Raw genomic sequence first — 133208 nt, forward strand, 5'->3', positions numbered from 1 at the left:
TGGTTATTGGCTAGTGTTAAGGTATTTTGTTTCCGCAAGGAGGTAGTAGAGATGAATGATGGATAGGTGGTTCAATTTGGATTCCTTTCTTCTCACGGTCTTGATCGAGAGCTGGTGTTAGGTGTGGGGTCATTATGGCTACTTGTAAGCTGACAGGTTAAGTGGGTACGATTAGCTGACAATAGATTTAATTATGGTAGGTCACGTGGGCCTATCAAAGGTCTTGTCAATAAATCGCGGCTTCTCGATGGTTGTTAGATATTCGAGATCTTTCTTCCGAAGACATTCTTCCTATGTCTTTCTAAAGTTCTTGAGGTTCTCTTTCCGGAGGTATTTTTTTCGAGATTCTACCTACGAAGAGGTTATTTTCTTTAGAGGCTTTTAGTAATAGGTGCGTAGATGACACACAAAGGTCGTTTTAGTAGAGGAATAACATTTGCACCCTTTAATCAATGGAATGTCATAAAGTGACTTGACCCAAGACTTGACTAATTGATCATTATTAGCATTTATTAGGATAATTTAGGAAACATTGTGATGTTTGTGTCTTGAACGACTCAAGTTCTTAAACATGTGTTGCCTTGTGCTTAGTGTGGTGGGATGACATCCTATTTTGACTTTTGGGGACGTATTGTTTCGGCCAAATGTATAAGCAGGATCTCATGTAACGGTCGTAATTCCTCTTATATGTTGTTGTTTTCTCTCTGTGAAATTGCTTTTGATTTTCATTTGAGTTTGTTGTCATGATATCAAAAAAAGTATTCTGAATCATGTGAAAAAGAGAAATGAGAAAATTGAGGAATGACAATACTTTTGAATGCACAACTTGTCGGCTCGAGGCCAAAAATCTACTACTAAGCAAAAGAGTGTTGAGAGAAAACTATGAGTTTGAATTTAGTATTAATTCTGATTCACATCGTATGAGTGGATATAAAAATGGTGTCAGTGAGAATCTGATGTGGTTTAACCTTCCTCTTTTTGTTTTAGAGATTGAGTTTCATTTTCCCATACTCAACTTTGTGAGTGAGGTTCTGGATTACTATGGGATAATGTTGAGTCAATTGGTCGGAACCTCCTGGTCGAGAGAAGAAATGGGTTCCATCGGTTCATGTGTTGTGTAGTCTTTTCTCTCTCAATAATATGACTTAGCAGGGTTGCACGGGTCTTTTATGTTTTACGCAGAGGACTGAGAAGGGGTTCAAAATTGGGGAGCCTATCGCTAGTTGGACCAGCGGGCGACGACTGAACCCGAATCGTTCGAAGTTCATTAGGGTGGCTCAGAAGTTACCCGATAGTTTAAATTTTCCCATTCGATAGAGCATACCTGGTGAATGGATGACGGTGTCTGTTACTAATTTAGAAAATATGAAATAAAAGTAATTCACTTAATTGAAGAAAAGAGGGTGATTAAACGTTTAGTAGATAATCTATATCCAAAATGTTTTCTATCACTACCTCTAAAGAAATAGTACTAATAGACTTATGATTGGTAGTGATATGTTTGGTGTGGAGTATCCTATAGACATTAGAGATTGCAGAAAAGTGTAGCCCTTCAAGGACACTGGGAAACTAACGTAGATTTTACTAAAGATGAAGATTAATGAGGACGTAGATACACTACTTGTCTTTTGTTAATATCTCTTGAGGACCTGGTGGAATAGAGGATTATCCTAAATTAATTTTCAATTTATTATTCTTTTTGATTTTACACTAAATTAATTGAAACTATTTAGAAACATTGAGTGTTAAGATGAGGATAATATTTTAAAACAATCACATCAACATCATAATTATTGATTTATCAACACGTTACACGATTGAACTCATAATAAAATTTTAGTGACCTAATCGATGAGTTTTACTTCTTTGGTAATCAAAATAGAATCAACCCTACAATTTAGTGATCAATAAGATAGTTTAATCATCAAATTTTAAATTAATATACTTACATATGAGATAATTTGTTTAAAATGATTAAAAGGAGTTGGGGATTTACAAGGAATCTGAATAGTTATGTAGGGAATTAATTAAGCTAATAAACGAAGCATGGATACCTGAACAGATGGGAGCAAATGCAATGAATTTGCATGGAATTCTAGTAGTTATCTAGAGATAAACAATGCACGAATTACTCCACGTTTATATATGACATAATTTGTTCAAAATTATTATGTTATGAACTGATGGATTTTCATTATATTTTTAGAAATGCATGTATATATGTTTCCCAAGCAAATTGTGGTTATTTGCCCATATTAATTCCAAGTTTCCATCTCCCAAAGAGACGCTTTTGCAACTTAATAGCTTCTTTAATGTATATTATTTTGCACATTCCTTGAATAGGCTTCTTTAATGTTTCAATGTCATATATATGTTCTTAAGGGAGTTTAATTAATGGAGCATTGGCTGATTTATTTTCTTCTTTAATTATGGTGACAAAAAAAGCTTAAATATGGCACCGTTCATATAATACGGTTATATAAACAATCACAGGCATTGATCAGTTCATCAACCATATTACATTTTCCAACACAGATTTTGAATTTGGATTAAGATGAATGGTTCCATAACCTTATGAAAACAAAATGAACACAGTTCTGGAATTTTCCACTGCAAAAGATATTACAATTCGGTTTAAATTACAAAGGAATTCTAATGGAGAAAGAGCTCAATAGATGTAACCTGATGAAAAAGAAACTATTGTCAAGCATTTGAATGCTGCAAACTATAAGCTGAGAGTGTGTTTTTTCCTTACACGGGTATGTATCCGACACAGATATGATTAGATTTTAATTATTTTTTTATGTGTTCGAAAGATTTTTGTAAATTATATTCTCATATTCAAGTGTCAGACACAAATATTGAATACATTTAACTAATGAAAAAAAATACCAACAACATAGTTGAATACGTGAAAAAAACCAAAAATTAAACCAAAATGCTTAGATGAAAAATTAAAGGAATGTAGCTTTTGATGTAGAACTAGAGGTCGGGCAGAGATTTTTGCAAATCAATTATAGGTAAAATGACCAAAATAAGCAAGGTATATATAAATTAAACCCATCAAACCGACCGAATGCTTTAATTTTAAATCATATCAACATTTCTTGACTATGTACTCCATTATAAAATAAAATTAAAAATTGAACTTATTTTGCATTTAAACTTTTAAAATTGTACTTCCGAAAAAAGATAATATAGCTAAGTTGTAAACATGGATATTGACATCCAAATAGCCCCATATTTCATACTTTTTCCTCCGAATACCCTCCTGTACTAATTGGTTGATCGTTGTTTTCAACTTTTTTATACACAAAACTCTTAGTAATCCACATATAAACACACAAATTAACCCCACTCAACCCTGCCAATACCCAATAAAAGTAATTCAGATTTGAACGGTTGAGATTATTTCCCAGCCATGCATGCCCATGCTTTGAAGTGATGGCTTGCACAACTGAGATTATAGCTGTGTTTACGAAGCTCCCAATTCCCACTACACTTATATATGCTGCTGCCCCGATGCTTCTCATTTCTTCCGGCATTTGATCGTAGAACAGCTCTTGTAATCCGACGACCGTGAAGGCGTCTCCAATTCCTGTGAGTACGTATTGTGGAACCAACCACCATACGCTCATCGGGACTATGGCTTTCGGGGTGTCGAGTAGGCCGTGTTTGCTTGCGGTGTTCACCCTAGCCGTCTCTACTAGGCCTGCAACAAACATGTTCAATATGGAAACGAATAGACCGGTACCGATTCTTTGTAGCATTGTAATTCCGCGGGGATGTCCGGTTACTTTTCGAGCGATGGGAATGAAAACCCTATCATAAACCGGGACGACAATGAGGATTGTGAGGCCAACGAGACTTTGGAGTGCTGCGGGAGGAACTTGGAAATCGGGACCTATCGATCGCGACATGGTGGTACCTTGCTTGGTGAAAAATGTGTGCATTTGAGCTATGACGGCACTGAACATCAAGCATGCAAGCCATATAGGGATGAGGCGAAGTACAAGCTTAACTTTTTCAACTTGGTTCAATGAACAAAGCCGCCATGGATCCTTGGTTTTCCTCAAGGCGTCTTTGTTGTCAATGATCATTGCCTTGTCCAAAAATCTGCAGTTTCAAGTAATATCATAAATGATTCGAACTTCAATAGAGACTTGAGATTTTTTTAATTCGATTATAAAATTACTTTTTTTTTATGAGATTGTTTATTAATATAATTTATGACTCAAAAGTTAACCAACTGCAGGGTATTTGAACGTTTAGTATTAAATGGTTGAATCTTTAGAGCATATGCTACCACTTGTAATCACCTTAGATTATTAAATAAAAACATTAACATTTTGAACCCATTGAGTGGTCTCAGTGATTAAAGAGAGTGTTATTTTTTAGGTCTTGAGTTCGAGCAAAGTGTATGCACTATCAATGAGATACTACCTTATAATCACACAAGATTATTCAAAAATAAAACTTAACATTCTATATTTGGGGACTAAACTTAAAGACTGTTTGCTTCTTAAGATTCTTTATCTTTTACATTCATCCTATACATCACCCATTTGATAAGTACAATTAATTAAAATATTATAAATGGTAACTATAACAAATATAATAAATACATTTCTTAAGCTAAACCTTTAATATGCTCTAAATAGCAAATTATACATGCATCATACATTTATTCTTTTTAATAAACCTTTTTATATAGATACACTAATTTTAACCAAACTTCAAGGAGAAAAATTTTATTTGAATTTGATGTTTCTCTTGCTTCTAAAATTCAAGCATTGCCAACTTTGTTATTATTATTATTTAATAATTTATTATGATTTCTTTTAATTTAAAGTTAACAATTATTTTTCAAAATATAATAATTTTATATTTGGATCGTTGTTGGTATATTTTTTTATTGTTTTATGAGTTAATTGCACCATGCGTCCTCAAATTATGGTTTTTATTCTAAATTAGTCTTTAAACTTCTAAATATTCTAATTTCATCTTCAAACTATGACTCTCATTCTAAATTGGTCCCCAAACTTTTAAACATTCTAAATTCATCCACAAACTACGATCCTATTGGCCCTTAAACTTTTAAATATTCCAATTTCTTCCCCAAAACTTTTGAATGATTTTTGGAGATGTTATTAGGAAGTTCAAAAGTGTGGGGACAAATTTAGAATGAGAGTCATAGTTAGAAGATGAACTTAGAACATTCAAAAGTTTGAGGATCAAGTTAGAATGAGAGTCATAGTTTAAGGATGAAATTGGAATATTGAAAAATTTAGGGACTGATTTACAATAATGTTTGTAATTTGAGTATTTGTGGTGCAATGAACTCTCTTATATGATTTTTATAAGACATTTACCTTAACTGTTCGGTACGGGCTAAATTGTGGCTCCTGGTTTGACAATTGGTGTTGCTCCCACTTACTCTATCATCATCATAACATATCCCCCTGCCACCGAGGGTTTCATTCACGCGCCACTTCTTTGCGGCAGCGACCAAGACCTGAGCCATCGTGGTGAAGGGACTCCCCGTCGGCCGCTGCTTTCGGTACCTCTTGATTCCGATTAAAAACACTACCAAGGCCAGCGCCAATGTCCCTGCTAACACCCCAAATCCTGCTGCCCAACTAACATTATCCTACACGACATCAAACATCACCTTCACATTAAAATTTATAAATAAAAGAAAAGGTTTCAAAATGTGTTATTCCAATTTTAAATTTTTAATCGTAGGATTCAATAGAATTAAATCCGAATTAATTATAATAGAAATGGTTTTTTATATAAATTTAGAGATATGAGGTAGTATATGTTTAAAAACTTTTAACTATTTGACAATGAACGCACATATCCATGTACACGAAATGCTCGAATCCAGATTTCAAGAGATAATAACAAGTCTCTTAATAACTGAGGTCGCTTTCTTCGTGCAATTATAAAAGAATCCGAATGAAAGTGAAAATGATCTGACTTATACGTTAAAATTATCATTATCTTTTAATGCAAAAGTTGTGGCTAAAAAGCAAGAAAAAGGAGTGTGGAGGATTACATTTGAACTTCAAATTGAATAAACGTCACCTTTTATAGGTAAAATTACAATTTTGGTATGCTTTTATGTTCAAATTCAAGATTTAAGTCTGATACTTTAATTATATAGAATTTAATCTTCTATCTCTATAATATCGTTGGTTTTTCAAATGTTAACGAGGACTGTTCTTATAAGGACATATTCAACACAAAAAGCTACATGATAGGTTGCAAGGAATATTTTTTTTTAAAAATCTACGTCAACAATTCAACCATAGTAATAAATTAATGAATTATATTTTTTATAATCACAGGTATTTGATTCATTAATTGACTAATCTGAGTTTATTCTATTCACAAGATTTAAACTCTTAATTTTACTTAAGGGATCTAATATCTTATCCCACTAGACTAATTAATTGTCATAACTAATTATATTATTAAATAGTAAAATTAGAGTATAGAGACTGGTTCTTAAATTTGAGCATCGAAGAAGGATTAAAACCAGAATTTGACCTTTGAAGAGAATCATATGAATTAAACCCTGATTAGCAGCTATTATGAAAAGTAAAACAAAAGTGAAGGTAGTTTGATTTCACCTGGAGATAAATGACGACAACAATGGCGACAGAGGCTCCTGTAACGATCGAAAGGTACCACCAGTTGAAGAATGAGCTTTTGGCAGCTCTTTCTTGGGGATTATTCTCATCGAATTGATCAGCTGCGAAGGTCTGAACGCATGGCATATGGCCTCCTTCTCCTATGGCTAATACGTAGAGCGCAGTGAAAAACACTGCTTTGCGAGAATGCATAGGGACTACGGACACTGATAAACTCAACAACACCAATCCCTACAACACCAAAAAAAAAAAAGAAACTTAAAAAACACATTAGGAATCGCGATAAACGCAACACTACCGATATTGATATATGTTATACCAAGAAGTAGATCAAAGAGGATGCCAGGATGGTCTTGAAGCGGCCAAGGAACGAATCGGCGACGAACGCTCCCAGCAAAGGGAAGATGGCGGAGACGCCGACCCACGTGTTCACGTTCTTGGCTGCGGTGGCCACCGGTTCGCCGAGAATGTTGGTGAGATATGTGATCAGGTTTCCAGCCAAACCATAGAAAGCAAATCGCTCGGCCATCTCCACAACTGCATCAATCAACGATGACAATTTCGTCAAACACTTGTCGAACAAAGACCCGAGATTGAATCCATGAAAAGTAAAACAAAAAGGGGAGAAAAGATTTGCTTACAGATGACGAAAACGGCGGCGTTCCATCCTCCTTTGAAGGGCTTTCGATGGTCATTGTCGATGGTGACCGGAGCAACTGAGCTATCCATGGAGAGTATAGGAAATTTGGCTGAACAACTCTTATGAAAATGGTGGGAAATGTTAAGGACCATTCGTCCAATTTATATAAGTGAAAAACTATATGCTTTGGGCATTTGTGTAAACTAATTTGTTCATGTTTTTTCCCCTTTAAATTTTAGCATTTGTGTAAATTAATTTAGATTGTAGTGTAAATTATTCAATATTCTTTTACTAGTGATAATTTTAAATAAATTTATATTATATATATATATATAATGAAACTTTTTTAAAAAGTAATTCCATCCTTGAGAATATCAAATAAAATATAATACACTAGCAATCAGTTAATTTAGTGGATAAGGTATTAAATATCTTAAGTAAAGTTAAGAATTCAAACTTAATGTTGTCAATAAAATAAACAGGGTTGGAGAACCCATCAAATAATATCAGTAGTTAAAGGGAGTGTTATTCTCTTCAGAAGTCTCGGGTTCAAACAATTATATTTGTATGGTGTGTGTTGTCAATAGCTAAGAGATATTATGAACATAGACTAACTCCAGACTACTAAAAAAAATAAGATTAGAAGGGTCATCACATAATAAGCTTCCGCGATACCCGATTCAAATTAGTCAATCAATATGTTAAATATTAAAATTAAAAAAAAATTAATACAAATACATCATTAAATATAAAATATATATTTAGGTAATACATCTACATTAATATTACATACTAAATATAAGTTCATACAAGGATTTTGCATTAAATATGATCATGTTTTTGAAGTAAGCTGAGTTGGCATTTCTTAGAGACTGTATTGAAAAAAAATACAATTATGTTAATACCTTCTAAGTTTTGTACATTTTCTATTTTTTAAAAAATTAAAGAATAAATTTTGGGCATAACCCCTTACCAAAATTAAACCATGATATGGTAATAAATATCTTAAAATTGGAAAATAGAAAAGATAATTTGTAGAAAATGCAAATTAGTTTAACTTCCGAAAGCAATTAGGAAGATAAAATGAACCATTAGTATAATTTAATAAACTTTTAGAAAATGCAAAGTAGTTTATCTGATTTTGTATATAAAACATTTAAATTTAGATTACTCGGATTAATTGAAAATTTATTTAATAATTAAATTTTGTTTTTATTTAAATATACAAGTATAAAATATGAATTTTGATTAAAAATATTTTTAAATATGGTTAACTCTTACTTATAAATCTTAAAACTGCTACAAATAAGGTTTTTTTTAGTTAGTAGGCGTTAAAGTTAATACTAATTAAATTAAAGTTAAAATACAAAAATAGTTTTATCAGGATGCATTTTTGTTGAGTATTTATTATGAAGAAGTCATAAAGTAAATATTCGACTTTAAAAAACTAATAATTAATCGGTTGTTATTAATTCGAAATTAAATGAATTAATGAGATAGATGAATCAAGGGATTAGAAATTGAGAACTTTATAAAATTAAAAAAAAAAATTAGAGGTCTCGATTATAAAAGTAGAAAGTGATATTGAAAAAATATATGATCTAAATTATAAAGATAAAAATTATTTTTAAATAAAATATAGTATATATTCAAAGACTCAATCATTTAACAATTAATATCCATATCTTTGACATCTGCAACTGCGATGCTCAAATTCATGACCTTGAGAAAATCTCTCAATCATTAAGATATTTAGTTCGTGAAAATAAAAATAAAAAGTTAATTATAAAAATTAAGGATTTTAATTATAAAGGTAGAGAACGAAGGCCCTGACAATCATTCAAAATGCAATTCCCTATTAGCCGGCTCTGATCGGCTTTAGAAGCAGCTTCTATGAAGATTTCACCTTACTTGACTGACATGCATGTGGACAGAGTGGAACCTGGCTTCGTTTCCTGCACTTTCAAGGTCCCTCGCCTCAGCGGAAGCCGTTCGAAAACCCCATCCCAAAATCTGTAAAATTATATAGGAGCAATCGTTGTGGTTGGAAACAAAGAGGCAAGGCAGTTGATTGCTGAAAGTGGCCATTCCTTGTGCTCATCTTTAGGAAATATTGCATCAACAACCAAATTCTCTTATTCAGGGCTTTCATTGAGATCCGCATAAACATAATCGCAACGGACGATGAATCTTATATTAGAGAGACGAATTTTTAAAATTTTAAAAAGAAACGAAATTATAAAATTTTAAATAACAAAAATATATTATTAATTAAAAATATAAAAAATATCTAAATATATATTAATTTAAAATTTTTTAAAAAATACTATCCCTACCAATCCCTTTGATATATCCGTGGCCGTCATCATTAAAATGAAATTATCAATACTTATGATTACCCGCTTGTTACTCTAGATGACAATCATTTTTGGTAATATTTATGAAGACATTAATGGAAGGGAGATAAGTTTCCAACCTTTGTATATTTACAGGATAATATTATATTATATTATATTGTTAAAATTATTTTAGTTTTACACATATTTATGATTATTGTATGAGTGAAAATAGATGATTAAGATTAACTTTAGGAAATGAGAAGATATTCACTAAAAATAACAATTAGTTAATCTCAACCATTTATTTTCACTCATCAAATGGTCTCAAATTTATGTAAAACTAAAAGAGTTTTACATAGTATAAGTGATCCTTGTTAGTTGTCTAACGGTCAATACATATTGTTGACGTGTATTTTCAAATGTGTTCAATCACTTTTGATGACATGACACATGATACGTAAGCAATTTGGGTGACATGATGCATATCATTTCAACAATTAAATATATGTGAAAATACAACGTCGGTAATTTGTGTTGATGTTAGTCAACTAACGATTTTCATCCAACAATGTTTGTTTTAACCAAAAATTATAGCATTAGAACTAAAATCCTATAAAAAATATATATGACAAAATAATTATTTATACAAATATTGAGCTAAACCTGTATATGTACACCTCTTTATTTGAATTAATGCCACTAGTTAATTGAATGCTAATTCAATTGAAAGAAAAACAAAATATCTCGTTTATAAATGATGACTAGTATTAATGGTGTTATTATTTTTAATACTTTTAACAAACAAAATATTTAAAAACCACTACTAAATAATTGAATACGAAATTGATAAATGTACCCATAAATAAATTATTTCACACGATGAGTTACAAACTATAAACATGAGTCGTAAAATAAACATAAAAGATACAAAAAAAAAATAAACTTCTATATACGTTATATAAACTATTTTCTTCCACTCACTTCGTAAGTGTAGTGAAATATATTATGATAAATTATATGATAGGTCATTAAACTATACTTAAATGATTCTTTTAATCACTATATTTTCAAAAATTATAAAATAATCATTAAATTTATCGAATTATTATAAAATAATTATTGTATCGTTATACTAACTGTAAAAGTTTCATAAATCTAGTAAATTTTTAAAACATTTTGATAAAATTTAATAGTCATTTTTTAATAAGTTTGATCAAATTTAATTTCTAATATTTTGATAAATTTAATAAAATTATTATATTTTTAAAATTTTAATAAATAAAATGATTATTTGAACATAATTTAATGACATATGGTGTACTTTACTGAATATAATATATATAACTTCATAAATATATGCATTACCATTTGTTAATTGTACTTTTTATCTCTTAACAAATCTCAAGAATTTATTTTTTGATTTAATTTTAAATGTTAGAAATATTACAATTGTAATATTTTAGATTGTTTAGAATAGTCAAGGAATATATTAACTCTTGTTGGGCATACTTTTAATATCATTGAAAGTGGAGTCATTAGAGGTAGCTAGGCAATGATACACTACTTTATTCTTAACTTTTCAAATCGATTTTCTAATTGTTCATTGTGGGGTGTATCTTTCCAAAATCTTTGATTTTTAGACTTTGAAGTGTTATCTCACTTACTTTTTTAAAAAAAATAATTTAATATATATATATAACTCATTTAAAATGCATAAAACTAATGAGTTTTTGCATGCAAGTATAATCATTTGGCAAAATAAACACCTCCTAACAAAAGGGATGAATCTTTTATTACTATCCATAATAAGTGTAATGGGTATAAAACACCTCCTAATAACAAAAACTCAGTCAAGAAAGATACACCCTAAGAGCAAAATAAACAGTGTCACCCTATCCCTTCATTTTGCTATTTTTAAAATGTTAATTTAATCCAAGAATTTAAATTAAGAAAAAATTAGTTTGTAAATTGGGGTGTGACAAGATGTGACCCGAATCTCATACAAAGTACTTATTTTGTAGGCTAGAGGGGTATGAATCTTGTGATGCTTTGATGATCCTGAACTACATCATGATGCTTACTTGTAATTGTATTTGATAATACATTGTTGATTGCTTATGACTATTCATGTTGTATTATAATATATTTATTTGTGTGACATAAGCTTGTTAGTTCAACGTTCAAAATGTGTTTCTTTGCGCAGGTTCATAAGTGGAGATTGAGGAGCTTATCATCGGTTAATGATTTCAGTTGATCAAGTTATCAGAGTACGTCTTGGATATTATTTAAAGGGTATATATTATTCATTGACAATATGTATTTGAGTCGTAACTCCATTTGATACATCATATTGTATTTTGAGACATTTCTTCGGGAGCTCCCCATTTTGTAAACCTATTACTATTTATGGATTTATTTTGAAAATTTAGTTGGGTGAAAGATTTAAAAAAATGATTAGTCACTTTGGTGATTTCGTATGGTATTACAATCTTTCAGATTCGAGATAGATATAACTAGGGTGTTACACACCTTCATCGTAAGATTCCAACATCTACTTTAGAATACATTTCTGAGAATTATAGTAAACATTTATATCCATATCATATTTATTTACATTCAGTCTATGAACCCTTGTGATATTTTGGATTTATTTTGTAAACTATGAATGTAGACCTTCGGATTTGCAAACTCGAATTAAATATTTCATGAACTTAATGAATTTATTTATGATGAATTCACGTTGCGATGTTTTAAATGGAAAAATTATAATAGTGATCGTTTGGGTGACCCAGTATTACACATTAGACTCATACAAATTTAGAGTGTGAAAGATATCATCCTTGATCATTATAGTATTGATGCGACAATTTATAATGCTAACATGTATACTCACGATACTAATGTAATGATTCAATATAAATGATCGCGTGACAAAAGTTCTTAATTAATTTATATACTATGAATCTAAAATTTAAACCAAAGAAAATGCATTTTATTTTTCTTTTTATTGGTTTAGTGATGTCCTAGTCACCCCCACATTCGAACACTTACCGTATATGGTTTTTTAGCCATCTTTTCTTTACTTATAAAGACTATTTCCGTACCCACTTTGATAAAAAGAAATTCCCATTTTAAACAATGGGACGTGAAATCAACATGACATGTTTCGTTTTTTTAAACAATCACGAACATGAAAAAAAGTCCCAGTACCTTTTTTTAATTATTCTCCTTGCAAATTTTTAATTTTCATTTAATAATAGTTGCATGAATCAGTTGAAATAATTTTGGATTGCTTTTCAAACATTGTTGACTAATATTTTGAAAAAATCTACTTTTAAGGTGCTTTTATGGCTTCCAATCTGAAACCCACCAAATATGTTAACGACATGTAATTTACATGTTTTATAGTCGGCTAACTTGTCACCAAATAAAATTTAAGGTAAATTATAGATTTAATACCTAAACTATTTCATTCTGATACCTTAACTTTATTGTTTTTTAAAATCATATTTAATGTTTAGTTTATGTTTCAATTTGATATCTCATCGTTAAAAAATTAATAAAATTACTAACGTGACATTTTATATTTTTTCAATGATGACGCGACATAAACTTATGGTGACACATCAACATCAGCATTAAGTTTTCAACGGAGGAGTATCAAATTAAAACCTAAACCTAATGTTATGTATGGTTTTGAAAAAAAAAATAAAGTTTAGGTATAAAAATAGCAAGTATATCCATTAGTTTACTCTCAATTGACCGTGATCATGACTTCAAAATGAAATCATGAGATTCTCATTCTCACCGGAGAAACCACCATTATTGGTCCATGATTTTTTTTAACTACCGGTTTCCGTTATTGATGTTTGCAACCAAGTGCTGCTGCTTTTTTCATCAAAAGTCATCGTTAAAAATAAATTATTGCACTCTTTAATTATTAAGAATGTTTAGGTGTATCTTTTTTAATTTCTAAAAATATAAAAATAATTTATGTATAATTATATTACTTAATTTTACAATTAATATTATTTTAAAATTTAAATTTATATAATTATGTAATTATTATTTATACCATCAAACATGATCAATTATATTTTCATACAAATACATTTAGTCCAAACATACAATAACATTGAGAAATTAGATATTGAAAAATGAAGTGTTGAATTTAAACAATACATTTGTTTCATTTTTTTATTAAAATTAAATGTCGAATATAATTATTGTTTGATAAATGTAAATTTTAAAGAATAAAATTATTAAAAAAAAAAATTAAATAAAAAATGTTGAAAATACTTTACATTAAATAGTAAGTAAACTTTTACCTACTTATATTATAATATTTTTATTAAAATATTATAAAATTAATTTGATTTTAAGCTATTGAACATATATCCTTAAAATTGTTAAACAACTAAAATTATGTTTAATGAATTGAATTTTTTGAATGGGTTATTAAGAATGTCTTAAATTTAGGTTCATGCCATTGATATGGCAATTATCCTCTTTTTCAAAGGATAAACATCGATGTCTTTTTTTAGAAGATGAGATGTAACATTTTTTCCTATTATATTATAATTTTTTTATATAAAAAAACCCGTTCAAAGATAACTTCCAATCCTATAGTTCTCATCCATTAAATTAAAAGTTTCTGAATAATTCAGAGAATGAACTAGAAAAGGGTCATTCCTCCACTTTATAATTTGATATTTTTCTCTGCAATTCCCTCGTGTGATCTGCCAGACCATTCCATCATTATTACTTGTGCTATGTCTAAGATGGCTCATGAATTGGCAATCATATGAGGGTTGACATTGCTTGCTACCTATTGCTTTGCACTTTTTTAAAATTGAAGGAAATGATTTTCCAGATAACGGCATCGTTGCTAAGACTTCAGCGATCAGACCGTGAGCAAAGCAATTGGAAAAAAGGATTTTAGTCAGTGAACATAAAATTTTATATTAGGGGCGAACTCATAAAATTTTAAGAGATGTGAACTTATAAAATTTCAGGAGAACGAAAACAGATTTTCAATAGTTGAGAAGCCAAAGAATGATGAACGACATTGTCAATAGCAGAGAAGCTCGACAACAATCTGGTATCTACGTGAGAAATAGAAACTTATGACAAAAACCGCAAGTAGGATGGGTTAAAATTAATGTTGATGGTGCCGTTGGTATAAGCAAAAACGTGGCTGTTGCGGGGAAAGTGTTTCGAGGATCTTGGCATTTTGGGTTCAGTAGAAGCATCGGCATATGCTCCGTGTTGATAGCGAAATTATGATCGGTTCGCGATGCGTTATCGCATGCTTGGTGGCTCGGATATAGAGACAAATAATCTTGAAGTTTCCAAGATTCTTAATCTCATATCATGCACTTTGTCGGAAAATGCTACTGTGGCTGATATTAAAACCATGTTGAGCAGAAATTGGGAGGTGAGATCGAAGCATATTTCGAGAGAAATAAATATTACGACAAATATATTGGCCAAGATGATTCGTGATCGATCCGTTGGAGAACCCGTCTACAATGAATCACCAAGAGATAGTGCAGCTTTGGTGCTACAAAAAGCTACTGAAACTCGGTAACTAAATCGGCTTCATGTTTTATATATATATAAAAAAAAGTTAAGGATCAATCTTAATTTACCAGACTTCAATATAAACAAGGGCTAATAAGTATGTAAACAAAAAAAATAGTTTGCATGACTTATTTTTTTTTTAAATTTCAAAATTAAGAGGGGTCTTAAAAGTAATTGGACTAAAAAATATTTGAGAGATGGCTTAATTTTCTAAATTTCAAAAGTAAGAGGGACCTAAAACATAATTTGACATAAACATTTGGAAGGGGCAAGGCTCCTCTACTATTAAGGTAGCTTCATCATTATATTATTCATAAGTATCGAGTATCAAATATTATTATGGATAATGTAATAGAGAAGGTTAATTGATTCTTTTTAAAAATTTGAAGATTTAATTAACTTTAAAAAATTGAAAGAATATTTCAAATTTTTAAAAATATATTAAAATAGTTAAGAAAACAAATGTAAAACTACTAAAAACTAAAACAACTATTAAAAGTTAAAAAAAATAAAAATATCATAAACTATGAAATAATTAAATATAATCGTTAAAAAAGAAAACATTTAAAATTTTAAACATTTTCATGAAAAAAATCTTTGATTATCTCTTATCAACATAAGTTTAATATTATTTAGTCAACATATTTCTGTCAAAATATAATAATGCTTTAAATTTTTTATTTTGTCGAATATATATATATATATATATATATTAGGCACAATAATAATGTAATTTGTCATATAATTATATTGATATTATTTAAGTCATAAAGCAAGATAAACTATTGATACACAAAATCACGTGTCCGTCTCTTGATATACTTTTCTTAATAAAGACAAGGTTTATATTTCTTTTTACAAAAGTTCAATACATAATATGTTTAATACCTAAAAAGTACGAGTGACATAAGTTTTAAAGTTCATTGATAATCTTTAAAAGAAAAATAAAGTTCATTGATAAACTATTGATTCAATGACGAGACTTCATGTTAATAAAAATATGAATGTTGGTTTTCTACAAGAAAAAAAAAAGTTAAAAGATAGAAAATTTTAAAATACAACCCATTAATATAAGGTAAAAAATGATAAAAATCTGTTGTAATTGAAATTTTATTAAGAGTATAACTTTTTAGGTTGGACAAAATAACATTGTAGGTTAAAATCGAAAATATTATAAATTTATATATATTTTTTTGTTATAAGCCCTAAACTCCCGCAGTATAACTTTTAAATTATAAAAAATGTTATAAATTTATAAAAAAAATTATATTATTTTAGGTAAAAGTGTCTTAAATTATATTACCATGGGCGCTGATTCAGAATGCAAGACAGAAAAGAAGCAGATACATACCTAAAGGGAAAAAGTATGAACAGTTTAAGCAATCTGCAATGATATTGACACTGTGCTGACTGACCAAACAAACCACAATGTGCCTTTAACAGAACCCTAATTGTTCTAATCATTGCCCATTTTGAAACCTAAATTTTCACTGTTCCTAAACGTACTCTTGTCCTCCATCATATATCTCTTTTAAAAAAACTATTCTTAAATTATACATTTAGTATTTTATTTTGAAGTCATTAAACTATTTTTTTTATCAAAATATGTCTTTAAACTATTATAAATAATCATTTTATGTATCTAAATTATTTATTTGTCAAAATAAGTCCTTAAACTATGTTTCTTTTTTGCTTTAAGCCCTCAAATATTTTTTTAATCAAAATAAGTATTTAATTTTGTGTGGCATGTCACATTTGATTTGTCCAAAAAAATTATAAGTGAAAAAATGGTGGATACTAAAGTGATTATGCATAATAGTCTAAAAACTAAAAAAAAACAGTTTGGGGGCTTAAAGCAAAAAAGAACATAATTTAGGGACTTTTTAACTTTAAGCCTTTTTTAAAATAACATCTTTTGAATTTAGAGTCTAACTTTTATATGCATTTTTTCCTATTCTTAAGTTATGATTTCAAATTGACACAAAGATTTGAATCGGTTTTCATTTCTTTCCTTTAACTGTTAACTCATAGCAACTAACTACAGACAAATAGAGACATTCTTTCGGATTTAAGTAACAAAACATCCTTAAACATTGAATTGAAAACAATTGTTCTTTTATGACCCAGAAAGAAGGCTATTTTGACGGCAATTTGAAACATTTCAAGCCCACAAGAATCATGAATGAAAATCTCCATTGTTCTTTTGGAACCACTACCTTTGGACAAGATGTGATGTTGTTTTTCTTTTTCATCAAAGTCATCAATAGATACAATGCTTAAAGCCAGATACTCAAATCCAACGTCTCTATTCCATCCATCTCAGGTTCCTGAATCGATCAAGAAAATGACCTAATTCAAAGGCCCCCACTTCCATCGCATCCCCCACCTTTACAAGGGACATTGATTATATATTTTTATTTGGCAACTGTCATTGGATTCCGGATACGAGTATCGGATATCCGATACATGTTTAATATATGATGATTTCTTGTTAAGATTTTTATAAGGTTAAATCTTTTACCTATGCCCGAATATATCTAAGATACAAGTATTGAACAAAAATATTTAGAGTAAAATTGTTAATGGAACATAGATGATTACGACAGTTATAGACGATTCATTTCTTCTTGTTTAGGTGGATATTCTTAGTCAGTGTTCGGGTGGTTGTCGGTTGATGATGTTGTCAATGAAGAAATGAAGAAAGGTCTCGAAGAATGATAGTGTTTTTTCTTCTTCTTCCAAGAGCCTCCTTTCTTGAGCCATACTCTGTGACTTAAATACTGCATTTTATTGAAAGTGTCAGGGTTAGGATCATGATTCCTATTTGTAGGTTAAATGAATGGTAAGCATGCTTGATATGATCAGTTGTAAATCAATTCTGATAGATCATGTGAGGTTTGTAAGTGGTCATGGCAAAGAGTTGTCGTTTTCCGAGGAATGTAAGACTCCATGCCTCCAATGTTTAATATTCAAAGATATTCCTCCGTGATTGCTTTCTTACAGAGGAGTTATTCAGAGGTCTTAGTTTGTGGAGCGGAGAAGATTCAAAAGAGTATAACAAAAATAAGGAGCGTAAGGTCCCCCCGTGTTTCACCCTTAAGCAAGGAATGATGAGTACTTTCATTGACAAAATCCGCACATCCTAGGTTCGGTTCCAAGCCAGTTATGCCCGAAGAAACGTGAACATAACTTGTCCACGTCTCATGAAGAAGATATTCGCATAATTTGCTAGTCGTTTCACTTTTGGTTTTCTTAAAAGGAATCGATTAACAATTGATTTTGTCAACAGCTAGGAAATTGGTTCATCAATGGCTTCTTTAAGTTGATATGAGCCGCAGAATATTGTCATTGTGAGCATTGAACTGAAAGCACAAGACCGAGCAAATGATTCTTTACGCTATATTCTTCTCCATCATGAATCCCTACCAAATCAGCTGAAATTTGTATTGCTTTTACAAGCTAGATGCGTATACATATATTGTCAAATTTGTTGTTCCTTAAACTACACCTCTATGCTGGACTCATAGTTTTTCTTTGGGACCATGACATTCTCTCCACTCCTACTGCGTGAATTTAAGTGATAAACAATTTGATATCGTTTATGTCTCAAGTTTGAGGTCTTGTGCATGCATAAAATCACTGTTGAGAGATTCATCCACCAAAACCAGATATACGATACGGACAAATCCGAATTCATCCACCAAAGTCACTGTTGAGAAATTCATCCACTAAAACATCCTTCCCACTCCAACATAGTCGTTGCTAATACTCCAAGATTCGGTCTTGAAACCAAATGGTTCTATCCACACTTATTTGTAATGTATTTTCACTTAGGCCCATTGGATCTCACGGTTGTCTACAAAAGGCACCTTGTAAGTTAAAAGTGGAATGAACACTTAAATCCAAATACACATATTTACATAAAAATGAATTTATGGTCTAAAATTTGATTCTATAACCTGCAAGAGAAGCCACTTGCGTCAAATGATATATATTAATGATACATGACGGTGAATTAATGTAATTTGTGAGATTAAAATGTTTATTTGTTATTACATCATATTATTTTTTTAATAGTCTAAGATGATTATAAAATAATATTCATTTTTAAATTATTGATAATACGCACACACCTTATAAAAAGAGTCGTTTGAACCCAAGACCTCAAATGAAAACAATACTTCTTTAACTATTAAGCCACTCAATTAGTTCATATTAAATTAGTTTTAAAGATGATACAACTATATCAACCTATCCATATAAGTGAATTAAAGCAGACTGCTGACGTTGTCGTGGAATGTTTGGTTTAAAGTTTAAACCTTGGACTAGAAGAATACAGAAAATTATGGGCCGAAAAAGTCCATTAAAAGAAGAAATTTCAAAGCATTAATAGGTTTTCTCTTATGATAGTCGGTGATATAAGCCCCTCCCTGTTCCCTTGGACTCGCCCTTCATCATTGGAAATAAGACGAGATAAATTACGAGTTGTTCAACTTTAATTTGTTTAAAGATGAGTTAATATTCAAATCAAATGAATTTGATTCGATCTCGAACTCGATTTAAATTCTTAATGAGTCGAAACAAATTGTTTGATAATTAATATAAAAAGCTCATGAGCAATTCGGAAAAAAAATATTAATTTTTAATTTAAATTATTAATAACATTAGCATTTATATGTTACTTTAAAAGAAACAATATTATGCTCTTATCTACTCAAAGTTCAGGTTAGAACTCGAGTTTGAGATTCAATTTAGCTAAATTTGATAATATATCGAGTTTAAGTTTTTTTGAGCTTAAGTCAAACTCCAAATTTTGATTTCTTTGGCTTTAAAGTTTTAAGCTCGCGAGTTTTCAAGTCGAGGTTTAATTTTTGATTTCAAGTTCGAGCGACTTTCAAATCGAGATTTTAAAAATTTTAAGTCGAACCAAAATCAACAATAATCAAGCTCAACTCAACTTATTTACAATCTTAGAATGTGTATCATATTTAAATTAATTTTAATATATATTAATGGAAGCATCTATTAATTTTATATTCAATATTTCTAAGTTTTAAGTTTATAAATAATTATAATCACATGGTTTTGTTTTATTGGCAAAGCTTTCAATCTAATTATGATTTTTGGAAAATAATATTCTTTTGAAATTTAATTATTGGATAGATAAATAAATACTATCTTACAAATTTCTTTGAAAGATCAAAGACGTGTCATGTAAATCTTTAACAGTTAATTGTTACAAAATTATCTTAGATTTATTCAAGGATTAAATTATTTATTATCTGAAATCTAAGAAGATCTGGATATAAATATTAAGTCTACAAATAGTTTTGGATAAAAAAATATATGAAAAAATAAATGAAATGAGATCACAGACGTGTCATGTAAATTTTTAACAGCTAATTGTTACAAAATTTATTATCTTCAAATTTATTAGGCGTATTTTTTTCTTTCTCTAAATTTTTTATTTTTCTCGTTCTAAATAAGATTAGAATTAAATTAAAAAAATTAACAAAATGAAATGAAATGAGTGTGACCATTGCTTGAGAAAGGGGAGAGTAAGACACTTCAAAAAATTGTCACCATCAAAATCAATATAAGAAGAAAGGAAAGCAATATGGTCCACTAATATGCCTACCCCTACCCTCTATAGGAACATAGCCATGTAGAATTTTAAGCTAAATCTTGACCCTATCTATGATTTAGATTGGCCCACAGACCCCATTAAAAATGCAGCCTCCCTCGTTATGTCCATTTCTTCACCAAATTTGTAAATTACTTTACTTAGTGACTTCCAACTTTTTACCTTAAAATAATACCAAAAGATATCTACCATTTGATATAATGGAAGGCATTACTTATATAATGATGATGAGATTAATGACATTTGATTATATAAATATTTCCACTCAAAGAAATTATTTGTGATGGACCTTTAGTCATCATTATTTCATGTTTTTTTTTATATTTTTCATATGAATAATTTGATATAAATATTAATTAAGATCAATGGTTAACGATCTCTACAATATTTAGTTAAAAAAATTAAGTCGACACGTTCTATTTCTTTTAGATTGTAGCTTTAATATTTATTATTAGTAAATTTTCTTCTCCTTCCTTTAGGAAGAAATTGTTTAAAAAAATAATATCAATTTAAATATGAGGGTAAACTACATATTATTGTATCACATATAATAAAATATTATAAATTACTTGTATTGTCTTAAAACTATATTGATTAATATAATTTTTTAAACCACATAAGTGACCAATTAACTATTGATAGATTTTAATTTGTCTATTTATCTTTCAATTTTGTCAATTAGAACCTTTCTTCTAGTTTGGTAAGGGTAGATTCCGTTGGAACATTCCTTGTAGTTTGAGTTGATCGAATTAAAGAAAACTGAGATTCTTTTTTATAAACGGAAAGTTGGGTGAGTTAGCTTTAGAAGGATGACCAATGAGATTCTCTCATTGACGAGATTAAGGACAAGCTGGGGCATTGGGGGTAATAAGCATCTCAGTTACTTTGACAGGCTTCAACTTATTCGAGTAAGCATGTTCAGTATAACAAATTGTTGGTGTAGGTAATTTTTTCAATTATTTGGAGAATTGACCAACGTTATGCTAAATACTTGTGAAAGGGAGGGATTTGACTGCATTTGGGGTTAGAGTGAGATGGAGGCAGAATTGCTCTTCGAAGTTTGAAGGAAGTCTTGATTTTAAGAATATTTTTAAAGGTGTAGATTTTTGACAAGTTGACGTCAAGACTGATATTAACTGAAGCATGAGGAAGTTGTTGGATTTAAGATAGATCCGTTTTTGCATTGACTCTGGAGTTTGAAAATTAGGTGGATTTGATCCTCTATTTCGGCCTGAAAAAGCCAAGGTCTCGTGGTGGTTCTCTCTTTATGTGCCTAAACGCATGCACCATCATTTGTTGGATGGCTATACTGTTGAAAGCATGCACCGAAAGTGCATTTAGCAAGGTTGAAAAAAAATGAAATTTTCAACAATGATAGGCACCAAATATAAAATGTCAAAATTAGGTACAACAATGGTTGAAAACTAAATGGGCAAATTACAAACTTTAGTCACTAAACTTTTAGGGTATTTACGAGATTAGTCCTTAAGCTTCAACTATAAATACCCTAACCCATTTAGCTTCAAAACCATCCCAAAGCATTCTAGCTTTCTTCAATACTAGAGAGAATTTAGAGAGTTTCTTGAGAGTTGTTTTCTCCTTTTTATCAAGAGAGAATTATCATTGTTTTCTCCTTGGTAGATGAGAGAAGTTGTAATTCCTATTTTCTCATAGTGAAATTCTTCTACCATTGCCCGTGGTTTTTACCCTATTTTATTTAGGGGTTTTCCACGTAAATTTTGTATCTCTTTTTATCTTCATTTTTATTTTCTCAAATTATCAGTTGCGATTTTGCTCTATCTGATAGCCGTCTTCCGCAACAATTGGTATCCGAGCCAGATTTGAGTGTGTAATATATGCTTATTGTCTTTGTGGTTGCCACCAAAAGGTGGATCCTCCAACATAAGAAAATAAAAAGTTATTACTCATTTTTTGAAGGTTCTAGAGAACTATTCACGATAGTGAAATACTGGGAGCTATCTGTAAAAGAAGTTATGGCAACGAAATTTGATATTGAAAAATTCAATGGGAGAAATTTCTCATTGTGGAAATTAAAGATGAAGGCCATCCTAAGGATAAACGGTTGTCTAGCAGCTATCAGTGAAATGCAGGTGGATTTCACAGATGACAACAAATGGATCGAAATGGACGGGAATGCTATGGCAAACTTTCATCTAGCATTAGCATATGAAGTATTGGCAAGCATCGAGGAGAAGAATACAGCTAAGGAGATATGGGATCATCTCACCAAATTATACGAGGCCACATCGCTACACAATAAAATTTTCCTTAAGAGAAAATTATACACTCTCTATATGTCAGAATCTACTTCAGTGACGGAGCACTTAAATACACTGAAGACTTTATTTTCTCAGCTTACATCCTTAAGCTGTAAAATAGGAGAACAAGAACGTGCTGAACTTCTACTTCAAAGTCTACCGGATTCGTATGATCAACTCATCATCAACTTGACAAACAGTAATGTCACCAGTCTAGTCTTCGATGACGTTGCAGCTGTTGTTCTACAAGAAGAAAATCGGCGCAAGAATAAGGAAGACAGACAAGTAAATATACAACAAGCAGAAGCGTTGACAAAGATAAAGGGAGATCAACAAAACATGGCCAAAGCAGCAGTCACAAACATGGTAGACCGAAGTCAATAAGCAAGAAGAATTTAAAGTGCTACAATTGTGGAAAGAAGGGTCACTTGAAGAAAGATTGTTGGAGTCTAAATAAAAACTCCAATCCACAAGGCAATACTGCAAACACTTCAGATGATGGAGATGCTCTATGTTGTGAAGCGTCAACCACCGTGGAAGGTAAAAAGAGATATGCAGACATATGGCTCATTGATTCGAGAGCAACATATCACATGACCTCAAGAATAGAATGGTTCCATCATTATGAACTTGTCTCAGGAGGATCTGTGTATAGTTGCAATGATCATGCCTTAGAGATCATTGGCGTGGGAACCATCAAATTGAAGATGTATGATGGAACAATTAAAGTTGTTCGAGATGTGCGGAACGTGAAAGGCCTGAAGAAAAATTTATTATCCTATGGATTGTTGGATAATAATGCAAGCAAGATTGAAACATGGATTGGAATACATTGAAGAGGATCCTAAGATACATCAAAGTGACCTCAAATGTTGCATTATGTTACGGAGGATCAAACTTACTTATCAATGGGTATGTCGATTCTGACTATGCAGAGGATTTGGATGAAAGCAAATCTACTACAGGATATGTGTTCAAAATTGCTGGTGGAGCTGTAAGCTGGGTTTCAAAATTGCAGTCAATTGTGGCTACATCCACAACAGAAGCAGAATATGTAGCAGCTACACAGGCCAGTAAAGAAGCAATTTGGTTGAAGATGCTATTGGAGGAGCTTGGGCACAATCAAGAGTATGTCTCTATGTTTTGTGACAGTCAAAGCGCCTTGCATCTAGCAAGGAATCCAGCATTTCATTCAAGAACAAAGTACATACGAGTCCAATACCATTTCATTCGTGAAAAGGTGGAAGAAGGGACGGTGGATATGCAGAAGATCCATACCAAAGACAACATAGCAAATTTCATGACGAAGGCAATCAATGCTGATAAATTTACCTGGTGTCGATCCTCTTGTGGACTGTCAGAGACGTAAGCAACATGATGGTACAATGTAGAAACAATGGTGTGAAGATATGATTGTTCTAATCAAATCTTCAAGTGGGAGATTGTTGAAAGCATGCACCCAAAGTGCATTTACAAGGTTGAAAAAAATGAAATCTTCAATAATGATAGGCACCAAATATAAAATGTCAAAATTAGGTGCAACAATGGTTGAAAACTAAATGGGCAAATTACAAACTTTAGTCACTAAACTTTTAGGGAATTTACAAGATTAGTCCTTAAGCTTCAACTATAAATAACCTAACCCATTTAGCTTCAAAACCATCCCAAAGCATTCTAGCTTTCTTCCAATACTAGAGAGAATTTAGAGAGTTTCTTGAGAGTTGTTTTCTCTTTTTTATCAAGAGAGAATTATCATTGTTTTCTCCTTGGTAGATGAGAGAAGTTGTAATTCCTATTTTCTCATAGTGAAATTCTTCTACCATTGCCCGTGGTTTTTACCCTATTTTATTTAGGGGTTTTCCACGTAAATTTGTGTCTCTTTTTATCTTCATTTTTATTTTCTCAAATTATCAGTTGCGATTTTGCTCTATCCGATAGCCGTCTTCCGCAACATATATTAGGGATCAGGGTAGACTCCTGCAAATGGAGATGATTTGTTTTCTACGGAGAGTTGAAAATCAGGAATAACCTTTTTTCGAATGTCATATATAGTTCGGAGATTGTGTTAACAATGTGCATTCTCCCTAGTAGGGCATTGAGCTGGAATGGACGACATTATATCTCAAGCGTAAATTTTATCTCTCTTTTATCCTTAAAATCTCTAGGAATGTTTTGATTTATTGTAATTGATAAGAGAATAATGGTAGACAATTTAAAGGCTTTTCGATATATATTGGAAATCAAGTTTACAAATAGAACCATTGATAAGGCTTTATATTTGTAACAGATTTTTTGTTTTCTTCGAGTAATATGCACAAGTTATCTAAAAAAAATCATTTACTGTTGTGTCAATTCTTTCATCAATTAACGATTTAATTGATATAGTTTAAATGATTAAAAAATCTAATCAATAAAACTAAAATATCACCTATAAAAATAAACTTTGGGAGTATAGTTTCCAAAATCAAAATATTGAAATGTTAACATAAAATGTAACAAAGGCAAGATCGGTCTGCAGTTGTCAGATTGATTATATTAGTAGTAAAAGGTTGTGTTTCGCTCAGGCTCAAAGATGAAAGATGTAACTATTTCTTCATCCACTGTCAAATAGATTAGCTTCAGCTTTTCACATATCAAACAAATTCTTCTTTCTCGTTGATTCATTCATTATTATCTTTCGGTTTTCACCCTTTCTTTAACTAGCAGAATCTTTATCACATTTTCACTCAAAACCATTCCAATTGTGGCCACCCCAACCACCTACACCACCACCAAAACATGGCCGCCGCCACTACCGTCCCATGATCATAATCATCACCGCCACCACCCCACCAGCATGTTAGGCCTCCATAACATCTTCCTTGTAGCTCCACAACCACCACCAACGTCACAGGAGAGCCACCAACCACAACAACAACAGCCGTCATCGCCGCCGCCGCCGCCGCCGCCACCACCACAAGCCTTTTACCAGTACTACAACTTGACTGACACAAATATCTGGACTGCAAAGAGGAGCACGACAACCCAGGAATCGCTACCGGTTTTCCAAATGAAAGATGGAGTCTTGACTAGTGTTGAAGAAGACGATGAAGAAGAAGACGGTGGCGGCGGCAGTGGTTGTTTTAAGGTGTGTAGAGACTGTGGGAATAGGGCGAAGAAGGAGTGTCGATACAGCAGGTGTAGGACTTGTTGCAAGAGTAGAGGCTACGATTGCGCGACTCACGTGAAGAGCACGTGGGTGCCTGCTGCTCGGAAAAAAGACAGGAAGGTGGTGCTGGTTGGGGAGGAGGACGGCGGTGGGTCTTCGGGATCCTCCTCTTGCGGTGGTAAAAGGCAAAGGGTTTTGAACTTCACTTCAAATGCTGCTTCCAAGTCTTTGAATTTTGAAGCTGCCACTTCTCAGGGTTTGTTTTCTCTCATATGTTCTTCTTTGTTCCATAATCTTTCCATTCAATCAAGAATTAAACAAGCTGAGATTTGGTTTAAAAAAAATAGAACAATCAGATTTGAGTAGATGCATCTACAATGTATATTACCTTATAATCATCCAAAACAATTGGATGAAATATAATGCACAAAAATTTGTTGTTTTACCGTAAACAACTTTATCCTCTATATAAATTCTTCTCTAATGTTAATTTAAAACCGGATCTTTAGATTCAAGATTTAAAGAATCGTTACCGGGTCAAGTTCGAGCGCCGGCAGTGTTCAGGTGTATTCAGGTGACGGCCATTAGCGACGGTGAGGCGGAGGTTGCTTACCAAGCTACTGTGAATATAAGCGGCCATGTGTTCAAGGGGTTCCTATATGATCATGGAGTCGATGTGAAAAATGCGTTTCCCTGTATTTCGAATGTCGTTTTCGAAAGCAGCAGCAACGGAAGGGAGAAGGAGAGGGATTCTTCTTCACCAATTGTTGATCCACCAAACACCTTTGCGGCGTCCAGTGACCGACGGTCGGTTTAAGGTACAATCTTTAGCGTTCAACATGTAATTAATGATGTTTCTTTAGCTAAATAGGCCTAACAATTGATTGTGTGAAGGCTACTTCATAGTTCATTCCCCTTAAGTCATAGGATCATACAGTTTATATCCCCAATTGCTTATGCCTTTCTTCGAAAGCAAAGACGGCGTCGGTGTCAGTGAGAAGCATCATAATTGAGCCGTGGTTGTTCTATTGTCACTATCCATCTTTGGTAAAGAAGCAAAAGATTGCATTTGCTAAGCCTAAGATCTATATCCACTGTAGTGTTTGATACATTTCCACAGTAGGATAACATTGTTGTGTTCATCATTTTACTGATATTTGTCATCACAAACACTTCCGGATACGACCGATGCACCAAACTTCATCCGTTTTATGGTTGTGATTCCCTCAAAAAAGATTGTACAACCTTTATATTTTTTAACAAACAATTGCAGTTGCAGATCTATCATTTGCAGATAATCCTCTTTATCATCACAAGTTTTTCTTTATGTATATGCCAGGTGATGAACAAGATTCAACCAAGCCAAGTTTGGTTGAATGCACATTTATTATATACCATTCGCAGAGTTCATGCTTTCTTTTATCTTTATGAGGAAGGTTACATATATTGAGATTTAATCTCCGGACTTGTTAGATGCTGCCGCACGACGGACCTTGCAATGGACAGTGGTACTTCTTCAGCATAATTTTGATCAGTCATAAGCACTGCAAATTTGCTTTTGCTGTTCTGAATCCAGGTCAGTTGCTTTACGACCTCGATAACGAGTCTTAGTAGAACGATTTCAGTTGTCAATTTATACGGAGCATAGTTTTGGAAGTATATTTTGCTCTATTTTGAAGAGTTGGTCCGAAAGTAATGCTAGTGTAAGGGGTCTTAAGGCATTGGAAGGTTGATTCAGATATTGTATGTTTCATTCCCATGTATGTTTTCACCATCATTTCAAGATGAAACAACCTTAATAACTATGTTTACAATGTTAACCTAATCCTTGATTACAAGGGCGTGTCCAGCGCTGTCGTGATTGATCCTCCATGGCCATGTCTAAGAAGCCGAATTTTTTTTCTTTTAACCGATCACAACTCTGGAATATGAACGAATTCACGTAAATGTACACTGGTTCTGAGTTGAAAATCTTGTAAAGATCATGACATTTTCAAGTGTCCTGTACACAAACTTCGAAAATGAAATCCCAGAAACGTTTTGAATATAGCTTTGGTTCAACGGCGGAGATCGAGGTCGGATCGTATTGCATTGATTTATATGCATGCTCAAGCTTCTCGCTAATATCATAGTCTTGTAGAATGTCTATTATACCAAAGAAGAGAATGACATCATATGTCACACCAGTTGGTTCTCCAACCAGTTGATACTCCGTTTTCTCGGCTCGAGCTGCTATCTTTATACCTAATCTATCAGAAGACTGCCTGCACTTTTCGTATCGAAAGCTCATAAGCACAACTAATATGTATCACTTCATATAGATGCCATGCAATGTGTTAGATCTATATATTCTCATGGCAATGGCAATCGATTTTACCGTGTTGTTGATAACAAGCTGATCATTGCTAGCTAGGGATATCTGAGTAGCTTCTCCATTTTCGCAATTTTCATTTCCTGCAAGTTAAGTCCGAAACAATTGTTAATCTATTAAGCATTCATTGATTTCAAGTTCATGCAAACATTAATTTCCATAGATGACTAGAAATAACCAGTAGGTGTGGGAACTCCAGAAGTACAAGGTGTGGGAACTTCACTAAAGTGCAATCCGACCAGTAAACTATAGTCCATGATTATTTCACGTTCAAGAAAGTCACAATCTCGGTCGAGTTGCCTGCACGAAAGGTGTCGAAAAAGAATCAGACAACATGAACCTTCAAAATTAAGAGGTATTTAGACAAGAGAATCACCTGCAGAACTCTTGGAACCACAGTTTCTGTAGTTGGAATATTTAATTGAGATCGAGGTCCTTGAGGGTGGTGGTCGGATATATTTCAGATTCGGGTTAAGCAGTTTTACGACCTTGGAAAGAACCTTTCAAGTCAAAGCGCCTATGAATGGCGTACTCGGAGCAAAACAGGTTTCCGATTATAACGAATCGAACCTGACTCATCAAGATCACAATTGAAGAAAGTATGAGATCGTTTTCAGATGACTTCGAAGGTGTGTTTGAAGTTGAAACCGTGTGATATTGGCATTACCTTTCTCTGTACTTCCCCAGTTAATTTCACGCAATGAAGACCAAATAATTTAGTAACTAGAGTGTCCTTATAGGACTGAACATGCTTATAATAGGCTGGAAGCATTCTTACAAGGACCTGCAAATGCAACAGTGTCCAAAATGCCATGATTATTTAGAAATTGCAGGTTTCCGAGTTGGTTTCGATAAAGAAAACATTCGACACTTTTGCTTCAGCCTTCTTCATTGTCTTAATCATGTATTTGTCATCACTGGTCAAGTAAAAAAAGCTTCCGCTTTTTTCCGGGGACGAAAGTTCCCGAAGGGCGTCACTCCCAAATAGCGAAAGCATGTAATCCGCTGCATCGACGTCGAACAATTTCCTGAGGGTCCTACAAATGTTAACACATAGTGGTTCTTCAAACAATGATCATCTGCTGTGAAAAAGTAGATAATCTGATTTCTATGTCTTTTTGTTATACTTTGGTGAAACTTGTTTTTGTTACTGTCCTGATATATATGTATTATCAGTACTTTGTTTTGTATATATTTTACATGGTTTTAATGTATACATATATGTTTATCGTATGAATCTTTCTTATTGCTAATTTCATATTCTATTGTTATATGGATTTTAGCATTGTTTTAAATATGAAAAAAAAATACGAATACGATATGTAACCGCTTAGATTTGATCATAATGTCCAGGCCGGATATAAGGGTTTACACTTCCCCAGTTATATTTGCATAATACATGCACTGTCTTAAGTCCTAAACCATCAAAGAAAACAAAACTTGGAAATTATTCCTACTAAACAATGAAACCCCATTTTGTTCCTCTAGTGTTTTTCCTTTTTTATCCTTAGCCCAAGGTCTGAACCCCAAATATAGCACCCAAGACCATGGCTCGAACCTCCAAGTGTTCCATCTTTACAGTCCATGCTCACCCTTCAAGCCCTCGAAGCAACTCTCGTGGGAAGAGGATGTGCTCCAAGCACTAGCACAAGGACCAAGCTAGGGTGCAGTATTTGTCGAGCCTCGTGGGTGAGATATCGGTGGCGCGATAGCTTCTGGCAGGCAAATCGTGCAGAGTCTGACATACATTGTGAGGGCCAATATTGGAACCCCACCTCAAACCATGCTTATGTCTATGGATACTAGCAGTGATGCTGCCTGCGTTGGCTGCTCCTCTATTGTTTTTTTTGGATAAATAAAAGAATATTATTACCCAAATGGGAGCAGTAAACTGCTACAACACAGACATCAAAACAGCTACAGTACATTCATCAAAACAACCAACGTGAAGCATGAACAACCAACATAGTAATAAGGTTTGTCAATACCCCCATTAAATACAAAGAGAGATATTAACTCTATCTATTCTATTGATTATCCTATCTCTTAGTTGAATTCTAACAAACTCCTTAATAGCTTTAAGAATTTCATCAACTGCTCTTGAGCTTCTTCGGAATAGCCTTTTGTTTCTTTCTTCCCAAAGAGAATAAATAAGTGCAGTCCATGCAAGCTTCAAAATATTTATAAGGAGGGAGTTACCTGTCCAAGTGTCACATGCCCAGGACAATAGTTAATCCCAAGACAATGAAGATCTCCGCAAGCCGGTTAGTAGTAAGATTTCCTTCTAGAGAAAGCTTGCTAGTGGGCATTCTATGGATATGTGATCTCTTGTTTCCTGGGACTCATTACATAAAACACATAAACCATCAGTAACAATACCCATATGTTGAAGTCTAACTTTAGTAGGAAGTCTGTCCAAGATAGCCATCCAAGCAATCATGTTGTGTTTAGGAATGTGGAGAGGAAATCATATCAGATTATGCCACTGAACTTTGTCTCTCTTAACCCTAATCTCTTCCCAAATTGCACGAATTGATGTTGCTCGGTTGAGAAAACAGCGTTGGCTTCCCTCCTAAGTTTGAGTAATTTCCTGAAGCTCCATCTGGTATTTGTACCACTATCGATGTGCCAGAAGTCTTTATCGTTAAGGACATAGTTATTTAGCCAAGCAACCCATAATGAGCCTTCACCTGCTAGGATACTACGAATTAGTTGGATCATACACGCCATATTCCACGTTTTTAAGTCCTTTAAACCAAGCTCGCCTTCAGGTTTCGACTGACATATCGTTCCCCAGCTTACTTTAGCTCCAGTAGCCGCTTTGTCTGAACCTTTCTAGAAAAATCGAGAACAGAGTTGCTCAATCTTTTTAATAATAGATTGAGGTAGAAAAAGTTGTATGCACCAATAGTTAGCAACACTGAAAAAGACCGCTCTTATAAGCTCAAGTCTTCCTGCATAAGACAAGAGTTTACCTGACCAGTGGTAAAGCCTGGATTTGATATTGTTAATGAGAACAACACAGTCCTTTTCAGAGAGTTTCCTAGTGACCAAAGGGACTCCTAGGTATCTCACAGGCAGACATCCTTGCTTGAACCCCGTAGTTTTGTTAATAGACTCTAGGATATTAGTAGATATACCAGAAGTGTAGAATTCACATTTGGCCGCATTAAGCTTTAGGCCAGACTTTTCATAGAATTTGTTAAAACAGTAGTGATTCCAACAACTGATTCCAAATTTCCTTTGCAAAAGATTAGAATATCATCTGCAAACATTAAGTAAGTGAGCCCTATCTTCTTACATTTAGGGTGGTAGCCAAACATACCTCTCGCGACAGCCAAATTAAGAATTTTAGACAACACATTCATTGCGAGGACGAATAAGAAAGGGGATAGTAGGTCACCTTGCCTTATTCCTCTTTCACCTTTGATGTATCCAATCAGGCTTCCGTTGAAGGATATGGAATATCTTGCATCTGAGAAACAAGCTTCAATCCAGTCAATGAAGGTTTTTGGTAGCTGTATAGCGTTTAGGACTGATGAAATGAAGCCCCAGTGAAGAGTGTCAAAGGCCTTTTGATGGTCAATCTTCAAAGAACATCTTGAGGAAGTTGATTTCCTTCCATAGCCTTTCACTAATTCCTCTATTGCTTTTGACTATGCTAAACCCACCACTTTCAACACCCTTGGCTGCCAAGCCGCTTAATGCAAGCAGGTAAAGCTCAATAATGCTAAAAACATTGTTTAACGTTTTATGAAATAGTTTTTTTAACATTTTAACCCTAACGTTTTATTTTAAGTCAAGAAGGTCTTTAACACTTGATTAAATAGTCACTTGAACAATTATTTTTTGAGAATTTGAGATCTCAATATTTCGTTTTAGGACAAAAACACTCATATTTTTAGTGTTTACTATTTGTTGACTAACAATTTTCATCCATTAAGGGATAAAAAATAAAACATTATGGATCAAAATGCTCCAAAGAAAGAATAAGAGTCAAAATGACTTTTTTAATAGTCTAGGGTAATTACAAGTTATTATTTGTTTATATTCTTTCTTGACCATTGACAATGCCCACATTCTCTGTAAACACAACTGCTCAAACACATAACCTCTAGAGATACAACACTTCTTTTAACCACTAAAATAACTAAATGATTATCTAGTAGAAAGTTAGTAACATTTGTTATCACTACACCTGTTTGTATTTTATCATAAAGTTTAGAAAGTTGGTTTGCCAAAACAAGAAAACACCACAAGTGTTTTTGGATACTTCAACACTTAATCATGTGATAACTTTTTTTAGGTACCAAACCCCACCTGCGGTGGAAGCGCGTGCGCATCCAACGTGACCTACGGTGGTTCAACCGTAGCCGGAAACCTTTCACAGGGCACCATAACCTTAGCCACTGACTCAATCCCAAACTACACTTTTGGTTGCCTCCAAAAGACAGCAGGCAACTCGATGCCACCGCAGGGCCTATTGGGCCTGCGCCGAGGCCCATTGTCACTTCTCTCAATCCCAAAATTTGTACCAATCAACATTTTCATATTGCTTGCCTAGCTTTAGGTCACTTAACTTTTCTGGGTCATTGAGGCCCATTGCTGAAGAACCCTAGGCGGCCCTCTCTTTATTTTGTGAATTTGGTTGCAATTAAGGTTGGCAAAAGATTGTTGATATCGCACCAAATGCTCTTGAAAGTCCCTCCACCGGAGCCTCATTGATTCCGGTAATACTTCTTCAGTCTATAACTTGATTGAAATCAGATCAGATAAATCGATTTAGTCAGATGAAAAACAATTGTATTAAGTAGTATTTTTCTTGTTGAAATGTCCTTCAACTTTGCTACTAAATTCAAGTACGGTCTTCACCCGGCTAGTTCAACAAGCCTATGTACCCATCCGTGATGAGTTCCGGGGACGAGTAAGAGTCGCGAACTTGACATCGCTCGGCGGGTTCGACACATGTTACTCAGTCCCAATCGTGGCACCGACAATAACATTGATGTTTTCTGGCCAGAACGTGACATTGCCACAAGAGAACCTGCTGATCCACAGCACGGCAGGCAGCATCACATGTCTGGCGATGGCATCGGCACCAGCACTGAATTGATCGCCAATATGCAGCAGCCGAACCTTAGGGTGCTTTTAGATGTGCCAATTCGAGGGTGGGCTCCGCCCGTGAGCAATGTTCTTAAAATGTGTGGCATTTTTTTTAACTAATTTTGAGAAAGAGGGTGTGGGTTAAAAGAAGAATACATCTGATTAATGATTATTCAAGTCAACTTTTTGTAGTTTTATTTTACTTGTATTGGGGGTTTTCTGTTAGCTTATTTTACGTTTGTTTTATCATCCATATATGGATATCTGGTGCTTCAATTATTTTTAATGTTGTAATTGTGTTTATTAATTTTGTTATATAATTTTTTATCATATTTTTGTTTAACTCGTGCGCTTTCTGTTATCATATCTTATGTGTTGCTTTTTTTTTTCTCTTAATCTTTTTTGGTTAGGGATGGCAAGGGATGAGTGAGTCCCATTTTTTTATCATTTGATCTCACTTAAAATATCATATACTTTATTTGAATCTAATTTGTCTCGAGAAAAATTTTATTTCACCCTCATTAAACTTATTTCGAGATTTGAGATACAAATAAAACAATATAATTTATAACATTATCGCAAAGAAAAATATAGAAAACGGTTTTAATCTCTTACGTTATCAGTCTAATAAAACATTATTCTTCTTCATTGGTCCTCTTAACATCCCGATGAATGATCCTTGAGCTTCTATTGAATGAAGATAATCTAAACCCATGAGTTTCTTCTTCTTCTTCTTTGGTGCTCTTAACTTCCCGATGAATGATTCCTTAAACTGCTATTGAATGAAGGTAACCTAGACCATGGTTTGCAGCTCCAAAGATATAGGGTGAATCGTCGTACCAAGTTCGAAACTATGTAGCATGGGTGCGACATCTTAGTGTCAATAGGGTCTCAATAGGGACTTTTCATATTATGGAATTACTCTTTGTAATTGATTTTGGGTTTTAGGGGCTGTTTGTTTACTATTGAATGGAACCATTCAGCATTCAGCGTGTTTGTTTCTCACCTCTGAATGAAGACTGTGCTGAATGATTAAGCAAAACAATGCTGAATGATTCAACATTAAAGTACATTCTGAATGATTCAGAATCATTATCAAACAACATGTCACATTCAGAACTAATTCATACAGAGCCTTTGAATCATTCAGGCTAATGAATCATTCAGCGCTTAATCATTTGGCTGTAAACAAACAACCCCTTAGTCTCAATTTGATTTGTAGGGTTTTTAGTTAATTTTGGGTAAGAATTTTTTTATCAAGATGAAATGGGTTAAATGATTATTTTATTAAGCTAAAAAATAACAGTAATGTGCCACGTTAGATAAAATTAACAGGAAGTAACGTCACGGACTTTACTAAAAACGAACTAAAAGTTCAGTGATTGTTTGCTAGTTTTAAAAGTTGGGTGATCATAATGTAAGTTCCTTAAAAGTTTGGTGACCATTTATGTAGTTTACGTTTAATTTATAGACAAGTTTCTTGTAGTTATGAATTAAACTAACCTTTCTCACAATATTTTAAAATTCCGAATGAATAACGTTTGTAATCTAACTTTTAAGCATTTTCCAAACCTTCTGTGAGCATTTAAGATAAAATCCACTTCGGTTATTTAATTATATGTTTGATAATAAATTTCTTATTTTTTAAAAATATATAAATAAGATATTTTATTAAAATATTATTATAAATAGATCATTGGTGGTTAAATATTAGATATAATAATAACATGATTTGGAATAGTAATAATTTTAATCCTTAAAATTTATATAATTTATTAATTTGATCATGATCTAAATAATTAAATAAATTTAACACTCTATATTTGAGAAAATAATATCACTTTAATTTTTGTTATTCTTCTAAAATATTTGTTGTTATTTATGATATAATAACAATTTAATAGTAATTTATTGTTATTTTATAGTTGAATACATTTATACCCGTTTGATTTAAAAATATTATAAAAAATTAAATTGATATAATTGTTTAAAATATTAAATATTAATTTTATTAAATTATTTTTGAATTAAATAAGATCAATAAAATATATAAATTTAAAGATTAAAAGTAATATGGTAAACTACATACTTACTATTCAACTATTATTTTTGTTCTATTTTGGTCACCCACCTATTTTTTGTTTTAAAAATCATATTTAACTTTACGTTTTGATTTCATTTTAGTTCTCATCGTTAAAAATAATTGAATTATTGATGTGGTATTACTTTATGGTGAAACATCAGCATCACCGTTAATTTTTAACGATTGGTAGCCAAAATGAAACTAAAACATAACATTATGTATGATTTTGAAACAAAAAAAAAGTTTTCTGACCATAACGGAATTAAAGTAATAGTTTGGATACTAAACGCCTGTTTTCCCAAAATAATATTATATCAAAAAACTAACGTGGGAGTGACCTGGAGTGTATTTTACCCAAAAGAAAACAAAACAAGAAAAATTTAACCATTTCCTTCGAACGCCTCTTTACAACAAGATCCTCCAAAGGAAACGAAAGATGAGCGACGCAGCCGATGCCCGCAATTGGCTGGAACTGCCGCCGGACGTGACGGCGTCGATTCTCTCTCGGTTAGGTGCGATCGAGATCCTTAGCAGCGCCCAAGACGTGTGTTCTCAGTGGCGAAAAATCTGCAAAGACCCATCTATGTGGAGATCCATTGATATGCGCAACTTGGGTGAATGGGACAAGGACTATGTCCACGAGAAGATGTGCTTCCACGCCGTCGATCACAGCTGCGGCCACTTGCTTGATATCAATATCGAATATTTTGGTACCGATGATCTTCTGCTTTATATCGCTGAGCGGTAAAATTTATGTTTCTTTTATTTCATAATCTCTAATTGTTTCTTTCAGGCTGTATTAATTATCAGTAATGAATTTTCATCATCTAACGTTAATGGAGTGTTTTATAATCTTATACGCATAGTTTTTTAATAGTCAAATTCTGGGCATTTCTTAGATTTAGGGTTTCTACAACATTGTATAGCTTTTGTTTCTTACTTTAGTAGTGAATTTTCAACCAGTATATGGTATTTACTCGGAGATGGGTTCATAGCCTGGCCTTTAGCTTTCACTGATTAAACTGCAATTGATTACTGAAGAATTTCAAAATGATGTTTCAGTATGAACATTCGATAGAAATATGTTTGTTTGTTTCCATCTATAATTTTCAATTGCTACTTGTTTTTTATTATAATATTACAGTACTAATTTGCTTGCAACTGCTGTTGCCTATCATTCTTCATATTTTTTTATTTTCTTTTCTTTAAATGATGTTTTTCACAGGTCTGTTCATCTGAAGCGTCTTCGACTTTTTTCATGCTTTGGCATTTCAGATGAAGGATTAAGCAAAGCAGCTTTAAAGCTTCCGTTTCTGGAAGAGCTTGAAATTTTCATAGGTCCCATTTCGAAACATGCTGTGGAAACTATTGGTCGTAGTTGCCCTCACTTGAAATCATTCAAATACAATCTTCAGCGATGCAAAGGCTATGTCTGTGATGATGAGGCACTAGCTATTGCACAAACTATGCCTGAACTACGCCATCTCCAACTTTTGGGGAATGGGTTGACAAATGAAGGCCTGCAGGCCATTCTTGACGGTTGTCCTCACCTGGAATATCTCGATTTGCGACAATGCTTCAGTGTTCGTCTGGTGGGGAACTTGGAGAAAAGGTGTGTTGAACGCATAAAAAACTTGAGGCACCCTTCTGATCCAACCCACGATTTTAAGTTCGTTACAGAGGATCTTGATACCTGGTACAACCCCTCTGATTATGATGATTATGATGAATATGACTGATGCCATGGAGTAGGGGACTACTCCTTCAGTGTCCAGAGTAGGGAATCAGGATATAAAGTGGACTGCCTTATTTTCTGTGTGTTTGTGTCGATTACTCCACTTTTGTAGTTTTATACATTTCGACAGTTTTAGTTTGAATTAACATTTTTCAATTTTAATTGAAGAAAATTAATTAAGCTTGCAATGGACTTAAGTTGAAGCATTAGGATATTCAAATTCATAGTTTGAGCTGTTTAAGCTTGAACTTGATTCTAAAACTATTAAACCAAATTTAAAATTTTCAAATAGATCCTGAATAGTTTAATCTAATTTACCCTATAGTTGCATTGTATATCTTGGATTGGCAAATTACTTTGCATCAGTTTAACCAATTAGAAAGATTTGGTCGAGTCTCAAAATAGTGTCTTTTATATGCACCACTGGTGCATACATTACATGTGGTGCTTTTAATCATGAGAATATATGCTGCCTGAAGAACTTGCTTGAGGTATTAGCGTCAAATATAAATATATGGTCATATCAGTATGTTCAATTTTTAATTTTTCCCATGTATTTAGAGTGTCCTGAAAAGTCACATTGAGTCGAACTTAATTTGATTGGTTTTCCTTTTAGTAATTTTGGTTTTTTATGGAGAATCCTGATTTCTACGTGAAAGCTATGTTGATGCAAACCTTGGACTTGAAAGTAGTTGAATAACATCAGGTGAAAGAACACCCATCTTTTGCATCGATAAAACAGTGATTAGGGTATAAAGTAGATGATAGTTTTTGTAGGACGAAATTGTTATCAATTACTGTATCCTGCGGATCTTCAACCCGAAAGTCACTCTCTGTATTTGGAAATTCTCAAGTTTCTTTATTGTGTTTTGGAATCACTTGTTGACTATAGTTTAAGGTAATGTGTTTACAGTGATTGAAAGTTACATTGAGTCAAACTTAATTTTATGGAATCCTTTGTTTCAAAGGATTTTCCGTGTAAGAAGTGTTCATCTCGTGTGATTGATCATTTGTGATTATTCTTCGGTTGCTTTTCTATTGTTAAAGAATATTTGGTGCTGTTGAGCTGCTTGTGAATGACTTCTTTGAAGATAGAAAGTGAAACATTGATCTCATTCGATCTCTTTTACCAGAAGAGATAGTGAACCGCATACGACGCTTCCCTGCATTCCTAACAATGATTCCAAGGATGCTTTAATATGGGGAAAGTCAACAAATTGACTGCTCACTACAGAAATCAACCTATGAGTTGTGCCATTTGCGGACTTCACAAGGAAGGTTCCATCCATATTGTAAGGAACTCCCCTGCTGCAAAGAACATTCGTGGGAATTTCTTGATAATGAAGAAGGTACGTTATTTTTTGACTCTACTGTGGATGAATGGTGGCTTTATAACCTTGTTCTTTTTTTTTACTAGTTTGGATGATTACTAGATAATATATGTTCATAATCTTTCTTAACCAAACCTAATTAAATGTAAAAGACTTGTGATTGGTGACTGGAATTGGCCGCTCCTATTTGCTCCAAACACCGACTGCAAAATGTAAATGACTATGCAACAGTGAGTGGGGAGATTACCGTTTTAGAAATAGGTGTTGCCAAGGCAATGTTGGTTACTTGGAAATCGTGGGTAAATAATGGCAACTGCAGGTGTGGAGATTACTTGGAATATAAGAATGCAGGTCCTTGAACTCATCGCCACTTTCATATAGTTCAAAAGAAATTCAGGGTTCCTTGAAAAAAGCAATTCAGGGATTCGTGAAGCAGGAACTTAAAAAGAGTGAAACGAATACAAATCTGGACCCAAGCGGGAATAATGTTTCTTCCTTGCATCTGTTAAAAAAATTAAGATAAAAAATAGTAAATCTGTTGAAAGTTAATCTTGTTATTATGTATTAAATTAACAGATATTTTTAAGGGGGGGGGGGAATGTAACGCTTCACTTTTTAGATTCTGTCGTGAAAATAACATCAGAATTTTCAGAAGCGGGGGGGGGGGGATTTAAAATTGGATTGAAATACTACTTTCTTTCACTTGTGTATTCAACAATTTTACCCTCTTAAAACAAATCTTTTACAAAACTAATCAATAGAAGTGGTCATCTACCAGATCAATCCATTAAAAATAAACCTAAATAGCTACTGGAATATGCAAAAACAATGTGATTGACATGTCTTGGAAATGCTTCAAAAATAATTTGGCTTTCACTACAAGTTAGAAAAGAAGACATAAAGGTACCTATACAACAGATAAAACTTGAAGGCAAAAGCTACTTGAGATACCTGTTGCAAACAAGATTGTGTTATCATCTTCTTTTTCTTTTTCCAACACCATGCTAAACTTGTATTGACAACAAAAATAACTTTTGCTCCAATAATTATATAGGAACTAGCACAGAAGATGTTAATTTACTTATAAGGCCGTGATGCAAGAACAACAACATCAGCATTTCCCAATTAACTTTCAGAACCTTCATCTCTCAACCATAAACATGACTCCTATTCTTGTTTTCTACGTGCCTCAGAATTTTATTTGCAAATACTTCATATAAGCTAACATTCTAAAAAGCCAAAGAAAAATAGAAAAAGATTACTTGTTACTGACACACAATGCGCCCTCATAACAGAATATATCTATTTTATCAATTTGAGAGAAAACAAAACCTGTATCATTTTAACTCAAATAAATTAGAGGATCACTTCGTTTACCTCATGCTTCCCTGATGTCATGTAGCTTTGTCCATCATCTGCTGAACCCAATATTTTCAGCTTCCCAGTCTAGATTTCCAAACACCAAAAACAAAACCAAATCACCTTTAGTTTTACAGGGCGGTAACCAACACCAAAATGGCACTTATTTACAGTAGCCTCGCCTTTGGTTTTACTTCGCCCTTCTTGAATCAAAACCAATTTTCAAAAAGAAAATTAGCATAGTAATTTGGTCAAGAATTTAAAAACCAGAATAATAAATGGACAAAACGTTCATAAAAAGGAAGGACATGGAAGGGAATTTTAATAACAGACCTGTTTCTCATGCTCTCAGGCATTAAAGGCTTGGTTTTGAACGCTGACTGAACATTGTTAACCCTAAAATTGAATCCAAAATGATCGTAGCGGAGATAATGTTGACAGAAAAGAAATAATTAAGTCTTGTATTTAAATTTTAGAAAATGATAATTTAAACATGATTTAAGAGATTTCGATATAAGAAATACTCCAAATCATTAAGAAAACGGTCTGAAAAAAAGAGGGAAACAATGACAAATTTTCTTTGAAATTTAAAATAATGAAATACTGGAGAAAAACAAACAGAAATTTACAGTTTTTTTCTTTTCTAAAAAGTGATCTATTTAATGATAACTTGAGAGAGAAAAATTGCCACTAAAAGGTTTGTTATTACTGGGGGAATTATTTGGGACAGTCAAATTGTATTGTAAGATCTATTTGAAGCAGTTTTGGTAAACAACAGAATTAAAATGCCCTTAAAAATAATTTGTTTTGTAGTGTCTTCATCTGGTGACTCGGTATCATGAACTCCTGCATCAAACTCATAATCACGAGTTGAATCATTCGGGAGCCGCAAGGTTTTTATGCGCTCAGCACATCTTTTCTCCAGGTTTCCCCCAGACAAACATTAAAACATCGCCGCAAGTCGAGATATTCAAGGTGGGGACAACCGCCGAGAATGGCCTGCAAGCCATTCATTTGTCAACCCGTTCCCCAAAAGTTCAAGGTGGCGTAATTCAGGCATAGTTTGTGCAATAGCTAGTGCCTCATCATCCGAGACATGGTGGAAGCTTTTGCATTGCTGAAGATTGAGTTTGAATGATTTCAAGAGAGGGCAACTGCGACCAATAGTTTCCAGAGCATGTTTCGAAATGGGACATATGAAAATTTCAAGCTTTTCCAGAAACGGAAGCTTTAAAGCTGCTTCGCTTAACCATCATCTGAAATGTCATAGCATGAAAATAGTCGAAGATGCTTGAGATGAGTGGACCTGTGAAAGCATCATTTGAAGAATAAATGATGAGAAGTTATAGGCAACAACAATTGCAAACAACCGAATTTAGTACTGTAATATAATAAAAATAAGCGGTGATTGACAATTATAAATGCAAGCAAACAACCATATTTCTACCGTATGTTCATGCTGAAACCTCATTTTGAAATTCTTCCGCAACCAATTGCAGTTGAAGCAACGAAAGCTAAAGGCCAGCCTATGAACATATCTCCAAGTAAATACTGCCTACCAATTGAAAATTCTTTATTTCTCTCTTTTGCTCAGCAAAAGATTATTTTTGTAAATAATAAATCCAACAATAACACCAAGTATATAGTCACAGACAAATAACATTGAGAGTAACAAAATAAAGAACAAACAGCGAAAGCAAACAACACCAGAACCAAAATCGAAGACGCTTAGCAAGGAATTAAGGAAAACACTCCCATGAAAGCAGTCATATACTCATATGTAAGTAGCCAAAGTATGAATTGCCTTAAAAATGTGCATAAATAAATTCCGACATGGTGGCCTGAAATCAACTTGTAAAGTAAGGAGCACAAGATGTAAAATATTGTAGAAACCCTAACTCTAAGAAATGCCCAGAATGTCACTATCGAATATAAAGTCGTTAAAATGTCAAAACTTAGGAGGTTAAAATGTACAATAAAGTCCTAGGCGTTTAAAATCATTCTAAAAAGAATCTTCTGACTGCCTGGAATTTATGTTAAGTTCACTCCATCATCTGCCGTCCAAACTCCAAACTGATAGCATCCGTTGCAATCTGAATATAAAGTACCAGTGTGGTTTGTATCTTACCTTGTATTCTATTTCACCAGTGTTTATAGTTAAAAGGTCTGAATTATTGATCCTAGCTTTACAATTTCGCAATAAAAATTTACCGAAATATGTTAACTGCAATCATTCTAATTCAATAAAGTAGAAGATGAAACCAGAATTTCAAGATTTTGGCCGATATAGATTAGATTCATTATACAAGTTATCTGTGGGGAATTATATTTTCAGATTGCATAATAGATTTTCTATTGATGGGCGGGCTTAAAACAATCCCTTGCACTAGACCATAGCTGAAAACTGAAAAGGGGCGGCTACTCAATTCCATAACCGGAAAATTTTAGATATTTATTTGCACTCTGCGTTATTGAAGTAGTTTCATAAAATAGGATGAGTATCGCAAAAATTTCCTGGTATATCATTCATTACATAGCATTAAGTAATGTAAACACTGGCACTGGAAAATTCTGCAGTCTTGCATTTAATGCTCAAGTAAGATGTTTTCTTGCAATTTGCAATTTGAACACAGTTTTGAAAGATAGGTTCTGTATCTTCTAAATATTTCGGGATGCCGGTTTCCAGTGAAGTGACGTAAACACTGCCCTTAACCATGTTATGAGCTAGAACAAAGTCTACAAATCGCCATGCAGATTCCTCGATTTCTTCTCAAATTAAATTCAGGAATTTGATTGCATTAAACTGGGGTTTGCTTTACATATTTGGTTTCTTAGCTATAAAATGTTTGCAGATTTACTCAAGTGTCATCTTATTTTTTATTTCCTTTTTCTTTTTAATCACAGCTAGCTGTGGAGTATGAGAAAAATGCAATTATTGTCAAAGTTGATACCGACGACGATATGCAGGTAACTTGCGAGTAATATTTATTCCTCGAGTTCTCTCCTTTCCGCTGTTTCTACTTATGTTGCACCAACACTTCATTTTTCTTAAAGTACCCATGTCTAATGCATATTCAAACATGAGTTTTGGGACATATATATACCAGATTGATGCCGACATCCGATAGTCACACTTAAATCCGAGCACCCATCAAACCTATTTAAAGTAGTTACTTTCCATTTTATGTCAACTTCACCCGTAATCTTCCAGTTGGTTTAGTATCGTAGAGACTAAATGGAACTGGAAATTCTGCTGTACCAGGTTAGAGGGTTGCCTACTTTGTTCTTCATCAGCCCTGATCCAAACAAAGAGGCAATTCGAACCGAAGGCCTCATTCCGATACAAATGATGCGACATATACTAGAGAACGAGATATGAGAGGAAGAAGACTGATTATTTACCGTGAAATGGAACTAAGGAGCCGGATTTTGCTTCAGAGCGCTAAATACGTATTTTGAGTGCCGATCGGATGCCGAAGCCGTATGATCTTGTAGCAAACTAGGCATGGCAATGACCTTTTCTTTGTGAAAGGGCTGACTACAACAATCATTGACAAAGATATGCTGAGACAAACGACCAGACATTATTTAGTTAAATTGGTTCAATCTTTAGGGACCATTCGGTTTGGTAAATGTTTGATGTTTAATCACTCAACTTTATAGTAGTAATTAACAAACATGTGGAATTATTAATTAAAATGGATTCCAATTTCATTTTTAGTTTTATATATTTATACTTACTATAAAATCTTTACTTGGGTTAACGTTATAAATTAATCTGACTCTAAATCAATTGAAATATAATCAAAATAAATTTATTTTAAATTACACTTAATATTATAATATAATTATATTTTTTTGCGAAATTCCTTTTAATATTTGAAAAATTAACCAAGTTTCTTAAAACCTTTTATATAAGTCTTAAAATCTAGAGAATTAATCAATATTATCATTTGATCGAAGAAAATTAATTTGATGGTTTATGGTACATTGAAAAAAAATTAAACACTTTCATAAGAAAAATCTTCTATTTTCATGAGTTTATTGTTATTTTGGACAGAAATTTATTATTACATAATTTTTTCTCATATTAAATTTCGAAAAAAAGTTTAATAAATTATCAACACATGTTGGATGCATCAACTTCTAACGAGAGAATTCAATTTTTATATATAAAACTTAGATTTAAATATTGAATAAAATAGTATTAAGAAAGAAAAAAACAAAAATCATAAATCATAAAACAAGTATAAAAGCTATATATAAAAATACATAATTTTAAAACATATTTTTCTTATAAAGTATATTCATTCAACTACATCGTATATATTAATACATGGCGTGAGATTGACTTTTAAAATCAAAACTAATCCCTAATATTTATTAAAATAGTTATTTTACCCCTTATCTTTTTAGTAGTTGAAATTTTTAAAGGTGTAATATCAAAACTAGTCCCTAATATTTATTAAAGTAGTTATTTTACCCCTTATCTTTTTTTAGTATTTTGACCCAGGATAAAACGACCTCTAACATTTGACTGAATTGTCATTTTGATCCCCGTTCTTTTTTATAGCACTAAAATGTAAAAAATTTAAATTGATTTTTGTCGATTTTGAGTGGGTTCATGAAAAAAATCAATCCTATGAGAAGAAAAATGAGTGAAATACGAACGTTTTGATATTGATCTTGTCACGAAAGACAACCGATAATTGGCGGTGATTGACTGTTAATGGTGGCCAGAAAGTACGATACCAAAAAGTAAAATGTTTGAAAGTTTAATGGCAAAATTGATACATCTATAAAGTTTAATGCCTAAACGACATCGTTTTGGCATCGGTAGGAGTCGCCAAAACAACATTGTTTTTTCCTCTTCGTCACAATGATGGAAATATATGTTCATATCAAAATTTTCAAAATCTTGATTGGATCAACAATCTCATTTACTCAACTTTACATCTTTTAGAATTTATATAATAAAATTTGTATTAATTTTTAAATATTTTCTTTAAATTACATAATAAATATGGTTTTAACAATTAAATTAGTGCACTAATAGCTTTAACCACCAAATTTAATCAACTCTTGGAGGTAAACTAAAAGTGGATTCACAAATCAAAAACCAATCAAATTGAGTAGAAATGGGCAATTGCCAAGAAAGTAAAAATGTGGAAATTCCCAATGTTTTGAGTTTTTGTTTCTTATTACACATGAAAGTAGAAAATCAAAATTGGTATACGATTGAATTCACTTTATGAAAATAGAAAATCATTATTCAAAGTAAAACAATTTTTTTTTTAAAATAATTGCTGCCATGCGTTTCCCTAGTATAATTTAATGGATTATCCGTTATGATATCGGTCCGTTCAATTTTAGAAAAATAGATTTGGTCTCTTATATTATTGGTTCATTTGATTTTAGTTCTTCAACCGTTAACTCCCATTAATCCATTAACGGAAGTCTGAGTTGAAAAAAAATATCAATGTGTTTTCTTCTTCTTCTTGAAGTGCCACAATTATTTTTTTGGAAAATAAAATTTAAGATTTAGAAGGAAACAAACTTATTATATTATCAACATAAAATAAATAAATAAACAAAAACTTTTAAGAAATAATTACTTCACTCGCTCTAATTGACCCATCCCTAAATGTAAGTCTAAAATCAACTCTTACGGCCTCGTTTACCCACCATAATTACATTTTCTTTACTAAATATTATTATATTTTCAATTGTTTAATAAAATGACACCAAACAAAATATTTACGAAAATAAAATTTCTTAAGTTTTCTCTCTTTTATTCTCCTACTTTTACTAAATATTTTAATTCCAAAAGCCCATTTGCCACATGGGGAAAACTTTTATAAAAAGATATCGTAAATTATTTTCGATTTTAGAAAAAAGGTTTAAGTTTTTTTATTTCTTAAATTTATTTAATTGTAAAATTTAAATAAATAATATTTTCATTTGTCTAGAAAAATGAAAAATTGCTCCAATAATATGTTGGAAAACAATATTTAATCATATAGTATGTAAAGAAAATTATTTTTTCAACTAAGACCTTTGTTACCGTATTCATTATAAATCACTTGAACTATATGGCATTTTCTAGAAAACGTATAGGCTATCCAACGATTTCTACAGCACCATCCATACTATTGTGCATGTATGAAATAAGAAGAAGTCGTCATGTATTCTTGCGATTTTCAAAAAAAAAAATATTAGATGATTTTTAATAAACACGGCAACAAATACCTTTATTGAAAAAATAATTTTCTATACACCTACTGTTTCATTAAATTTGTCTCTTATCGATTATTTTGGTTAATATTTTTAAATTTTGACTCAATATTAGTAAAAATTTATTATTAATAAAAATATATTTTAAATCGTTAATCAAATAATATATATATATATAAATTAATTATTTAAAATACTTCAAATAATCATGATTAAAGTTAAAAAATTTGACATTTAGAAAATGAATAATAAACAAATTTAACACAAAAAGTAATAGTTATAGTTTAGGTCAGGTTGAACTTAGACATGCATGGTATTAATATTATATGTAAATTTATGTCTATTTTAATTTAATTTAACTCGAACCCATCAAGTGATCTAAATAGTGAAAAAATGCTATTCTTCTCAAAGTTTTTGAGTTTAAGCAAGTACGTTTGTAAGATATATATTATCTTAAAATAAAACGTTAAATACTAAAATTCTCTAAAAAAAATTAAATTAATTAAACATTAGAAACATTTTTATCATTATGCCTTTCTTAATCGAGCTTCACCTTTCTAAATCGGTTATTAATTATACTCACATTAAAATGTCTCTGTTTGAACTCGTAACTTTGTAGAGCCTGCAATAATGTGGTTATCAATTGGATTTTAATGTTCAAATTTGACCAGTAAAGGGACTAAATTTTATCATTTTAAGGAAAACAAGGACTGAAAGAGGAATTAAATCAAAGAAAAAGTAACTTGCTAGTAATTATTTGTTGCGAAGGGCGTGGAAAATAAATAATTTTGATAAAGCTGATGAAAATTGTAATTTATGCATCCACATATTGACCAGCTCAGCTCTCATGGTGTTTTTAACCACTACACCGCTCGATCCGTTCTTAGCGCTTTCCCTTCTTTCTCTCTCTTTCTGTTTCATTCTTCCCTTTCTTTTTCCCAAAACTGATTTTTTTTTTCGCATTCATTACGATTTATAATTTTAAAAAATTAACATAAAAAGCAAAGAAAATCACAACCTTTGAATGATGCTGTGTAGCATTCATCATCACCGTCAAACCCAATGCCAGCAGCAATGGATGAACCATAATCCGGTACAAGCCTGAACATTTTTTTTGTAAACCCCACAAAAAAGGAGGAAAAAAAAATACCAAACATGAACGCCTTTGTTGGAATTAAAGGAACTTGATTTTTGAAAAAGAAGAAAAAGAGAGAAAGAAACTGAGTTTTTTGTTCATATTATTATGTCGGATTTGGTGGCCCGTACAGGTCGGCTTCAGCAAAGGTACGAGGCTGGTTTTCGCCTTGTCGCTGGGTATGATTTTTTTATGATTATTTTGCTTAATCTGTGTAATGTAGATGTGGAAGATATGTTTGCATGTGGATTTTTAGAGTTTTGGCTGATCAATTATTTGGTTCTTTTTATCTTCTTGAATGGTGTATTGTTCTGTGATTGGAATGTTTTTTACATTATTAATATTGGATTTGAGATTTTTTTTTTTACTGATCACTTGGAAAGTTAGGGAAAAAAATATTCTGGAGAATGGGTTTGTTTTATTTTTTGCGTTTATGAATGCCAACGGTGCATTTTGAGCATAGTATTAAATTGAGGTGTTGCAGTTGCGGATGTTGCTTACATTACAGCGTTAGGAACTGAGTTGTGGCCGCAATTTAATACTATGATTTTAAGCTTTTAATGGTTTATATCAGCTCTGGGATATTGGTAAATTGGTATATTTTGTTTTTTGTGTATCTCTTGTTCTCGATGTTTTGATTGCATTGGCATATGAAATCATGAATGGGGGGATTTTGAAGGTAGGAATGGTGTTTATTAAGAACATTTTCTTACATAAATAGCAATTGGGTTCCCTTTTTTCTTTTAGATTTTTGGTTTGTCTATCATTTTCTGATTGTATATGAATGTGAGTCTTAAAGTCTGAATGATTCACTACATTCTCAGATGTGGGTTTTTTCTTTCTTTCTGTGTGCATGTGTGTTGAGATAGTTCATTTAATGTTTAAGGGGTTTATTGAATTTTTCAGATGAAGATGGAAAACGGGTATTTTCTGTCTATGTTTTTAGGATTATTTCATTCGAGGTTTCAATGGTTTTTTAATTCTTGGCATGAAAATAGAATTTGAATGTATTTTTACTTTTGCTGTGTATAGATTGATATGTTTTGTTTTTAATTGTCTAAAAGTGCTCATTTTCCATTTTGAAATGGTTTATTACATTCTTGACATGAAATTGCAAGTGGGTGTTCCTTGTTTTGTTTTTCTCTGGTTCAAAACTTGGGGATTAGTGGGTGGGTTTGTTTTGTCTATTTTCTTGTTTCTAAGAAAAATGTCATTGTCTATGATGTCTGCCTAATGGATAATGATTATTGCATTGGAAGTATGGCCCGTGTTGTTAATTACAAAGATATATTCCTAGAATCGTTTCTCTACATTGCCATATGAGCTTTCATGACAAAATGTCTAGGATAATCTTCGTGAATTTCAGTGTTATTGGTAGTTGGAGTGCTTGGCTTGAGAAATGATACTTTCTCGTGGAGCTAGTTTAGGAATATTGAATTCCTTGAATGAGATGGACCGGTTAGAATATCAACTTAACCTTGGGTGTGACTTTTGGCAGATATGACATATGACGGAAAGAGACAGTGAAACCTTCTAGGAAATTTCTTGTGTTGCATAGTAGTGGCTATTGGTTTGATATTTTGGTATTGATGGTGATAGCTATGTTTCTCAGTAGTCAAATAGTTATACAATCCTTTAAAGAGCCTTTTGGTTTCTCAAAAAAGAAAAGGGAAGGGAAAAAAATTAAGAACTGGAAAAAGTAACGAAAGAATGAAAAACTGGGGAAGATTGTGAACGGTCTTAAAGAGATATTTTCATTCCTTTGTTAGCGGTTGATAAAGTTGCTTAATCTATATAACTATGTTTGACAGTTGAAGTTATGCTGACTTTAACATTGGAACTAAATCAAAAGAATTTGCCTTATGGGTAGGTAGGACATACTTTAATTTGTTAATTAGTTAATGGAAATGTTAAGTTTTTTTAAAAGTTTTTTCATGTATTTGGAGTGTTCTTAGAAGGTCATATACCATACCCATTTCTGGAATAACTGTACATGGGTGTCGGAAATGATTACTTCTAGAAAAATGAAAAGTCAGAGTAACATAGTCCTTCAATATTAATGAGCCGTGCTATTGAAGATGCCATTGTATCTGATTCCTGTTTACGGTTTGTTTTTTTCTTCTCGCTTTAACGGTAATATTGTGACTGGATTTTTTTATATATACCATTTTGGAAGAATGTTAGGTCTTCAATCTTTTCTCTATTATTTTTATTTTCCCTCATTGCTGCTATTTTTTATTGAGATTGAATTGTTTCAATCTGAATATAATGAGATGGGCATTGACTTGTATGAATACTTAAATTTTGAAGTTTTGTGAAAAATTCTATCCATGATTGAACTTGATGTGCTAAATTCGCTCTTCTCGTTTGACAGATGTATTCCATTTAGGTATAGAAGTTCAAATGAGGCAGATGAAGTAAACTATGGAGAGGTGGTTGAGGTACTGATGATTAACTCAACTAGTGGACCAGGTCTTTTGTTTCCAAAGGTACAGACTCATGTTTTGTTTAGACATACACTGTAATTCTTACTTCCTTTATTCTTGCTTCCCTACCATTCCGGACTTGCTTAAGTCCATTCCACCGTAGAATATGGTTGCATTTATTTTTCCCTATATATGCATTACTGTTGATGGGAATAAACATAAAAAGGTTCTGTAAAAAGACATGCATCCAACCTTAGTTATGTTGCAGTATCCGGTAATATTGGGTTGCATTCTGGATTACTCATTATTAGCCTCTAACTCCTATTTATTGTGTCTTGCAGTTTTTTTCTAATTAATCCAGTGTACTACATTCAAATTTATTATCAGCATTTACAACAAATAGCCTTTTTACTTAGTATTTTGATAATACCTATGTTACTCAAACTCCGGTGCAAGTGTCGGGAATAGATGTTTCCGGCACGGGTATGTTCAATTTTCTTAAGTTTTTAACCTATTTGGAGGGTCTTTTAAGGATTATATCCTTATACCCATGTCCATGTAGCCGTTGGACACTGTTATGTAAAGAAAAGAAGAATGAAATGTTTAAAGTAACATACAATACACAACAAAATAGAATCTGTATGCTTTGCACTTGCCTCTTGGATAACGGGAGGCTCTTTGTTAGTCTATTAATTGGGTTGCAAGTGGTTATGACATTTTCCTATTTTATTAGATTGGAATGTTGTTTTAAGTTTAGAATAAAATTTATTTGTTGAGAGGCAACTATGTTACTCAGACTCGGATGTATCAAACATGGGTATGATCAATCTTATTCTAAGATTTGTCATGAGTTTGGAGGTTTCATAGAGGATCATAACCCCATATCCATGTCCGAGCATGTGTTAGAAATGGTTGTCAAACAAAGATACTTCATAGAAAATGAAGATCTTGGAGTTATGTAGGAAGTAAATTGTTCATGGATATTGTTGAGGATTCTGGTTCAGTTTTATTGAATTAGCTCACACAATCTCATTAAAAAGTTAGTAAGGCCATCTATGAACAAGAGTTCCTATTAACAGAGTTAAGGTTTGAATGAATTAACTTGTCTTTGACAATTTCGTTATTTCTTGTGTATGGGAGTTTAAGCAGATGATTATTGTTGGCTGAATTATTGATTACAAACGCAACACTTGTGATTCATATTTAAATCCGAAGGATTTGACGGTAGAGTCTGAAATGCAATTCCAGCTATATCTTTTTCTTGTTTTGTGTTCTTGTCTCCATACTGGGTGATTTCTCTTGCAAACTATTTTTCTCCCTTTGCGTGAAAGCCATTGAAATTTTGAACTAGCTTCCCTTTTGATTTATTTCTTTTGGAATCAATACTAAGACATTCCTATTGCATTTTTGATGCATCATATTCTTTAATGGCAAGAATAATATACCACCAAGTTACTCTGATTCATGTATTGGATCAAAGTAACGCAATCTTATATTTTGAAGAAAATAGTATTTTTAGAGTAACATTTTGTTGTGAATATCTTGCTATCTGATTTTAGGGAGGTTGGGAGAATGATGAAACGGTTGAGGAGGCTGCAGTGAGGGAAGCTACTGAAGAAGCTGGAGTCCGGGGGGATTTAATGGTGAATTGTCTTCCTCGCTTTTACTTATGCTTTTTATATTGTTATCTTTTCAATTTGTTCCAACTTTAGTTCATCTCTTGATGTTTCCAGCATAGGTCTCTAATACCGATCTTTATTTCGTCAAAACATATGCTGCTCTAACTCTTCATATTTCTTGAAATACCTCAATTTGACACCCATGTCCAATACATATTAGGACAAGGGTTTCGGGATATGACCCTTAATACACACACGCACTAAGAAAATAGTTAAATATACCTATGTCACGTGCAAACACGTATCTGTTACTCTCATCCGAGTTCAAGGAGCATAGGTTGACATTTGTCATCATCGACTTTTGAGTAAGGTTAGCAGGCATTCAGGCATACACTAAGAAATAAGTGTACCTACGTTGTAGATATACTCGTACCCGAGTTCAAGTAGAATGTTTTAAGTGCCATAGATCTGGTATATTTTTTGCATGCTATTTTTCTTGTCATTGAGCTCATTGCATTTGCATTGCTTTATCCCCTCGAATCTAGTTCTACTGTTCTCACCTACTTTTTATTTTCCTTCAATTACTCATGTCCATTGTATATCTGGACATGGTATGGGATATGATCCTCTAAACGTGAAAGAACTTTTGAAAAAATGGGAAATATCCATTTCTAAGATATATCGATATCCAACACTCACATCCAAGTTTAAGTAAAGTTTATAGATTGGAGTACTCTGTAATCTCATCCTGCAGTAGCTATTTCTTTATCCCAATTCCATTAATTCCAAAATCTGTTAACACAGTCATTAGACGATTTCGATCATTAATCCGTTTGCCTTTGCACCATGAGAATTGCAGAAATTGTTTATTATTTATAAGATTGTTGCATTTGCCTCTTTATAACAGGTTAAAAGTGCTGTAATTTTTTGTTCTTATGGGATTTTAGGATTTCATAGGATTTTATCATTTCAAGAGCAAAACTCATCAAGATGAATTCAGTCCAGAAGGCTTATGTAAGGCCGCAATGTTCGCGTTGTTGGTGATGGAGGAACTGAGTTCGTGGCCAGAGCAGAGCACTCGAACGAGGAGTTGGCTTACGATTCCGAAAGCGCTGCAAAGTTGCAGGCATGAATGGATGAAAGATGCTTTAGAGAATGGGTTTTGTAAGTGGCTTGCACAAAAGAAGTGAAAGTCGTCAGAATTTGTTAACTTATATGAAGCTTTTTTGCATAACACAAAAGATTAGAGATGTACACTCACTAATGATACTTTGTGTCACTCTCTTTTATAAATTAGGAGACATTGGTGTTTGTGATTACATTCTTAATGTGTTTTTATTTATGTTATTCTAATTTGAATGTAAGTGTCGGGTTCAGGTGTTCAATACGATCGGTGACCGACTGTTGGAAAGTGCGATGCGAAAAAAATTAAATTGTTTAAAAGTTCAGTTGCAAAGTCCATAAAACTCTAAAATTTAGTGTCTAAAACAACACCGTTTTGGACATCAATAGTCATCGTCAAACAACGTTGTTTTGGTATGACATGTCACTTTAACAGTTGTTAGTCATTTTATCGTCTCGTTAATGATTTAATAGTTGAGTGGTATAATTGAATTTAAAACTAAATAGTTGAATGGTATAATTGAATTTAAAATTAAAGTCCAGTACTATAATTAACAAAATGTCATATCAATAATATGAGTTGAGCGTTAATCAATTAACATTTCCATTCAACATGATCTATTTTAATCACAAATTAAAACGTTAAAAGATAAAATGTTCTAAAAAAATAACTACATCATAACAAATTATATGAACATTGAGAATAATTTTATCATTTCGTAAAAAGGAAAAATGATTTCTTATTCAGCCACCAACAGTTAGCTATTGTCCTTTCTTTCCGTTTTGGTCTTTTACATTTGACATAAAAATTTGGTCATTTTGGAATCATACATACAACATATCAAAAGTTATTATAATATAAATATATTAAGATTTCTTTACATGATTTTTTAATATTTAAAAATATAATACATAAATCTAACATAAAATTAACCTTAGGGGTAAAGGAATTATTGTTATTTTTTGAGGTATCATGTTCAAGTACCATAAATATCACGAGGTATCATGTTTAATTACCATAAATGTCAGTAGTGTGAGCGTTTAATTTCAAATGGTTGATAGTTATCTTTGAACATATACTACCTTATGTTCACCCATATTAATAAAATAAAATAAAAAACTTAAACATTTAAACTAAAATTTGATGATTTAGCAAACGAAGATACAAACTTGAAAACCTAACTTTAAACTAATATTATAAGATTATCTCATGTGATTTCCGAATTTTAAAATTTCAGCACTAATCCAGATTATATAAAGACTATAATTAAACTATAAAAATTTAAAAGAATCAAATTAAAAACATTAATTAATTTTACAACTTGTGTATGGTACATAGACTAAAAACATAATTCGATTTAATAAATTTTACGACAACTATTAGGGTTAATATCGAAATTTTAATTTTTAACCTATTTACAAAGAGTAAAAACTATCAGCACGGTAAATGAGAGATGGTGTCGATATTAATTTATGTATAAACACTAAAGGCCATGACTTCGAATTGGTAAATAAAAAACTAAATATGTGTATTTTATTATTTTCTAATATTTTGAATTTATAATAAAATTATATAAATTTTAAAGAACAAATATATCATGATATAATTTTATATTATTACGTCATCAAAAATTAATACCATTTAAAATAATAAAAATTTTTTAAATATTAATTTTGAAACAAAAATCTTATTTTAAATAATATTCTATTTTTTCTTTATCAAATTTTAAAAGGTAAAATTCTAAAATAATAATGGGTGAGCAAAATTCCATTAGACTCAAAATTTTTTTTTTTTTAAATTTGAATTATTCAAGTCAACTAGAATTATCAATTCGATTTTTGAGTTTGACTGAGTTGAAATTTCAAAATTTAGAATAACTCAAAAAAAATGAAAATTTGGATGAGTATTTTGACATGTTTATGATTTGGTCCCTAATTTCATATTTTCTTGAATTTCTCCTTCATTTTAAGTCATTTTTACTAATTTGAACCATATATTCCTAAACACATCATATAATACATATTACTTTCCATTCCACTTTTTGATAACATTTTTTTTAATTTAGTACTTCAATTTTGCATAATTTTTATATTTCTTCTATTCATTTTTTTATTTTAAGTTTGTTTTTACCAAATTTAAATCACATTCTCTCACCACTATAGAATACCTATGTAACTTCAATTCCTATATTTTTTTACTAAAAATATACCTTTTTTTAATTTTGTCTTTTAACTTTGCATTTTACTCAATTTAGTCTTTTGACTATAATTTTTTTACAAATTCTTTTTTTAATCAATTATTTGGCTCATTTATACTTCCATCAATCTTTTATCCTCAAAATACTTTCTTTGAAATATAATATCGTAAATATGTTTTATAATTTTAGCTTGTATTTCATATATTAAGTATCACTATAATGTGAAAAGAATAAGAAGAAATATATATATATATATATATATATTATTAGAAAAAGTTAAAAATTAGAAATAATTTATACTATAATATTATAAATAATTATAATTGAATTTGTATAAAAATTAAAACAACTTGATTTTTAAAAATAAATTAATTTTAATTTATAAAATATATTTTATCGATTCAAATAATTAAATTTAACTCGAATTAGCTCAATGGAATGGTCACCCTTAAAAATAATAGGAGGGTTCAAACCCAAAGTTGGTTTCTTACATAACATAGTTAATCAAAGATAGGCTGTATTTATTGATAATTTGATACCGTGTCAGTAATTATCTGACACAATTTTTACAGCAAAGTAGAAAAAAAAAGTTTTAAAACCCCCCAAAAAAATCATGTCAAACCTCATTAAAGTTACGCTCAAAACAAGAAAGCAATTAAAATATCATTAGTTCTTGGAAAGTGGAAAGATTTATCGCAGAAAAGGTCAAGAGGGCGTCTAGAGATTGGAATATCATTATCCAAGTAAATATTAACAATAACCAATACTCCAAATACAATTTTTCATCAAAAATTATTTCACTGGGTGAGTTTTTCTGTTTTGATCTTTCAAGTTCTGCTCTGTTTTGAAATAAACATTTCCAATTATTATTATGGGATGTTTACTGTCCGTGTTTTTGAAAAATATTAAAAAAACGGTAGGTATGAGTTGATTTTTAACCCCTTTTTTTGAGCATGGGAGTTGGAAAAAATTGTTTCTTTTTGCCATTTTTATGTATTTATGTGGTTTTTTGTTTATGCGTTTAGGTGTTTTAAACCGAAATTATGTGATTTTTGTTTTGGATCTTCTAGAGTTTCCCTAACACGTTTTTTTAGTGATTTTGACTTATGGGTATTTTTAGCTTAGTGTTTGATCTTTAGAAGTTTGTCTTTTTTTCCAAAAATTTGTTTGCTAGAACTTTGGATTGGTAAAATACACTTTTGGTAAGCTCGTGTTCTTTCTTTAAAGCTCTATGGTTTAGGTTATATTTCATTAATTTCAGTGCAAATTTATATAGTGGGTATTGGGGCGTTTTTGGATTGCTTGTTGATGGCTGCTGAATCTGGGAGGGTATAGTGTGTTTTTTGGTTTTAGTTTGGTTTATAAAATGGTTGAATTTTCTATTCAACGTCCTTCAAGGTTTATATTCTTAGCTTGTGCTATCTAGATCTACTTTCTCTAGGATTCTTGCTTGTTCTTTTGCATTGCTGGGACAACTTTTTAAAATTGTTAACATATTGAAGCTTCTGAACTTTGGGTTTTGTATTCCTTGCTTGCACATTCATTTTTGTGAAGTTTAGCTTTGCAATCTTGAGTTATTCTTTCTTTGAATTTGTGAGTGTGTGTGTTTCTCCAAGAAAATGTAACAATCTTCGATGTAAGTTTGTGTTATTGTTTTTCTATTTCTGATGCTTTTGACTGTTGAATTCATGTACTATTCAATTGGTTTAGATTTCTGGTATAATGTGTGTTTTTTGTTGACTTGATTAGGCAACTTATTCATAACTTTTCATACTTTCCCCGTTTACTTGTGTGGCTCTATTTTTGTCAGATTCTGGTTTGAGGTCGGATCTTGTGTTGACACAAGGAAGAAAACCGAAATTTGATAATTTTCTTGTTAACAAGCAGTACTATCCTTTTTGAAGAATGCTGGACAATCTAATCCGTGTTCTTCTTGTGATTGTTTTCTTTTATTGTTGCTCGTTTGTGTAATTGAACCTAAATAAGATGGAAATAATCTAAAAGGCTTTTCTAGACATGGGGAACCGTTTCACTTTCTCGGATGCCTACAATTTCTGAGAGCTTTATAACATGATTGAAATTGGGTTTTAGCTTCATCTAGTAGATAGTTTTGGCTCTATTTGTTCTTTTATTAGTTTCACCCATTTGGAATTTTTGGCCTGGCTTGAGAATTGGTTGGTTTTTTATTTGTTAACATGATTGACATTATTTTTCCTGCAACTAGATAATTTCTTTTGTAGTGTTCTTGGCATTCTATGGTTATCGGAGAGCATTTTGTTGTTATTTTGGATAGGAAACTGTTGACATGGATTTGCTCTCCCAGTCACTCATTTTTTTAGCTGGCTCGGGATTAATTTTATTGCCTGTCCCTGTTAATTTTTTTTCCTTCATATTGTTCGGTTACAAATCTTTACCAAAAGAAGGTGTTTATACTTCTTTCAGCTCATTCGTGCTAAGTGTTTGTCGTTTAATTTGTTTTAGGCATTCTATGGTTATCGGAGAGCATTTTGTTGTTATTTTGGATAGGAAACTGTTGACATGGATTTGCTCTCCCAGTCACTCATTTTTTTAGCTGGCTCGGGATTAATTTTTATTGTGCCTGTCCCTGTTTAATTTTTTTCCTTCATATTGTTCGGTTACAAATCTTTACCAAAAGAAGGTGTTTATACTTCTTTCAGCTCATTTCGTGCTAAGTGTTTGTCGTTTTAATTTGTTTTAGGGGTATTGAGGAAGTACGAACATGATGTATGGAGTGTAGAACATTGGTATCTGGTGCAAAAGATGAGAACAAAGCAGAAAATGGGATGCCGGGTTTTGACTCACCGTTACCAATTACCAACATACTGTAAATTCTCCAGCCATTCCCTCTAATTATGGTATCGATCATTTATCAGCTTATGGTTCACTTCCGTCCGTTTTCCTTTAGAAGTGATCATTCTCACAGTTATATTCTTTATCTTCCTGTATTCGATTGCCTTTATCTTCTCATTTTTTGTCATAAGGGTTTTCATTTCAAGTTCAGCTTTGGTGATTGCCATGAGAAAAGATTCTTTCTATGATAAGAACTATGTTCAAATAAGATTCTGTGTCTTAATGAGGTTATTTCAGAACAACGGATCGCTTAACTCAGATTTGAGATTTGTCGAGAATTAGCTCTTCTCTCTTTACAACTGTGAAATGAATGTTTGATTGCATTGCATTGTATCGGTTTAGTGTTCTGCTGTGCCTTTAGGGTGAGCAATTCTATGTTATAACCGAAAAAACCAACAAAACTGAGCCAATCGGTTTGGTGGGTTTCAGTTTAATCGGATAAGTAGGTTTAGTCAGTTGGAGGTTCCATCAAGTTGGGCTTTTTGGTCAGTTTTGGCTATAAATTTTCATGACCGAATTAACCCACTTATATGTACTATTTTTAATTATTTTAAATATATTTATAAAATTAAATTAGCTGACCCTTATTCCATATGTAATGGGGGTAAGGGGGAGGTATGATAGTAGCTGCCCCCAACGCTAGGTTGAGAGCAGCTTCCGTGGAAGACCTCCGAATTATGAATTGCCCACTGTGGGAGTCGATCTCACGACCACAAGGTTAAGAGCCTTGCGCTCTACCAACTGAGCTGGACAGACACCTCTAAATATATTTATAATGTTTAATAAATATATATATATATATTAATAATTTATTTCTTTTTGAATATTTTTATTTAGAAAATTTAGTTGGTTAACTGAACTAATCGACTGAATTTAAGTTGGTTTGGTTAGGTCGGTTTAGGCTATCTAATTTTGTCGGATGTCATTTCTTTTCTGATTACTTACATCTTGCGAATCTGATTTTCAGCTGCACAGAGGGAAGCACGATCCATCCGTTCCCTGTTTCAAATTTCGGGACATTTGACCATCGGTTGGATTTCGCCTAGAGGATGCTGTTAACCTGATGCAAGTATGCATTCAGTAATCTAATCCTTAAAAATAAAAATTGAAGCAATCATTTTTTATATATTTTGTTTTTAAAGAAAAATAAGCTAGATTTCTTGATCACAGCACCGGTATCTCTCATGAGTTTAAATCCATTTATCATCCTGTATCAATATGCAAATCATGTCATTCTTCTCCTTAATGATCTCCTAAGTAGCAGTAATGTTGATTATTTTCCGATAAATTTTTCGAAGACAACGGTAATGATGGAAAGACATTTTTGCTTTATATCACTATAAAGGATCTGACATGAAATGTGGCAATGCAGACTGCATTTGATTCAGCAAACATAAGTCGCCAAGAAGTTCCTTCTGATCATATCCTTATTGGCAATTCGGATAAGGTGGATTTTGCTTGTCTTAATCTTGTAATTAGCTGTTTTGTAGTGTTCAGTAATATAATTCTCTTGTCCTTATTGCCTGAAACAGACTCCAACTTCGTTTAATATATATCCGTCCACCACCAAGTCAATCTACAAGGAGTTCCTTCTGATCATATCCTTATTGGCAATTCGGATAAGGTGGATTTTGCTTGTCTTAATCTTGTAATTAGCTGTTTTGTAGTGTTCAGTAATAATTCTCTTGTCCTTATTGCCTGAAACAGACTCCAACTTCGTTTAATATATATCCGTCCCCCAACCAAGTTCAATCTACAAGGTTGCAGTTAGAAAAGGTCAAACAAAACTGGTCTCGATACCTAGTGGTAATACAGAACTGGGGAGAATCCAATATGGCTGATAGTAGTCCAAAGACTGATATCTCAACAGATGCAGATACCGACGAAAAAAAGTCAGAGGGTATGCTTTATTTTGTATCCCTGCACTTTTAATTTTATAATCCATTTTGGATAGTTTAAATGGTATTGTTATTACTTTGCTTTTATTAGTCTTGCTTAGTTTGTGGTTCTAATTGAGCACATTTGTGCAATATGATCCATGTTGCCTAGGCCCTAGCTCATGTAGCGAGCTCGTTTTTGTTTCCGTTTTCGTTGATTGACCTGTTTTGAGTCTGACATTCTACCGCTTGCAGTTCGATAGAGGAAATTCTAGTGCTCTTGTGACGGTTTCTGATTCTAGGACAGATCCAAGGGTAATTTGGATCAAAAGGTCAGATAATTTCTCTTATTTGCATGGATAATAGCTAGTATTGAATTTTGTAATATTGGTGACCTTTGTTGATAATATTGTATTACAGACTCTTCGTAGACCTTGCTCAAAATCGTGAGGCTGCTAGAAAAAGCCGATTGAGAAAGAAAGTAGGTCTTCTGATTCTCCCTTTAATATTCATTTTAAATGTTTGTTTATACTTTTGCTCTCAAAATCTCATGCTTCTTGTTTGAGATCAGCTGATACTTAATTTTACATGGACATCAAATTGAATATCTTAAATGAGGTGTATTATCGGTTTTTCTCCCACAGGCGTATGTGCAACAGCTGAGAGTAGCCGTTTGAAGTTGACACAACTGGAGCAGGAGCTTCAGCGGGCAAGGCAGCAGGTTTGACTTGGTCCATCTCTGCACCGGAATGTGTATGCAGTTTATAATTTTTTATTCACGCACGTGCTACTGTAAAGTCCTTTGAATGGCTACTTTATCCAAAATTCTAAACGTAGGAGTCATAGAATGATGTTCATTTTCTAAGACCTGGCCATGTTGCTCCAGTTCATTTTTCTTGAAATACCCATGCCGGACACCCTTGATCAGAACATATTGGACATCGGCTTGGGGATATGGCACTCCAAAAAACCCTCTAAATACAAGGAAAAACTTGGAAAAATTTAATCATTCCTATATTGAACACATGCTTGTGTCGGAGATATACACCTGAGTTTTAGTAGAATAGTTGATAAGTGATATGCAGGTAATTAAATAATACAGTTCAGTGTACAAGGTTTTTACCTGGGAATATATCATCACAACCAGTTTCATCTCCTATATCACAAAACATGCAACTCGAATTCGTGGAGTGTAGTTGTATTGGGTATTGTACAGAATTTTTTTGTTTGCATGGTAACTAGCATGCCGGACTAAGATTTCCAATATAATCATGTATTTATCAGTTTCTCTATGCGTTTTGTTTGCTTATTTTCTTCGTAGGTGCCATGGCATTTGATGTAGAATATGCACGGTGGTTGGAAGAGCAAAACCGACAAATTAATGAGCTGAGAATGGCTGTAAATTCTCATGCAAGTGATGCAGAACTTCGTATTATTGTTGATGGTGTAATGGCTCACTATGATGAAATTTTCAGGTTGAAGAGCAATGCAGCTAAGGCTGATGTTTCCATTTGTTGTCAGGCATGTGGAAAACACCGGCGCGGTGTTTCTTATGGCTTGGTGGTTTCCGTTCATCTGAGCTTCTAAAGGTAGTTCATCTGAGTTTGCTGCTAAACTTCTTAACGTTAGTGGTGACAAACTTCATATTTTTCTCTGTTCTTTCACGTTAGATTGTTTGTTGGTTTGGATACTGTTATATTAATTTGTACATTGTCTGAGTTTCCGTCCAGAACAACTAGGCAATCAGTAAGGAATACTAGGTTAGCCGTTTCACTCTAGATTGTTTGTTGGTTTGGATACTGTATCATAATTCTGACCCCAACCTGGCGTTGGGGGCAGTCTACTATCCTACCTCCCCTTACCCCATTATACATGGGAATAGGGTCAGCTAATTTTTAACTTATGGATATCTTGAAATCAAGATTACAATAAAATATGATTTCTGAAAAATACATACAAAATAAATTATGGATTACGTGTTATGTTTATACACCGTATCCTGTTGATATTCATATTTCAATTTGCTGGGATTATGACAGGTATATCTCATTATCTCTATTATCTAATAATTAAACCACGAGTTCCCGTTGACGTTGCAAGTGAATGATACAACTCTTGTTGGATCATTATATCCTTAACTCGAGTCCATGCTACATGAAGATGAAATAAGATCAGGCTAAATAAATGATGGATTTATTTCCTGTTCTGATTTTAGAACCATAATGATACAAGGAGCCTTATCAAAGTTGTCTTAGAATTTTCTGCTTTTCAGATCGAGACGTATGTACATGAATGATATTCATGTATGTATATTCCTTTTGCAATTGTTTTCTGCATATCATTGAATTCGATGTTTATTCTCGCAGCTTCTCGTATGCATATTGGAGCCTTTGACAGAGCAACAGTTGGTCGGAATTGGCAACTTGCAGCAATCCTCCCAAGAGGCTGAAGATGCATTATCTCAAGGGATGGAGGCATTGCAGCAGTCTCTAGCCGAGACATTGTCGACCGGATCTTTAGGGTCGTCAGGATCATCTGGGAATGTGGCAAACTACATGGGTCAGATGGCCATGGCCATGGGGAAACTCGGGACCCTCGAGGGGTTTATCCGTCAGGTAATTATTGTTTTTCGTCCTCGTTTACCGCATGTACATAACTTACTAGTATTGGCTGACATGAATAGATGAAACTTTGGATACGAACTTGGAAGGCTAATACGATTTTGGTATATAATGCAAATTCGAAAACCGGTTTTTCGTGTTCCGAAAGTCTGATATGGAAGTTTTTTTCAGCCATTCGTCGATCTATCGACTGTGTTCTTTATCATTTTGCAAATAAATGTTCTCTAATAAGTTACAACATCACCAGGCTGACAATCTACGGCAGCAAACGCTGCAGCAAATGCACAGGATATTGACAACCCGCCAGTCAGCCCGAGCACTGCTTGCTATACATGATTATTTCTCAAGATTACGGGCTCTAAGTTCCCTCTGGCTCGCCCGACCACGGGAGTGAAAACGTCCCGTCATGTTTAACTGATATAGGTCGTGCCGGAACTCAACAACGGAGTATAACTTTTCCGATCCGGCACCGGCGGGAACATTAGGCCTAATTAATTTTCCTTGTGATATGTTGTATGCCTTTTGTGAAATGGTTATTAATTATATGTGCATTTCACCAAACTTAAACTCTGAAGACATCTTAATATATATATATATATATATTTGAAACAAGGGTTGTATGAAATTTATTTTACATAGTTTTATTTGTTATAATCTAGAAACTTAAAATCTCTAAATTAAAGTATTAAATCTTAACTTTAAATCTATAATCTTAAAATAAAATCCTAAGATAAATTTCAAATTATAAAATTAAGCTATAAATATTATATAAGATATATATAAAAGTTATGTAGTAAACGTTTATATACATCATGAAGAAATTGGTATTCCAACTGTGCAATTTTAATTTGCACGAATCTGTCTTTTCGAATGCAAATGTTCATTTATTTTATAGTTTTTAGAATTTAAAATTTTATATTTGTGTTTAGGGTTAGAGTAAAGGATTTAAATTTTAAGATTCATACGTGTCATGTATTGTAAAAACTGTTCATATTTATTATGTACAATATAATAATTAGAATTGATGATGTTGTCACGCTCGACGAGTTCGGATGAATATAATTAATGATGACATCATTAAACTAATTTATAAAACATTAAATTATAAAGTACGTTTTAGTTGAAAATCTAGGTGTAATTTAATTGAAATACATATTATAAAACATTAGTTTTTAGGTAAACTATATCATTGACCACCTAACTATTTACTCTTTTTACTTTAACCATTGATTTTTTATTTTTGTCAATCGGGTCACTAAACTATTTAATCTTGTTAATCAAGCCACATACCGTTAATATTAATGGAGGAGAGATGCAATTAATAAAATTTGTATAATTACCATTTAGTCCTCATTACTTACACATTATATTATTTGGTCTAATTTTTATTTAATTCAATATTTAATCCTCATATGATGGTGGCATGTGTTACTGCGTGATTATATGCATTTTAATATTTTTATTTAATAAAATTTTTCATTCAATCAAATGGTGTCATGTGTCACTAATTGAATGAATGAAAAATAAATTAAATCCATAACCTCAATTGGTGGGGTTTGAACCTGGGACGTAAGTCCAAAATTTAAGCACCTTAACCACTAAGCTAGACCATTAAGTTTATCTATATACAACATATATATAATTTATAATATAGTTAATGGTAACAAACCAAAAATTTGGATGAATGTTTTGACATATTTAATTTAGTCCCTGATTTTCTATTCCTTCAAACCCTTTTTTTAACTCAAATTTTCACAAAATTGAATCACATGCTCCTAAACCATCATAGAATATATATGTACTTTCAATTTCAATTTTATAATTAATTTTTTATTTTTTTTAATTTAGTCCCTCAATTTTTCATGGTAACAAACCAAAATTTGGATGAATGTTTTGACATATTTAATTAGTCCCTGATTTTCTATTCCTTCAAACCCTTTTTAACTCAAATTTCACAAAATTGAATCACATGCTCCTAAACCATCATAGAATATATATGTACTTTCAATTTCAATTTTATAATTAATTTTTTTTTTTTTTTTTAATTTAGTCCCTCAATTTTCATGGTTTCTGTATTTCTTTAATTCATCGTTCATTTTCATTACATTTGTTTTACCAAATTTAAACCACATGCTCCCTTACCAATGTAGAATACCTATGTAACATCAATTCTTATTTATTTATTTTTACTAAAAATACTCTTTCTTTTTAATTTAGTCATTTAACTTTGCATTTACTAAATTTAATATTTTGACTATTGTTTACAAATTCTTTCTTCGCGTATTTCTTCACGTATTTCAATAAAATAGAATAATTCAAAAAAATTATTAATTTAAATATATAAATAATATATTTCAATTATAAGTCAACGAAGCTCTCCGTTGTATTTCAATTGTAATATATTAAAATTATTTTTATTTTTCATTAAAATGATTAAAATATAAAAAATACATTCACATATTAATCAATTATAATATTTGTGCATATATATATATATATATATATCATATTATTGTATTATTTAATTATTAATGTTAGAGTTCTTATTAAGTCTTTCCCTTTTTTATTGCCATTAACTATATATTATGTCGTGATAAGTTTGTTATTTGAATGATGCAGCCTAGTGGTTGGGGCATTTAATTCCTATCATCACATCTTGGGTTCAAACTCCACTAGCAGTGATTATTTATTCAATTTATTTTTATTTATTCAATTGGAGACACGTGACACCATTTGATTAGATGGAGAATTTATTAAATTAAATAAAAATAAAGAAAAACATCCAATCACATATTAACACATGTCACCCATCTTATTGATGATTAAATTTATTAAATTAATTAAAGTTATGACCAAATTAATAGAACGTGTAAGTAATGAGGACTAAATGTGTAATTATACACATTTTATTAACTTCTTCCCCGTTAATATTTAACGAAAAGTTGCTTGATTGAAAGTTAAATAGTTAGGTAACCCGATTGATAAAATTGAAAATCGGTGGTTAAAGTTAAAAAGGTAAATAGTTAGGTGGTCAATGATATAGTTTATCTAAAAACTAATATTTAAAAATATTATTTTAATTCAATTGCATTTATATTTTTAAATAATTTATAATTATTTGTTTAGTACTTTATAATCAACATTTTATAAATTAATTTTATTGTGCTCATCGTTAATCGTGCTCATCTATGCTTGACGAACGTTGTAGAATTTTTCAATTAGAATACAATACAAAGTTGGATTCGATGGCCTCAAAGACTTCATAAATGTTGGGATAATGGGATGAAGCACTAAGTTTATTAAAAAAAACATAGGTTTGAATCATGATGTTTGGTGAATGCAGTAAATGAGTTACGAGGATCACTCATATTGTATCGTTACATTATCCCATCTAGATTAATTGATTAAGGAATTAATACGAGTTATAAAAAAACTTAATCTATTTTTTCATGTATTTGTACTTTTAAAGGTTTTATATTAATATATACATTGTGTATAGGGACCAAGCCAAGATTAAATATTGACAGGGACTATAATATTAAACTTTTAAGAAAAATAAAATGATTTATTAGATATTCATATTCAAAATTCAGCATGAACCAAACGACCTTAGTGATTAAGGGATTGTTTTTATCCCTGAGGTCTTGAGTTTGAGCATTATATATGTAAGGGTATGAGCGTTAATTTTAAAATGTTGAGAGTATTTGTACATATAGTACATTGTATTCACCCTATATTTATATATAAAAATAAACTCAAAATTCACTAGACCACACTTAATTTGTCTAATATTTAAACTTACAACGACTTACATTGTAATTAGGCTAAAAATTTGAGAACATAAGGTTATAATTCTTTAGTTCAACCCCTACTCGATTAAATATTTAATAAATTCTTATATTTTTTAATTTAAATATTTATTTATACACGAACTAAAATACTATTAAACCAAAATTATATCGAATATACTAAATTTTTAACAGGGGCTCGGGCCCCTTTGGGGACCAACATAGCTCCACCCCTGATTGTGTATGAATGTTAGACATAAATATTTGGCTTAAGGTAAAAATAAGTGTATAGAGTATATCCTAAATCAACTTTCAATGCTCAAATATTTTTTTTATTAAAAATATCTAACATTTCTATGTTACACTTTTAGGTATGTAGATTGTAACGACCGTTAAAAACTCCGTTATATGACACATATAGCTTTTATAGAATTTTAAAATTTATTTTAAAGAAAATCACTTTAAAAACTTATTTTAAAAAACTCATTTTTTTTGAAATAATAAAAAAAGATCAAACTTCCTTTAAATTCTTTCAATCCTTTTGCGATTGTCGACAGTCGCGCGTGAGACCGACCGAACACCCAACGATTGAAAATATTGCTCCAACCCCTAATTACAACAACCAATCAACGATTGCATTGTGGAGAACCCCTTTTAGCCGATCGTGAAATCTTGTATTTACACGGTCATTGGGTGTTCAGTTGATCGCGAAAATAAGGCGTTTTAGTCGTTGGGTGGTTGGTCGATCAAACAACGTTGGGTGTTTAGCCGATTGACCACGTTGGTGTCGACCGACGGTGCTAAGGGATTAAAATTAGGGTTTTAAGAGATTTTGAATTTTTTTAGTATTTTTATAAAATCTTGAGTTTTCCCCTCAATAAATCGTAATTTTAAGTTCTTTAATTTAAATAAAAAATTAAAATTTTATAAACGTGATACGTGTCACTCAACAACTAAAATTGACGGCCGTTACAATCTAAACCCCTAAAATTGTAAAGTTAGAAGTTTGATGTGTTTTTAGAATTTTTGGAATATTTAGGAGATGTTTTAATAAATATAAATAATATTTTTAAGAGTTTTTTTTTCAACATTTTTTTAATTTATAAATATGTCACTTATAATATTTTAAGTGGTTGATTAATTTTTTTAATGGTCTTCATATACCAAATACTTAAAAATGATAATGTATACTTGATTAAAAAAAAGTCTAAACACAGTAAAAAGATGTATAGTTTAGGGTTTTTTTTATATCAATTCTTTTAGAATATCTAATAACAGACGGGCCCTTTAATCCCTTAAATCGAAGACCAAAAGTGATCCCAATAACAAAGATATAAACAATCGAGTCGGCCCGAATCGATGGAAAATCTTAGGTGACGTTTGGTTAGCATGAATATATTGAAATTAGGGAGAATTGGAATTCAATTCCATCACTTTCTCATGTTTTGTTCAAGTGAGGGAAAGTGAATTTCATCCATTTTATGATGGAATTCAATTCTCTTGTTGGAAGAAATTGAAATTTGACCGTACTACCCTCATTAATCTTTTGGTAACTTATTTATATATTGAATAAAAATATTTTTAATTATTTCGGGTCGGGGTCGGATGAAACTTTATTTTGGTCAGGTCAGGTCGGTTTTTTTAAGTGTGATATTCGGGTCGGGTCGAGTTCGGGTTTAGGGTGAAAAATACCCGACCCGACCCGAATATATATATAATTTTACCTTATATATTTAGGAATAATTACAATAATACCCCTCTATATATAATTTTTTTCAATTAAATCACTGTTTTTATTGAATAAAAATAAATTTTTTATTATTTCGGGTCGGGTTTCTAATTCATATATTCGGGTCGGTCGGGTGAAACTTTATTTTGGTCGGGTGGGGCTGTTTTTTTAAGTGTGATATTCGGGTCGGGGTCGGGGTCGAGTTCGGGTTTAGGGTGAAAAATACCCGACCCGACCAAAAATATATATAATTTTACCTTATATATTTAGGAATAATTACAATAATACCCCTCTATATATAATTTTTTTTTTCAATTAAGTTATTGTTTTTATTGAATAAAAATAATTTTTTTATTATTTCGGGTCGGGACGAGTAAAACTTTATTTTAGTCGGATTGGGTCTCAGATGGAGGTTCCCTTGTTCTCGGGTCGGGTCGGGTGGACCAAAAACCCGACCCAACCCAACCCATGACCATCCCTAATTAGGATGATTTTAACTTATGATGTTTATTAATATGATTTTTATAATTTATTGAAATGAATAATCAATCAATAAAATTTAAATTTAATGTTTTTTAAAATTTTATAATATATTGTTACATATAATTTATAAAACAAACTAAAATTAAACAAAAAAAAGAAGGGCCATTATGTCCTTTTATATTATTGAAATCAAATTTATTTGGCATGTCTGCGAACCAAACATAATATAAAATTAAATTTTAATTCAATTTCATGCCAACAAAACAGAATATAAAATTGAATTCCAATTTCTGACAAATTTCAATTCTTTTACATATTCCAACCTTAAACAAATATATGCCTTACCTCAGTCGGTTCGGTTCGACCTAATATTTATATATATAACCCAACACTGTAAAAATGCACTATAAATACCAGAAAATAAAAGAAAAATCTCAAAGTTTCAATCTTTCAGCCTGGAACTGATATCTCAAAAGCGGTGTCGTTTGTAAGTGTTCCTTTTCTCCTTTCGTTTATCAGTTTCAATACTGTTTGGTTTTTTGTTTTCTGAATTCATTTCAATTGATTTTTAGGGTTTTCTCGGAGTTTGATTTGAGTCTGTGTTAATGGCCCATCTCGGAGGCGGTGCCGAGGCACACGCTCGTTTCAAGCAGTATGAATATAGGGCGAATTCTAGTTTAGTTCTTACAACTGATTCACGGCCTCGTGATACTCATGAGCCTACCGGGGAGCCGGAATCTCTCTGGGGAAAAATTGACCCTAGGTCATTTGGTGACCGTGTTTATAAAGGTAGGCCGCCGGAGTTGGATGAAAAGCTTAAGAAGTCTAAGAAGAAGAAAGAACGTGACTTTCTTGCGGAGCCAGTTCCGGTTAGGCAGAGTAAGAGGCGTAAGTTGCGTGAGGAGAGTGTTTTGACTGTTACGGAGGAAGGGGTTTATCAGCCCAAAACGAAGGAGACTAGGGCTGCTTACGAAGCTATGTTGAGTTTGATTCAACAACAGTTGGGTGGACAGCCGCTTAATATTGTTAGCGGTGCGGCTGATGAGATTTTGGCTGTGCTTAAGAATGAGGGGATTAAGAATCCGGATAAGAAGAAGGAGATTGAGAAGTTGTTGAATCCTATCCCAAGCCAGGTTTTTGACCAGCTTGTTTCGATTGGGAAGTTGATTACGGATTATCAAGATGGTGTTGATGGAGCTGGGGGTTCAGCTGTGAACGGGGATGAAGGTCTTGATGATGACGTGGGGGTGGCGGTTGAGTTTGAAGAAAATGAAGATGAGGAAGAGGAAAGTGATCTTGATATGGTGCAGGAGGATGATGATGATGATGATGGGGTGGACAATGCTTCCGGGGCGATGCAGATGGGTGGTGGAATTGATGATGATGATATGCATGAGGCTAATGAGGGGATGAATCTGAATGTCCAGGACATTGATGCTTATTGGCTTCAGAGGAAGATCTCCCAGGCTTATGATCAGCAAATTGATCCACAACAGTGTCAAAAGCTTGCTGAAGAGGTGCTTAAGATTCTTGCCGAAGGTGATGACAGGGAGGTTGAGACCAAGCTATTGGTGCATCTCCAGTTCGATAAGTTCAGCCTTATCAAATATCTTCTGCGGAACCGGCTGAAGGTTGTATGGTGCACTCGCTTGGCTAGGGCTGAAGACCAAGAAGAGAGGAAGAAAATTGAGGAGGAAATGATGAGTTTGGGTCCGGATTTGGCTGCAATTCTTGAGCAGTTGCATGCCACCAGGGCAACTGCAAAAGAGAGGCAGAAGAACTTGGAGAAGAGTATTAGAGAAGAGGCTCGTCGATTAAAGGATGAAAGTGGAGGAGATGGGGATAGGGAGAGGAGAGGTCTTGCTGATAGAGATGCTGATGGCGGTTGGCTGAAGGGTCAGCGTCAGTTGCTTGATTTGGACAGTCTTGCTTTTGAACAGGGTGGTCTTTTGATGGCGAATAAAAAATGTGATCTTCCTGTGGGTTCTTACAGGCATCATAGCAAGGGGTATGAGGAAGTCCATGTGCCAGCACTGAAGGCGAAACCATTGGATTTGAACGAGAGGCTTGTAAAGATATCTGAGATGCCAGATTGGGCTCAACCAGCGTTCAAAGGGATGCAACAGTTGAACAGGGTTCAGAGCAGAGTGTATGAAACTGCCCTTTTTTCTGCTGATAACATCCTACTCTGTGCTCCTACTGGGGCCGGGAAAACTAATGTTGCTGTACTCACCATACTGCAACAACTTGCATTGAATATGGATTCTGATGGTTCAATTAGCCACACCGACTACAAGATTGTGTATGTGGCACCTATGAAAGCCTTAGTTGCTGAAGTTGTTGGCAATCTTTCTCATCGTTTAGAGGCATATGGTGTGACTGTGCGGGAGCTTAGTGGAGATCAGACACTGACTCGACAACAAATTGAGGAGACTCAGATTATTGTGACAACTCCTGAGAAATGGGATATTATTACTAGGAAGTCTGGAGATCTTACATACACACAGTTGGTGAAACTTCTTATTATTGATGAGATTCATCTTCTTCATGATAATAGGGGACCTGTTCTTGAAAGTATTGTTGCCAGGACTGTTCGGCAAATTGAAACCACAAAAGAGCATATCCGGCTGGTTGGGCTGTCAGCTACACTTCCAAACTTTGAAGATGTAGCATTATTTTTGCGGGTTAATCTTGAAAAAGGACTTTCATTTTGACAATAGCTACAGGCCTGTACCCCTTTCTCAGCAGTATATTGGAATCACTGTGAAGAAGCCATTGCAGAGATTCCAGTTGATGAATGATATTTGTTATGAAAAGGTAATGGCAGTGGCAGGGAAGCATCAAGTCCTTATTTTTGTTCATTCAAGGAAGGAAACTGTTAAAACAGCTCGTGCTGTACGAGACACTGCGCTTGCTAATGATACCCTTAGTAGATTCTTGAAAGAGGATGCGGCTAGTCGTGAGATTCTCCAGAGTCATACAGATATGGTTAAAAGCAATGATCTCAAGGATCTACTGCCTTATGGTTTTGCGATTCATCATGCTGGGTTGGCGAGGACTGATCGTCAAATTGTTGAAGAACTCTTTGCAGATGGACATGTACAAGTGTTGGTATCAACTGCAACACTTGCTTGGGGTGTGAACTTGCCTGCTCATACGGTAATTATTAAAGGGACCCAGATCTACAGCCCAGAAAAAGGAGCATGGACTGAGCTAAGTCCTCTAGATGTGATGCAGATGCTGGGACGTGCTGGGAGGCCTCAATATGATTCATATGGGGAAGGCATCATCATTACTGGCCACAGTGAACTTCAGTACTACCTTTCATTGATGAATCAACAGCTTCCTATTGAGAGTCAGTTTGTGTCTAAACTGACTGATCAGTTGAATGCAGAAATCGTTCTTGGAACTGTTCAGAATGCAAGAGAAGCCTGCAATTGGATTGGATATACATATTTGTATATTCGCATGTTGCGGAATCCCACACTTTATGGATTGCCAGCTGATGTTCTTTCACAGGATTTAACTTTGGAGGAAAGGAGGGCTGATTTGGTAAGCATACATCTTTTTAGTAGACACCATTACTTTTAAAACGAGCATGCTACTAAAATTTTTATTCTGCTGTGCTACTCTTCTTTGTCGTCTTCGTTCACATTTGGTTTAGTTGAGCATCTTGTTACTTTCCCTGCATTTACCTTGTCTTATACGTGGGAATTTAGACTTTAGAGTGACATTATTTATATTTAATCTGTTTATAGGATTTCTGCCATGATTGTAGAGCCCACTCTTTGTTGATAGTTGCTTACTGCTGCATTTGGTTTTAGTGTTCACGATTCTTGACTGAGAATATGCAAATTCTTTGAACCAGAGAAATTGTTGGCTAATAAATTTGTTACTAAGATACGAAAAATAAACAGAAAGTATCATACTATAGTTTGAATATTCAAAATTTGTTGTTTCAGTTTACTGTGAAGTCTTTGTTTGCATGTTATTTATTTTCTTTCCATTTCCTTTTTTTTTCCAGACCCATTCTGCTGCAGTTATATTGGACAAGAATAATTTGGTGAAGTATGATAGAAAAAGTGGTTACTTCCAAGTGACTGATTTGGGCCGTATTGCTAGTTACTACTACATAAGTCATGGAACAATCTCCACATATAATGAGCATTTGAAGCCAACCATGGGGGATATAGAGCTATGCAGGTTGTTTTCACTCAGTGAAGAATTCAAGTATGTTACAGTCAGACAGGATGAGAAGATGGAGCTGGCAAAGCTTTTGGACCGTGTTCCAATTCCAATAAAGGAAAGCTTGGAGGAACCTAGTGCAAAAATCAATGTCTTGCTGCAGGCATATATCTCACAGTTAAAGCTTGAAGGGCTTTCATTGACTTCTGACATGGTGTACATAACTCAGAGTGCTGGACGACTTATCCGAGCACTTTTTGAGATTGTCTTGAAAAGAGGTTGGGCACAGTTGGCTGAAAAGGCTATAAACTTGTGTAAAATGGTTACCAAGAGGATGTGGAATGTTCAGACACCCTTGCGGCAATTCAATGGCATCCCTAACGAAATTCTTATGAAGTTGGAGAAGAAAGATTTGGCCTGGGATAGATATTATGACCTGTCATCACAGGAAATCGGGGAGCTGATTCGTTTCCCAAAAATGGGAAGAACACTTCACAGGTTCATTCACCAGTTCCCTAAGCTAAACCTCGCGGCCCATGTTCAGCCAATTACACGTACTGTCTTGAGGGTTGAACTTACAATAACTCCAGATTTTCAATGGGAGGATAAGGTTCATGGGTATGTAGAGCCATTTTGGGTGATTATTGAGGATAATGATGGTGAGTATATTCTTCACCATGAGTACTTTTTGCTGAAGAAACAGTATGTTGATGAGGACCACACTTTGAACTTCACAGTGCCGATTTATGAACCATTGCCACCTCAGTATTTCATACGTGTTGTCTCAGATAAATGGTTGGGATCACAGACTGTTTTACCCATCTCCTTCAGGCATCTTATTCTACCAGAGAAGTACCCTCCACCAACTGAGCTATTGGATTTACAGCCCCTGCCTGTTACTGCATTGAGGAATCCGTCTTATGAGGCTTTATATCAAGATTTTAAGCATTTTAATCCAGTTCAAACTCAAGTGTTCACTGTTCTGTATAATACGGATGACAATGTTTTAGTGGCCGCACCAACAGGGAGTGGGAAGACCATCTGTGCTGAGTTTGCTATATTAAGGAATCATCAAAAAGGACCAGACAGTCTCTTGCGAGTAGTGTATATTGCACCTCTTGAAGCTATTGCAAAGGAACAATATCGTGATTGGGAGAGGAAATTGGCAAGGGTCTTGGGATGCGGTGGTTGAGTTGACTGGGGAATTGGCAATGGACCTGAAGTTGCTTGAGAAAGGTCAAGTGATCATCAGTACTCCTGAGAAATGGGATTCTCTTTCTCGTCGCTGGAAACAGAGGAAGTGTGTACAGCAGGTCAGTCTTTTCATTGTTGACGAGCTTCACTTGATTGGTGGTCAAGGTGGTCCAGTGTTAGAGGTGATTGTCTCCAGGATGAGATATATTGCTAGTCAGGTTGAGAAGAAGATCCGGATTGTGGCTCTTTCGACATCTCTTGCAAATGCTAAGGACCTTGGAGAATGGATAGGAGCAACTTCTCATGGCCTTTTCAATTTCCCACCTGGAGTTCGTCCTGTACCACTAGAAATACACATTCAAGGTGTGGATATAGCCAATTTTGAAGCAAGGATGCAAGCGATGACTAAACCCACTTACACTGCCATTGTCCAACATGCCAAAGGGGGGAAGCCAGCTATTGTGTTTGTTCCTACAAGGAAGCATGTTAGACTCACTGCTGTGGACTTAATGAGTTACTCCAAAGTGGATAATGAAGAGGAGCCAGCTTTTTGGTTGCGATCTGCGATCTGCTGAAGAACTTAAGCCTTTTGTTGACAAGATTAGCGAAGAAACATTGAGAGCCACTCTAGAACATGGAGTTGGCTACTTGCATGAGGGTTTAAGCAGTTTGGATCAAGAAGTTGTTTCCCAGCTCTTTGAAGCTGGGTGGATTCAGGTTTGTGTTATGAGCAGTGCGTTATGTTGGGGAGTTCCGTTATCAGCACACTTGGTGGTTGTAATGGGTACTCAGTATTATGATGGGAGGGAGAATGCTCACACTGATTACCCGGTTACAGATCTGTTGCAGATGATGGGCCATGCAAGTCGTCCACTTCTTGATAATTCTGGCAAATGTGTCATCCTCTGTCATGCTCCTCGTAAAGAGTATTACAAGAAGTTCTTGTATGAAGCATTCCCCGTTGAAAGCCATTTGTACCATTTTCTACATGATAACTTCAATGCGGAAATTGTTGCGACAGTTATTGAGAACAAGCAAGATGCTGTGGATTATCTGACATGGACTTTCATGTATAGGAGGCTCACTCAAAATCCAAATTACTACAATCTCCAGGGAGTAAGTCACAGGCATCTCTCTGATCACCTCTCGGAGCTTGTTGAGAACACATTAAATGATTTGGAAGCAAGTAAATGTATTACTATAGAGGATGACATGGATCTTTCTCCTTTGAATCTTGGCATGATAGCCTCTTACTATTACATCAGCTACACTACCATTGAGCGCTTCAGTTCGTCTTTGATTTCCAAAACAAAGATGAAGGGTCTTCTGGAGATTCTGGCCTCAGCTTCTGAGTATGCAAATCTTCCTATACGACCTGGGGAAGAAGAGGTTCTTCGAAGATTAATTAATCACCAGAGGTTTTCCTTTGAAAACCCCAGGTTCACTGATCCGCATGTCAAAGCAAATGCTCTGCTTCAAGCTCACTTCTCTAGGCAGCATGTGGGTGGGAACCTATCACTGGACCAGCGAGAGGTGGTTCTGTATGCTACTAGGCTGCTTCAAGCTATGGTTGATGTTATTTCGAGCAATGGCTGGTTGAGCCTTGCCCTCCTCGCAATGGAGGTGAGCCAAATGGTGACACAAGGTATGTGGGAGCGAGATTCAATGCTTCTACAGCTCCCACACTTCACTAAGGAACTAGCGAAGAGATGCCAAGAGAACCCTGGGAAGAACATAGAGACTATTTTTGATTTGGTGGAGATGGAAGATGATGAGAGGCGTGAGCTGTTACAGATGTCTGATTTGCAGCTGCTGGACATTGCAAAGTTCTGCAATCGTTTCCCCAACATTGATTTATCGTATGAGGTGATTGACAGTGAGAATGTGAGGGCTAGGGAATATGTCACCTTGCAGGTTGCCCTCGAAAGGGATCTAGAGGGGAAGACAGAGGTTGGGCCAGTTGATGCTCCCAGGTACCCAAAAGCAAAAGATGAAGGCTGGTGGTTGGTTGTTGGTGATACCAAGAGTAACCAGCTGCTTGCTATAAAAAGGGTGTCTCTTCAGAGGAGAGCAAAGGTGAAGCTCGAATTTGCTGCTCCCACAGAAGCTGCAGAGAAGACATACACTTTGTATTTCATGTGTGATTCTTACCTAGGTTGTGACCAGGAGTATAGCTTCAATGTCGATGTCAAGGAAGCTGCTGGCCCTGATGAAGACAGTGGCTGAGTGTAAGCTCCTCATATCTTGCCTCTTTTTTTTTGGAACACTATTTCGGCATTCTACTTGGCACTTGGATTTTATCATTTTGCAGTAGTTATGACCTCCAATGTATTGCTCATGTGTTTTGAGCTCCATTGTATTACTATCCTTTAGGCTATAAATGGAGCTTTCTTCTATGATATGATTATGCTTCGTCATCTAATGTTTTAGCATTATTTACATATAATTTGATCATAAATGAATGGCAGCAAGTAGTCTATGGTAAAGATGAATAGTATATTTATATGAAAAAATAAGATTCAAGATGGAATGTAGCTTATGAAGCATGGATCTGATCAATAGATGAGTCCAAAATTTAGCAGATTGTGATAGAAATCTAAACATATATTGATCTTCATGCTTTAGTTGAGACTTAAACTCAAATCCCTAGTTGATGCAACAAGGTTTTTACAACATAAAAGGATCTTTGACTCTAAATCCAAAAGAAAAATATCCTAACATACAGTTTCATAACAACAATAGCCCCATCAACACTGCTAACACAAGGATTTTCTTCATCAATCTACAAAAACCTTGGACTCTTCAGTCTGGGTTTTCCTGACTGAGAGATTCTAATGGATCTTTTTCAACTTCAAGTCTGAGCCTTTGATCAGCTTTGGCTCGACTCGCCTCTTCAACTTCATCCAAGCTACTTTGCATTCATCAGCTGTCTCATCCCCTTCACATACTTGCTTGGCTTCTGTCACTTTCTTCTCAATCATCTCACTTAACTGTTTCTCCCTCAGTTGAGACTCGTTATACTTGGCTCCTCCTCCACCTCCACCCACGGCGTTTACAGTCATTGTTCTTGAAACCCCTTTTTGTTACAACGAAATGAAGGTGACAACATGCTTGGATTTGAAACAAATGATGATGTTGGGGTCTTTCCCTATGTTCCTGTCAGTGAGTGAGGCCTTGGAGTTGCCATTGCCGATATGATTTACCTGGTATAGCAAGTTGTTTTGAGTTTGGGTTATGATTCTTAGGAAAATTGATGGTTTTGATGAAGAAAGGAAGAAACTAGTTTGGATTTGGCTGGGGTTGAGATAAGGTGAAGGCAGGATAGAAAAGGGATTTTTGTGGATAGTCTTTTGCATTTACCAAAAGATGCTCTGCCGGTGTTATGTTGTTTGGTGGGTGGGTGACAAAGCATTGGGCAATCCTTTAACAAAATTGTTAATAAATGCAATCCAACTCCTTTGAGCTCATTAACCAGAAAAGAATGCTTTGGATGTGAATGAAAGTCATACATCTTCACAGTTTTACGGTGCTTTATTTCTGATAAACCAACAATCTCATGTTAATGAGTGCATTGTTGAAGCTTCTTCACAGCTACCGCTTGACCAGTTGGTAACGAAGCTTTTATAATCGGTTCCATATCCTCCCCATCCAACACCCTCTGGAGACAAGTATTGTACATTTGGCCGTCATCATCTCTTGTTAGAAGACAAATGGTAAAATCAATAAATCTAATAAGATCAAAATCTATTGATTGACATATATATTATTTACCTTGTCGGATTAAGATAATACATCTCAAGAAAGGGACTCTCTCGATTGATTTATTCTTCACCTCAGAGACTTTTTCATCATCTATACTACCGACTTCTTCACACTTTACTTGAACACTTTTTACACAATTCTTCTGTCTACTTATCATCAACTACAGGATTGAAGACTCAAAGATTGTTCTTGTTCAAAATCATTGTTGTTTAAAGCACAATGATGCAAATTTGGATATATATATATATATATAAAGCATATGATACGTTTCTTTCAAGCCTTTAACTAAGCTTTTGCAGTCTCAAACTTGATGGGTTTGGACCTGTAAGATGGTCGTCTAATATTTCGGTAGTAATTTTATTATTTTTAATATGTATTTTTTATATAAAAAATTATATTACTATTTATAAAAATTTGATATTTACAATCTTATTGTACAATATATCGCTTTTTTAACCCATCAAGTGATTGAAGAAAGTGTTGTTTTCCCTAGAAGTCTTGACTCAAGCAATTACGTTTGCGGGTGACTAAGAAAGATTCTGAACAAATATTATCTTATAATCACCTTAAACTAATAAAAATATTTTTGATCTATGTTATTTTAATTTTCTTTCTGTTTGATCTTTGTGGAGTAAAAGAATTACAATCGAATAAAAATTACTGATAATTGTCATCAACTCTATCAACGATAATTGATGAAGACTTTGACCCCAAAAGAAATTTTCTCCAATGCAACACTGTTTCTTTCTTGATTATTGTAAATTTCAAGCTATACCTCTAAACAATTTTTCCCGTTTGCGTTTCCCTAAAATTGTCACAAAGATATAGTATGCACAAAAACTTTACTTTATTAATTTTTAAAGATACGATTGGCCAAACATTTCTTTTACATAAATCAATATATTCATTGATTGTAATGTTACGTAAAGTAAAAATGTAATTGATAAGATATATTTTTTCTTCTGTACCAAAGATAAGTGTTACTTTCATAAACAATTTTAATGAAATACTATTTTCATGGACAATTTTAAGAAATAATATAAATAAATAAACTAAAAAATATTAATTATAATTTTTATTATATTATATTTTCATTGTAATGTTAAACATTATCTAACTTTATCGCCTCAAACGACTTTATTAAAACTCTAAACAATAATAATTACGATAATTAAGATTACTTAAAACATGAAATATAAAGCAAAAAAAATTAAGTTATATAATATAAAATTAAAAAAATAAAATAATTAAAATGGGTTAATCCATCATGTCCGATATTATTAGTATATTTTCATAACTAATGAATTAAAATAAAAAAAAATCATAGAAAAATGTCAATCACAATTTGTTGTGGTATAAATAGATCATTATTGTTATAGACGGTTTACCTTATTTACTTTTGGGTAAATTACACTATTTTTCAATAGACTTTACTTTTTCTCATATTTTATTTATTATACTTTTAATTTTTTTAATTTACTTACTTAACTTTCAAAATACTCCTATTTTAGTCACTGTATATTATTTTATTATTATTATTCTATGAAGTATTTTTTAATTAAAATGTAAAATATTTTAAAATTAATAATAAAATAATAAAGGGCCGTTGTCGTCTTGCTAAATTTTCAAGAACCACGCGTATTTGGGACTCATCGTTAATCTCGTTTTTGCTTAATTTCTAACATTGCAGATTTCTTCCTCGTTGAACCAGAAATGAGGTTTAACATTTGTTTTTTAGTTTTGAGCGTCCTTTTAACACATTGATTACTATTTCGTTAATTTTATTTTTATTAACGTTGATATGATTTATTTCTTTTAAATTGAATTGAGAATTATAGTTAATAATCAACAAACAGTTATTAAACGATGTTAAAGTTTTTTTGTCTCTATTGGAAAGTAGAAGACATGTGTATAGAGATTTTTATTATTTGTGTTATAGATAGAATCATGATGGTTATTTATACATTCAATTTGTTTTAAAAAAAATTCATATATTTTATAAATATATTTTACCACCGAGATCAATTGATTCGTGCGAATTTAAATAAGATATAAATATAAAAACATTCATTTTTAAAAAAAAATCATATATTTTAACATTGCCTAAGATTTGGTCGAGTTGTGCTAGTCAAACTATGCATACAACCATTCAAGTGGTAAAACAACGAGACAAGAACAAAACTACAAAAGCCCAATTGAACATTAACAGACCCAAAAATGGCATAACTTTTGAGACCAGAGAAGCGGTCCCATGAGAACTCAGAGACTGAAAACTTCAACTACTTCAGATCACTGAAAATCCCAGTGTTTTTGAAGGGTTTTGAGTTCTCAAATCTTTCATTTTCATCCTCCTCTTCCTCGTTATGATCCTTTAAGAAAACTCAAATCAAACCAAATCCGGAATTTTCAGCAAATCAACAATGGCGACCGTGGCGAACATGCCCGTATCAGATCTGTTAAAGTCCTTCAAACTCAAAACGAAGCAGCAAGAACTCTTGATCCGTGTCTCCATCCTCTGTCTCGTCTACATCTTGGCCTTCATTACCCGTCTTTTCTCCGTCCTTCGTTATGAATCCATGATCCATGAATTCGATCCGTACTTCAATTATCGTACCACTCTTTACCTTACCCAAAATGGGTTTTACGATTTCTGGAACTGGTTCGACTACGAAAGCTGGTACCCTTTAGGCCGAATCGTCGGCGGCACCCTTTACCCCGGTCTCATGGTGACCGCCGCTCTCATTTATCGCATCCTCCATTTCCTTCGTTTCGCCGTCCATATCCGCGAGGTCTGCGTTTTAACAGCCCCCTTCTTCGCTTCGAATACGACCCTCGTCGCTTATTTCTTCGGGAAAGAAATCTGGGATACCGGCGCCGGGCTTGTCGCTGCCATTCTAATTGGCATTTGTCCTGGTTACATATCGAGGTCCGTCGCTGGTTCTTATGATAATGAAGGGGTCGCCATTTTCGCTTTGCTTTTCACGTTTTACTTATTCGTGAAGGCGGTCAATACGGGATCATTGGCTTGGAGTTTGGCTTCGGCGTTTGGTTATTTTTACATGGTTTCAGCTTGGGGAGGATATGTTTTTATTATTAACTTGATTCCACTATATGTGCTGGTGCTTTTGATTACTGGGAGGTATTCAATGAGATTATATGTTGCATATAATTGTATGTATGTTTTGGGAATGTTGCTTGCAATGCAGATTCGGTTTGTCGGGTTTCAACATGTGCAATCTGGTGAACATATGGCTGCCATGGGCGTCTTCTTCTTGATGCAGGTTTTGCATGTTATTTCAAGCTGTTCTGTTTTCAGTTATAATGAATTTTTGGTAATATTGTAGTAGTTGAAGCATTGGTGCTTGAAAAATGGGGTATATTTGTTCTTACCCCATGAAAACGTAACTAAAACTCGATCAAAGCATGAAACTGATACATTAATTATCAAATACAATTATGACCCAGTAACATATATGAACATGATAAGGATATACAAATAGCCTAGTCTAAGCAAAAGCATAAACCGAAGAGAATTTCTTTTGCGATGTGTGGTTTGGCCTAATATAGTGGGAATAGTGTTTCTAATAATAAAAAATTGAAAGTAACATAAAAAAGAAACTTTGTTTTCGATGGTAACTGTTTTTGAGTGGGATAATTCTGCTTTGTGTTCCTACTAGTTATTCGAAGGTCACTGCAAGTAAAAAAATATATTGCATATGATGAAATGGAATCTATTCGCTGAGATTATTTGTCTGAGCTTTGAGCTGGTAATGAAAGTTGCATTATTCATATTTGGACAACTTGTGCAGGTTTTCTACTTTTTAGATTGGGTGAAGCACATGCTAAGTGACACAAAATTGTTTCAAGCTTTTTTGAGGATCACTGTGACTTGTGCAGTCGCTGTGGGCACTATTGCTTTGGGATTAGGCATGTTATCTGGTTATATTTCACCTTGGACGGGAAGGTTTTACTCTTTGCTGGATCCAACTTATGCGAAGGATCACATCCCCATTATTGCATCTGTCTCCGAGCATCAGCCTACGGCATGGTCATCTTTCATGTTTGATTACCATATCCTGCTTTTTCTTTTCCCATCTGGTCTTTATTTCTGCTTCAAGCGGTTGTCAGATGCCACTATATTTATCGTCATGTATGGTCTGACAAGCATGTATTTTGCCGGTGTTATGGTTCGGTTGATACTTGTTGCTACACCTGCTGTTTGCCTTATTAGTGCTATTGCTGTTTCCGCCACTGTGAAGAATTTGACTGTGCTGTTGAGGTCGAAGAATAAGGGTGTCCTAACCGGTTCCACTAAGGGAAGTAGCAGCTCAAAGGCCTCTTCTAAGGTAACATCTCCCTGCTGTTCCTGTTCTATCTCACACATGTAGATTTGCTTCAGTTTTACTTTCCATATAATTCCTCACTTAGTTGTTTGGTATCAATTTCCTTGCTTTTCTCTAACTTGTCAATTTCTTAAAGTACTTGTGTCTGGCACCCACACGTGAGTCTTAATAATGCAGGCCTGCTATTCTTTCAGCTTCGAGCTGATGGTATTGAACTAATAATACTTGTGGTCCTTTGCTAAAGGATTTGTATTGGTGGTGCTTTTTCTTGCTAAAGGAGCTAATGCTTGTTTCAAAGTTTTATTTGGTGTTATGGTTAATACTCTGTGTTTACTAGAAGGAATTGTAATGCATTGATGATAGCAACTTATCATTCTAGAGGTATTGAAGAAACTCCTAAATCGTGTGAGCTAGGAATAGACATTGCCAATATTTCAATATTTTTTGTTTCTAGCCATAATATCAGATTCTTTTTGGTTTGTTTGGGGATAAACCCAAGAAATAATGTATCTTCAATATTTTCCAAGCAGGCTGTACTTGATCAATCTCAGCCTTTCCAGAAAAATGGGGCAATTGCACTGCTCTTTGGTGCCTTTTACTTGCTCAGTAAGTATGCTACCCACTGTACATGGGTCACATCAGAAGCATACTCATCTCCTTCAATTGTGCTGGCTGCGAGAGGTGCCCACGGGAATAGAGTTATTTTTGATGATTATCGTGAAGCATACTTTTGGCTTCGGCAAAATACTCCTGCAGATGCTAAGGTGATGTCTTGGTGGGATTATGGGTATCAAATCACTGCCATGGGAAACAGAACTGTTATTGTTGACAACAACACTTGGAATAATACACATATCGCCACGGTTGGGCGTGCAATGTCATCTTACGAAGACGAGGCAATTGAGATAATGAGATCCCTTGACGTGGATTATGTATTAGTTGTCTTTGGTGGTGTTACAGGTTATTCTTCAGATGACATTAACAAGTAAGACCCAAAATTCTCTTATTTTTTCCAGTATTTTTGTCCGTATGCTGTCACTTATGCAGTGTGAAAGGTGCCTTGAGTGGTTACAGCTCTTCATTCTTTTCTTCATATCATGGAAAGTCATTTTATTCATACTTGGGTAGTTGGATTGGTAGGCTTAGTGTGAATAAATGATTAATTCTCATCTGTACTCTCAAAGCATGATGATTAACGTTGGGTCATTCTGTATATGCATGGTATGCAAAACATAAAAATTGGATTGAAAATCTAGCCCAATTATTTAATTGTTGCTGTTTGTTCTTGAAATTATAAAAAATGATGCATTTCTGGACTTTGATCGGTGAATGTATTTAATCATTATTTGCAAGTCGCCACCGTATGTCATACTTTTACATGTAACCCAAGCCCTTCCTCCCCAGCAAGTGACTTTGCCGCATGGAAGTCTTTGCCATGCTGTCATCATAATCTTTTGTTTCGGGTTTCCAAGTTCTTCTTTTCTTCTGTCCTGATTTGTGAAGTTTAATTATCATATTCTAATTATCCATTATTGACAAATAGATTTTTGTGGATGGTGAGAATCGGAGGTGGAGTATTCCCTGTAATTAAGGAACCCGATTACCTCGTTAACGGTGAATACCGTGTTGATAAAGGCGCTGCTCCTAAAATGTTGAATTGCCTCATGTAAGTTTTCAAAGTTATTATTTCTCTCATTCAGTATATAGTATATATTATATAATATTTCTTTGGTTCTCTGATGATATTGAACTTTGAACATCCTTTGATCTTATTTGTCTCTATGGTCAGGTACAAGCTATGTTACTATCGGTTTGGAGAGATGTTAACGGAATATGGCAAACCTCCTGGGTAAGTAATATCATTTTCAACTTATCTGTGGTGAATGTGTCGACATCTATATCCATATGTATATCTGTATATAACGTTAAAAGAATCGGACCAGAGGTTGACTTGTCGGTTTTGGTGTATATATAAATATATTACTCGTTTAAACCCAGATTTGATGCTAAATAAATATTAAACATAGTTGATAATTAGAAATAAAGGGCTTTTGGATTCTGTTCCTGTATATCTCTGTCTGAATGAGAAAGTTGTATAATATTATAGCTATAGTGCTAAATCTTTATGTTGTAATAATGCAGCTATGATCGTGCACGAGGCGTTGAAATCGGGAATAAAGACATCAAACTGGATCACTTGGAGGAGGCGTTTACGACATCGAACTGGATAGTTCGTATATATAAGTTAAACCACCGAACAATAGGTGGTAAATACCGATCCCTCTGCTTCGATCTCTTGGCAGATCTAGGAACAAGGGCCACGCTAGTCTCCTGTGGTGGTCGAGCCTTGATATTGTAGGTTTAGTTTTAGCAAAACAAATTTTTTTCTAATTGAGACTGAGTTGTTGACATTATTCAAGGCTACCGGGTTCTTGGGAACCTGTGTTTTCCTTCAGTTTTTGCAGATTTATATAGTACAAAGTTAACCTTTTTTTTTCTAAATAAAATGGGTAAAATATCATATCAGTGATCCTCTACAAGGATTACACGTAGCAAGCATGGCTCTTTATACTAGAAGCATTTTCAAAGGACCCTTCCTTGACTTGCCTCTACACATTGTCAATTTGGTAACCCAAATCAAGGCTTTTGTTCGTGTGACAACACTCAAAACAAAATGCACACTTATAACCACCAACAAAATAATGTCTTCGATCTCATTCCGAAGCATATTAACAAATAATAAAACAAAACAAAACAGAGTACATTCAACAACAAAACTACAAGGCCATCAGTTATATATTTCTATTCGTTTATCAGGCCAAATTCTAGACTTTATCAAATTACAAAATAGCCTCATAAAACTCGATTAATTTCGCAATACATACTAAAAAATACATTATATATTAAACAAAATCAACTTCACATGGATCGGTCGGTGTCGGAACAACTTTCAGTTGTCTAGTCACTCCCTCCATGGCCAAAACCTTTAGAGCTTCAATTGGCTTTTCAAGCCCCAGCTCCGCTACTGAGTTGTACGGTCATTTTTATGTTCATAGCTGCCAACTCAGCTGCCAGATATCTAAAAACATAAGACATTGCAACAGACTCCATCCCTTTGCTTGTCTGGCAACCATGACACATAACCTTTTTCGGAGCCCTGGCCGGAGGCAACCCACCGATCTCTCTAACAACCCGCTTCTGTGGCTGGAGAATTGCAGTTGTAACAACCCGGAAATTTGAAAATAATATTTAATTGAAATTTGAGTTTTTAATTGTGAAAATTGATAAATTTTGGGGACTAAATTGAATTTAAAACTTGTAGCTTGTTTTAGAGTTAAAGAAAATTCAGGGATCAAACCCTAAATTTACCCAAGAAAAATTGGTGAGGTTTAGTATTGCTCCTAAATTTCCTTCCCGCAAAGTCAACTTTCGACAACGATCCTGACGCAGTCCGAATTTCGATCGTCGTTTTGAAACCACCATCGTGTTCGTTATCGAGTCAGGAACAATTCTCTTAAATTAATTGAGGTGAAACGCTGTCAAACGCCGTGAATTTCAAGTTAAAGCCTCGACGTTTTTTTAGCACAACCGCCTAGAAAATCCTAAATTCTTCGTCGATCGTTGCTCCGTTTTCGACACCTCCCGTACCATCGTGTTCCTTGTGCCGTTCGGAGTCCACCGGTGTCCTCATTTTCTCCGACGGCGGCGGCGCGTGTGGAGGTGAAGCGGTCAAAGTTTTCGATTTGTTGAAATCGAGCTCTCCGCCGTTCAAAAAATTGAACCGAGCTTTGTAAGTATCTCGAAATCGCTCAAAATAATTTTAGGAATTTTTCCGTGAATTTTACGCTGTCAGAAACGATCCCACGCGCCATCACAGCGCTTGGGGAAGCTCAAAATGACCGGTTTGACCTAACCCGTTGACCGTTGACAAGATGATATTTTAGTAATTATTTGGGAAATGGTGCTATTCTGGTAATTATTTTGAAAAGATTGCTATTTTTGTATTTTTTTTAAAAAAAGTGACAATTTAGTAAAATTTAAAAAAAGAGTGATATTTTAGTAATTATTTTGAAAATGATGTTATTTTGGTAATTAATTTCAAAATGGTGCTATTAATGTTAAAAAGATGTTAATTTCTTAAGATGGATGACCACCTTTGACCATAACTTTGACCGGCCATTAAACGGTCGCTAATCTTTTTCGAGAATACCTAACCTGACATTTTTCGACGTTCCGAATTTGTTTTTTTGGTCCGTTTTACTAAACTCGAACCCAAAAGCCTTCAAATCGTCAGTCAACCCCGTTGACTTTAATTTTGACAAAGAATTCAAATTTTCGGAAAGTCATATTTTATGTGTTTCGACGTCCTGAATCTGATTCCGAAGTTCGTTTTGCCAAATTCTGACCCGAAATCTCCTAATCGAGCATGTGAACCCTTAAAAGGCTTAGTATTTTAGTATTTTGATTATTTATTTGAGATTTGGTTAATGAATTGATTCAGTAAAATATTTTATGAAGGTACTGGTGTTTCACCTGAGCGAGGATCTCTTAGGTCTGGAATTGTCCGTTCGTCAGATCAGCCCGAATCGCGTACTACAAGAATTACCCGTAGGTTTCCGTATATTATTTAAATAAAGATTAAGATTATTTATATTAGGATTCCAATATGAATTTTTTCAATTCGTAGGATCTAGCGCTGCAGTAGAGCGTGATCGACAGACCCATTAGTAGGCTTCCCTATCTGATTTCTCAAACTGTTACAGGTGTGTTTCTTGACAGTGTTATCAGACAGTTTTAAACTATATATATGAACTGGTTTATATTATGAGAATATAATATATTTTATGAGGAAATATCCGGTATTTTGAATAAGGTTTAATTAATGTCTGATTTACCGTATAATTTTTATATGGTTTATAGTTATAGTATTTTTGTACATGATTTCTAAATATGGAACATTTCCATATTTAATGGATTAATTACCGTTTTTACTCCAATGCATACATATTTTTTTTTGTCATTGGGGGTACAATTGAAGGAAGTATTACCAGGTCCCTTTGCTGTGTGCGAAGGTAAGCCTTACAGTTTCTCATGTCCCTTTGTTGTGTGCAAAGGTAAGCCTTACAGTTTACCAGGTCCCTTTGCTGTGTGCAATGGTAAGCCTTACAGTTCCCCAAGTCCCTTTGCTGTGTGCAAGGATAAACCTTACAGTTTTCCTGGGCTCCTCTGCTTTGTGTACAGGTTAAGCCTTACTGGTGTATAGGTGGTGTACGGTTCAGGTGAACCTACACATTTTGGTGATTGGATGGGGGTAGTGTGCATATTATTAAAATATATTTGATAATTTATTTTATCTTATCTGAATTATTTTGTTATGTATATATTATACACTGTAAGGGGCACATTGAGCTTTTTAGCTCCTTTTATAGTTTTTACCTTTTTCAGATAACAACAGACCGTAAGCTAGTAGATTTGTCATCAGGGGAAATCAACTACTTATTTTGTACGAACGTATATCTCTATATGTTTTTCAGTTGTGTTTGGTGACATGTATTACTCTATCGTTTTAGATATATTTGTATTATCGATATTTTGTTTAATATTACCTGTAATGTTTTATAAGTGGTTACAAAAAACTCTGAATAGGACATGTGACCACTTAAGTTTGAATCTAACTTACAGACCGGGTCTAGGGATTACAGCAGTGGTAAGGATGCTCCCACACAGAGAACAGACATCACCAATGTGATAATCAGAACATGTCTGGAGCCTATCATGTAATAAATATGCAGCCCCATGAGAAAGCATAGAGTCTCTTTCCATCTCTCCGAAACGTATTCCTCCTCCACGCTTTCTTCCTTTAATCGGCTGTCTAGTAATCTGATCAACTTGTCCGGTGGCTCGAACCTGCATACAACACAATGAGTACAAAGGGAAATAACCAGACTCCGGGAACAATTATGAGAAGACGAAATGAAACAATTAATTGGGGATATATCAATATAGATAAGCAAATTCAACACAATTAACGGCAAGCACCATGTTGATTTTGACAATAGCATGAAGGTGACTTTATAGAGGAGAAAATGAACAACAAGACTAGACAAATGAGTTATTTAAATTAAAGAATTAAAAGAGAAAGAACTCAAGGTTCATTGGCAGGCTGTAGAATAATTTAAAATAAAAAATAAAATATTTATAACCTGATACTTGTCGGAAACCATGTGTCTAAGACGCTGATAATAAACGGGGCCAATAAATATCTCACATGTTAGTTCTGTTCCGTAAACACCACTGTATAACACCTCAACTCCATGATAATAAACCCACGAGCTCTTAGCATGGAACCAAGTTCATCAACAAGAGACACAGACTCCTCTGTCTCTCCATCAGCTCCCTTGACTGAATCAGAAAATGGTGTAGCATCCACAAATTTCCCGTGTAATCTTCCTCCCTGTGATACGAAATATATTTAAACACACGGCAACAATATTGATCTTGATTTTGGACTATTGAGCTTCTCAAAACACTTGCAGAATATTTTAAAGCAAGAACTATAAAACTAATTGAAGTTTGAACCTTGAACAACATGTTTTCCATACTGCATTTTAAGGTTCCACAGGAAATTACGCATTAATCAATTTTTTGGATGTTTATCAATATTTACTTCTTATCAAGTTTCAATGCCACAAGCATGCATAAATAAAGGTGCATTTCCTTTGATCAACTATTAGAACTTGTAACCTTAGCAGCAACAGATTCCATAAGCATTGCAACTGTCATTCTTGATGGAAAAGCATGAGGATTGATTATAAGATCAGGGCGCATTCCTGTAACTCCAGAGAACGGCATGCCAATATCTGGCCACAACTGAGAGCAAACACCTTTCTGCCCATGTCTTCTACTAAATTTATCACCAATGACAGGGTTTCTTGGATGTCGAAAACGAATATTAACCTGCTCAAAACAGATGAGTTTAAAGAAAGTAAATATCAGCCAAGAGCACAAATAGAAGTATTGGAAGTAATGACAGCTTCTTGTACAACACAAAAAAATAGTATAGTGTAGGCACTATTGTTAATGAACTCTCAACTTTCGATAATTATTTCCCAGAAAATGTAACTGATCTCTTGTCATATTACACAAGATAACATAATAGCTACGCCAGTTTTAGCATGAAGAGACACAAAAGTTGAATAACAATTGTAGCATCCTAACTAGAAATAACAATAGGAAGTTCTTTAATACACTCCATTCAATATATGTAGGAAGTCTAACCCCGTATTATTTCACCAATTAATTTTGAAATGATAACCTTATTATTTCTTAGATTACTAAAGTTATGCTCATTTTTTTAAAATTTAATTTAGTTAAGATTGGCCAGACATGACCTAGGCTTTTCTCGGATGATGAATGACTATGAAAGATGCTGTGTTGCTTACCTTCTGAAGATTATTCTTATTTTTCGCATCAACCGAGACATAGTCGACAATAGCTGTTTCTGAACCCTTACGGCTGTAGGTTCTCTTTGCATTTGTCACCTGATTAATGGTACTACAGTATGGTTCATTTCCATGTATCACCTGAAAATTGCCACCAGTGAGTTGGACAATAAAACAATAACATTATCGGAGAGTTTGAGCTTAGCTCATTTTCTTAATTGGATAATGACAGGAATAAATTACAATAAAAAGTTCTAAACCTGACCAATATATGGAAGCCCATCCGAATCAACAAAAGAAGATATTGCTTTATCTGAATGTTCTCTTTTAAAAATTCTTTGTCCTCGATCCGACTTGCTCTTACCATCACACAAGTCAATAGTCTCCGTCTGCCAAAATGATTAACACTTGGGTAAGAAATAATAAAAGCAACATATCAAAGAAAATCACGTGTGAGCATTATTAGCATGAAAGAATACGAGAAAATGAGAGATAAACAAGAAAGAAAGAAATTCTAAAAACAAGGGATCTTGTTCTTTTAACATTTAAATTCGGAAAATCCCAGGACGTGGGAAGCTGTGTACAACACAAACAGTTTTGACGTCACATAATTTCACAACTTAATTCTTATTCAAAGATAAAATAATCAAACACTGTTAACCTTGACTGGCAATAAGGAACAAACTAATCAGTCTCCTACAAATTTGATTCTATAAATTGGGCAAACCTGGTATATTTGTCCATGACACATCCCACGTTCCACAGATGACTTGTTTAAAATCATGGCATCCTCCATGTCGTATCTACACAATACGTGCAAGTTAAATTCAGGGTCTTTAACAAGATAATGTTACTTCAGAAACTTAACCAAAATGCATACCCTGTATAAGCAAGCACTGCTACTATTGCATTAGTTCCCGAAGGATAATTATCCAGGCAGTATTTTGTATATGTTTTTGTGCGCACGATTGGAGTTTGAGGAGTCTGAAAACAACCCAGAAAAATAGTTAAGGAAAGCAATAAAAAGGTGACAGACACCATTACCATGATATAGTGGGCAGGGCTCCAAGGCCCTAGTAATTTAAGACAGAATGTTAAAATAATTGTCTTCCACAAACAATGAAAGGGTTGTAATTAAACTGGCCATATTTTAAGTGCCTTTGAAAAATGACTCCAAAAAAAATATTTCTTGGTTGTAAAAAACCATGGCCCTTGTAGATCAAATTATTTTGAAGGACTTCTCTATGTTCACTTTGAAGAAACACAAATGACTAGAGTTTAGCTGCACAAATAGGACATTAAAATTAATGTATGTAAAAAATCAACATTGAGAAATTAAATACTATTTTTTTGTTTTTGAAAATGAAGTACTAAACTTTTACTATAAAAACTGTTAACTATACAGTAAATTAAATACTAGATATATATTAAAGTAATTGATTTCTCTTAAATATTATACATCAGTAAAAGTTATAAAGGAAAATGATAATTAAAATCGAAAGGATATAAGGTTAAAATAATTATTTAAAAAAATCCTTAAATAAGAAAGATTGAATGCATTAGGTAGCTTTTAGCAAGTCTGGAAGAATATTTGGTAATGACAAGAATATTAGCAAAACTCAAACAAACCACTCTCTAAAACCGATCAACTAATATGTAAGAGTGACAACTTCCAAATGGTGCAACAAAAAATCTGCTTCCCCCACTACTGCACAAAAGGGACATCTTTCAGAATATATGTCATAATTAAAAAATTATTTCATCAAAGAGTAGTGAATTCATTAGTATATTACAAATCCGTACTGGCCAAATTCATGGTCAAACGCCAGTGCACTGCACATAATTATATCTCAGCCCAACACACATAATTCCTAAAACCATAATCTTTTCCTAATTAAATCCAAAGCATCTCACATGTGAAAATTACCGTAACATGAACTATGTCAATTACTCTCATGAACAGGAACAACTCCACATATAAACACATAACAGAAAGTAAAAAAAAAAGTCAAAGCATCAAAGGAAAATTCTCAAGGAAAAAAACTACAAGGAACAAAGAATGAAAGTGGATGGACCTGGAGATGATACAGCTTTTGATCTGCACGTGAATGAAGTGCTTGTAAAGAAAAAGCCATTGTTTGTTTTGCCATCTACAAAACCAATTATAATGGAGAGTAAAATATTGAACATATAAGCGTAAAATACAATGTCATTTTATGAACATAGTAAAAAACCTGGCACTGGTACATGTTACGTGGACTTTGATTATGGTCTGACCAAGGTGTAAGATTAGCAACCACACTAAGCATTGCAGTTGGCAAAATTTCTTCATGAGTTGCAGGAAAAGTAGTACTTCTTCCCCCATCCCTACCATCTGGACATTTTATTTCCATGAAAACCTACAAAACAGAATAATTAACTCATGTCTGCTAAATTAGAATTTATAAATGGTCCACGTGATAAAGTCTGAAATTTTAACATATAAATGGTAAAGATCTAAAAGCCAGAAGAGAGCTGTATTCACCTGTTCAAATGGCCCAATAAGTTCAATATCCTTCTCATCCGTAGAAGGGATAGAAATATTTCTGACTGGCCGAATAAATCTAGATGGAGAAGCGAACAGGTACAGACCAGGATACGTCCCACCCAAGCTCAAAGGAACATATCCCACTTCCAAGTCATCCGGAATCTGAAATAACTATATATATTTTAAAATTAATTTTATAAAAAAAAAGGAATTATGCAATGAACTAAAACACACCACAGAAGCATCCGACACTTTTAAACTCCGCAAATGAGCAACAACTTTGTCAGCTTCACCGGATGATAAAGAGCCAATAACACAACCATCTAAAAGAACCGGAAGAGCTTGAGGAGGCCCGGCATGATCAACTTTGGGCCATGAAGTTGTCATTCCAACCCCAACTAGAACATTAAGAATAGACATTCTTATTTTTAAAAAATCTCTAATAATTCCCTGCGAGTTGTAGTATGATGTAATTCGTGGCATAAAAATTAATTGAAGAAACTGCATGTCAAATACAAAAGAATAACATTTATAGAATTTAGCAATTTGTTGAAAAGAAATAAAAAGCATGAGCATGTTAAACAGCACTTCAATTACATGTTTTAAACGGAAGCTAGATTTTATTCAACATAATAGAAATTTCCACCCCATGTTTTACTTGCCTTTACTCACATATCTTAATGATAATTTAAAGGTCAAATCCTTTCTAATTTTATTTAAGTTCTTCTTTTGAAAGAGAGAATCAGCAGGTTATGAATTTGGATACAATCTGAATGGACCATTGAACAAATATGTAATCATGAACCCAACATTTAAAAAAAAGCCTGCTTGGAAACCAGTAAAGTTCAATGCAAAAACATGTTAATAGCAGTTTCCAACAGTTACAATAATTAATACACCTTTACCATAAGCAATGATAATGCTGACAGTAGAAGCAAAAAAGAACAATCACAAAATGGGGCTAATAATGTCAAGAATAAGCTAAAACATAAAGTGACATCCCTTCAAACTTGATGCTCCAAAAGGCCATTTCAAGAAAAATAAAATTACTTCAAATTTAGATGCAAAAAAAGATCCATTGGGCCGAAATGAAAAGAAGATAAAGGTTAACCTACGGCAAGTACATGTCATGTGGTTCAGCAGCCCACAAGGCTCTCCATCAGGAGTGTGTACCGGGCAAAGAAATCCCCAAGATCTATTAAACAAAAGAGTGGGGTGTTTAGAAAAATATAAGAAAAGCCCCATGAATACAATAGTTTAAAGAAAACAAAAACAAATAGCTGACAATGTAGGGAAGCAGATACATACTCAGGTAGCAACTTCCGAACGCTGGTTGTACGGAGTCCAGCAAATGAAGCACCACGATGAACAGACCGAAAAAATGAAATGAATCGTAGGTAGCTAAGCCTCTCTGCCTGAACCGTGAAACCTGCCCTCTAGTGGAACAAAAGAAAGCTCATTATTGATTGTCCAACCTTTACAGGTGCACTCTACAAAGCTTTCAACATAAGATACATAGAAGGTATGGATAATAATCAAAATTCTCACAAATGTAAAGCACCTGTACAGTAACTCACCTCAAAAAGGAAGTTACTTCACTTATTAGTTACAGACATAGATGACCAAAAATCTGCACGAACACACTCAAAACATGCTTTATGTGAATTATGCATGAATTATGTGTTTGAATCTCATAAGAAATTATATCATTTCTATGAGATTCGTAACGATTCACACCATTTAAACAATTAATCGTATACTTGAATTATAGGATGCCGCGCTCCTAAATACAGGAAACATAGGCTAGCACCGGCATTATAATACAAAATATGTAGAGCACTAGTGGAACTACTAACTGCCAAAAGTAAGCAAAAGGGAAAGCAATCTGAAATATATCATGTACAATTCCAAACAGACAAAATAAGCACATACCAATAGTGTTAAGCTTCTAGGGATGTCAAACCTAAAAGGGTGAACAATCAATCAAAATACTCTCCCACCCATTTCTGCTGATTCTTCTTTGCAAGCCCATTTTCGAAGGATCAGCATCTCGCAAGTAACAACGTTTCGACTGCATAAAATAAAATACAATTAGCCGTATACACTCAGCACATTTCAACTGCATCTATTAAATAGAATATATTCATGACCAGAGAGTAGGTATGTCTTGCAACGCAAGCAAAGCAAGACATAATTGCAACATAATGTCGATACATGTATATTGAAAATATTTGGTTTTGAAAAAAATTCTGAAAAGAATTTATAAGATAAACTATTCCCATAATCTAAAATAAACAAGCCCCATAACTAGCAAACATGCTATGAAATTCACTTAAATGAAAGAATCAATCAATCTTTCTACAACATAAATTCAAATTTTTTTTTGTGTGGGACACCAACTAGACCTGGTAGAGAACATTATATTTTGTGATATTAATATAATAATATAAATGATTTATGAATATTTGATTTCAGGTTAAGGTTTGATAACATCTCTGATCTGGTTTCCATCTAGACCTGGTAGAGAACATTATATTTTTCATATTAGTAAAAAATCCCTCTTTTTGTCCATGATTTTTCTTAAAAGGGTTTTCCAATAAATCTTGTTGTTCTTTATGTTTTTGTTTCGTTTGTGATCATTTCTTCTTATTATGTCATTATCATCGTTTTATTATAATCAACAAGTATTAGAGTTTTTTTTTATTTAGATCCAATCACGATAAATGGTGTCAATGAAATATGAAGTTTTGTTGTTGGATCACATCACCGTGTTCTCATTGTGATAGGTCAAGATTCAAGATGTTTTTGCACAACTAGACGTGGATGATGTGTTGGACAGGTTTAATAAGACGACAATGTCAGATTGGACAAACAAAAAATGCAAGGAACAAAATGCCATATCTCATATTTGTTTGCACTTATCAAACTAAAATTTACATGATGTTTTAAAAAATATGGTTGTTTTTTTGGGTGAAATTAGAGTAATTATGTATGAAGAAAACGTTGTCCAACAAGTTGCACCTAAAGCGTTGACTCTACTCAAACAAGTTGGCAGAAGGTTCATCACTTGAAGACCACTTGATTGCATTCAAAGAGATCATCTCTGACTTGAGAACCATGAATGTGAAGTTCGGCCATGAAGACAAGATTGTTTCTCCTATGTTCATTGTGTCATTCTTACTCGTCTTTCAGGGACACCAACAATCGTGACAAGATGAAACATATTGTAGTTGGATCGAAATCCCACACAGAGAATCTCATATTACATGGATCAACTAGTAATAACCACGAAAGAAAATAGAACACAATTCCATAGTTAAAAATAAGGCCAAGTCAAAATCCTTAAATCGAGGTAAAACTTGTAGTTTTTGTATGAAAAATTGTCACATTAAATCGGAGTGTTAAAAGTTACAAAATAAAATTAAAAGAGAAATTATAGAGCATAACTCCAAAAAATATAATGAGACTGACATAACAAAATAATGTAATATCGAATAACTTCTGATTACCGTTGACGATAATTCTAAAGCAAGAGATGAATATATCTACTCTAGATGTACCTATCATATATATCCCTATCTAGATTGATTTGCATCCTACGAAACTGTTTTAAATGTTTTTTTATCTTCTTTCTATATTCTTATTTATGCATATTTTTGTTAACTTGTCAAAAAGCTTATGATAGCTTAATTAGATATAAAAAATACAACCAAATTGGTTTATTTTTAAAATTTGTATGATCATTGAATCAAATTTAAACAAATGTCGTCATATTAACGTATAGATTAAAATTCTAATCTAAATTCAAGTCGAGTCCAACTAATCTTATGAGATAGACTGAGCCATCCAACTCAAGGACAAAAATGGCAAAGTATGTGGATGGTGTCTAGACAATTGTTAGAAACAAAACTAAAATATCTAAAATAACCCCTTTGTGTCCACACTGTCCACTACACCACTGTCCCCACCAGTCAACCAAAGTTCACCACGTGTACTTTTCAAACCCTAAACCACATGTGAATGCCCTTCTAGTAAAAAAAAAAGGCAGTAGTAGTAGGCAGAAACGTTAACAAAAATCTCGTTTTGTTAACTACGTTTGCGTGGGGCCCAGGTTACCTCGTTCCTTCTTCCCTTTTGAGTGAATCACAGGGACGCAAAGATTTTCTATTTTATAATTTTGGTCCCTCAAAAATAAATAAATTATAGTTACATCCTTAACGTCTAGTTTCTTTTTCTTCCATCCAAATAACACCTTGGGAAAGTGTGCACGTTTGAGCGAGTCAAATAAAATTTGTTTTGAGTTATTGGAGCTGATGAGTCCTATTTTATAACTCAAATTTGATTTGAAATTTTTTCGAGTCGAGTTTTCAATTTTCTATTGATGAAATCTTTTGTGATCTTATCTATCACAATAATTTTATTGAAGTTTATCAGTATACTGTAATTTTATTTATTTTCTAACATCAAAGTAGTATAAATCGTTATTCATGAAATTATATGATTATTTAAATTATTTTTCAGTAAAAATAAAAATGATATGGATAATTAAAATTTTGAAAATTGTCCATTATAGGTGTTGTAGAAGAAAAATAGGTTGATCCCATATCAATGACTTGTCATTTTTTTTAAATTTTCTCAATCAAAATTTACACATTAATTATAAGAATAAAGAATAACTATCTATTTTTAATGAAATAATGTACAATAAATAAGATAATTTTAGAGATTAAGTAGTACTTTTTGGGAAAAATAAATGAAAATACAACATATTTTATAAATAAAAAATAATGTAATAAATATGATTAACATTAAAAATTATAATGTGTGAATAATAAAAAAGATATAAACGCTCTAAACAATTAAAATAAAATCTCATCCACTTTTATTTTTAAAAATATACTAAATATATAAATTTGAAGTTTAGATTAATAAATGATTATAAATTAATATACGACAAAAGATACCAAAAAGAACCAAACTCTCTTCACTTTTCCATATAATTTGAAAATATAAATATCTTCATGAAAAATAAACCGAAAAGATACAGATGATTTATTAAAAAAAGTAAGATCATAGGGGTGTGAACATAATTATTCTAAATATCATAAATGAAATAAATAAAAGCACAAATATTAAAAAAAGAATAATAATAAAAAAAACCAGAGAGAAAAACGACTTCTCTTCTCAATACTATACATAACTTCCCTTTGTCATTCTCTGTAGACATCAACAGGTCATTCTCTTCTAGGCAATTTTCTTCTTTCTTTTATTTTCTCAATTTCGTTTTTTTGTTTGAAAATGTTATTTTCTGGGTTATTTATCTATTTACTATTTGTTGTTACAGGTGAGTGAAAACAGAGAAGGATCTGATGTACGTGCCGGTTGATCTTAATTATACACAAGATCATGATGGCCCTTGAAAATAAAGGTTAGCTTTTTTTTCTCAAGTAAGTTTTTCCTAGGTTTTTTTCGGGTTTAAAGTTTTGAACTTTGATCTGCTTTCAGTTATGGGTTTTAGTTTATTTGATTTTTTTTCTGGTCTTTTGATTCCTGGGTTTTTATGCGAATTTTTTTGGCAATGTCTTGATGGGTTTTGATTTTGTTCTTAAAAATCCAGTTCATTTTTCTGTTTTATTGTTTAGTGTTGAGATCGCTTTGCTTTATCTTCATCTTGGTTGCTTTAGTTTTGAGTTTTGTTTTATTTGAATAATTTAAATCAAATGTAGGAGTTCCCATAGGGTTCCTGTTGGACTGGTGTGAGACATGGTGTCATAAAGGTTTTTAAAAGTCTGGTCTGGTGTCATAAAGGTTTTTAAAAGTCTGGTCTGCCATTGAACATTACTAATGCAAACTGAAAGTTTATGTGGTGCTCTTTTTCTTTTCATGTCTATCGGCTTACTCGGGAAAATATTGTATTAACTTGGCTTATGTTACCCTAATTTGGATGTGTCAATTGAATCTGATGTTTATTTATTGGAATGATTGGAGTAGAAGTATGTAATTATTGTTTTACTTATTTTGTTCTAAGCTGTCTGTTATTCGATCGAATCTACCTTCTTTGGTCTTAAGCAAGTGGTACTTTGTGGAGAAGATTTACATGGTGTATTGTACTATTTCTATATAATTTGTGACCTCTTTTTGCTTGTTAGGCTCTTTTGTGGTAACCTATTCTATTGAATAGCCTCATTTTCATACACTTCCCTCATGGTGAAGTTACTCTTTCAGTTTCTTTGTTGCAATGAACTGCCTTTAGGGTTTGGATCCCTAAAATACAACCGATATTGTTAGTTCATGGAGTGTAGTGATGGATTTAGGTTTTGTTGTTACCGTCTCCGCTCAGTTTTACTAGCAATTAGGTGTAAATTTGGGGTTAAATCAATCAGTGGGTAACATTTAGCAAAAAATATTTTTCTTGTATGATTTGTACATAACCATGGAAACATTCAAGTCTAGTAAAGTTCCTGCATGCATGTTAAATAAGGATATTAATAAAAGGGTCTTATGTTGACTTTATTTCGGGGGAAGTTTGACAAACAAACAAGCAGAAGTGGGTTTATTTCTTCATTTGGCTAATCAATGTGTGGTTAGGTCCTCAACCACCATGGCTTAACGAGATTGGCTAGGGTTTGTGAGTGAGATGATAGTCTAATTTTTCCTCTTTCTTTTCTTGGCGAGAGAGATCATAGTATTGTTGATTGTCTAAAATTTGAGTATTTTTAATGTGCTTAGGTTAACTCATAGTATCAGTTTTACTCGTTTTTAATTGCATAGTGGTTCAGTTTCTAGCTTTGTGTTAACTCCCAGCAAAAGGTCAAATATAGGTTTTAAAGATAAGCAAAATGAGAATTTAGAGAAATACAATCCTCGCACCATTCCCGTTGTTTGAGGCTTCATATCTAGGAAAATCCGTTGTCCGTAGTATGCTTCCATCTGATTATGTGATGAGGTTCAGAAATACTGGCACCTTCTTAGTTGTGTCTTTCCCCTTCAAATTAAAAGTTTAATGGAGGAATATATTCATAGTAACTTCTATAGTTTTTCATTTCTTGAACCTTATATATTTAGCTCAGAATTTTCTTGTGCACGGCAAAATTTACCGTTTGAGGCTCCACTAGAAAAGCGAAAGGAGATGGGCCATTGCTGGAGGCAGTAATGCATGCTATGCATTTCGTCTGATCTAATATATGTTATTCTTGTGTGAAGTCTGCTGATAAAGCCTTTTAACATGTACTAAAAGTTCATCTTTTTTGCCTGTTTTTTGTTGTGCGTACAAGCCTTGTTGCTACTGATTTATCTGTCACTGGATTCCCCTCCTGCTGGCTTTGGTTATTGCTTGTCGTTACGATTTTTGAAAGTAACATCATTTCAGAGTTTCCTTGTGCTTTATGTTCTGTCAAATGTGTGAGCGTGTTTTATTTTATTGGAAGCTATGTTGCTCGGACTTGGGTGTGTCGAATACAATTAGATTGTTGGAATGGGTATTTTCAAGATCTTTTTTCCTTGCATTTGGGGGTCTTTGGATGCTCATGTCTGAAAATGAAGAGTAGGAGTACCATAGTTGGGAAGTATTTTTATGATGTCTGAAATCTTAATACTGGAGTTGTTCATTACAATCATGAATCAGCATATCTTGAACTTCTGAAATCATATTTAATTGGTGATGATAAATTAAATTTGATAATATACTGATGTTTATGCTTATTTATTTTATGTAGAAACAATGCAGAACTGTGAGGCAACCTTAAAATGCCTCCAGACGAAGGGGATCCCATACAACCTGCAATGTACTGGGAATTCCATTGAAGGCCTTCCCGAGCTTAAAGATGAAATTTGTAGTCACCAGGGTGGGGATGTTGTAGAACCAGTTTGCTCTTTGAATGGACAGTTTATGGAGCTTCCAAACGAATTTTACCACAAACCTACCCTTCAACATGAATCTGTTTCTTGGCCGGCCTTCTATCCCGACTCTCATAAGCTACAGTCATACCCACCAAATGCTTTTGGGAGGCAGTTTTACCAATTTCCCATGGATAACCGATTTCACTATCCCCCGTATAATATGGTCACTCAAGGCTACCCGTATGAATTCCAGTTCCAAGATTTTCAGTACTTCGTGGTCATAGACTTTGAGGCTACCTGCAACAAGGAGAGAAATCCCCACCCACAGGAGATAATCGAGTTTCCTTCTGTCATTGTGAGCAGTGTTACTGGCCAGCTGGAAGCATGTTTTCAGACATACGTCCGACCAACTTGCAACCAACTCCTGAGTGATTTCTGCAAGGATCTGACTGGCATCCAGCAAATTCAGGTCAGTTCCGAGTTTCTTTCGACTTTACCAAGACCGGGAAACTAGTTAGCCTATATTCTAAATCTGCATTTAGTGTTCTAGGTAGATAGAGGCGTTACTCTGAGTGAGGCTCTCCTTAGGCATGATAAATGGCTTGAGAAGAAGGGCATAAAGAACACCAACTTTGCCGTGGTGACATGGTCAAACTGGGATTGTCGTATAATGCTGGAATCCGAGTGCCAATTTAAGAAGATCCGGAAGCCTCCTTACTTTAACCGGTAAATGAATTTGATATGTACTTATTTTGAAATCATGTTTTGGGTTAAAAAAATATGATGATGTTGATACCATTAACATTTATATTTATTTATCTTGCTGTCCTTTGGCAGTTGGATTAACTTAAAAGTTCCATTCCGTGAGGTTTTCGGTGGTGTGAGGTGCAATCTGAAGGAGGCGGTCGAGATGGCAGGTCTGGTGTGGCAGGGGCGGGCACATTGTGGTCTTGACGATGCTAAAAACACAGCTCGCTTACTCGCCCTCTTGATGCGCCAGGGTTTTAAGTTTGCTATCACGAACTCACTGGTGTGGCAGGCTAGCGATGGTCCAGTGACATGGAACCCGATCCCTGAGAACATGGGTTTCTCTCCGCATCACCCCCACAAGCCTAAGGATCAACAAATGCCCCTATTCCAGTTCCACCCTTACTGTTTCTGCGGGGTGAAGAGCAGCAAAGGAATTGTTCGGAAGCCCGGGCCAAAGCAAGGAAGTTTCTTCTTCGGCTGTGGGAACTGGATTGCCACCAGAGGTGCTCGCTGCCACTACTTCGAGTGGGCTTCTCCCTAACTCGAAAATCTGCTGAAGGGATTGTCCATCTTTCTTGATGGCATCTCAAGCCCTACTTAGATGTCATGTAAGAAAACTAAAAAAAAAGTATAAAAGCAATGGTTGTCTCCTCGTTGAAGCACATATACCTTAAGTTGCTTAACTGCTGGCTGAGGGTTCTTCTTCTAGGAAAACACAGTATTAGTGCCCGGCATGGACGCTCTGGACCGTGCATGGAAGTAAAATTGGGTCTTCCGATGAATTGGAGCTTCGAACATGTGTAAAGCTGACTTGTTTAACAGGAGAACAAATCGGTAATGTGAGGATTTGGCTTAGTTAGGATTGATGCATTTACATGCTTAAAAGAACATGGTTAAATTACCATATAATAATCTTATGAGATAGGGACAGCTTGATTTCCTATGCTTTTCTAATGAGACTGAGCAGTTTGTGCTTGCAATTTGTTTCTTTGTTCTCTCTTTTACTTGCAACCATTCCGAACAATGCTAATGCTACTTCCAACAGTCTTACATAAACAGAGCCGGTTTCGGCTCGGTCTTATTGCTTGACACAGGGTTGTGAACCCCGGCAAAGTGTGCGGCTTATTGATCAAAATTTGTCAGTGGTACACATATACTCGAATTATTGTCTTAGTTGTTTTGCAGCCATTGAAGGATCTTAGATCTTATCTGGGTAGAACCCCAGTTTCCCTGCCGTTGAAGTTGGTTTTGCCATGAGATGAGCTTGATTTTGGTCCAAATTAGTGTATGTTTTGATTATAATCAGTAATCCAGGTCCAAATTTGTATGTTAGTTTAAGGTTAAGCATAAAGATTCAATAACAAATTACAGTGCTTAACATAGTTTAAAACAAATCATTCGTCAATACCAAACAGAGGGAAAGAAAGAAAGTGAAATATAACAACAATGGTAGAAAGTATTTTAAGAACTTAGCTGAAGAAACCTTTGTGCCATGGGATGCTTGGCTTCAGATAGTTCATCAGGCTTCAATACTTCAACAATTTCACCATTCACAAGAAGGCAAACGATATCTGCAACCCTTTGGATTTGCTTGATGCTGTGAGACACCATTACAACTGTCATTCCCCTTTTCTTCTTAAGCTTCACCATCACATCCTCTATGTTCTGTGTCGAAATCGGATCCAAGGCACTTGTTGGTTCATCCAGCAGCAAAACCTTCAAAACCGTAATTCCGACGAGTCAACATCACAGCAAAGAAACCAAGTTATTTTGAGGTAATGGGTTAGAAAATCATGTAAAATGCAGCAACTTTGAATGCAACACATCAGCTGGGGCCTGGGGTAATGGCTACCTCAGCAAAACCTTTTAAACCCAAGTTTGAGAGTTCAATATCCAACAAAAGAAACCAAGTTAATTTGAAGTATTGAAACATGGAAATTGCAACAGCAAACATGGTCACCTCGGGTTCATTAGCCAGTGTCCGAGCGAGTGCAACTCTTTGCGCTTGACCAACAGATAATTCACCACCAGTTTTACTGAGAAAGGAGGAATCAAGGTCTGCAAGTGTTAGCAACTTGGAAACTTCAACATCAGTCAACTTCTTCCCTCTCAAGTTCGGTCCATATCGAATGTTATCTGCAACAGTACCTGAGAAAAGATCCACACATCTTTACTTTGCATTACATGGACATTAAAAAAAATTAATAGTCAAACAAAAAACATAACTGAACTAGTCTAAAGTAAATACCAAACCCACACGTGATGGTACATAAACTATATGTCCAAGTTCCGAGGTATTCTTGGCATAATTTGACTTCTTAATTTACTATTTTTTTTCTCAAACACTATAAAACAGTTAATATTAAGCAATTAACTTACGTTTTAGATCATTAAATTTAATTTTAACTTTTATTTAGATCACAAACTTTTTATTTAATCAAATTAGGTCATTCAACTTTTATTATTAATGAAGTAAGTTATTTATACTAACATTGTTAAATAATTATAACTAAAAAAAACTAAAATTGATAAATTTAATTAAAATACTTTTCACATATTATCATCAAATAATGTTTAATTGATAATTTTAATATTTGATTTAAAATAAATCAATACTTGTTTTACCATCCATGTAATTCACCCAAAAGAAAAAGAGAAAAAGATTACAAAGAAGGGTTATATGATTCTAAATAAAAGATGTTAAAAGCTGACGATAATGTCACAACCGAAAGTTCAAAACATGTCTATCTCAAGTTTTCAACTTCAAATAATAATAATAATAATAAAATCCCTTTATTTTCAACCTATAGAGTAACTTCAATAATAAAAGGAAATGTTTTTATTCTTAGAGATCTTGGGTTCGAGCTAGGGATGGACCAAGAGGGCGGATGAGGAATTGCCACTCTAAAAATTTAAAATTACCATATATTTTAGATTTTTTCTGTATATTTTCTATTGAAAATCTATTTTTCCTCCTAAACTTCTATAAATTCATATTCTCCTAAAATTTTAAAAATTGCCTCTAAGTATAAAATTTTACATCCATCCCTAGTTAGAAGCAATTGTATCTGGAGGATATGTACGTTGTCAATTTATTAAGAAAATTATAAACAAATACTACCTTTAATCACCTTATACTATTACAAAAAATAAAAAAAATCCTTATCAAAAGTCAACCTTAAATTTTATCAACTTTTCGAGAAAAAAAGGTTTAATTTAACAATAAATCCTTAAACTATGTTTTTTTAGAGTCGCCCATAAATTATCGTGAATAATCATTTTAAACCCTACCATTATCTAAAAATATCACATGGAACATTTAGAAACTGCCATATGAAAAAAATAAAATAAAAAATATTGAAAATAAACAAAATTTTAAAATTTTCAATGAAAACCATAACATTATAAAAGATATTAATTGTAAAATATAAAATTAATAAAAAAATATAAATGAATGTATAAACCATAAATAATTCAAAATAACTATAAATTAATATTTTAAAACTTAAAAAAAATACTCAAGATTTTTAAGAAAATTGGAATTTTTTTTATTTCACGTGACATTTTTTTAATTGTGCCACATCAGTTTAAGCGGTTAAAATAACTACAAGGCCAAGAATGATTCCGGATAATTACGTATTTGAGTTGACGAAAAAACAAATTAGATACGTAACTTAGAAAGAATATATTTTAAGGGCTTATTGTTCAATTACGTGAAAACAAAATCAACCTTATATGTCATATTATGATATTAATGATTTAAATATGTCAACGGTCTATGTATTATTTTAAAATTTAATCTTCATATATATTATTTGTTATATTAATTCTTCGTACTATTTTTATTTAAAAATCTTAATCCTTCCTTCAATATCTGTTCAAACCTAACAAATATAAAAAGACAAAATATTTTTATTCCGCTATGTTTCTAGTTACCATCAATTTGACCCTTCAAGTTTTAAACGTGAAAGATTAACATTGTTCAGTAAATGATTATTTTTTAAAATTTATTTTTAAAAAGTTGAGAGTAAAATTGAAAAAAAGCGGTAAACATATAATACTAAAGCAATTATACTATATTTTTAGGTACTAAACTAACAGTTAACAGTAAAATTAAATAGATATGATGTATAAATGACAAAATTGACCCAATGTTTGTCTAAATGATTACTTTGCATCTTATTTTTTTAAGCATTTTACTCTTCGAGCTTTTAATTTTTTATTAAAACAAATCCCTATTGACTCATGTTACTGACATGCCATTTTCATATGTATTCAATTGATGACGTAGCATACGACATTTTTCACATATATCATCACTTTGGATGATTTGATATATTCCACATCATCAATTAAACATATGTAAAAATGTCACGTCAATAATATAGATTGATCATTAGTCAATTAACGAATTTCATTTAATAAAATCTATACGGAAGCTACTCTTAAACTGGCATTGGGGGCAGCCTACTACCTTACCTCCCCTCACCCCATTACATATGAGAATAGGGTCAGCTAATTTTTTATTTTGACCGAAAATTAAAATGTTGAGGAATAAAATACTTTAAAAATATGATGCAACGTAACTATTTATATAAATCTTAAAGGTAATTTTATCATCATGTCTAAATATTAAGGGTGAGACTTAGATTTTCATATAAAAAATGGTATAAGAATACAATTTTATAAAAAATATAAAGAATAAATTTTAAAATAATACAAGTACCTCTCACATATTTAAACCAACTATAATCCGTAACATAATATTCTAATAAAAATTTATATTCTATGGTTCATTTACTTATATGATTAGATTTGTTCATTTTTTATTTTTTATTTGCATTTATCTTTTAAGTTTATCGGTAATCTTTGTATGATCTTAATAACTATTTTTTTGTACTAATAATTATATAAAAATGTCCTTATTATGTATTTAGTTTATAAATATAATTGTAAATTTTCATTATAATTTGAATATTTTTTATTTTTAAAAAAATTAACTGTTTTTATAAAAAAATTAAATTTAATTATAAAAATAGATCTTCAATATTTCTAAATAGTAAAATAGACCCACGGGTCGGTATGATTCAGTTCGGGTTGAACTTGAATAAAGGACTGGAGCCAACAACTCCGCTGAATGGACAATTCTATGCTAACTTTGCCACTTAAAATCCAACTTGAAAAGCAGTTCTATGGGCAATTTTGAATTAAATTCAGTTAATTAGCATAAAAAATTCATCAAAACTTCCGGAAAATCTATTTACGGTGGATCAGATGAAGGTAAGGTGAGAAAATATTTGAAAGAATTCTTCAAAATCAAACTTTTTAACTGGAATTTCACACATAAATTTGAGTGGAAATATGATTAGGAACAGAAATGGGAATGGAGATCGTACCTTGAAAGAGAACTGGGAGCTGGAAAAGCATGCCGACTCTACGGCGGAGTCCAAGAACATCAAGGTCAACGATATCACGGCCGTCGAGGAACACCGTATCCGATGGAGGCTCCCACAGCCGATTCAGTGCTCTGAGCAACGTCGATTTCCCACTCCCGCTCGGTCCGATGATCCCCACGATCATCCCTTTCGGTATACGCACGCTGATACCGTTTAGTATAGGAACGCCCGCATCCGATACTTTCTTCAAATCGCGAATCTCGAATTTCATCACTCCACCACCATCATGATGATGATGATCTTGATCATCAACATCATCGACGGTTAACAGAAAATGCTCGGCAGACATTTGTTCGCTTTTTTCACTGAATTTTCTCTACGCCAATGATCTCTTTGGTATTTAAGGTCAGCAGAGATGATAGTGGAATCGGAATGAATATGACCTTCACCACTTAGAATTATGTTCGGGCTGTACCATTGTTAAACGCAACAAATTCTAGATTTTATGTATATTGAACCTTCACCAGTTACAATATATATAATTATAAATTATTTAAAAATTATAAAATATAAAAAGTATTCTTTTTTACTCGATCGCCCCTTAGTAAGTGTCTTAATCTTGTATATATGAATTTGAGATTAATCAAGTAATGTCTAACAAATTAATTGGTGTCGCTACTACTTTCGGTCTCCGATAATTTCATATTATTAAAAATATATCGAGAGTGGCTTTTAATTTTGTTATCGAGAACTCATTTAATAGTTTTAATGATAAAAGGAAATATTATTTGTTTAGAGTACTTAAATTCAAGTAGTTGTGTTTGTAAGGTGTATATACATTGTCAATGACTTATAAAATGATTATAAACAAATATTTTATATTTATAATATAACCACCTCATGCTATTAAAAAGATTATATGGTAGAATAAATAGAGTAGGTTTGATTCGTTTAATAAAAGTTTGATCCTATTTTTTATAATAAGAATCTTCTATTTGATAAAAGAAAATATCTCATGATCTTGAATCGATCTTACCTAAGATCGTACATCTCAAATTAAACTCTTAACATCAAATAAAATAATCAATTAAACCACATGAAAAAAATAACAACTAACTGAATGATTTTTTAAATGATGATGTGGGTTTTAGGATATGGATATACTCTTTGTAGAATGGGGTGTGGTTTTCGGGATGTAGCCTCTTGACATGCTTTTTTGCTTTTGAGATACATATATATATGTATATTAATGTGCTGATTTATATAAAGTTTTATACATCTGTGTATATTCCCATTTAGGGGTGTTCAACTAGCAGCTGCGGGGGGCGGGGGGGGGGGGGGGAGCAAGCAAGGGAGCCTTTGGGTCATTGGATAGTGTTGAAGTTTGAGTTTGAGAGTAGTGCAGTGTGTTATTTGTTTGGAAGAGATATTGGATGGGGTTGAAGGTAGTGAAATGCCATGCTCCCAAATAACTGCAATTGTGGGTGTAAATATGTTGAGAAAGATTGTGTGCATTGTTAATGACAACAAAAAAAAGTTTTTAATTTTATTACTTGTATTTAAATGATGACATATATTTATATATAAAGTTTCGTGATTACTTTTTCCAATAATATAATCTTCAAAATTTTGTTCAAATTTTGATCTTTCATGAATATATCATATTATAATATAGATGTTTATGAATCAAACCAAAAAAATTTAATCATAATATTAACACAAGAGAATCTTTAATCTCATTTGAAAATGTACTAAAATGACTGGGATAAAGAGTTCCAACTTCTGCTGTGCATCATTTACGGTGGTGTCCTACTAAGAGGGTGTCTAGGCAGCCCTAATTGCCCCGAGACATGGGATCTTCCTTGGGGAGGGCAACGAAATTCAAAGGTATTACATTGTTAGCCCTACCAGTTTCTCTACGTTCCTTTAAACCCGATACAGCATGCTTACCTGCTGGAGTAGAAATCCGGCGACCAGTTGGTGTTCCAACCATGGCATTGGATTGACCCAACGGTTTCTTCGGTCTTGAACCGAAGAGTGCCTCTTGTTCTGCAGCAAATTGTTCTTGCAGCCGTTTTTGCTCCTGCAAAGATATAGCAATATCACTCAAATGAATGAGGATTGGTGGATACCTTCATGATATAATGAGCACATTGTGGAAATTGCCCATAGCAAGTTGAATAACATCTGATCTCATGATAAGCTATGCTATCAAGTCTCAGATGAATGCCATGTCCATATGTATCTCTTCATTCGAACATGAGAACTTGAAAGGAGCAGCAATGTAGGATGAGACGAAGTAGATCTTCATTCGAGCTTTACAAAATCAATACATACTTAAAAAGAGTAAAATTCGCAAGCGTACCCGAGATCTACGTTTCTCATCCTCTCTTGCTTGGCGCAACACGGTATATTCCTCCAACATGTTTAAGAGTGAAGTCTGCAACGATAAACAAGTTTTGAGACTGACCAACAATTATAAAACCAAAGTAAAATTTAAAAAAACAAAATTAAGAATCACAAGCCGTTTACCTTGTCATATAGGAAAGGGATTCCTTTCTCGACCTCCCAAGCTTTTACTTTCGCTGTCAAATTTTCAACGAGAGCTATCCAACAAAAAGAAGATTGAGTATTATTATATGATGCCCATTCAACCTTAAAGCATATGAATACAATAAGCAATGCAAGCCTATCTTTTGTTAAAGTTTCATAATAGTCACATGACCAAGGAAATTCTGTTTTCGATATGGTTTTCTTTATTTAATAGACAATCCATTAAATTATCATGTTGTCAACGCAGTTCAAGACAGAGCACTTGTGCACATGGTTATGTTTTAGAATAATTTTTAGAATAATAAATAATAAATTTTCAAATCCATTAAATAATAAATTTATAATAATTGTACGTGTTCCATGAAAATATATAAAATTTAGAATAGTTTTTATCTAAAAATTGACATGATGAGATATAAAATTTTAAAATCCACAAATAATTTATTAATCATACAGTTATGTTTTGATAAAAAAATATATATATATATAATTTTATAAATTGTAAAATAAACACACCATGATATAATAAAATGAAGGTTAAAATATAATTTTGACTCCAAAAGCACTTTTCAAATGTAAAAATTATAATTTTTAACTTTTTTTTGGGTTGAAAAGTGTTTTTCAAACGTAATTTTTCTCCAAAAATTATCTGTTTACCCTTGTTTATGATTCCAAAAGTACTTTTAGCCCAAAAACAAATAATGTAAACCACATCAATTGAACAAACTTAAGCAATTGCCTACTTATTGAGAAGTAATATAAATGAATCAAATGCATGATAATTGTAATATATATTATAGAGAAACAGTCGGCAAATAAACAAATCATTAAATCTGAAAAACTGCATTGAAATAAAGCATGTTTATATTAAATTAAGTTAATATGTCACAGAAACCAACTTCATGATTTAAGATGGTTATAAGCTTACATGGCAATTTGCTGACCAGACTACGAGCTTTCTCTGCACGTTTCAGATTTTTGTGCACTCCTCTTCCTGCACTATACCGGTTTTCATCCTATATAAAGTAAAATTAATAAAAATGAAAGTTATAGCTCCAAAGTCCAAACTGAATATCAATAACTTCCACCATCACTGAGGAGTTTTTAAAGATGGCAAACTATCAAAACATTTAACTGGTTAAAGCAACCATTTCAAATAAGAAAATTGATTCAGTTCTATCTCAAGGATAACTTATTCAAGTTATGTACTAGGCTGACTCAACGACATTTTGATTCTTTAATATAGTATCAGTAGCTACTGATTAATAGCAGAAGAAAGAAAAAAATAGAACTACTATTAGTTCTTCTTGAAAGAATAAGCCCCCTGCCCAGTAAATATAAGTAACTCTAAGCTGACAGTTCAAGAGAAACAAACTTAAAAGCCTCAGAAAAAGAAAATAAGAAATGAAGGGCAAGCTAAATGTTGTCAAGGGCATTACATATATTCTAGCACTAGAGACCTTTATACTACTTAAGAGTTTAGACGCAAGGTGCAGAAAAAGCACTTGTCATACACAAAGGGCAATACGCGTACATGTCTCTTTATGTGTGTGTCCATGTGCGTACAAAATTAGCTTAAGATATGGTAACGGACACTATCTACAAATCACGTAAAATTTTATTTTCTTTTGTCAGCCAGTATGCATGATTTTCTTATGGTCCCTTGTTTGTTACCGAATACTCAAATATTTAAGTAGAGTTTAATATATCCGCTTTCTTACTAGTAAATGCCTAGACGTGCCTAGACACACCAGACATATTGCCAAACGTGTATGTAACAGAAACATTAAGATGTATGATTATGATACTCAAATATTGAGAAGTGCAGAGTTTGATATCATCTCCTTTCTTGCCAGTAAATTTATAGTTAACGATTTAAAAAAAAACTAAAGAATTTCAATAATGCAAGTTTCTTTGTGTGCTCATAGCCTCACAGAAAAGCGTGCTTGATCAAATGCACCTCACGCAAGAGGATCTAAAGAAGCTTTTGTTATCATATGTACCTAGGCACACACCTAATGACACTGTTAAAAAGTTGTTATAACTTTGGGACAAATCAGCAAATTAACATCATGATTAAAATTTGTAGAGCATCTTTGGTGTAGGCAACGTAAGGGTCTCTAAATAGAAATTCTTTTGAAGACTGAATGTGGCAGAAAAGATTCCAATAGTTCCTCAAATAAGATTTACCTTTTCATAGTCATCGAGCCATTTTTCCTCCTCGGATGCATGTTTCCATTTATCTACCTTGTCCAAAATATCCTTCCGGCTTAAAGCTTCCTGTTTGGCTTTTGCAATCTGGCCATCCATGCTTGAAAGCAGATTAGGCAAATCAACATTATCTGCATACGGATGATAGAAGACTAATCACATAATATATTAAGAAAATATTTACACTATCAACAATTGAATCCGTTATTACAAAAATAAAAATAAAATTACGGAAGAAAATATTTTTTTCCTAAGAAGAAGCACATAATATCAAAGATGCTCAATAAATACACCTCACCCAATAGTTACTAAGACAAATTTGGGCAACTAGAAATGAAATCAATATATGAAACGCAGATGAAGACTGAATGTTTATAGCAATGCTAACAAAAATATATTAAATAGTTTCAAGAAGATTTAGATAATTTAGAAAATGAAGATAATTTGGTAGAACCAGATTCTATGAGGTTGATAAGGATCTGCCGTGCTGCATCACTGTTTACATCGATATGGACTCCTCTATAGATTTCCTCAAGTTCATTTTGCCTCTTAAATACCAACTCTTTCATTTTACTAGCCTTCAGCATATTCAAACATTGAACTTCAACCTCAACCTGAACGTAATAACAAATGTTTAATATTAAGGGCAAAACACAATAATCTTGTAACATTAACAGTTCTAATTTAAAAAAAAAATGAAGGGGAGCTACCTGCTCAATGATATCTAGACCAAGGGATCCTGGTCTCAAGACCTCATAAACTGATGAAGAAATTAGGGAAGTAGCATGCTCAAATCTCTTTTGCTCGACAGGTGGTGTATCAAGGAGATCCCATAGTTCTATCAAAGTGCTCCCAAGATATTGAAGCTACATGTAAAACAAAAAGACAAAAAAAAACATAAAGCTTTAGGGAGGTCCACATACAAATAAAACAAATTGTTAACGCTCAACATATAAATGCAAGAATAGAAACAAACCAACCCTCATGCAAACTGAAAAAGAGAAAGCCAATATTATAAGCTTTTGGAGGACAGTCAAGCTGTTAGCTTACACAAAGAACCTCAGTTCTCAACTTCTCTTTAACTACTCAAAAGATTACAGATGAAAATACATTATAAAAGAGACAATAACCCTGGTAGAACAGAGTGTATTAGCCATGAATATGTTTCCATACCCGGTATTTCAATGAGAAGTACTTTCAGAACTGAAAACCAAAATTTGACTTGTAAGAACTTGCAAGCAAGACCTCTCGCCTAACGACGTAACTTGCAAAGAATGAAGAAACCAACTGCACTAAGAGTTATTCAAATTCTGCTGTCTGTCCCTATTCTTAGAAGCTGGCTTTCTCACAGCTTACAAAAAAAAATCGGACTGTATAGCTGTTCCCTACTTAAGTTGCACAGCAGCTAATAGAACAGAGGATGACACTTCTCAATAACTTCTGAACTTATGGAAGATTAAGAGAAAAGTAAAAGCATCCTTGTGGGCAAGTTATACACATTATCATCCTAAAACCAGGGACACCTAAACAAATCAGCTTTAATGATTGTAGAGTTTGTTCCCCGTTGAAGTTGCACAGTGGCTAAAATCAGAAAATGATCCTTCTCAATAATTATTGAACTTACAGAAGATAGAGATAAAACATCCTTGCTCTTCTAAAAACAAAATTTCATCAATAAAATTGATCGCAACATTAAACCTTATCAAATGATTCAATAGTAACCAGTGCAGCAATTCAGGCATCAGTAAAACAAATAAGATACTGGAAAATAATAATCCCAACTCAAGACTTTTGAAAAGTTTAAAATGCTATAAAACACTAGAGCCTTAGCCATTTAGAAATCTACTCTCAACAAAAGCTCCAAAAAAACACTAGGTTAATAGGAAACTCAGTTCATCAAGCCATATGGTCAACCAACAAACATAGCTACACTAGATAAAAGAAATGCAAGAGAACTTCAATCAAACTTCTTTTTGCGCCGATGACCTTACAAGAAAAGGCACTTGATCAAATGCACCTAGCTTGAAAATATCATTGGTGCTTTTATTGTCTGGCACTGCATCTTAGCACGCACCTAGACAACACTGCCCACACCTTAAGTGAGCCACTCTTACATGAGATTTTGATTTGCATGTAAAATTTAGTGCTGATCTACTTTATGCAATACATAATAAGCAAAAATTGCATCCAAATATCATTACTATGTATGGTTGCAAATTTTAAATATGATTTTCCATCTCAAAACACCAGAGCATACCATTATAGCAGAAATTTTAAAGTGAAGGAAAGAAAAACTAAATTAATTATTAAGCAAGACGAAGCACCAACAGGTACAGACATCCATATAAAGCCCCAACAGGCAAAAGGTACAGACATCCATATGCATAAGAATATACAAATACATCTAGGGGTATTTACTTAAGGAGACATGCAATGTGCCAGACAGCCAATACATGAAAAAGATTGATAAAAATCCCTAACACGTCACCTTTTGTAACCTCTTTTGCTTCTCTTGCTGCAGTGAATTAACACACCTGTCAATTTAGCAAGAGTATCATTGCTGATGCTCTTTGAATGACCGTTTGCAGGATAAATCAGGCTAGCATGAATGTCGCTAACTCTCTTCGAGAAATCAAAGGACATCACCACTGACAGCTCATGAATCATGCTAATATGGCTGTTAACTTTCTGTAGCCGGATAATCTAGAGATTCAGTTAAAAGAATAAAATTCAGAAGAATAGACAAGCCAAAGCACAATTGATCCAGACAGTAGATAACAACAAACCTTTTCATTCTGAAGCTCCTGTAGATGAGACTTAAGCTCCCCAAGTTTCTTGACTGTCAAATCACTCTCATCTACTTCTGGATCAGAAGGCAGCATAGACTGACCAGTGCCTGCTATTTCTGCACAGATCTGTGCAATCTGTGACTGGGTTTCAGTAAATTCCTTCATTCTTTGCTTTTTCTTCGACCTCAGCTCCTCCAAAACAGGTCTTATATAAGATGTTTGCTGCTTGAGAGTGCCCTTTCCCTTCTCAGATTACAGAAATAAACCACGTTAACAGAAAATATGAAACGCAAAAAGCAATAAAGTGGATATATCCTAAGATAGTTGCTAATGTATGGTTTCTTATAATGAATTTTACAAGTAAAATAGGGCTGGTTATGCATATCGATAATACTGTGCTCACCTCATCCTCAATAAGCTCTTAAAAGCAAAGATCATTTGTAGTTTCCATCCATGTACCACATTATCGTACACAAAAAACATCATCTTTCCCATGCTATAACAATTTTTCTTAGATTTTTTTTATTTCAAAGCCAAATAACAAAAAAAAACTTCAAATCTTGAGATTTAAGAATATTAGCAGAGAAACCCAAACAGGTCCGAAAGCAGGTACTTGTTGCTTAAGAGTGCGGTTTTACTATTCAAATTTCATAATCAGGAGGAGGAGTTCCAACGAGAACCATAAAGCAAATACATACCCTAAGATAGTGTATATAGAAGTTAATTTTCTGTCTATACAATTGTACGTGTACAACAATAATGCTGGCCTTTTCTCACTAAGGTGGATATTATTCCAGCGTGTTATACGAGCACGTCCTTACTAAACGGAGTAAAAGATAAGGACTATTTTTGAATAACATCCATCCATACACTATTCAATTTATGCAAAAAAAAGGAGCAGCTTTTTTCTGGTTACAGTGACTCTACAGGTTTCTTACAATAATTTTATTTATTTCACAGTCAAATCAGTCAAATATGCCCCATTTTCTACTGCAAGAGAAGTAGCAGCAACAAACAAAAACAATGGTTGTTGCTGTAGCTACTTTCATTAACTATTTGTTTTTGCTTCTTAAAGGACAGAGAAAAGAAAAATTATAAATTAAAGAAAAGTACATAACTAAAAGGCAACACTAAACTTACCATAACTATTTTGTATAAAAGTCAAATTATGCAGTTTGTCTTTATAAATTATTAGCTTCTGTATTCAAAGAAGCAACCGAACATAACCTGAGAAAATGCAAGCTTAGTGCCTAAAATAGAGGGATTTATAAATTGCAGTAGGACTCTGAGTCTCTCACAGACACATTTTCATCATGTTTATGGCGGTTGTGCACATAATAAATGCTACTGTTGCCAATTGCGAAAAAAATTAGCCATAATATCTAGTCACAAAATGAAGAAAGCCTAAAACGCAAAATAAAAGCCATAACATTAAATAAATCCTCTGCCTTTATGCAATACTACATTCTTTTTCTTAATAATACCTATGTTGAGAAAGTGATTTATTGGTACAACTACAATTCCATAACAATAACAACGTTAGAAAGAAAAGAAAAGAAAAATGAACAAACCCTTGAGAAAGAGAAGGAATGCTCTCCAAGGGCGGCGACGAGTTTGGTGATTTCGGATTCAATTTGCGCTAAAGAGTGATGCAAATCAGCCTTGCTCTTTCTCGTCATTTCCACTTTTCTTCTATAAATGTCCAAACACTCTTGTTCCAATTCCAACAGCATCTTATCCCTTTCCACGTCACTTTCCCCTATTTCATCCCATATTACCTAGTACCAAAATTAACAGAAAAAACAACACTTAGTTTGACTTTCTTAGTCAATTTTTTTTTAAATCCAAAAAAAAAAAGTGAGAGTCGGAGAACAAAACCTGTAATTCTTGAAGGAGAGAAGCGCAAGTGGTCTGAGAATGAGAGGGAGACAGAGACGGCGGCAACGTAGTCATATTTGGGGAGGAAAACAAATCAAGAAAAATCCAAGAAATGCTTGAAACCCTAAGAATCAGAGAGGAAATTGAGGAACGAGTGAAATGTGAAATGGGAGCGTTACGAATCGTAGTTTTGAATTTCAAAAAGGAAAGATTGGGGATCACATTTCTGATTTGTCCCTTTTATTATTATTATTACTGAAATAAAGACTGAGAAAAGAAAACAATAGAAAGAGGAGCGTTACGGATATTTGAGTTGTTTTGGCGCGAAAATCCACGCCCCGTATTTAATTGTCTTCTCGGCAAAACTGTTTTATTAGTCCTTGAATTATGGAGGAGCATGAATTTAGTACAAAGAGTGTACCTCTTACATTTCTAGTACTCTCGAAACTTCAAAAAATATTAATAATTTTTTTATCACATAAGTCATTAGTGTTTGTGCCAATTTTATCATTTTAAATTCATTTAATTTGGTTATATTGTCTATTTATTATTTAATTCAGGAATTAAAATTTGAAATATAATGCTTAAATTTGATCAAATATATTATAAAAGCTAAATCCGCAGCTTATATATAGTACAAGTTTTAATGACATAATTTGATATTTTTAATTTTTTTAGTAAACTACATATAATCAATAAATTGTGTTAAATTTTTTCAACCAATTATGAAAAATTATAATAGAATTACTGAAGTTATGAAAAATTATAAATTCTCTACCTAAATTATAAATTGTGTTAAATTTTTTCAACCAATTGTGTTAATGTTAGATTTTTTATATATATAAATTCTAAATCTAATTCTAACTCTACCTAAATTAATGCCTTAAATCTCTGTCCCCCAAATGTATACCTTCCAAACTCTTCTAGTTGTGAATCACACAGATTAGAGGAACTTGATAACCAATTTTAACATGAAACTCAAGTTTCAGTCCAAATAATTCATGTGACAAAAGGTGAAATTAAGTGGACTTGGGGTTTGAATGCCAATAGTTAGGAACACTTTTCTTTCAAGGAAATTGAGCCTAATTTAATTGATGACATTTTTTAGAATTCTAATCATAAATTTACAAACATATTACCCCGTTTGTTTCAAATTACATTATCATTATACATATATGATAACGAAAAAAACTCATTTTTTTCCCAAAAGAAAATCATAAATTTATTACTTTCGAATCAAAGCAAATTAGAATTCAATCACTATTTCTAATATACAATTTTTAGGATAAATTTCCCATCTGATCACTCATCTATTTTTCAGTACGTGTTTTGATCACTCATATATATTACGTTTATCTTTTACTCGCATGTCGTTAGAAAATTAATAACAACACTAACATGATATTTTTATTATATTTTAAAGTTTTCACATCATTTCCTCTTTCATCGTCAACAATCCAATAATATTTTCAATAATTTTAAAGTTCGCCTGTAAATGAAATGAACGTTCAGTGAACCGTTCATGAACCGTGCGGCGGGAAGTTCGTTTATGTGCGTTTATTTATTAAATGAACGAACATGAAAAAGATTTTGTGTTCGTTTAATTAAATGAACGAACATAAACATAGGTCTCGTTCGTTCATTTACGTTCGTGAACGTTCGGTTATGTTCGTTTATGTTTGTTCGGTTATGTTCGTTTATGTTCATTCATTTATGTTTAACTCAGTCTTCTTAAATCAATTTTGGTGACCAATTTGTAAGTATCTTAAAAATATTAATTAATCTGATATTCTGATGACCAACTCCATAATTAACCAAATTTTATTTGGAGATTAAATCCAATATGTTAACTCGTGAGGCACATCGCACTTATATTCATTTTCCTCCTTTTTTTCTCAAACCCTAATATTCACTGGAGAGTGGAGACGATCGCTAAAAACTTCAAAACAAGTTATATTATAGTGCAATCTGAAGTTTAAAGGTCTGTTTTTATATATTTCTCTGTTTTATTTGGCTTAATAGTTGATATGTAAAGTTATTGTGGGTATCTTCACATCTAAAACTCAAGAAAACATCATACTTCTTTCTAGAAATAGATGGGAAGATAAATGTAACAATCGAAAGTATATGAGCATCAGTAAAGAGAAAAATATATAAAATTTGCCAGAAAACAAAACAAAGGTTTCTATGCAATTTATGAAAAAGAGTGTAATAGCGGAAGTAATGGGTTTTTCAGGAAGAACCCATTAATAAGTAGAAAATACACTTTTACAATGAACTTTTGTTTTCATAGTTCTTGTGTGACCTCTAGTTGTGGAGTAGACTTTAGGTACGTTAAAATTTTGAATAGTGGTTTAGCAATAATATCAGTTACGATATGTAGCATCGAAGGGATTTTGGATATATGTTTTTGCCTTGTAGTCTAATTTGTACCGTTCGAAATCTCCATGCTTTTAAATTTTCTACTCTGTCAACGGAAATGACCATTATTAACAAACCTCACTAAAGTCTGACATTGATATCACAAAACTTTTAGCCGGCGAATTTATTAGAATAACGTAGATTTGATTGATTTGCATTGTCGACTATTTTTCATGAAAGAACAACGGAAGGTAGGGTCTCCAACGTTTATGTTCGTGTTCGTTTATATTCGTTTATTTATTAAACGAACGAACATGAATAAGTTATATTCGTTTATGTTCGTGTTCGTTTATATTTGTTTATTTATTAAATGAACGAACATCAACAAACCTTCGTTCGTGTGCGTTCGATTTGTTTACATGCTTAACCACCTTACTGGTCAAATAAAAACCAAGAAAATATCAAATATCAGTGGCAGAGGGATTCAAACCCTACCCCTTTTGAAAAGATTCAAACACCTATTATGGTGGCCAGGCACGTTACGTGTGATAGTTTTCTCTAAACCTATATTTAAGTTATACCATATTACCATAAAAAAATAAATGATTTAAAAGATATCACTGGATTACTAATAATAATAATAAAGAAAATATGTGGAAAGTTTAAAAATAATATAAAATATCATATTAACATCACAGTTAAAAAATTATCGTTAATTTTTTAAAGACAGATGACCGAAACAGAAATAAAAATAACACTAGGTATAGTTTTTTTTTAAAAAAGATTAATCAAAATAAAAACACAGAAATAGATAGATAACTACATAGGTAGTTTATCCAAATTTTTAAAAGAAACCAATAATTAACTCAATTGATGACTCCTTAAAAATTTAAAGTTTGAATCTTAATATCGAAAAATATATCATTTCTCTTTGAATTATTATACATCTTCATAAAAAAATCAGATATATCTTTTTCTAAAAAATAAATCATGAATTTATGGTAACATAAGCAAACAACAATTAACATGAGATAAATTATGAATAGGAAATTTGGGAAGTTGTTATCATAAACTATATTCAGTGTAACCTATAAATTAATAACTTTTCTAAAATAATGATTTTTCTCAATTCTTACTTGGGTCCAAGTTTTAATTTAATAATTTTGATAAATTAATATGATAATATTTTTTTGGAAGACTCTTATGTAAATTTATGGTCCCTTCAATATTATAAATTAATAATTCTATAAAATTACAAATATAACTAAGACAACTTAGTAAATATGATTCTATTGTTGTTTGCTCCTTCTTAAAATTTAAATCTAGCTAACATAAGCCACTAACCCTTTTCTCTCCCAGTTTTCTCTCTTAATTTTCTCTCCAGTAAGCCATTCATCTCTTTCTCTTTTCATCTTTTCATCTTTTCATCTTTGTTGATCGACGACGACACCAACTTTAATGGTGGTTGCCGATTGTCGATCTTATTTATTGTCGTTTTATTTTCTCACTCAATCAGAAAAAATCTCTAATAATTAATTTATTGATTAATTAATACCTCTTTAAACTAATAAAATTACATGGTCACAATATTATTAATTTATAAAAGTTTTACTGTACATGAGAACTTCTATGTTACATTCGAATAAAGTTTACATAAATTTTAATTCATTGTGTATATTCCTCTCAACCTAATCATATTTGTGGTAAAATCATTTAATTTACATATTATAATATTTTTAATTTATTATAAAAACTTATGAGCATATACTACCATGTACTAACATTATATTAATAAAAAATTACTATAAAAACTGATATAATTGATAAGTAGAAGTAAATATTCTTGATTTTAAATGTAAACATTAAATTCGGTAAAAGTTTCATGCATGAATGTCCACCAAATTAATTTTAATCTCTGTATAGAAATTCCACCTAATAATTAGTTAATTGTGTTCATTACTATGAAAATAGCATTAATTTAGAAGAAATTTATGGAAATAATAGTATTCATTTCCAAAGGCACTAAATCTGAACAAGTGCTTAGTCATGATTCTCAATCTTGTGTTTAAATGATGAAGTAACAACTTCACACTGGGATTTCTTTCCATAATTGCATGATATTACATAAATTAAGCCCTTAATGTATGCATATATAAAATCAATCTCAACATTTCACATAAAATCAAGAAATTTATAAGTTGGCAATGGTTACAATAGTTGAAGATCTTGGAGAACATTCAAGCATATCGGCAAAGATGGAAGGATTGGTTCCGAAACCGAGTACCGAAATTGAATCGAGTCATGACGTTTTGCTAGATTTGAAGCTCTCGAACCATGCCGGAAATGGTGACGATGGTGACACTAAGGCGCGACATGAATCTAAGATCGAATTTGATCTTTTCGCACCGAGGAGCCCTACTACTTCCCATGATGATGATCAGAAAAGCAAGGGTTTCTCGTGCAACTTTTGCAAGGGAGTTTTCTCCACATCTCAAGCCTTGGGGGGACACCAAAACGCTCACAAGCAAGAACGTGCGTTGGCAAAGAGGCGTCATCAAGGGCTCATCGAAGTGAACCCATCTTGCGATTTCAGTCCCCTAAACTTTGCCTATCATCCGTTTTCGACCTACTCTTCGAACCCTTTTCATGGATCTTTCAACAGATCATCCCTCGGGGTTCAGTTCAACTCGATGGTTCGTAAACCAATGCACCCATGGCCGTCATTGTCTCGACCATATCATCTCCCCCATGGTAATTGGTCTAGGCAACCACTAATGAGCTTTTCACAACCAAATTTAAGCTTTAACAATGGAGAGTTGCTTGGAATCTCAGGGCCTTCAACTAGTGCAAATCGCTCATTTGGTAAGAATTCTCAAGCGAATGTTGCTGCAAGTGCAAGCACATCTTTGGGAAATGGTAATAAATACAAGGATGGTTCTGGAATTGATTTATCCCTTAAGCTTTAATTGTGGTTTTATTGCTCATTTTATTTTACTTAATTCAGTTTATTGTTGTAATTGGGTGTGTTTACAGCTTAAACTTTTATGCCTTAAATAATTAAATGATTTGTGAAATCCAAAGTGGTATATTTCCGTATTAATTATTTTGCTTGATTATTGCATATTTATTAAATCTGTTCACGGTAATTTATTTTTCTTTCTTTTTGTTTAAGTTCAAAATTTTATATCATTATCTTATCATTAATATTAAGATATATTTTATTAGAAAATCATTGGTCGAATCTAGACCTGAAAAAATATATAAAACAGCAACTGAGCAAAACTTGTTGCATCATCCAACTGAGAAGTTTTCCCCCAGTGAAGGTTGACACATTTCCCCCCCAATTAATTTGTTGCTCTTGTAACTGAGCAAAACTTGTTGCATCATCCAACTGAGAAGTTTTTTGTAACATAGTTTAATTGTGTACTAGATCCTCCACTGTTTTTTTTACCGATAACCTGTTAAGGATCTCATGAAGCATAATCTGCTGCTCATCAAGAGAAGCTAAAATTAGATCAAAACACAACGAACCTGGAACAAAGAATCTTACGGGTCTTTCACATTGTCATCAAGTTGCTTGAGTTGTGTATCGTCGACCATTTCCGTCACGAGTCAATGAAAGCACCAATTTTGTGGATATAGAAAATAAGTGAAGTAATGGAATATATTGAAACCATCCAACTCAGTTGGTAGAGCATAAGGTTCTTAACCTTGAGGTCGTGGGATCGAGTCTCACGGAAGGCATTTCATAATTTGAAGGTCTCCCACGGAAGCTGCTCTCAACCTGGCGTTGGGGGCAGCCTACTATCTTACCTCCCCTATCCTATTACATATGAGAATAAGAGTCAGTTGATTTTTATTACAATTGAGAAAAGATGAGAGAAAAAGTAAAACACTGATTCAGATTTTTCATAACCAACATGTTATCCGCATTTCCTGCTTTATAGGCCTTGGTTTTGGTATTATGTCACAAGTCAAGGTTGACGTGGATGAAGCACAAAATCAACGCACATAATAAGCAAGGACGAACTAGGATGGAATTATGGGAGGAGTGAAGTTATTTATCTTTAAAACTAATAAGGTTCTAAAAGGCAATTAAATCACAAAAATAGAGGAATAGAACTTCATTAAACCAAAATATTTTAGAAAGATCATGACTTAATTTTAATTATTTCAAAACATTTAAAAGTTTAAAATGTAATTAAACTTTAAAAATTAGGGTGGACCATATCATTTTTCATCCCACGTAATTCCACCACTGATAATAAGAACCTTCCTGACTTGACGACTACTCTGAATTACTGGTGTCTAGCCTAAATTATTGTCGAATCCAATATAGTGTTGATCCATTAATTCGTAGTTGTATTACCAGTCGTAGCATTATGCAAATTAGAATTCAAAAGGTAATATGAAATGTTTGCTTTATGTGTTACTCTTTGATACGATTGTAGAAATAAATTTTAGCAATATGATCATATAATTATTTAAATGTTTTTGATATAGTCATTTATAGTTATAAAACAAGCGGTATAATTAATGTAATTAGCATTGACTAACGACAAGTTAAAAGTTTACATCAATTATATTACTTATAATTGATGTAATTGCCATTAACTGATGTTAAAAGTCTACATCAATTATATTGTTTGTTTTATAACGACAAATATTTATATTAAAACCAATTATATAGTTACATGATTCTATCACTAAAATTAAAATATGACCCTAAACCCTAAGCCTACTTTAAAATAATTATTTTTTGAAGGAAGGGAACGAGCCGTGTTGCCAAGTTTTGGAGTGACGTGGAAGCTCGTGGTAGGACCTTCGCATTCCTCCGATAATTCCCCATTTCACTTTAGCAAAAACATTGTGAATTACTGAAACTTTTCTCAACACGCGTTTGGTATTCGAGAAAGTGCCTACAACTCGAGAAAATTTTTGACCCCTTTCCCCTTTATTTATTTATTTTTAATTTTTTTTCCTTCGATAATAATTAAAAAGAAAGAAAGAAAAGAAAAGAAAAACAACAGCAAAAAGTTAAAAAGAAAACCCTAACACAAATGCAATCTCACATTTACGTAACGCGTATAGCATCTTCCTAAGGACTTCGTGTTTCACTTCACACGGCGATCAGATCAGTCTTCTAACTGGCGATCAGATCAGTCTTCTCACTGGCGATAGATTGTTACCTTTACTCATAATCGCAATTCCCTGGTTTCTTTCTTTTGCTCTCACTATTCCTCTCTTTTATTTGTTTATTTGATTGCTTATATGAGCTGCAAACCACTGAATGGTTTGCTTTTTTCTTTTAGGTTTTTGGTGGATTATTTTGTGTTTTTAACATGGTTTAATTTTAACGAGAGAAGAAGTGGGTTTGTTTTATTTTGATAAATTTTAATGAAGAAGCCGATGTTTGGGTTAGTCTCAGTGGACTCTTTTAGAGTAATTTAGTAATCAATTAACTGAAGATCAATGCCAAAATGTTGATTTCTAATTGTTAGCAATGTGTGAAAGTTAGGTTCCGAGCTTGTTTATAGTTTGTTGTTTGGCCATGCCGATTTTATTGTGTTGAACCAGAATTGCATGTTGAGAACTTAGATATTGATGTAGTGGTTAGTTTTAACTAGTTAGGAAAGCTCCAATATCGATGTCTTGCCGAGCATTAGGATAAATATACTTCATTTTTGGAGAGATTGTGCTCCCGTTGGTTTAAATGTATATTTTCATGAATCCTTTGGTATGGACAACTTCTTCATCTAGGGGAAATTCATGATTGAATCTTCAAGTCGGTTCTTAATTTCTGCAATACTAGTGTTGGATAACATGCATGACATTGCTTTCAAAGAACGATGGAGCCTTGGTTTCAAAGTAATCTCAAGTGACTCAATTTCTTACTTCTATTTAGTGTCTTCTTCCTCTTTTGTTTTCCGTACGTAGTTTTTTTTTCTTCCAGATTCAGTATGATCTCAACACTGTGTGTTGATACTGATTGCTGAACACTATCGGAAATCCTTGCTATCTGTGAAGTGCTTCTTGCATTGATCATGGCTTAGGGTAGTGTTCTTACTAAACCAGTTACAGGTTGAATTGAGTTGTATTGTTGTGTGTATGTCTATTTGTATCTCTGTATGTTTTGTTTTATCTTAGCTTCTAAATCTTAGGAAGTATGTGTTAGTGTAATTAGGCTCTTTTTATATGTTCCAAGCATGTACTGATTTGGAGCCTAGATGCTGTACAGTCCAAGGGTTGGCCATGTGTACCGTTTTTTCATGTAAATCAAGCATAAGGGTTAACCCTAAAATGTTTTAAAAAATTTCATAGTAGTGCTTTCGATTTTCTTAGTGCATTGTGACATGGGGTACATGAATTTTATCAGAAAGGAGGATATCTAATCCCTGAGAACATGTAATTACTATAGTCTTAAATGTGTTCTGCAGTTTTGATGAGTGGTATTGTTGATGATATGCACTGTTTTGTTGGAGATTGTTATGGCCAACAGTTTTGGATCTTATTTGTGTATATATTTTCGGAGTTTGGGCAGGGCATAGATTGGGTAGAAACTCCCTCCAGCTTGTTCTAACTCCTTTCACCATCTACTGCAAACCCTCAACCTCTTAACCTAGCCTTTTATCACCATGAACTTAGTAATCAAAGATGAAGTGTTAAACAATGTTGAAGTGAGGTAATAGAGAGCATTTGGTCATAGCAATGATCAGTGATAGTTGACAATCTTGCAGAAAGAGAAATGTTTCTGCATATGCGTTAAAAGGAAGAATTTGGTCCTTTTCCCTCCCTTCCAATCTTTTTTTTTTTTGAATGAGATATATTAGAAGTGGTCAAGTGATTGTTTTGAGCTTCATCTGTGGTCTTTCAGTTTATTGGATTTGAACGGCGAAATTCCAGCCATATCTTATCTCTTTTATGAAGTATGATTATATAGGTTTTCTGTTATCTTTTATTGTTTTGTGTTAGTCATCTTAAGGACAAGTCTGTTTACTTAAGATTACTTGATTTTGTTTTCAATTTTCTGTTAAAATTCCAGCCACATCTTATCCTGTGTTAAGTGTTTTGTTCAAATTTCATGTTCAGGCCTGTGATTGGGTCCAAGCCCCTCTGCTTACTCATGGTTTTCAATGCTATAAGCATCCAATTTCTAAAGGATGACACTGGTCGTCTTTGTCATATAATCCAAGCCACACTTATGCTTTGCCTTTTTATGCCTGACTGACCTAAGTTTTGTGATGAATAGTTTGTAAATTTGCGGTTTGTCTTCTTAGTTCCTCTTTTAACTGAATTAGTATTGAGTAGGATGTGAGGTTTGCATGAATTGCTTTTTCGGGGCATAGCAGTTGCTATATTTACAAATCAATGTTTGCCGATATGCCATTGTGCCATTTGTTCAGGTCATTGCTGCTGTTTTATATTTATATGATCAGAACATAATGAGACTCTAGGTCTTTGTTGTGCGCTCTATTGTCCTGTATCAGAACAAAACAAATCTACATATATATCTTATTCTCTAACTCAGTTCAAAATGTGTTTAAATGATCATCGCTTTTTCTTATTCACTTATATGACTGTGGTATCATGTTTCTTGATTTTACCTATATTTAGTTTCTGTTGAGCAATGTTTTATATTCCACCATAACATGTCACGGTTATGTTGTTTTTCCTGCATTAGGAATGGACCACTATGTCATGCCTGTGCCGAGAAGGGGTGAGATGAAGCATAAAGGAAGAAATGTAGTTTGGTCGGTTGCAATGGACAAGTGTCTTATTGAAGCTCTGGCTATTCAGGCTAAAAACGGCAATAAGATTGACAAATGTTTCAATGAAAACGCATATACCGCTGCTTGTATTGCCGTGAATTCTCGTTTTGATTTAAACTTGAACAATCAAAAAGTTGTGAATCGCCTTAAGACGATTAAGAAAAGATACAAGGTAATGAGAGATATGCTAAGTCAAGATGGATTTTGGTGGAATCCAAATACGAAAATGATCGAATGTGACAATGAAGATCTTTGGAAAAGCTATGTGGTGGTCAGTGTGTTCTACACTTGTTCCCATTGTTTCATTTTTGTTGTTTCAATATACATACTTAAAATTACTTGACATTACCTATGTTGAGCAGGCACATCCTGATGCAAAAGGGTTCCGAAGAAAACCGATCGAGATGTATGATGAGCTAAAGATTGTTTGCGGAAATTACCAAGCACCTAGTCGTTGGGCGAAGATGAAGGATGGAAGTCATCCGACAAGCTATAAGAACTTTGAAGAAGATTCTGCTTCTTTTGTATCACCAAGTTCAGATGACGCAAGTGATACTGATGGAACACAGTCATATACAGGGCCCCCGGAGTATTTGCAAGATGGAAGTCAAGACCCTCCTCCGATGGAGCCTCCCAGACAACTTCCAAAGCGACGACGTGGCTCAGATTCTCTTCAAGAGGCAATGCTTGCAGTGGCATCCAGCATTCGAAGGTTGGCTGATGCCATCGAGCAGAGTAAAACTACAATCAATGCCTCTGAATTGCTAGACGCAGTTATGGAGATCGATGGACTGGAAGAAGCTAAACAGATGTACGCATTCGAGTATTTGAACGCTGACCCTATCAAAGCGAGGGCCTTCATGACATACAATGTTCGGATGAGGAAAACGTATTTGTTTAGACAGTTTTGGTGGTGGAAATGATCGGACCGGGGATCGCAACTGCAAACATTTTCGGTATATAATTTACAATAGCATGGGGATATTTATGGATGTTGACACATTAAAAACCTTGTTTCAGTCGTTCGTGGAGGTTAAATGTACAGATTTCAGATGTTAAGTGATTAAACATTTATGGTTTGATGCTTTAGTCTCGTTTTGTAAAGAATCGGACTGGAAATTGAAGATTACTATAGTCTCAACCATCTCAATATTCGGGAAATTTAATGAACCTGTGGATTTTTTTAAATTCTATATTTATGTATGTATAAATTTTAAAATTAGTAATTATGTTTAGTAGTTATTTTATTATCAAATATAATTACAAAAAATTAATAAGATGAGACGTTAGAATTTTTTTTAAATAAGATCATAGGTTTTTGTAATACTCTATCTAAATTAATTTGTCAATGAATCGGATATCAATGGTGGCGATCAATAGGTGACAGCGTATGGCGAAAATCGACGGTTGGAGCTCGCCAACATTTTGGCGTTTGAGAGGTAAAAAAGGAGGAATTTTTTTTTAAAAAAAAAAAGCAAAATAAAAAAAATTGAATTATTTGGAGAAAAAAAATCAGCCTAAATAATATAAGTGAGACGGGTCGGGTTTGACCTGGGAAGGATCCGCGTTCTGACCCACTGGCTGATCCATCCTGTGCCGTTTATTTTCCTTTTTTTTTTTTATTGATTTTTTGGTAAAATTCTATGTTAAGTGTTTTGTTGTTGCATGTTACTCAATTTAGCCCTGATTTATATTTTTAATTTGAAATATTAGGATTAAAATCTTTTAACTAGACCCTATCTCATAATTTAATTAATAATTTGTTCTTATAATTTTAGATTTGTTTTAATTACGCCTTCACATCATAAGTTGTTAGAATTGGATCCATAAAAATGAAATTAATTAATAATTTGACTTATATTTCTTAATTAATCGCAATTTGATCCTTTGATTCGAGAATAGTTAATGAGTTTAGTCTGAATTCTCAAGTGATTTTGATTGGATTCTTAACTTTCAAGCATGTTCATCTTTTCCACGTATTTATGCAATTTTTCTAACCTCATCATTTTGGCAATTTTCCTTCGAGACAACATTATCTTTTACGCATCATGAGGATATTCCAACCTACCTCACATGTAACTGACTCTCGTACCCGATCATAATTGATCCTTTCTTTCATAACTACAAAACATAACATACACTATGTGCCTTTTAAAGTACATTTTGATCGTACATAAATATATGAGTATGAAAGTTGATCTTCAGACTTAATTTCACTTCCTAGGTTTGCCTCTTTGTTTAAACGATGAGTATTTAATAAACTGAAAACAAGATCAACTTCTATTGAACAACCAGAATTCAATAAAATTAAAATCTGAAATAAACAAAAATATTATTAAAAGAGACGTCGAAGGTTGCAATGACCTGTTTTGCGTAAACAAGCTTTAACCTCACGAATCGCACTGCAAAGTGCAATAAGCAAACTTTGTTACACAAAACTGCTCATAAGTTGATTGGGTCCAGCTTGCTGCAAATTGCTTTTGGAATTGGCGCTTAATTCCCCATTAATCGTCCAACATTTTTCCTTCTTTTCAGCGTTGTGATGCTTCGCTCGTACACGACCAAGATTAAACTCAAAAAATCGATTTCGTCTCATATTAAAACAATAATTCGTATATCCCTCTCATATCAGGATTAAAAAAATCAGGTGTGTCCGTATATGATTAAAAATAATGTTGATGATAATAAGTGGATATTATTATTAATTTGAACGAGGAAAAATAAATACTTAACTAAAATTAAAGAACGGAATTATTTACTCATATGTAGTCATGAAATCGGATGAACATTGTTGTTGAGACATGTTTATACAATTTTCTTAAAATGGGTTTGACATCTCTTACGCTGCTAGAGAATTGTTTGTTGTCGGTCTCATAGAATACAACAACGATACGAGTAAAGCAATGGCACGAACTGTAACCTCGCATTCTTCTATCACCAAAAATATTTGAAAGTAGAGAAAATGTTGTTTGACTGATTGACTAACCTTGCAGCTTTACAAGGTTTAAATCTGATATTCTCACTGAAAAATTATTGAAAAGTTTGAATAATGAAGCAGCTAATATCCGAATATCAAGGAACCATTAATGCGTAATATTCTCGTCTATTAATGTATAATATACTTGCCCATTTATATCCGAGAATCGGATGAGCAGTGTCGTTGAGGATCATATCTCAAAAACTAATATTGAAATATTTAGTCTTGCAATATAGTTACAACCACCACATTAAAAACAATTGAAGAAAAAACATAAGATGTTGCAGGGCTCTGCACTTTGGAGAGACCAGCACATGGACTTAATTCAATTCTGTCGGATTACAAATCCCACGTATTCCAATGTAATTTCCAAATAATAAAAAAATAGGATAAATTCTATTTGGTCAATTATCTATTATCTATTTTCTGTTTTGATCACTCAACAGTTATTTTTTTTAAGTTATACTTAATATTACATTTTGGTTCTATTTAGTTACCCACCTATTAACGTTAGCCGTTACTTCTTTAATGGTGAGTGTCGAAATAGAATCAAAATGTAATGTTATGTATGATTTTGAAAAAAACAATAGTCAAATGATCAAAACAGAAACTAAATAATAGGTAAGTGACCAAATAAGCAGTGTACCCAAAATATTATAACTTGTTGCCAGCTTCTGGGCTGCACACTAGTGTATAAGAGGATGTGTAGTGTAGCACTCAAATCGCAACACCACCAAACCAATAGCATAAGCCACTTGGAAACATCAAACTAAGAGGATGGCTGCTCCAACCAGTGAGGGTCCTGCAATATATACAGAGGTGTATTTTAACAACCGAGCCGATCAAGATCTCAGCACGTATGACCAAAAAGATTGGTATGGGAGTGGAGATCGTCCGCTAAATGTTCCATCGCTACAGACACGATATTTTAAGCACATGGCCGATTCCTTTGTAGGAAGCTCCGAAGGCGGGGCTGTGTTTGTTATTGAACAAAACATCAAGCGGGTTATTGCGTGGAGGACTATGATGCATGAAGATAACAAGGTATGTATCAATTCAATGTTATTCCAGTTTTTTTAGGATAAAGTATACAAATGGTCCCCCAACCATAGGGTGTTGCTTTGTTAAGTCCCTAAAAAATTGATGACCTTTTGAGGTAGACATTAATCTGTTAACTTGAATATGATAAAATCTGATCCCAAAATTATTTGAAGTGTATTTTTTGGATTGAATCTCCATTTATATTATGTCATCGAGCGAGTTCTTGAAACATTATACCGTTGAGCCAATACTTAAAAGTAACGACAACGCCAATAGAGATCATTAAAATATAATTTTATTATATCTCAATCAGTAGATTAACATCCAGCTCAAATGACTATCAATTTTTTTAACAGAAAAAGACGAGTTTGGAACACATGAATAGTCGAATAATCATTTTGTAACTTTTAACAGTCAATGGACTTAACAAAGCAATGCTCTAGAGTCGAGGGATCATTTTGTAACTTTTAATAGTCGTAGACTCAACAAAGTAGCGCCCTGTAGTCAAGGGACCATTTGTGTATTTTACCCTTTTTTTAAAAGTTTTTATTCTCTATTATCTTATTGATCAATTATAAAAACTTTAATATTAGGGGTCAAAGTGAAAGTCAAGGGTTGTTAAATATAGGAGAAAGTAAGGTGTATTTTTAGCAAAATTTGTTTTAAGAAAGAATACAAATCAATATGTTTAAAACATTCCCACAACTCCAAGGACTATTCAAAACCATGACACTGCCACACAAAAATGAGGTTGAATAAGCAAACATACCACATTGTTCCAAGGCAACCAAAGAATACCCCTCACATGGACATGTGCTTATTATTAAAAACCAGCCCATTACGAGCAGGCCGAAGTGACCTAATTGTCGAATCAAAAAGGTTTCGGCCCTAATTTGATGTCGTCCATAATAAGGGATATACAGACCTGGACATTTTAAATTGCTTTAAGCTTGGCCAACAACAATCTATCCAAAATGATGACACCTATTTCATGGCCTGAACTAAGTGAATTATTTTCCAATCATTGGAATATCGATCAATTCTTGTTTTTCAATAAACATTAATTGAATATAAACATACTTAAAAATAATTATACGAACGTGGACAAAGACTTATTCAAAAGCCATAAATCTTTTGTTTCTTCACAATTGTAGTATCGGATCATTTCGTAACATCAACTCAATTGCGATAATTAATTCAAGAGTGAAGTACACAAATTATCTGTACCTCGATTATAAGATGATACTTTGTTGAGTATTTTGACTATAAAAGGTTATGAAATGGTATCCGGTAATAAATAAGGGTGTTCATAATCGGGTGCCGGGACTTTTGGGTACCCGAGATGTTGGATAACCGATTTTTTGGATAATACATTTGTCAGCCCGTGTCCAAATCCGAGATTACTGGATATCCGTAAAATCTGGTACTCAATTATCATTTTTTAAATCTATTTTTTTTTAAAATCATATAGGAAACACAAAATTTAAAAGTTCATAATACATAATCTATACATAAAAATTAGTGATTTGAAATTAGTTTTAACGATAAATATTTGAATATATATATATATATATATATATATATTAAAATTTATTTTCAAAATAAAATAATAAAAATATTAATATTGATCGCGATTTTTTTCTTTGAATCTCATATTGAAAAATTAATTAAAAATTAAAAAAGTAAAAACTTAAATGTACATAATATAAACTTGGATAGAATTTAGGGATTTAAATTTAGTTTTAAGGTAAAAATATTAAAATAAAAATAAAAATAGAATTTAAAATTAAATTATATATATATATATTAAAATTACTGGGTCGGGTCGGGTACCCAATTATAATTTTTTTTTGCCCAGACACGGCCCAATTACCAGGGAAATACCCGACCCAGTTGAGTAATTTTTTCCGGAAAACTACCCAATTTTTTAGATTCGGGTAGACGGGTCGATGAGTCAGGTCAACCAGATCAGATATTTTTGAACACCCTTAAATGTAAGATATTACTTTATTGAGTCTATCGACTATTAAAAGTTATAAAATAGTCACTTAACTATTCATATGTTCCAAACTCGTCATTTTTTGTTAAAAAAAATTAATGATCGTTTGAGTTAGATATAAACCTGCTCATTGGGATATGATAAAATATGATCCAAGAACTATTTAAACGATATTTTGTGAATCGATTATCTATTTAAATTATGTTGTCGAAGTTAGTACTTAAAATATTATGTCATCAAACTAGTGCTTAAAAGCAACAATAGATTAGTAGACATCTATTTTATAGTATCTCAATCAGCAAATTAATGTTCAGCTCAGACAATCATCAATTTTTTTTTTACATTTTGAAATATACGAACAGTAGAGTGATCATTTTATAACTTTTAATAGTCATGTGACTCAACAAAACAACGGTCTATAATTTTTAAATAATATCATTTTATAAATTTTAATGGTCGACGACTTAATAAAATAATATCATATAATTGAAGAATTTGCTTACTTTACCCCGAGTTCAAAAGGAAAAGTGGTATGATGGATCCGTTTCGGCTGAAAAGATAATGCGAGTAACAAGAGAAACCTTGCTTCGATATTTCAGTGTGGCTTCCGTTATATTTGTCTACAATTTTTTGCACAATATTGGGCCAAAAATATAGTATGAGCTATCCATTTTCATATTTATTTTGGGCCAAGATAATTTATTCTTTATATTATGAGAAAATTAGATATTAGTTTTATAAATAACATAAAATACAATATAAAAATAATTAAAGCATGCTACAGAAAATAAAAATAACAAAATAAAAACGCAATTAAAGTATTGAACCAAGGTGAACCCATCCAACAACTTAAGTGATAAAAGAAAATAATACTCTCTCTAAAACTCTTGGGCTCGAACAATTACTTCTGCAAAGTATATATTATGAATGATTACGAAAGATTATGAATATATTTTACCTTATAACTACCACATACTAATAAAAAAACAGTATTGAACCAAGGTATATACCATAATTAATATACATATTCAAAACTTTAATCTAATTTTCCAAAACAAAGCGGGGTATATTATACAAAATATTAACACCAAGAAAGCAATTTTTCAAACACAGAAACCAAATATTAAAAGCATATAGGACGAGTCGATGAGCGTTAAAGAAACCACCAGCAAGAGCAATTTTCCAAGCTTACCCTATTATCCAAACTCCACAGTTTTCCTAAAGCATGTGTTCGGCATTTGCGCCAATACATATTTAGTCATGGGCATGAGACGAGTGTACGATCCTACAATATACTGAAAATCTTGAAAGCAAAATAGTTGAGAATAACCGAGTCGAATTTATAGCTGTACCTAACAAGTACACCCGAGTCAAGGTAGCATAGACCAGCATCACTTAGAACAAAATAATTGGATGTTCCAATTTTCTTCCAGAAGAGGAATTAGAATTATTTAAGAAGCATCTTTCAAAAGTTATCCAATTTGAAAACTATAAGTTACAGGCTTCCAACATTTATTATATATGCACACACACACACACATAACTAATTTGCAAAAGGGAAAAATCTTTTGCAGCTAAAACAACCAAGATCGGGGCAGAGGTAGATGAGGCAATCCCTCACTCTCATCTCGGTCCACTACCGTTCCTAGATTTTCAGGCAATCAAGGATACCCAAAGGAATTGCACTCAAGCAAGATATTAAAATAAAACCAAAGGTTTCCAAAAGACACATTATAATAAGCAATAAAATAAAATGGCCTTAAGTGAATTAATATCAAGAAAACATACTCTTTGATGGACATACATTCAGTATCC

At 33.0% G+C, this 133208-nt stretch overlaps 9 protein-coding genes and 6 pseudogenes across 10 annotated transcripts; 9 read left to right on the forward strand and 6 right to left on the reverse strand.

Annotated features, from left to right (window-relative positions):
* Positions 1-3215: 3215 nt before the first annotated feature.
* Positions 3216-7388, reverse strand: LOC120174561 (protein NRT1/ PTR FAMILY 5.4-like). The gene is made up of 5 exons (XM_039181366.1): positions 7301-7388; positions 6979-7196; positions 6639-6890; positions 5373-5650; positions 3216-4116 (listed from the first exon to the last, which is right to left on the reverse strand). Exons 1-5 carry the CDS (start codon positions 7386-7388, stop codon positions 3246-3248), a joined length of 1707 nt encoding a protein of 568 aa, XP_039037297.1. The 3' UTR covers positions 3216-3245.
* A 7546-nt stretch (positions 7389-14934) lies between these two features.
* LOC120174635 (protein EXPRESSION OF TERPENOIDS 1-like) lies at positions 14935-27953 on the forward strand. Its single transcript, XM_039181428.1, has 4 exons — positions 14935-15224; positions 25851-26548; positions 26802-27110; positions 27632-27953. The coding sequence occupies exons 1-3, from the start codon at positions 14935-14937 to the stop codon at positions 27107-27109; spliced, it is 1296 nt and encodes a 431-aa protein (XP_039037359.1). The 3' UTR covers position 27110; positions 27632-27953.
* An 8286-nt stretch (positions 27954-36239) lies between these two features.
* On the forward strand, positions 36240-37772 carry LOC120174518 (putative F-box/LRR-repeat protein 23). The gene is made up of 2 exons (XM_039181336.1): positions 36240-36593; positions 37075-37772. Exons 1-2 carry the CDS (start codon positions 36286-36288, stop codon positions 37586-37588), a joined length of 822 nt encoding a protein of 273 aa, XP_039037267.1. The 5' UTR covers positions 36240-36285; the 3' UTR covers positions 37589-37772.
* A 3207-nt stretch (positions 37773-40979) lies between these two features.
* LOC120174636 lies at positions 40980-41523 on the reverse strand (annotated as a pseudogene).
* Positions 41524-47434: 5911 nt separating this feature from the next.
* Positions 47435-52977, forward strand: LOC120174519 (nudix hydrolase 16, mitochondrial-like). The gene is made up of 4 exons (XM_039181337.1): positions 47435-47822; positions 50018-50132; positions 51629-51712; positions 52636-52977. The coding sequence occupies exons 1-4, from the start codon at positions 47752-47754 to the stop codon at positions 52876-52878; spliced, it is 513 nt and encodes a 170-aa protein (XP_039037268.1). The 5' UTR covers positions 47435-47751; the 3' UTR covers positions 52879-52977.
* Positions 52978-56482: 3505 nt separating this feature from the next.
* LOC120174637 lies at positions 56483-62986 on the forward strand (annotated as a pseudogene).
* Positions 62987-68790: 5804 nt separating this feature from the next.
* Positions 68791-76157, forward strand: LOC120174536 (annotated as a pseudogene).
* A 322-nt stretch (positions 76158-76479) lies between these two features.
* On the reverse strand, positions 76480-77131 carry LOC120174538 (annotated as a pseudogene).
* Positions 77132-79819: 2688 nt separating this feature from the next.
* On the forward strand, positions 79820-84273 carry LOC120174537 (annotated as a pseudogene).
* A 550-nt stretch (positions 84274-84823) lies between these two features.
* On the reverse strand, positions 84824-94997 carry LOC120174638 (annotated as a pseudogene).
* Positions 94998-96950: 1953 nt separating this feature from the next.
* On the forward strand, positions 96951-101047 carry LOC120174568. 2 transcript variants are annotated; one of them, XM_039181370.1, is made up of 5 exons: positions 96951-97063; positions 97175-97258; positions 99546-100138; positions 100220-100395; positions 100507-101047. In XM_039181370.1, exons 2-5 carry the CDS (start codon positions 97237-97239, stop codon positions 100958-100960), a joined length of 1245 nt encoding a protein of 414 aa, XP_039037301.1. In that variant the 5' UTR covers positions 96951-97063; positions 97175-97236; the 3' UTR covers positions 100961-101047. The 2 variants fall into 2 exon arrangements, with proteins under 2 accessions (XP_039037301.1, XP_039037302.1); XM_039181371.1 differs by lacking the exon at positions 96951-97063 and having other exon boundaries at positions 97090-97258.
* A 725-nt stretch (positions 101048-101772) lies between these two features.
* Positions 101773-106198, reverse strand: LOC120174535 (ABC transporter I family member 17-like). The gene is made up of 3 exons (XM_039181350.1): positions 105816-106198; positions 102380-102567; positions 101773-102135 (listed from the first exon to the last, which is right to left on the reverse strand). The coding sequence occupies exons 1-3, from the start codon at positions 106162-106164 to the stop codon at positions 101881-101883; spliced, it is 792 nt and encodes a 263-aa protein (XP_039037281.1). The 5' UTR covers positions 106165-106198; the 3' UTR covers positions 101773-101880.
* Positions 106199-107588: 1390 nt separating this feature from the next.
* Positions 107589-115401, reverse strand: LOC120174591 (65-kDa microtubule-associated protein 5-like). Its single transcript, XM_039181390.1, is given in 12 exon segments — positions 107589-107898; positions 108181-108255; positions 108348-108421; positions 109297-109384; positions 110559-110710; positions 111034-111193; positions 111290-111445; positions 113068-113114; positions 113117-113282; positions 113366-113611; positions 114940-115146; positions 115247-115401. Coding segments are annotated over 12 exon segments (1695 nt in total). The 5' UTR covers positions 115322-115401; the 3' UTR covers positions 107589-107649.
* Positions 115402-119811: 4410 nt separating this feature from the next.
* Positions 119812-120573, forward strand: LOC120174640 (zinc finger protein 3-like). The gene has a single exon (XM_039181429.1). The coding sequence runs from the start codon at positions 119812-119814 to the stop codon at positions 120571-120573; it is 762 nt and encodes a 253-aa protein (XP_039037360.1).
* Positions 120574-122604: 2031 nt separating this feature from the next.
* LOC120174717 (uncharacterized protein At2g29880-like) lies at positions 122605-126480 on the forward strand. Its single transcript, XM_039181486.1, has 3 exons — positions 122605-122821; positions 125289-125647; positions 125739-126480. The coding sequence occupies exons 2-3, from the start codon at positions 125291-125293 to the stop codon at positions 126297-126299; spliced, it is 918 nt and encodes a 305-aa protein (XP_039037417.1). The 5' UTR covers positions 122605-122821; positions 125289-125290; the 3' UTR covers positions 126300-126480.
* Positions 126481-133208: the final 6728 nt, after the last annotated feature.

This window comes from Hibiscus syriacus, unplaced genomic scaffold (assembly GCF_006381635.1).
Source record: "Hibiscus syriacus cultivar Baekdansim isolate YM2019G1 unplaced genomic scaffold, ASM638163v2 tig00112114_pilon, whole genome shotgun sequence".
NCBI classification, from domain to species: Eukaryota; Viridiplantae; Streptophyta; class Magnoliopsida; order Malvales; family Malvaceae; genus Hibiscus; species Hibiscus syriacus.

Coding starts and splice junctions, on each gene's coding strand:
- LOC120174561 (XM_039181366.1), bottom strand. CDS start 7,388: ATGGATAGCTCAGTTGCTCCGGTCACCATCGACAATGACCATCGAAAG. Junction 5,651..6,638: donor TTGTCGTCATTTATCTCCAG/GTGAAATCAAAC, acceptor GATGTCGTGTAG/GATAATGTTAGTTGGGCAGC. Junction 4,117..5,372: donor GCCCGTACCGAACAGTTAAG/GTAAATGTCTTA, acceptor TTGAAACTGCAG/ATTTTTGGACAAGGCAATGA.
- LOC120174635 (XM_039181428.1), top strand. CDS start 14,935: ATGCGTTATCGCATGCTTGGTGGCTCGGATATAGAGACAAATAATCTT. Junction 15,225..25,850: donor CAAAAAGCTACTGAAACTCG/GTAACTAAATCG, acceptor TTTAACTAGCAG/AATCTTTATCACATTTTCAC. Junction 26,549..26,801: donor TGAAGCTGCCACTTCTCAGG/GTTTGTTTTCTC, acceptor CCGGATCTTTAG/ATTCAAGATTTAAAGAATCG.
- LOC120174518 (XM_039181336.1), top strand. CDS start 36,286: ATGAGCGACGCAGCCGATGCCCGCAATTGGCTGGAACTGCCGCCGGAC. Junction 36,594..37,074: donor CTGCTTTATATCGCTGAGCG/GTAAAATTTATG, acceptor TGTTTTTCACAG/GTCTGTTCATCTGAAGCGTC.
- LOC120174519 (XM_039181337.1), top strand. CDS start 47,752: ATGTCGGATTTGGTGGCCCGTACAGGTCGGCTTCAGCAAAGGTACGAG. Junction 50,133..51,628: donor CAGGTCTTTTGTTTCCAAAG/GTACAGACTCAT, acceptor ATCTGATTTTAG/GGAGGTTGGGAGAATGATGA. Junction 51,713..52,635: donor GAGTCCGGGGGGATTTAATG/GTGAATTGTCTT, acceptor ATGGGATTTTAG/GATTTCATAGGATTTTATCA.
- LOC120174568 (XM_039181370.1), top strand. CDS start 97,237: ATGATGGCCCTTGAAAATAAAG. Junction 97,259..99,545: donor GATGGCCCTTGAAAATAAAG/GTTAGCTTTTTT, acceptor TATTTTATGTAG/AAACAATGCAGAACTGTGAG. Junction 100,139..100,219: donor CTGGCATCCAGCAAATTCAG/GTCAGTTCCGAG, acceptor TTAGTGTTCTAG/GTAGATAGAGGCGTTACTCT.
- LOC120174535 (XM_039181350.1), bottom strand. CDS start 106,164: ATGTCTGCCGAGCATTTTCTGTTAACCGTCGATGATGTTGATGATCAA. Junction 102,568..105,815: donor GCTCCCAGTTCTCTTTCAAG/GTACGATCTCCA, acceptor ATCTTTTCTCAG/GTACTGTTGCAGATAACATT. Junction 102,136..102,379: donor CACTGGCTAATGAACCCGAG/GTGACCATGTTT, acceptor ACGGTTTTGAAG/GTTTTGCTGCTGGATGAACC.
- LOC120174640 (XM_039181429.1), top strand. CDS start 119,812: ATGGTTACAATAGTTGAAGATCTTGGAGAACATTCAAGCATATCGGCA.
- LOC120174717 (XM_039181486.1), top strand. CDS start 125,291: ATGGACCACTATGTCATGCCTGTGCCGAGAAGGGGTGAGATGAAGCAT. Junction 125,648..125,738: donor TTTGGAAAAGCTATGTGGTG/GTCAGTGTGTTC, acceptor TATGTTGAGCAG/GCACATCCTGATGCAAAAGG.